This window comes from Acipenser ruthenus, chromosome 4 (assembly GCF_902713425.1).
Source record: "Acipenser ruthenus chromosome 4, fAciRut3.2 maternal haplotype, whole genome shotgun sequence".
NCBI lineage: Eukaryota > Metazoa > Chordata > Actinopteri > Acipenseriformes > Acipenseridae > Acipenser > Acipenser ruthenus.
In genome coordinates, this window is record NC_081192.1 from 1,924,845 (window position 1) to 2,046,286 (window position 121,442).

The 121,442-nt window shown below is 39.0% G+C and overlaps 1 protein-coding gene across 2 annotated transcripts; it reads left to right on the forward strand.

Annotated features, from left to right (window-relative positions):
• The first annotated feature begins 4,623 nt into the window (after window positions 1–4,623).
• Window positions 4,624–120,140, forward strand: LOC117400616 (collagen alpha-1(XXII) chain-like). 2 transcript variants are annotated; one of them, XM_059021282.1, is made up of 65 exons: window positions 4,624–4,861; window positions 13,999–14,147; window positions 16,180–16,746; window positions 27,771–27,848; window positions 33,938–34,049; window positions 36,299–36,422; window positions 37,135–37,410; window positions 38,254–38,334; window positions 38,654–38,767; window positions 40,250–40,294; window positions 41,314–41,376; window positions 41,910–41,948; window positions 47,738–47,791; window positions 48,128–48,181; window positions 48,464–48,517; window positions 54,797–54,850; window positions 55,413–55,457; window positions 57,765–57,818; window positions 62,878–62,931; window positions 64,160–64,195; window positions 64,865–64,888; window positions 65,345–65,398; window positions 65,652–65,705; window positions 68,523–68,576; window positions 69,896–69,949; window positions 70,735–70,788; window positions 71,351–71,404; window positions 72,908–72,961; window positions 73,150–73,194; window positions 73,302–73,364; window positions 74,235–74,288; window positions 74,490–74,531; window positions 75,465–75,497; window positions 79,830–79,883; window positions 82,693–82,746; window positions 83,955–84,008; window positions 84,281–84,334; window positions 84,934–84,987; window positions 90,356–90,460; window positions 91,615–91,659; window positions 91,982–92,059; window positions 92,902–92,937; window positions 95,294–95,347; window positions 95,995–96,039; window positions 96,507–96,554; window positions 96,925–97,038; window positions 97,624–97,677; window positions 99,332–99,385; window positions 100,903–100,956; window positions 106,377–106,430; window positions 106,759–106,812; window positions 107,147–107,200; window positions 107,450–107,503; window positions 109,575–109,619; window positions 110,075–110,128; window positions 110,383–110,436; window positions 111,639–111,692; window positions 111,963–112,034; window positions 112,345–112,380; window positions 112,733–112,777; window positions 113,205–113,384; window positions 114,415–114,481; window positions 116,458–116,640; window positions 116,941–117,018; window positions 117,281–120,140. In XM_059021282.1, the coding sequence occupies exons 2-65, from the start codon at window positions 14,057–14,059 to the stop codon at window positions 117,466–117,468; spliced, it is 4,863 nt and encodes a 1,620-aa protein (XP_058877265.1). In that variant the 5' UTR covers window positions 4,624–4,861; window positions 13,999–14,056; the 3' UTR covers window positions 117,469–120,140. The 2 variants fall into 2 exon arrangements, with proteins under 2 accessions (XP_058877265.1, XP_058877266.1); XM_059021283.1 differs by having other exon boundaries at window positions 14,002–14,147.
• The last annotated feature ends 1,302 nt before the right edge of the window (window positions 120,141–121,442 follow it).

The window sequence follows — 121,442 nt, forward strand, 5'->3', positions numbered from 1 at the left end:
GATTCTTCTGGCCATTCCAGCAATCCGCCTGATGCTCCGTGGCATGTCTAAGAGCTCCCCTCCTACTTCCCCATCTCGACTTCCTGTATCTTCAGATATTCGACAGTCGCTCATATTAATCTTGCGAAAATGCTGTTTCAACCCCTTCGATCTCCTCATGGAAGTCATGTGCTTAACTGCTTTCTTTGGATTCCTCAGATCCTCCTAATATACAGTACCATCCCTTTCCAGCTTCCCTTCTCTCGGCATTCTCTCCTTCTCTCCTTAGTTCCAGATTCTCATATCCTAATTATGCTCTGCATCTCTAAGACAGATGAACTTCGTCAGGGTCAATTTATACAGCTGTCGAAGATTAATTCTCTATTATGTCCCTACACCTCCATGTCTAGATACATCTACAGCAAGAAGCCTTTCCTCATGATGGATCCACTTTTCACCAGCTCCTCCCGTGCAGTAGTTACAAGACATTGGTTCTCAACTCACCTTGCCCTCTCAAATCAGGCATTTCTCCTCAGTTCTACACTCCTCACTCCTTTAGAACTGGAGCAGCCGGCAAAAGCCAACATCAATCAGCATCTAATTAAGAGTCTAGGGAGCTGGATCTCCTCAGCTGTAGAATCATACATATGCACATCTGTTTCAGATATAGCTGCAGCTCACCATAAAATTGTTCGCATGCCTGGAGTGGGGGCTACCTGATCCGCCGGGTCCACCAGAGGTTTTCCCCCCTAATAGGTGCGGCAGGTAAACATAATTTCACTCTACCCATTCTTTTGTCCAAAAAAAAACCTAATCCATCTTGTTTGTCTAGTCTTTTTTCCTCCTTTCATAACAATTGTTTGTCCCACGGGTGTGGGGTTATGCGGGGAGCCGGGGGTCCAACCTTTGGGGGTAAGTGAGGTTCACTTCCTCGACCTCTATGGCCGAGGGGGGGTTCTCACCATGTGAGTCAGAGGGGACCCCCGGCCACACACTATCCTTTAGCAGCTCCTGCTCTTTATCTTCCTCAAATTGAGACTGGGCTCTATTTCCAGCTCCTCTATTCTCAATAATCATTTATTGGAATAACTAAACAATAATTAATTACAAGCTTTCAAGACCTCAAAGGTCTCTTCTTCAGGTGAAAGTAGAAAAGAAAAAAAAGAGACCTTTGAAGTCTTTTGAAGCTTGCGATTAAGTACTGTTTAGTTAGTCCAATAAAAGACATCACATCTACTTCTCTTTGTCTATCATCTCTGGGCTAATACAGCTAGCATTCCATCTATCAACGAATAATCATTTGTAATCCTCAATTTTTTTTTTTTTACACAGCAAAGGAAGCAATGTCAGCAATAATGAAACAATAACTGCATGCAATTTTAAGCAATTGTTTGATATGGTATTTCAATTCCTTTAAACAGTAGTCCCATATCACTATTGGAAAGTTACTTGCAACAGGATCAAGCTCTGTGACCAACTGCATCCTCTATCCATCCCAGCCGATCTTTGATGCAAAACAGGGGATACATGCTGTATACTGACTTGTAATGCTTTTAAAATCATTGGAAAATTGAGCATTACAATTTACTAGACATGTTGGGACCATAACACACGGGCCTTGTTTAAAAGGGTACAGGTGTATTGTATTACACAATATGTAGGTTGCAAATCTGCAGTTGCTTGAGGTGGAACATTTTGTAAACCTATGCAGTGTTAAATCAGAGAGTCATATATATATATATATATATATATATATATATATATATATATATATATATATATATATATATATATATATATATATATATTTTGTAACACATCAGGGAGGGGGTTAGTATCCTCCCTGAAGAAAACATGTGCGTATGCACATTTTGTTTAATTGTTTTATGTTTTGTTAATTTGTTTATTGTTTAATTATAACCCGCACCTGATGTATATTGTAAATGAATGTCAGGTGCAGGGTATTTAAGACGTGCAGCCTGTCTGCACAGGGCTGCTGAGTAGAAGGAAGCAGAAGAGAGGTGCTCTGCTTCCGAGCAGTCAAAGGGTTGAATTAAACTGTGGTTTCCAGTATTTTTATGACAGGTAAACGGCTTAGCCGTCCTGCGAGCTAGTCAGGGACCTGCGTGAAATGTTTAGTTAGTGCTCAAAACGGAACTAGGTGTTTTGTTTCGTTTTGTTTATTTATTGTTGTGTGTATTAAAATTAGCGCGTAAGCGCTTAAAAATCCATTTCTTGTGTCCTGGGTCCTGCTTTTAAAGGGGCAACGAACGACCGTGAGTGCCGGCCGGTTACAATATTAAACCATTGAAGAAAACATAAAATGCATACATCATAGTGATGATATATATATATATATATATATATATATATATATATATATATATATATATATATATATATATATATATCGACAATAATGATCTGAGTTATATATACCACTTCAAAGTATATCAAATATCTTTACAGAACAGGTGCACTTTTATGAGGAAATCCTCTAAGAAGGGACTAGAGTGGAGATGATCGTATGTATGTATGTCGCACGTCACACATTTTTCCAATTATTTTGAAACTTGGTATTAACATTATTAAACCTACATTATTGTGAATGTCAGATTCTGGGTATATGTCTGTCCGTACATCTGTCCATCTCTATGTCGGTGTGATAAAACTTGGTATTAACATTATTCCGCATACGTGATTGAGAATAGCAGGCCAGCACTAACACCATCTTTTCCAATTGTTGAATTTACAACCGGGGCGGGCGGGGCAGGGTGGGGGGTGGGGGGGCGGGGGGGTTACTGACATACAGGCCAGCACTAGCAGTATAATCACTGGCCCATCTTTTCTTTTGTTGAAGATGTGTTGGTTCCCTGCTTGTATTTTATACTTCAATTTGGATATTCACTTATCTCAAAGACAACGATACAGCTTCTTCCTGGTACCTAATCATTTCAAGAGTTGTAAGTCAGACAGACAGTCGGATGGGTTGACAGACAGGCTCCATATATCCAGAGATTATGATACACAATAATTGGTACTGAAGAGGTTCCTTGTCAAGTTTTCATCACGATTGGGCAAGAGGTTCTTTAGATATACTGTATGCAAAAATAGGTAAGGAAAGATATGATGCAGTTCACTACTTTCTGCCCACCCATTGGCTTATCCTCAATTACTTGTGTTTGAAATTATGGAACAGATTTACTGCCAAGCCCCATCACCACACACTTGCCATTGCATGATATTGCTAATTTGGAATAGAATCACTCAATTGATGCTTTCATTTTATATTTGGTCATAACCACATTATAATACAGGTGATACTTTTATTTATAATATTTCAACTACAAATATATACATATGAACTGTACACATGTATTAGCTTTTAAAATAACTAAGCAGACAGCTTAAACAGGGAACCCCAACTGAGTCCATACAAGTTTCACCAGGCAGTGCTGGAAAATTGATTAGAGAACTCATTTAAGATTCAGAGTGCCTCCAGGATTTAGTAGACGTTTCATTCCTCATGAATTGTCACTGATTTCCTGTACTGTCATGCAGCCCCATTTCTTGATACTGTACTTCGGGCAGCAGTGTGGAGTAGTGGTTAGGGCTCTGGACTCTTGACCGGAGGGTTGTGGGTTCAATCCCCAGTGGAGGACACTGCTGTTGTACTCTTGAGCAAGGTACTTTACCTAGATTGCTCCAGTAAAAAACCCAACTGTATAAATGGGTAATTGTATGTAAAAATGATGTATATCTGTATAATGTCAAATAATGTGATATCTTGTAACAATTGTAAGTCGCCCTGGATAAGGGCGTCTGCTAAGAAATAAATAATAATAATAATAATGTACTTCATCTTTCAATGGGTGCTGACATGCTGTCATATACCTCTACAAACACCAGGTGGCACAATTGAGACTTTCGTAAAAACTTGTGTTTTTATAAGCCATGCGTCAGTGCTGTGTGGGCCAGTCCCTCTGTATAAGACTCCAAAAAACCCTTTCTGTGAGACAGGGTAGGTGACGTTCAAACCTACTTTCTGAAGTTCCTCACAAGGAAGTCTTCCACTGGCATGCTGTACATTTCAGAGCCTTTCAGCCGCCTGGCTCATTGACTGGGGTTTTCTCTTGTGTTTAAATTCAGTCCACATCTAAGAAATAGGATGTCAAGGGCTTTCTTGTGTTATAGTGAACATTTGTGGAATGGATGAATTAACAAATAAGTGTCCCATAAGCTGGCAATGCATTGAAAAAAATAAAATAAACAAAAACACATTTTCCACCACATTACATAGGGATATGGCAGATTAAACATTCTTCCTTGATTCCAAACAATAATTCTGCTACCATTGGAAATTAATTGTATTACCAGTCCCATTTTTCTTCTTGTCTAAAATAAATACTTGCCCTGCTTAAGAAACAGTAGATGTTTTAGCACAGGGCTTTTGGACTTTACTGTTTTTAAAATCGCTTGTCTGCAGGACAGAGAGTTAAGAGCCCTACAGTGCAGGAGTCATTTCAGATGTGTGCAGCAAAATGACAAAAATACCCTGAAAGTTCGGCTATAATTGGATGGAGCTGTCAGCCCTTTTTTACTTCCATGAGCCACCCTCTGAAACTCAATACTTTACTCTGCAGTTCCTCCCACTCGATTTGCTGATCAAAAGCTTGTTGGGGAACTTTACCTCACTTTTAACACAACTTTACACTGGATTGGCACTCTGGATTTGTGTAATTCTTGGAATAAAAAGTCTTTATAGGTTTTCTTGCTTGTATGATGCTGCATTCTTCCACAGTTCTGAGCTGACTGAGGAGGCAGACAGAACACCCTTCACCAGTACTGGATGATCTCAGAGGGGTTTGCAGCTTTTCATCAGGTAAGGTGAAGTGGTTTCTTTCAATTGGCTACAGATAGAGGTTGACACATGTACTAGAAGTTGTTTCTTGTGATTTATATTTCAAGAATATTTTCTTATACTTTATTTTCTTTTAAACAAATGTAAATATAATTGTGTCTCATCAGCAGAGAGTGCAGAAAGAAATTATATATTATATAGATTATTTAACTTGAAACATTTACTGTATTTCATCATAGATTTTTGACATATCATACCATATTCCTATAGTAATTTAAACAAAAATGAATGTACTGTACACAATTTTATGGAGAATTGTTTTTGCACATTTCTGATGCTATGATATCCTGTTGATCTGGTTAAGTGCATGTTTCTGCAACAGACATTTCTAACTCCAACACTGCCATCAGACTGGAGCTGGGATCCCTCCTGGATTACACATTAGCACAGGGTGGGGGTTACTGCTCGTAGAGTGAGACATTTCTAACTCCAGCACTGCCATCAGACTGGAGCTGGGATCCCTCCTGGATTACACATTAGCACAGGGTGGGGGTTACTGCTCGTAGAGTGAGACATTTCTAACTCCAACACTGCCATCAGACTGGAGCTGGGATCCCTCCTGGATTACACATTAGCACAGGGTGGGGGTTACTGCTCGTAGAGTGAGACATTTCTAACTCCAACACTGCCATCAGACTGGAGCTGGGATCCCTCCTGGATTACACATTAGCACAGGGTGGGGGTTACTGCTCGTAGAGTGAGACATTTCTAACTCCAGCACTGCCATCAGACTGGAGCTGGGATCCCTCCTGGATTACACATTAGCACAGGGTGGGGGTTACTGCTCGTAGAGTGAGACATTTCTAACTCCAGCACTGCCATCAGACTGGAGCTGGGATCCCTCCTGGATTACACATTAGCACAGGGTGGGGGTTACTGCTCGTAGAGTGAGACATTTCTAACTCCAGCACTGCCATCAGACTGGAGCTGGGATCCCTCCTGGATTACACATTAGCACAGGGTGGGGGTTACTGCTCGTAGAGTGAGACATTTCTAACTCCAGCACTGCCATCAGACTGGAGCTGGGATCCCTCCTGGATTACACATTAGCACAGGGTGGGGGTTACTGCTCGTAGAGTGAGACATTTCTAACTCCAACACTGCCATCAGACTGGAGCTGGGATCCCTCCTGGATTACACATTAGCACAGGGTGGGGGTTACTGCTCGTAGAGTGAGACATTTCTAACTCCAGCACTGCCATCAGACTGGAGCTGGGATCCCTCCTGGATTACACATTAGCACAGGGTGGGGTTTTAGTGCACATAGAGTGAGTGGTTGTCTCTCTGTGTTACAGCAGGGGCAGTGAGGCTGCAGGGCAGCTGCTAATTCCTCAACACAGCCTCTTCCAGTAGGAGAATACAGGTTAGGAGGGTGTTTATCACCTGCTAGAGGGGACTCAGAGGAATTGCACAAATTCATTCATTTAAGAGCATAAGAATATTTATGAATGAGAGGAAGCCATTCCGGCCATCTAATCACATTCTTAGTAGCTGAATGATCTTAAAACTTTGTCAAGTTGGGTCTTAAAGGATCCCAATGATTCTGCCTCAACAACATGACTAGGTAGCCCATTCCATACTCTTACCACTCTCCGTGTGAAGAAGAGTCTCCTTCCCTCTGTCTATCCACTTAATTTCTTAACTTCTAACTGTGTCCTCTAGTGCCAGTTTCTGTACTGTAATTAAAGTATTGGTTAGGGTTAAGTATGTCAACTCCTTTTAGGATTTTAAAGACCTAATTCAGGTCCCGGCTAATTCTTTGTTCCAGACTAAATATATGTAGTTATTTCAGCCTCTCTTCATAGTGAGTCTATTTGATCTTCACTGACTGGAATTGGGCTCAGTACGCTAAGTGCAGTCTCACCAATCCATTATACAGGTAGAACCTCAGCATAATGTCCTTGGATTTCTACTCTACCCATTTGGCTATATACCCAAGCATTCTGTTTGCCTTTTTGATTACTTCCCTGCACTGTGTGGTTGCTGACAGCAATGAGTCTATTGCAATACCGAGGTCTTTCTAATGGTGTGCCTGTTCTATTTCTACTCCCCTATTTGGTATTTGGATCTTGTGTTGTTGTGACCGGTGTGTAACACTTTACATTTGCTGACATTTAATTTAATTTGCCTTGTTTCTGCCTAGTTCTGTATGCGGTTGTAAGGGTTCAGCACAAGTGACCAGGCAAAACAACAGGAAATCAGGTAGTGGAATGGTAATGCTCTTAAGCACTTTTATTTAACATAAATAAAACAAAACAAATAATGATAGTGCACAGTCCTGCTTTTGGCAGGAAGCCAATGGAGCTCCTTCCTCAGCCCCAGTCTCTTAGGACTGAACTTACAGGCCAGGTGCAGACTTTTATACATCTGCATCATTGAACCTAAACTAAATAATGAATTGATTGGCCCACCAATCAACGCCCACATTTTGCTCCACATTCTCACATAGAAAACAAGGTTAAAATGAACTGGGTTCATATACCACACACATTTAACACAATTAAACATTTATAAAGTAATACTGTTACATTTGAATATGAAAATAAGGATACTAAAGAGAATACTGTTATTGGTGTAGCTGGTGGAATAATAATGTGCATTTATGCCGTAGAATATGGATACACACTATTTACAAGTGAAGAGTTTTCAGCGGTCTGAATCTTTTTGGATTTTCTGGTGGCTGTAAGTGTGTCTGCCACTCCCCCAAGCTTTGTGTCGCCAGCAAATTGGACAGGTTTGCTAATTATCCCCCATTTAAATGATTGATGTGGATAAGAAACAACAGGGTCCAAGCACAGAGTACATAGGCCCAGGTAGAGGTCTCCCCTCTTACTAGTACTCTTCCTGTGTTTAACCATGAACTACCTTGTATTCCCATGGATTGCATCTTGAGGATTAGCCTTTCGTGCAGCACTTTGTCAGTTTGGAAGTCCAGGTATATGATGTCATAGGCTCTGTTTGGAAGTCCAGGTATATGATGTCATAGGCTTTGTTTGTGTGCATCCTTGCAGTCCAAGACGTCTGTCAGGCAGGAGCGCCCCTTTCTGAATCTGTGTTGGCTGCCTCCTATGATGCCATTGTCGTTGCTCTTGCGATTGATCCCGTGATTGTACATGTTATGCCGGTGAGGCTGACTGGTCTGTAGTTTCCTGGCTCCACCATAGCTCCCTTGATTGATTTGTCAAAAATCTTTCCCAGAGGATTGGAGATGACCTCCCCTGTTTCTTTAAGCACTCTTGGGTAACTGCCATCCAGACCAGGGGGTTTGTTAGTCTTGAGAGCACCTAGTCCTTAGCACTTAGGGATGATTTATAGATAAAGCAAGTCATTTGAGAATAAGGAACTAAATGTGTCCTTTATATATATATATATATATATATATATATATATATATATATATATATATATATATATATATATATACACACACATACACTTCAAACGTTTTAAGCCTGATCGAGCCCCTTACAACACAAATAGAAACCATTAAAATGTAAATGGTTTGTAAATGAGTCAATTTTGATTCTGACTCAACTTATTGCTTTTAAGTTTTACTTAAAGTATAGTATAGATTTATAATCACCAGGACTGTACAGTATTGTATATATCCCATGTGAAAACCTAGTGACCGCATGTCGTCACGTGAAAGTGGTGTGGGAACAAAGTGAATGTCCAGACAGCAATTTCTCCCTTTCTAATCGGGAGGGAGATTTGCAGCATTGATTCTTTCTCTCTTTATCACATATCTCAACCCTTAGAGTGATGCCGAAGGAACACTCGACCAAGTCTACATTCCCCAATGGTCCCCCCTGCCTTGAAAAAACCTCAGCGTTTTGATGCTCCTTACCCGCACGATGTTTCACAGTGTAGTGGAAGGGTTTTAACGCCAGGTACCACCGAGTTATCCGGGCGTTCTTGTCCTTGTCACTAGCAACTGCCTCTAGTTCAGGATCCCCTTCTGCTTCAATTGGTCATCGCAACTTTCTCTCCCTCTCCTCAACTGAGACACAATATTATTGAAGGCAAAGATGTTAATTCGGTATCTATTCTTATTGCAACCTCAGAATTTCAACTACACCCACAGTGTAGTTGACTGTTACTCTGAAATCTCAGGATCCTCGGCTGTCTAAAAAAACTCATTCTTGGAGAATTCGTGCTTGCATTTTCTGTTTTTCACAATGTCCTTTGTGAAGTTTATGCTCACCGATGATAAGAACTGGACTAATTTATTAAACATTGTTACTCCCTCGGTCAGATATGGCAGTACCATTTTTTATTAGCATCATGAAACCTTTTCTGCCAAAGCAGCTTCTCGGTTAGCACTGGACAATACACTGATTGACTGGTCTCAGCCCGATCATGATCTCTTTAATAGATTCTTCAGCGGTCTCTGTGCTAACGCTTGCAGAGTTTGTGCTTCCATCGCCCATTCTACCTCTCTGTGTCCAAAAGCAGCCTCCTCTTCAGTCTCCTCATCAGCCTCAAACTATTCTTTCCCTACTCTTGACAACAGTTATTTTTTTAGGAATCATGTGTCTGCAGTTCCTCCTATCCATTCTTCAGCTCCGCCTGCTTTTTCAACAAACAATGGAAGACCCATCAAATATTCTGGAGGCAGACAGCTGTGCAATAATTTCAACTTCTCATTCTGCATGTCCAAAAAAATGCAGTTTCTTGCATATGTGCAGTTTTTGTAGTGATTCTCATTCACGTTCCATCTGCCCTCTTCCATCTAAAAGTCATTACTCATTACTAATCACCTCTACCCCATCAACATCCTGGCTCTATTAGATGCTCTTCAATATCACTCAAATCGTTTTTTTTTTTGTTGTTAATTATCTAATTTCTGTCCTTACTAATGGTTATTCTACTGGTTTAAAATCCATCCCTTCTTCCTCTATTACTTATAAAAACCTCCAATCTGCTATAAAAGAACCAGAAGTCATCGATTCTCTCATCAATTCCGAAATCTCAAAGGGATTCATGGAGGGCCCATTTTCAGCCCCTCCTTTCCCTGGAGTAGCTACAAGGAAAATGTCTGGCAAGAAGCGCCTCATCATTGACCTCTCTGCCCCTCGCATCTCTTCTATCAGCAGCATTAATTCTCTCATTCCCTCAGATCAGTTTTCTCTTCGTTACATCACCATATCTGCTACACTTATTGGATGACTTTCTCCTTATATCTCACCCATCAGCCCCTCCAGCTGAAGCACTCTTAGAACTCAAGTCTCTCTTCTCAGCAGTCAGCATCCCCCTCTCAGAGGAGAAAAACATCAGTTCAGTTCACTCTCTTGAGTTTCTAGGAATAATTCTGGATACTATTCAATTTGAAGCCCAATTGCCTCCCAATAAACTGGAATGCATTCACTCTCTCATTCAATCCTTTGAGATCAACCATTCCATTACTAAACAGAACCTTGTTTCACTCCGTGGACATTTCAATTTTGCAATTTGCATCATTCCTCCTTGAAGATTGCACAATTCAGATGTCCAGAAGTTTCCTCCCACAAAAGGCAAGGGTGTTCCTCTCTGCCAAGCGCTTAGATTAGTTAATAAAAATACAAAAATTGTAATTAATCAATATTTGTAATTAATCACTCACTTTCTTTTCTAACTAACACTTTTTTCTCTTCTTTGCATTGGTGGCACAGTTGCGAGGAGCCGAGGTTTCTCTGTTGGGTGCAAGTGAAGCTCACTTCCCAACCTTAGAGGCCGACTACACCGATTGCCCTCCGAGAGGAGGATTCCCCGCTGACCAGGGAGGACCCCTGGTCAAATAACTTAACTATATTTTGTTTACCATTCTCATGCTAATCTATGCATTTGCACCCATTCCAGTCTCTCCCTTTGGAAAGCAAAGCTTGCTCCCAACTTTTGAGCTAGTCATTTGACTCAACATATTGAAGGTGGCTCTTACAGCTAGAGGGGGAGACACCTGGCCCTCTTTATATGTTTATTTCTTATTCTCTTTTCCAGTGTTTTTGTTCTCCATGCGTAGATCACGAGCCTCTCCATGCGGCCTCGGTGCGTCAGCCAAGTCTGACGTCTCTCGATTAGACGTAGTAAGCCAGGGAGACCTTGGTTTGTCCTCCTATCCTTCCTTAGTTTCCCCTTGGGGGAAGTCTGTTGCTTCCTGGCCTTGGAGGTCGATCAGTTCGGCCTCACCTCAGCGAGGTCAGTTCTCAGAGTAGTCACAAGCACTTTGACTTTATTCTAGTAGTCCCTTTACGCAGGCCTGACTCCTGCCTCGTGAAATAGCTATGAACAGAGCATTTTCAAGCCAGGCTATTAGACCCAGCTCAAGCTGTGAGGTCACAATCAGATCCTGGCAAAGACCTTCAGAGGTAAGGCTATCAAATTTCTTGGAGGACACATGGTGAGCTGGTGGATGGGAATGGGTAAAATGGTAATCTCTTTCTATCAAAATGTAATTTTCCACTAAAGATGTGTGCACAGTAGTCCCTCGTTGAACCGGACATGTCGGGAGACAAGTTGTCCGGAAAAAAATCGCACACACACATTTATAGTGCTTCATTTATTTTATATGTCTGAATCACTGTGCTGAAACAAAATTAGTGTGTTCTCTGTATACATTACATTATGCAAAATTATAAACCGTACAGTAGGCCTATACAGTACACTAGTAAAATGGAATCAATACCTAGCACACTTTATTTTTACTTTAGCCTATAGGCTACCGGTAACTCAAAATAAAACACATAGACCAAATATTTATAGGCTTTACAGAAAGATTTAGGGGCACTAATTAAATGGGGATATGAGTAAACATACTATATTAATACATTGGAAAAGTTCTGCATTAATCTGTTTTAAATGAATGGATTAGACATTGCATTTACAGTTGGGAATTGTAAATCATGCATTCTTGTTTCGCAGCTTTAAAGCTTACTAACCGTTACCTCCACAGCTAAAACCAAAATGATTTCTTTAGAAACTAGCTAAAATGCATTAACTATTGCTAACTGTATACTTATTACTACGTAAACAACTGTGTATTGTTGTTGAAAACATTTTACTTATCGTAAGAAAACAAATTATTTACAAAATTGTGGCTAAACTAAAAAGCTTAGACAACTGTTTTAACTACACAGATTGTGGATTTCATCTTAACTAGGGGACAGGATGTTTCATGCTGGCATACTGGCTAAGTGCCTGAATTGCAGGTAGATCCTGCTTGGTTGAAAAGAGGAAAGTAGATCTGCACTGGTAACACAATCTATGGCCAGACTGGCACTCTTACTGCAGGCACTACATTCATACCTGCATAATTTTTATTTTTGCTCAGTACAGAGGTTCTGTACAGTAGAGAGGTACGGAGATGCTGTGACATAACATAATATTGATATTGTCATTCTCCACTAAAGGCTTATTCTGTAACATCACGAAAGCAGACAGGGTCTTGGTATTGAGTCTTATTGTAATGACAGTTCAGTAATAGGTAATCTCCAGGAGCAGGCTGCACATCATTAGTTATATGTTGTCCATTCTGATATTCTTTTGTAAAACACTTGATTACAGCCCCCGAGAGGCTGCAGTTGAACACAGGTATAAAAAAAAAACAAAAAAAAAAAAACAGTCTGGTTCTGTGGATGCAACATATACAGTATACAAATGTTTTTTTTTTTTTCGTTTTTAAAGTGAAGTATGCCTAGCTTAGTAGAGCACAGGACTGAAGTAAGAACGGTCCTTGTGGGTTCAAAACCTTCCTTTGGCACGGATAGAATGCACATTCCCCAGTCAACCCAGCTGTAAATGGGTGTCATCCAAAACCAAGGAAGTCTATGGGGGCTGGGTGTGGCACATACCACATCACCACCCACTTGTGCACCAAACCCACAGATATTTCAGTAGCTAGCAGTACTTGTTCTTGAAGCCTGAATTATGTCAGTATAGTACTCAGTAGACTGATGAGTGGGAGGGCATTTAAATAATAGAACACAATAAACTTGATTTTCAAAGAGACGCAGGGGCAGGAGTTCATTGAGTTTCTAATGAACCTGTGTTGATGTATTTCTCTGAAAACAAAGAATTTGTAGTATTCAGAAACAACAGCAAGGGGGGGAGGAAATGCTACCTACTTAGAACTGTGTGTTCATGTTTTACAAGTCCAGCGTAAGAATCTGTGCCCTATCTTACATGGATCTGTCTATACTCTAAAAGGAACACTTTATACACTCTGAATATGCACACTATAAATTATTTTATCTGTTTGTTATCCCATTATATGTAGCTTTGATAATCATTTATTAAAGTTTCAGGTGTCCCCAAGCAAGCCTGAGCAATATGGTATTTGTGAAAACTGAATACAATAGGCATATGGACAATCTAAAGTGAGGGGGATGCTCTCCTTTTGAAGCAGTGAAGTTTATGTAATTCTGCATATAATTATCTTTTATTATCATCAGATGACAACATCTGTGTACATCAAACTGGCTTGCAATCAGATGAATACAGGTATATCATGGTTCTTTCTATGTTGTGTTTTACTGCGATCAGAGACACCAGTTCACTAGAAGCAGGGTTTACACCCGAAGGAACTCATAGCCTTTCAGACAGACATTAAAGAAGTCATTACCCACATGGGCTGTATCCTGGCAGCCCATTGAAAGAGTTTCAGTATCATATTCCCCCCAATGGTGCAAATGATTTGGCTGCAGAAAGTAGCTCATCTAGATTAAAACATGAATAAACCCTTAATAAGGTTAAAGTTTGTAGAGTCATTTTACAATTAACTATGTGTTTACAATGCTTATACTTTGTTTTATCTGCCAGGAAAATGGACATTTGACTTAAATTTCAATAATTTGGTACATCTACTTAAAAACTTCAAAACCTAGTTCCCACTCATAAAATAGGCACAGGAACCAAAATTGACTCTGAATTTAATTATCATTTTCTAACTTTTCTTTCTTTTTTTTTTTTTATTTCATTCCAGGCAGCTGGTGTTGCAAAGAGTCAAAAATTGAACTTCGCTTGGCAAAAGCCTAATGTTTTTCTTTGGTTGTCCTGGAAACTGCTTTGTAAGTTAATAATTCCTTCATTAATTTTGTATCCTTCATCTGTTGATTTTGTCCTAGAAGAGAAGATTGATGGTCACCATAAACTCTTCCTAAAGCAGCAGTGAAAGAGACGGATATGGTATTGGGAATGGGATTTGGGATTTCTCCCATCCTAATACTCCTTGCACTTGGACTTTCCGGAGAGACAACACACGCACAAAGAGCAGGTAATTGATTGTTTTTCTAGCAGCCGATTCGTGACAAGCATAACTGTGGCATTGCACATCACTTGAGCCAAAAAACATTAATCTAACAAACTTGGCTGAGGACCCATTGCATTGGTCTTTGCAGTAATGCAGGTTAGGGTGAACAATCAGATGACCTAGTTCGCCTAATTGTGCTTTAGTGACCACTAATGGTCAAGTGCCTGACAATTCCAGAGGGGACTTCCGAGGCTGGACGCTTATGTTATTATTATTCTGTTGCTTATGTTCACGAATATCAGAATACAAGATGACCTTGGATACATTTCAACTGGACACATCTACCCTAGAGTAACATACATTAAAATGGACAGCGGCTTGAGGACAATGGTCACCCATTAATATTTATTCCCCTTGATCACTGGAATTGGGCATATTAAATTATTGCTATCTTTAAATTTGAGTTAGTATGGAAGCAAAGTTTACTGATATTGTAGCTTTAGGAATATGTTGAGATCAGCACATGAGGACCTTTGGATCAGATTCTATGTGCATCACAGAACTGAAATGCCTCTGCTCTCTTCATCAGCTGTTCCCTCTCTTTCATTTACAGGCTGTCAATGGCTCAGTCATTAGAACAATCACCTTTGACTTTGAAGGTTGCAGGGCAAAACCTGGGTGTATACCCTACTTGTCAGAACAGTATGTAAAAGGCAAAACTCATCTGAGCTTCCACCGTGCCATCCAGGCCAACACAAAAGTACACTTGATTGAGGTGTTGACCTTGGCCAAACTTGTGCCATGCCCTGAATCGAATTTCCCTGCCCACAGAAGAAAACAGCCTTTTTTTAATTCTGTAGAACCGGTGTACCACCTATTCACTACTAAAGGGCGTGTGCAACTCAATGCTGGAAAAAACATTCAGCATGCCTGTGGCTTCTCTGTATGTCACTGCTTTTGTATCTTTTACACAAGCCAGCCACCGATCCACTGTAATAAGAGCAAACTTAACTTAACACTGTAAATGACAGTTTACCAATTGTGACCAACGCTTCCTAACGTGCACACAACATAGTGAGCTGATAAACAACATACATCACCAGATGACAGCCGACTTCATCCAAAAATATGCAAGCTTAAAAGGCACCAGTCAGATGCACAGCACCATCTACACACTTTGACATGCCTGGAGGTGTCAGCAGAAAGATCTGTTAAGTTAATATATATAATATAACAGGAAATTTTGGCTGGTATTAAATTCGGCAGATTTGCTACCTTGGGGGATATTTTCACAGCACATTCACAAAAAGAAAATAAATTAATTGATGGAAATGTCTGGTCTAATTTTAATGTTTTCAAGCAAATTGGCTTCATCACTGCCATTCTCATTTCCACTTTGACATCTGACATTATTTCTCTTGTCCAGTGCTTAACCTGTTCTGCATACCAGTCTGCCAGAGGGCAGAATCGCTATGAGCACTATATGCAACCCCCTGATTGGTGGAAGTATTATTGGAGATCCAATCAAAACCGCCAATAAAGCCGAAATAAATTTTCCGCCCGTTCTACTGTAAAGCCTTGGTTAAGATGTGCACTGTAATAAAATCCTGAACCTTCTAACCTAGGATATGGTCCGCACCCCCCAGTTTGAGAACCACTGCTCTAGATGGACCCTCATAAGTGACTAACTAAATTAAGTATAATCCACACATGCTCTTTTAATTTGGGAGAGAGGCTTTCCAATGACTTAAAAGTGTTAATAATGAAAAAAATTAACTAATTTCAATTTGCAATACACCTCAAGAATGGATGGTCAACTCACCACTGGAGTCACTGTTCAGCCATTACAAATGCACAGACTTGTGAGCTTATATTTTTACATTCCATTTTCTAATGCTTATGTTTGGTTTAAAAGGTACTCATACCAAAACATCTATTTGTTGAAAATAAAAACATAAATAATGTACATTTTGGTTGTTATACATAGGATGGATAAATGGTTTGATCTGTAAATGATGTTGTAGTGCTGACACATATTTTCTCTATTTTTGTCCAGGTTGTAAAAATGTTGATTATGACTTGGTCTTCATCTTGGATACCTCATCCAGTGTGGGCAAAGAGAACTTCGAAAAGGTGCGTCAGTGGGTGGCCAACCTAGCGGAAACCTTTGACATTGGGCCGGAAAAGACCAGAGTTGGTGTGGTTCGCTACAGTGACAGGCCCACAACTGAGTTTGACCTCGGCAGGTACAGGACTGTAGGGGACATCAAAAGAGCAGCCAGCAACATTAGATACGTAGGAGGAAACACCTTCACAGGAGAAGCAATACGGTATTTAACAACTCGAAGCTTCACAGAGGCTGCGGGCGCCAGGTCCAGTGCACTGGGCATCAAGAAAGTCGCCATCTTGATGACAGATGGTAGGAGTCAGGATTTTGTTCTGGAGCCATCTAAGGCAGCCCATCAGGCTGGGATAAGGCTGTTTGCAGTTGGCATCGGAGAAGCACTCAAGGAGGAACTGGAGGAGATTGCATCCGAGCCCAAGTCTGCTCATGTTTTCTACGTGTCAGACTTCAATGCCATTGACAAGATAAGAGGGAAGCTGAGGAGACGGCTGTGTGAGAGTGAGTATGCTTGGCCTTTTGTTTTTACATTTTATGGATAACCGCACAATGTGATTACTTTTGATTTCCAGACTGTGCATCTTTCATCTTGTACTTCTCAACACGCCTGGGTCCACTTTCTTAAAATTATATCGTGTTCTTTTATGTAAATTTCAGCCATCAATGTGTGCTGACAAACTAGTGACCCTGATCCCATTTTTGATATTTGTTCCAGCCCCTCTGAAGAGAAGGAAGGTGTAACCTGATCCCTGTTAACCTTCTTGGAAAAAAACTGAGAATCAATGCCCTACATGGCTCCAGAACACGTGTTAGGCTTTGAGGGAGATCGTTTAACATTAGTTTCATACTGATAACTCATTGTGAGTAATTTGGTGTTTGGTGCTTTGTGTTGTGTTGTTCACCAGCCTCATAATGTATCACTGGTTTATAATGGGAAATCTGTTTTTACAGTATGTTTATTTAAGTTTTGTGGGAGGAAAGGGATACATAACTTTATTTCTCCCTCAAACAATAACAAACAAGGTAAAGGAGGCATTTCTTACCTACCGATGGATCCACAACAACTGATGACAACTGATGACACTTGAGTAGACCAAATGACCCAGTTTACATTCTTGGCTATAGTTAGATGTAGCTGAGGATGCCTGAACTCCTGGTAGAAATAGTAAATACAGTGCTTATGAGATATCTCTTGGGGCTGGCTGCAGAGGCTTCTATTACAACTTTAAAAATAGGGTTTCTGCCTGATTTACAGTCAAGTGGAAACGTAATACACCAGATACTATGGGCAGGATTTTCAAAGGTTCGTAAATGATAACTCCAGAGTTAATTAACAAATCATACAGTATTTATAGCACACCAACTGTCTGTCAGCCATTAAAGAACAGCTCAAAATGATCAAGTAAATATTTTTTTTTTAATTTACCAAAGAAATATATATTGTAATTCATTATTAACCATAAGTGCAATAATGGTCTGGTTGTTAATCTGCCTCATGAACAGTGTAGCAACAGTGGATTGCATTGACATGCAAAACATGGCTATTTACTGCCCTCAAAAAAAAAAAAAAAGTAACTTGGATGCTTCAGTATATGTTTAAAAAAAATCTAGAAACTTTGTGGTAGAATATCCCTTGTAAAAGCTGCTACACCCTTTCTCATAATGAATGCGGTATCGACAGTAATCTATCAGAAATGCCTTCATAACTGTATAGGAGTTTACACATTCTGAGATGTTTATTTTTTTTTGCTACTGAATTACCGGTTTGCCAATCTCTTTCTGATTAGTAATGAAATGGACATTTCTCATTATCCTGTTTACACACTTCTCTAGATCATGTATCAATCACAGTCATAAGCCCTTTTATAACAGCACATGCTGGTTATAAACACACATTGGTACTGACTGTGACAGAAATATAATGATTCTTGGTTGTAAATCACCCTCCTGACCTGTGAGGGTGTTAAGCAGCAAGGACAGGCTGGTCTGACAGTTCTTTCCCAGGGTCGGGAAGTCGGCCAGTCTGGATGAAGGCAAGACTCTGTTGCAAGAACGCATTGACCCGGAAGGGAAACAACGCGGCAGCCGCAGATTGGAGAGGCGGTTGTACTCTTTTACCAAGGGGTCATGTGTGACAGCATAAAAGGGGACGGAGAATCGCAATCTGTTCCTTCGCTTTAGTTTGGTAAACTAGAACCGAGAAGGACTGAGAGTGACCTGTGAAAAACAGTATTGTGAGTGTTGTGTTTTGTTTGTTTTGTAACTGTTTTGTTTGTTATTGCTAGACAGCTAAACACGTTTCCTGGAGCTGTCGCCAAGGGCCAGCACTAAACCGAAACATCACTTCACCACTGTCCCTAAATAAACATGTATCACCCACCACGAGCACTACTGCACGCACCCAGGACTGGTGACTGTGTTGGTATTATTGTGGGACGGATATCATGTTTATTATTTGTGACAGTAATCCCGTTATTGTTTACCCCGTGCGGTACACATCCCTGTGCGGTACACATCCTCGTGCGGTACACATCCCCGTGCTCTACACATCCCCGTGCGGTACACATCCCTGTGCGGTACACATCCCTGTGCAGTACACATCCCCGTGCTCTACACATCCCTGTGCGGTACACATCCCCGTGCGGTACACATCCCCGTGCGGTACACATCCCCGTGCGGTACACATCCCCGTGCAGTACACATCCCCGTGCTCTACACATCCCCGTGCGGTACACATCCCCGTGCAGTACACATCCCCGTGCTCTACACATCCCCGTGCGGTACACATCCCCGTGCGGTACACATCCCCGTGCTCTACACATCCCCGTGCTCTACACATCCTCGTGCTCTACACATCCCCGTGCGGTACACATCCCCGTGCTCTACACATCCCCGTGCTCTACACATCCTCGTGCTCTACACATCCCCGTGCGGTACACATCCCCGTGCGGTACACATCCCCGTGCTCTACACATTCTCGTGCTCTACACATCCCCGTGCGGTACACATCCCCGTGCGGTACACATCCCTGTGCGGTACACATCCCCGTGCTCTACACATCCTCGTGCTCAACACATCCCCGTGCGGTACACATCCCTGTGCGGTACACATCCCCGTGCTCTACACATCCCCGTGCTCTACACATCCCCGTGCGGTACACATCCCCATGCGGTACACATCCCCGTGCGGTACACATCCCCGTGCTCTACACATCCCCGTGCTCTACACATCCCCGTGCGGTACACATCCCCGTGCGGTACACATCCCCGTGCTCTACACATCCTCGTGCTCTACACATCCCCGTGCTCTACACATCCCCTTGCTCTACACATCCCCGTGCGGTACACATCCCCGTGCGGTACACATCCCCGTGCTCTACACATCCCTGTGCTCTACACATCCCTGTGCTCTACGTATCCCCGTGCAGTACACATCCCCGTGCTCTACACATCCCCTTGCTCTACACATCCCCGTGCAGTACACATCCCCGTGCTCTACACATTGTTGTGTATTACCAGGGGATTATTGTTTTGGTCACCAGACCTGGATAAAAGAGACATAAAGTCTTTCCAAACCGGATTATAAATCTCTGTGTGTTTCATTACTGCACTGCATCATCCCTTCACCTGCATCCATTCAGCCACTTTGCCACACTGACCCATAACCATTTTTCCTGGGCGTTAACTAAACCTACAGTGTGATACATTCAGGGTGCAGTGCTTGTCATGCAGAGTTCCTCCAGGTACTATCTCAAGCTGCTATCACAAGGTAACATGTATTTAGAAACATCTTGTCCTTACTGTGAATGTAACAAAACAATTGATTTGTGAATTGTCATAGGAACAGACTATTGCTGCTGTATTCTGCAACAGACACATTTATCAAATACCCAGAAACCTGTAAATGGTTCGCTATTACAGAGTCACATTTCAAATATGCTCAGACCTGGGTGGGACTTTTATACTTCTCCTCAAGTACGGTCGTTAAAGATTCACCCAATGCAATTTACATTTAAATGTTTGGAAAATGATACGCCTCAGCCACAATGACAGGGACCACTCTTTTCAGAAGGGACTAGGAAAAAAAACCAAAGTAAACCATAGTGCCATTTAAAAATATATGTATACAGGGTCGTCCTTTTAGCTGTACTTTAGACTGGAAAAGGGCCCTGCCCTGTCTTTGAAGGGGAAGTTTCTTAGAAATATGTTGGGTCAGGAATACATCCTTGTTATTTCTCCTTGTTCACACAACACATTTAAGTTTGTTTCATGTCTATTCTGAAGAGTGGTCGCCCCACTGTGGTTGCTGGTGTGGCAGTAGAGACGCACGTGTGAGTGCCCTTTAAGCCTAGGGAAACCTTTTTTACTCCCAGAATACTTTTTCACTACTCTCTCGTGGTGCCCTGTAACACATGTTAGCAGTTATTGAACGGTGTGTTAGGAGCGAGCATTCACAAAAGCAAGCAATACATCACTGTGTATTAAGACAGCTGCTTTAAGCAAGTTTTAAAATGTGTTGTATATTGTTTTTTAAATGTAATTACTACTACTGTATATTTGTAATGTGAAGTGTGAAGTTACTGGGGGTGGGGGTGGGGGTTACATCTTGAGGTGCGAGTCATATTTGTCAAGTTATAAATAATCCATGTTTTCTTTTCTAATACAATCGTCACTTAAAAAAATACCATAATCAGTTTTAAAAAACCAAAATGACAACAAAATATTACTTATCACACGTGTGTTCGACATGCAAACTGTCTGTACGTCGCTTTCTCAGACACTGGGTATTCAATTAACGTGCTTTTATCTGAGTATGGTTCAAGTCCAATACAAGTAATAATTGGAGTCAGCAGATTCAATGAATATAATCATCAGATAACTCGTCAAGAGGTTCTATTCGGATTCGTCACTATGTCATACATAAGATATACAGTTGTAACTTTCTATAGAACCTAATAAGCTTTATGTATTCTTGGGGGTTTTAAAATGCAAATGCAGGTTTCAAGATTTGGAGTACGAAAAGAAGGCCTGACCTGTGGAATGAAGGTCACTTGAAGTGTCTGTATATATTTAAGAAGCGAGTCACTCTGGGGCCGTTTCTGTCTGCGATATTATGATACAGGTCATACTTGCAAAAGAAATGACTCTTATAGTAATCAACATTTTAATTTTCTTTCATGATGCAATCCTAGTTTTTGCAAGTGGATTGCAAAAAAACATAAATAAAACAGTGAGTAAATATATATATTTTTTCATTGTATGGTGTCCCCTTTTTCACATTTATTCAAGTTAAACTAATGTTATTACTTTATGAAAATGTGTCTGTGGCCACTTTGTTTATTGCAAATACACAACAATGGCAGGGATTTTTTTTTTTTTTTAATGTATTGTCTACTTTGTTTTTACAAGATTTAACTACTGTATTGGTTTCTTTGTGTTGTAGTTAATTCACGAGAGTAAAGTAAGGCCTTTCTTACTTCTGGGCTATTTTTCAACTTTAATACAGTGTTACATATAATGGCTTTGATAAAGTTTTGAAAATGAACAAATATGCGAAAGAATATCTAAATCTTGAATGAATATCCGAACATGAAAATTCCATGTTTGTCCCAGCACTAATATATACATATATATAAAGTACAACATACTAAATTATGAAACATTCAGTGCTACACTATTGCTTTCTAACTCTCACTTATTACATTGGTTACAAACCCTATACAGTGCAGTGCTTTTACTATAGACATGTATGCGCCTATTCGTGCCTAATCTGAGTTCTGTAACCCTTCCAAGCTTAGCTTCTGAAACCCATTTACTTAAGCCCCTTTCACACTGGCACTCCTACCTGGGTCCCGACCCGGGCTCTGACTACTCGGGTCACAACCCTGTGTAGTGTGAAACCACGTACCGGGGTCGTACCCAGGTTGACCAGGGTCACAGCGACCCACCTCAGGATGTGGGTCGACATGCTTTGACCTGGGTTGAGGGAGACAAAATGCATGACGGCCGCTCGTGAACCCGACAAAATAACAAACAGCCACGCCTGCGTGAAGGCTTCACTTCCGCAAGGAACATTTCTGTTTATTCTGTTTAGCCATATTTTTGTTGATTGAAATGGACCATGAGCCAAATTACAGTAGGGATGAAAAAACATTTGCTTATAAACATTTGGTCCAGTGATTAAATCCAGAGAAGCTTGGATGGAAGCATCTGTAACAAGCTGCTTCTGGTGCATTGATATGTGTATTGTGTACTTGCGTCTGTCACCCAGGTCAACCCGGCTTTATCAAAAGCAATGTGAAATCGTGTAGCCGACCCGCATGACACCGGGTCCCGACCCGGGTATAGCGTGCCAGTGTGAAAGGGGCTTTACATACTGCAGTTCATAAACTCCAGGCCAAAAAAATTCTGTATTTATAAATAACAGTGAATAAAAAAAGAAAAGGGCAGGGAACATTCCCCTCCCCCAAAAAACAGATAATTAAGGATAATTACAGGCCTTGTGTGTACATAAAAGCTGAGAGAAGTGATCAGCCAGTGAGGTCTGGGTGCCTGCCAACAATGAGTTTTTATAGTTTGCAGCCCCATCATTTTCCAAAAAGCACAGTGAGCAGCCTGCCCTTTCGCACTGAAGGATGGCCCCAGTGTTGTTGCACTGATACACTCTACATGGGTGGGGCAATGCGAAGAAGCTGGTGTTGCAGAATGCCAACAGGTACTCGCTTATACTTATGTGTGCGGTTTGGAGTTTAATGTGAAGAGTATTTATTTATTTAACTGAAAAAGTCACACAAGCAGCAAAGCACCTCCGATACGAAGGGAAAGACATGTAGGCTACATAACTTAGGCTTCATAATTTAGGCTACCGTACATCATTTTTTTCTTTGTATTTGAGCAAAAGAACTTGCAGTACCTCAGGTCCCGTTCACGTGACTTAGGATGACAAAGTGTATTATCGCCATGGTAACCGTCACAGGGTAGATCGGTGACATTTAGCTACATTCGGAGAAGGAAGAAGCATTTCTGGAAAAAAAAACAAACAAAAAAAACTACCGGTACTCCTCGCAGTGGAAACTCTTTCAGCTTTTGTAAACTGAAATGTTATATTAGTGGCCTGAATGGAAGTGAATACCTACATAAGACAAAGGCATACCACTATTCCTCTGTATTACTTGGTAGAATGATAGACTGTGATGCTCCTTCTTGTTGCTTTTAAAAAGGAAAATATAACAAACAGAAAAACAACTGAGATGCTTCCCAATCAAAACGAACTATACAAGATAACTCAACTCTGAAGTAAACATTTTACGAGTAGTTTATTTCATATTCTGTGGAAACAAGTACAGAGCAAAAACAGCTGTAATTTTTTAGTCCTGGTCAGAAACAGTAAAATTGTTAAATCGTCCGTTTTGCGATTGTATCGCCTTTTAAGTACAAAACTGCATTGGTGTGCTCAGCAAGATAATCACAGAGTAACTGTTTAGGTTGTGTTAGCGCCATTAAAAAATACAATAAACAATCGTACAGATTATTTGTTTGATCATTCTGATTATGTGTTTATCACGGTAATACTAATACCTGATCTATTTTTTAAATCCAGAGTTTTCTTGTCCGGAAAGCCACAATTTCCGGACATTTTCATTCTGGACTAGCTGCAGTCGGTTTATGGTGCGTGCCAGGAGACCACCATATAGAGAGTTGCAGTAGTCGAGTCGAGAGAAGACAAATGCATGACAAAGTATCTCCGCATCTGGGAGGGAAAGATAGGGATGGATTTTGGTGACGTTTCGAAGATGGTAGAAGGAAGATTTGACCATGGAGGAGATGTGGGCATCAAAGGAGAGGTTGCTGTCAAGAAGTACACCAAGGCTTCGTACTGCGGTGGAAGGCAGCAGCAGACAGTTACTAGGTTCAGGGCAGCTATATTTTTAAGTTGAGTTTTAGATCCTACCAGAAGGACTTCAGATTTGATTTCAGTGTTCAGCTGAAGAAAATTGGCAGACATTCAGGCCTCGATGTCTTGAATGCAAGCTGAGAACCAGACCATGGCAGAGGGGCTTCCAGGGTTGAGTTTTAAGTAGAGCTGGGTGTCGTCAGCATAGGAGTGAAACATGAGGCTGTGTTGGTGGATGAGGTGACCCAAGAGAAGCATGTAGATATTGAAGAGAAGGGGCCCAAGAACAGATCCTTGGGGGACACCACAAGTGACTGGGTTTGCAACACCACTGCGTCCAGCATAGAAAACAGACTGCATGCATCCGGATAGGTAAAAGGTTAACCAGGAGAGACAGGTTCCAGAGATCCCAGCATACTTCTTCGAATCGATGCGGCACGCATTATCAGCAGATACCCAAAGGATCTCGATGGGAACTGCATTGATGAGTTTGTGCATTTTCTTGACTTTCTATCTCATGTCAGTGTTGAGCGAAGTGCGCAAGCAATGATGATATATATGAGACAAAATGACCTGGTTGAATCCACCTTTCCTAATGTAGCGGTTACTCTTAGAATATTCCTGACTCTGCCAGTGACAGTCTGAGAGGCAGAGCGTTCCTTTTCCAAAATGAGCTTAAAGAACCAGCTGAGATCTACAATGTCGTAGGACAATCTCTACAGTATGTTATTGATCCATACTGATTGTTCGTGGCAGAGACATACAGTACTTCATACGCTCAGTGCTAGACTTGCTTATTTACATTTGTATTTTTAGAGCATATTGGATCTGCTCCTTGAACTTCATTAGAAAACAGCCACTGTTGCTTCAGTCCCTCTGTTAAGATTTACAGAACACAGTATCTGCAGGAAACAAATAACTTTATCATTTCTACATCCTGTGTGGTCTGTAAGCATACAATATATGTTTCAACATAATCCCAATTGTTTTAAAAACGTACAGTTTTTTTAAGGTAATGTGTTCCCTGTAAACCGGACCCTCTTAAAACAGCCAGGACCCCCTTGAAATGAGATGTGTATCTCAAGGGTTTCATCCTGGTTAAATAAATACATTTTCATTAGAAAAATTGCAGTGTGCTTGGTAACAAATAAAAATGATAGACCTTCTTGCCTTTGTAGTACCATGTAACTGCCAGTGGCATTGCATATGCATTACCAGAACCATTTTCTTTTTAGCTTAACACTCTAAGTCATTTCACATGCCAAGTGTTAAGTACCCGTGATTAAAATCATTTAACCTAATCCTGGGGCTATTAACAAATCCTTCTGTTTACAGCTGCTGGTAAAAAAAAAACAAAAAACAAACTGTAATCTGATCTCCACTGATAGCCAACACACACATATGGACCAGCCAACAATGACAGATGTACAGCCAGATTGGCACCCCAGCGGTATTTATCAGAATATATTTTTACTGTGCCCTATATCAAATGCATACAGCCATTATCATGATCACTGATTTATCACAATTTTAAAGAACATTATCTGGTGTTAAAAACTACAAACAAGCAGTTAGAAAGATAACATGAGTGAGACCACCACAATGTAAATTTAGCTATAAGATGTTTCAACTGCAATAAAGTGCTCTGTATTTAATTTAATTAAAAAATATATATATTATTTTATAAGGAAATCAGCAACTGCTCTAAAACAAATGTTAAAGTAAATTTAAAAAAATGCTATAGTGCTAACAAGGTCAGGACTCGTACTTTCTAATTCAAGCATGTCTCCTCCAGCTTGGGATGCCTCAGGGGAATACTCTCCTCCTGTGCATGATATCAGTACAGCTAAGTGATCCCATTGGATGCAGAGGCCACAAGTAGAGAGGTGTCACTTGGGCTGCCAATATCAATTAATACCACAGGTGTTGGGTGTCTGCCTGTCACTGCCGGGCATGGCCAGACGGTATGCACTGTAAAAGCAAAGGTCGATTAAATACAGGGGCACAAATCTGCGACTGTCATCGATGTAAACTAACTCTTCCAGCTCTCACACATTTGGAGACACAACTGGAAGTAACAGTCAGCGAACACCAGAAAGTGTGCCAAAAAAACCAGGCCAGGATATCAACGCTTCAAACGTGTACTGTAAATAAAAACATACGGTATGGAGGAGTACAGAGCATATTTGTGACATATTTCTAATTCGAATGTGTTACTATTTTAAAATAGTACATCTGGAGAATGCACTGTATGTAGTTTTCCAATACCATAATGTAACTTAAATAGCAGTATAAACTCTATACTGTACATGTTATTGTAAATGTAATGCTGTTTGGAAATTACATTGTTATACAAAACGTTTATGCTTTTACTGGTTATTTCTGGTTCAGAACGGTCATTCTCCATCAGGGGAACCTGTGATGGGAGTGCTGACTGTAAACACATGACAGTCTGAGAGACTTATATATATATTTATAATCCAGGGCTGGCAATGGAACATGCAACAAGCAATATGATTGGTCGAGCAAGTTTCCAGCTGTGCGTATATTGGATGGATACGGACAGTTGGAGCCTTGTCACATATTCGAAATCACTGCGCTGCCTCACAGAATTTAAAGTACTGGTAGCCATCTTGTTTACAGTTACAGATGTACAGTAACTATAAAACAGAGTGACCAATCACCAGCAAAAACATCCCAACAGTAGTGAGTAGACATGCCGATTTGGACGAAGAACAATTAAATGAACTAGAAGATAGCAAAACAGAAAAAATACCAAAAAAAACCCATTGCTGTCTTTATACTCACTCAACCCTACTGTCATTTCAAATAATGTCTTTTTAGCGGTGTGTAAACGCTGCAGAAAAAAACAAAAAGGCACTTCTGCACATTATCCACCCCTCTCCGACGCAGACCTTGAAAAATTACTGAAATCTGAGACGGCATTATTTTTTTTACTCCTGTTGTGCAGAAACAACAGCGTCTTGCACTCACAGAAAACAATGAATTCAATTCCACTTCCTGGTGGATCTTTTCAATGGCAATGTAAAATTACATCAAAATACATATTTACTTACTTTTGCATGTTTCAATGAAATCAGTTACTCAGTTTAACGTAGTGTGCAGTTCAAAGCTATACATGAGACTACTTGTGAGGTCCCTTTATTGGCGTAAGGATATTTAATCAAAAAAACAACAGGGTTGAGTATGCAGTTCAATGTTAAACCCCAATTTCTGTACTTTTGCTGCAGTTAGGGCTTTCATAGTATGTCTCTAGAAGATCTTTATAGTTGGTATGTCCCATCCCATTGTTATAAGCTAGCAGGGGGAGACTACCTGACCCTGTAAATAATGTACACTGTATATAATACCAGTTTATTATTTGCATCAAAGTTCTGGTGACATAATAACACACTTTTTGTTTAAGTCAAATTTCAACCTAAAATAGAAAAGTTAAAGTTATTTGTCATCATTTTTCTAGTTTCTAGATTCAAGCAGTACATACTTAAATGTCCTGAAAATCACCAAACAACAGGAAAGATGTTGAAATGAAATCAAATTCCTGTCACATTTTAAAAGATCCAGTGGTGGGTAATTGAAACTTTTCTGTTCTTTTTATTCACTGTTCTCAGATGCGCTGTGCCCCAATATTAAGGTGGAAGGTGACCAGTTTAAAACTACCAGTGGAGGAAATACAGATGAAATCCCAGGTAAGGAAGTCATGTTGGTTTATTATAGTGTATTATTTATGCATTGCTTTTGTTTCCATAATGAAGATCATATATGCACCTTTTAGTTAAGTACATAAAGCGATTTGTTTTGTATCTGTTACTTTATTAGGGGGGGGAGTTATTCTAACCTGGAATTATGAATGTTCCAAATCAAGAAAACAGTACTTGAATATGCTATTTTTTTATCTATTAGTTTGTAAATCAAACAAAACAAAAAACAGAAAAAACAAGAAACCAGTAATAGAGTATTCTCAATTCTCAAGGGCAGCAGTGTGGAGTAGTGATTAGGGCTCTGGGCTCTGTGAAATAATGTAGTATCTTGTAACAATTGTAAGTCACCCTGGATAAGGGTGTCTGCTAAGAAATAAATAATAATAATAATTCTGAATTCATCAATTTGGAAGAGCTTAATCGAATTGTTATATGCAGGTTTGCATTTATTTTATGAATACAGACCAATTTTAGACCTACTACTAGTATGTAAGTTTAGTGTAATTAGACCCCCAAACTAAGTTCACTTGACCTGCACAAACTAAACAGATGTCATACAACAAGTCACAATGTTGCCCTTGTTTATGGTGAATCCAGGGACCAACAGAAAACTCTGACTTGACAAAGATCCATTCCCAGTTTTAGTTAAAACATGTTGTTATGCACAATAAAATGAGTCCTATAAAAGATGGCCTAAGAACTTTAAGCCTCTACATTGCATTTTGCACATTCTTTTAAAAGTTATATGCTTGAGAAGCCGAAGATGACCCACACCACAACACATAACAAAGAGACGAAGACAAACTAATCAAGAACCAAACCCTTAGTAAAACGCATGAGCTGAGATTCCAGTAGTTTACATGTAGGGGCCAGCAGGAATTGGATTGGATTGTGGAAGCTTGGTTGGTGCCTTGCGGTCAGCAGAATAGAGGATAGAATTCCAGAGGCCTCAGTGACTCGCTGACAAAGTCGAATATTCACGTAACCATTTAAATAGGATAGATGTTTGCATTGTAATCCAGGTTGAAGAGAACTGGAGCATTCAGAGACATACAGTATTCATTTATTGTGCACATGTCAGCTGGTTCACAAGACAATCCCAGGCTATTGTTATACATGGATGTATTAGGAACAATTAATATACCACACACTACTACGGCACCAGCACTAGTTTATAACATAGTCCTAATCTGGCCCAGTAGGTTATTCTTTTAAATAACCAGAGGTGTCTTTTTAAACAGAAATGTCAAATATAGCAATGGGAGGTTAACCACAAATTGACCACTGGTATGCACTGTATGAAGTTCTGGTCTGGGATTATATGCCACTGTTTTGCTTTCCTATTTGGGAGTTTATTGAACAATAATCACAGGCATTAACAGCCACATACAGTACTGCAGTGCCATTCATGATTGATGTATATAGGTAGTTATACAACATGACATTTATTTTTAAAAAATGACAAATATTGTGCCAAAACCCAAGCTTAGTAAAGGAGTACTATGTGATTTTTATGTCAAAGTACCTGTTTTAAAACTATGCAATCCCTTTATGAAACTGAAGCAGACAAATGTTGGCTTCAGTAATACACAGCAGCACACTGACTGGAATAAAGTCAACCCTATGGAGAGCCCTTCTGCTTAGAAGAGACAATGGATTACTGCATCGGCCTAATGATTCTGTGAAGAGGTATAATCAGAGATTACTCAAGTGAGCAGCGTGTACAGAAGTTACAAGCTTACAGGATCAAAGGAGTTCACTGGCTTGTTGGTTTCGGTTCCAGGACCATGCTTTTAGCTTCGTTTCTGCAGAGTTCGCACATTCTTCCTTGGGGTTTCCATGCCAGTTCAAAATAGCGTTCTGAGTTGATTACATGCTGCTCGATGCCAATCCAAATTACATGCTGAGAATCGCTTCAGTTTAAGCCTCATTACAATGTCAACTTATTTGCTCTTACTTTAGTGCACAACCGGAAGACACACAGTAGAGTAAATAAAAAAAAGGATCTGTTCATTATTATTTGTTTATTTAGCAGACACCTTTATCCAAGGCGACTTACAGAGACTAGGGTGTGTGAACTATGCATCAGCTGCAGAGTCACTTACAACTACGTCTCACCCGAAAGACGGAGCACAAGGAGGTTAAGTGACTTGCTCAGGGTCACTAATAAGTCAGTGGCTGAGGTGGGATTTGAGCCAGGGACCTCCTGGTTACAAGCCCTTTTCTTTAACCACTGGACCACCACCATAGTGTTTACTCCAGCCTGTAATGTACACCTATTTTATATTGTATTGTTGTTTTTTTTCAAAAGAGAAAAAGCACCTGCTAATTTGACCAAAGTGGAACTAACAAATACATTATTTTGTAATTCAAGCACATTCAATGTGTTTGTTTCCCTGCATAGTCACTCCAAATAAGCAGCTGTAGCCTGAATTGATTTGGTGTTAAGAATCGTACATTTTACTTTAACATGAAGTTCACTTTACATTGAGGTGACTGAGAGTCGCACTGCTTAGTGAGGATGGGTAACCATAATAGAAAGCACATCAATAGTATGTAGATAAAACACAAATGAAACGTCAATGGAATCAGTAGCAGCGGTAGCCTGTTGGCACAGCTTTAGCACAGCACATTAACACATCTCTTTTGTGCTGTGAGGGAATCGTAAGGGACACGTTTAACATTTTATTTTTTACAATGCGTGTTTGATTCAAATTGCATGACATCCGAAATGTTAGCATAACCCCTCATTACTTACCATAAAATGATACCCACTTAGAAGTTTGTTGTAAACCCATGTTAAAAGAAAAAAAGGACAGGGTCAAGTGTTTTTTTTTCAGGAATAATAATAGCGCTACTATCATGGTGTGCTCCCTCTATTTTAGTTGTAAACATAGCCATCGTAAGAATGTGCACAAAATCACACCCATATTGAAACATACCAAACTATGAATTTGAACCAATCCTAAAATAAACCTGGTGTAGCGTTAGAAGGTGGTACATCGTCAGAATGTGGTACGTGTTCCAAAACTTGATAATGTAATGTCAAAAAGTGGTATGCTGTCACATTAAAAGTGGAACCCTGTCAGATTTTGGTACAGGTGAAATCAATTGCGATCTGATGGTGTTTTCCTATTGTCAAACAGAGGTACATTTACCATTAATTATACATTATTTTCAATCAATTTCTCTAAAAAGAAAAACAATTCACGACGAACAAGACCAAATGAATCCAAAGTCCACTGCAAAGCTGCACAAGTAAAAAATGTATAAGACCCAATGCATTGCATATGATAAATATTTGCATACAATTGTGTTAATGGTGGGAAAATATGATAAATTACATTAAAAACGATGTAAAAGACTGAACCAGATTTGACTGGGCGCTTCCCTGCTTTCTTAGCGGAAGTTGTTAAGGCATGAGCATGCAAGCACAGTGCGCTGCATACCACTTTTTAGCATGTACCTGAAAATGACACTGCACCGGTATCTCACTTAAGCAGTCAGCTCAGCAGTGGGCTTAGTCCCAAGCCATACACAAGAACTCTGCCCATCATCCTCCTAATTATTTTGTTGTTCCTAATTTGGGTATCTTAAAGCATTACAGTTTTCATTTCATTATTAATAGTCTGAAACCAACTGGAATTTTTTTTAAATGTTTTTGCAATATTATATTTAAAGAATATCACTGGAAATGCATGCGTACACTATTTTGCGAACACTTGGCTTTCCGATGGAAATGGAGAGCTTTTAACACTCTTTCTATAAAACATCTGTTAAAGAAATCTAACTTAATATGACATCTGGATTACTCTGCTGGAAAATTAAAAGGGATTTTGTTTTGGAAAAGCTCCATCAAGCTTTATTCCCTGTGAACATCCCATTACTGGTAACAATTCCTGCTGTCAATCATTGATGACTTAGTTTAAAAGAAAGGCCTTTAAGTGTTTTTAACCCTTAAATGACTCTACTCATGTGCTTCTTCTGGTTTTTCAGATGTTTCCACTATTCTTGCATTCAGTTCTGTTCAAGAGACTGGATTAGTAAGCCTTGTATGTTAAACAACAAAAAATATGTAATAAGAAGAGAAAGCAAGGAAGTAAAGCTTGTACTACAGTCAGCATTTATCAGCCTCCCATTACTCTATCACTCTCATATAGCTGTCACTCAGCGCTGTAACAGACTGATTCTATTGTAAAATACTACATGAACTGTCACACGTATTTTACAGCTGTTTCTGTATTTTTTGTAAACCAGCACTCCATTTCTTGTTATTAACTCTCATTTGTTGTTTTAGTATGTTCGTTTTTTATCAGTTGAAAAGTCATTCAAAAGATGTTTTGGTATAATGTATAACTATCTTACCAGTGCTAGCCGACAGTACTGCTCTTGTAATAAGTGTACTCATCCTTTATAGTGCAAGTATAATAGTCTTTTTTAAGGTTCTTTTCATTACTGTAGGTTTTCGTTTTGCAAGCTGTAGGCTTGCTGTTTTTGTTAAATGTGTTTTTTCTCTACTTGAAATACCATTTAAATACAGCACAGTACGGAGCTGTACTGTAAATGTTATTTTCGAGCACTGTAACTTAAATTGCAATGTTATATTGTTTGGAAATAATTCAGCCTCGTAATCTAGTGGACGTTTCTTAAAACCATCCCTCTGATGTATCTGTCAGGGGGACCTGTGATGGGAGGGGTCAGATAAATTAATAATACTTGTTCCTTCACCACATGGTCAAAATCTTTAGGTCATGAACAAGAAGCACCTGAATTACATATGAAATGCATGAATCAATGTCTTGGTTTAATAAGGGCAAGAGACGATTATAGTGAGAATGTAATACTGTCAGGATGATAGACAGTTTAGCATACTGCTTTGCCAATGGGACTCATACTCTTTTCTTTAAATAGTAAAATGTTGTTTATTTAGAAAGGGGAATGCAAGTATAGAAAGACTGTAGTGTTCTTTTGCATGACTATAGGGCAACAATTATGATGTCATCCCCCAATAGATTCCCTCAGAACTTTGAAAGGAAGCAGCCACAGCAACAATGGCTAGAGGTTTTTAATCTCCGGGTAAAAATGAATTGCGTCTTCAACGTAAGCAAACAGCAGACTAATCTCATGTAAATGGTAGCCGCTATTTTTATTACCACAATAATACCAAATATTTACTGATTTACATTTCAAACAACCTTAGTTGTAAGCCTCACAGATTCAGCCAATCAGCTTCTAAGTGCAGCAGTCACTACCCCACCATGTGTAGAATCACCAAACTCTCACTGTAACTTACAGATTCAGCCAATCAGCTTCTAAGTGCAGCAGTCACTACCCCAGCATGTGTAGAATCACCAAACTCTCACTGTAACGGTGCATGAGTGTCAAGTTTCCCAGTTGATGTACATTATCATTATAGCTTGGCTCCAGAAAAAGCACAATGGGAAAATCAAGTCAGTTGTGTTTCTGTCTTCTTCTTTGAAACCTTCAACATTTCAGGGACCACATTCACACCCTACAGCATATTTTCTTATGAGGTGTAGTACATGTGCTGTATCTCATATGTATAAAAATGAGGGTATTAGGTCTGGTGTTTGACTGTGTTGGGGTAAGAGGCACCCTTCAAACAAGGTCAACTACCAAGGTAATGCCTGATGATCTGGGTTTTGTTCCAAATACAAACTGGTAAACGGTGCCTTTACTGTTACTGTAAACATGTTCAATCTCTGATTTACAGATTTACTTACCTTTTCAATGTTTTGAATTCTCACTGAATGTTCCATGGCTATCTAGTTATTACCCTGCAATTGAGCTTTCTGAAGTGTGGATGAAAGTTTTGAGTTTTCAAATAATAGTTTTGGGCAATTTTTCTTGCCCGTAGTACAGTATGTTTGGGGTGTGTCCAGCTACTGTGTGTAGAAAATTGTTTTAAGCAAGTTCCAAAAAAGGTTTTCAATGTATTTTCCTTACCTCTTATGAAAATTAGTAGCAATGTAACCGGTCATTTTCTTGTGTTTTAAAATGCTTTGCTTCTCTTAAATACGTAAGTATTTTTTAACAGTATCTTTTTCTTCTGGCAGGTTTTGACCTAATGGATTTTTTCAACGTGAAAGATCATTTTGGTATAAAGGAGGATGATGGGCAGAGTTCTTATGTACGGCTTGGGACTATGCCTGTCGTTGAGCGGACTGAGTAAGTGAGATACGGGGTTTATTGGTATGTTTCAATATTGCTGTGGTTTTGTGCACATTCTTACGATGGCTATGTTTACAACAAAAATAGAGGCAGCACACTATGATAGTAGCACTATTATTCCAAAAAACAAAACACTCAGCAATGCGACTCTCAGTCGCCTCAATGTAAAGTGAACATGTTTAAACAAAATGGGTCTGGTGAAAGATGTACGATTCTTAACACCAAATCAATTCAGGCTATAACTATTATAATTATTGTAATAAAAGTACTTTGTATTAAAACACTTTCTGTCAGTGGGATTGGATGCATGATCTCAGAAACTGCAAGCAAAGGCTTTATTGATTGAGCTAGAATAAGAATTTGGCTTACTGCTGAGATTTCAGTGGTTACTATCAGCTACACTCTGGAGGTGTGTATAATTTTTATTTATTTTTATTTACAAATAAATATATAAATAGATTAAGTTGTTTTGAGATTACTCAGGCAAGCCTGTTGTGAAATTCTTGAGAATTAACAACCTTAACGATCATAAGGGCAGCAGTGTGGAGTAGTGGTTAGGGCTCTGGACTCTTGACCGGAGGGTTGTGGGTTCAACCCCCAGTTGGGGACACTGCTGTTGTACCCTTGAGCAAGGTACTTTACCTAGATTGCTCCAGTAAAAACCCAACTGTATAAATGGGTAATTGTATGTAAAATAATGTGATATCTGTATAATGTGAAATAATGTATAATGTGATATCTTGTAACAATTGTAAGTCGCCCTGGATAAGGGTGTCTGCTAAGAAATAAATAATAATAATAATAATAAGGAAAAATGAATGTAGCTCTTTGTCCTTTCCCTGGCTGGCACTTTTGCAATGGGATTACAGTGTAGAATATACGGTTTATGAGCTCAGGGTAACACCTTATTTTAGGAATATCAAACTAAACATTGTTGCTGTTTCCAGTCCCAATTAGATAACAAGCTTTGACTGTCCTGCCAAAACCTTGTTTGATAGGAACATATTATTTTTACATGTACCTGCATTTTACAATTCTAGTAAAAAATGCATTTTGTTATATTCCAAAAAAATACAAGCCTACAGAAAAAGACAAAAATAAAATTACATAAATTGCGTTTGTATCTAGCAAGTCAATACATGTCATGTACAATGGTGAATTTAAATAACATTGTAAAACAATGCCTGTGAGCCAGCAATCCATCAGAACACTTTCAATTACTGGACACTAACAGAACAACATTGCCAACAGCTTTTCTTTTGTTCTGATTATGGGCAAAACTAAAAAAAAAAAACTAATAGCTTAAGAAACACAAAGCAAAAATAACATAATTTGTTTATTGCATACAGTAGTAGAACATTGCTAACATAATAAGAAGCACACTTCTGAGGAATAATTGGTAGTAGAACATAAAAACTTCACAAAGACTTTGTGTGTTGCATTTGTCATCACTTGTGGTGTACCAGTGGCATGCTTTGTGCATTAAGTGGTTTTGCAAATACAGTGGATTTCTGCTGTCATATCAATGTAAGCCCCTTTCCCGTAAATGCCAAAGGCATTGATTCACTTTCTCCCTCCACTCTACTCTAAGCTTTGAGAAGAATGCAGTGTATTTGTTAGTGTAATTGCTTTTCAGTTTATTCATCTAATTCTTCAACGCTCAAGGCAGAAACAATATGTTTTACGACCCATAAAAATGAACTCTATACTTTAGCACCGGCATGTGTGAACAAAAAAAAAACAAGAGCCCTTAATGGGATCCACATCTCCTTATGCCCAGGAAACCAGTGAGTTATGGAAATGGCACACTGTGTTCCTTTTAATGGCCTGTCACCCTTCACTAGTTCTTCTGATAACAGATTTATGCAAGGACAATCTCCTTGTATACAAAATCTACAAACAGAGCATTCATTACTCACAGCCTGGAGTGCTGTTTCACCAAGCACTGTTGAATAAGAAAGCAGGCTGCCTATGGTACACACATGGCACAGAATGCACATGGAGGTTGAGGCAGAGCTTGGGATTGACTTTTAGGAAGGGCATGGTCTGTAGCTTGCTCGGTGTCTGGCCTGTCATTCATTCCTTACTGATTGCTTGGTTGCACATTGAAACATGAGGCATCCATATTAATCCCAGGATACTGTTCAAAACTGAATGCCTGGCTTTGTAAGCATATGTCAAGAGTTTTTTTAATTGACACTATAAAAGATGAATTTGTGTCTTAATTTTCTTTTCTTATTTTACAGAGATGTGTTCCCGCAAGGTCTGCCTGATGAATATGCTTTTGTCACCACATTTAAGTTCAGAAAAACCTCAAGAAAAGAAGACTGGTACATATGGCAGATCTTCGACAAGTATGGGATACCACAGGTTTGTTGGCCATTTGCTTTGGTTGAAAACATTCATGATGTGAAGACCTACAAACCCAATCTGCCTGTGCTGGTGTGCTGCACGCATGCTAAGAAAGTTATCTTTAATCTACTGATCTGGATGTTCAAGTGCTTTAACTCTGTTTATCCTGGATACACATGCAATGTAGATGAAGTTACTACTGTGTTCGTATCTAATGCTGTTTTCACACACTTTGTGCAACCACTTCTCCACCCACTGTTATGGCGTCACTCCTTCAAAATAGGGATCTAGTCCAGAACTAGCTGTGCATTAAAAAATAATCTGCTTGCACACTGATTACTGTGTTTGACAGAGTACCAATCCAGAACCCACGTGGCTTTCGAGTAAGTTGTCATATAATTCTGATGTTTACTGGTTCATGGTGTCTCTATGGAATTAGCATAACAAGTCACTGATGTAAACAGTTTCATTTTTAATAAGATTCTGTCCTTATGCTGGGTCAGGTGAATGGCGTGATTTCGACCACTGCAATGTGATCTATGAGATTGCACCAGTACATAATCTGTAACTCATTAGTTAACTGCTGAACTGCTGTCAGTCTTATGAACCACAACCAGCAGTAAAGCATGTTGAGACAATCGCACTCGCAACTGATTAGTCTGTACAGTTTGCTTTTGTATATTACAACGAAGAGCTCACATTGACCGAAGCAGTGCTGGTCTTTCTGCAGGTGTCCATCCGGTTGGACGGCCCTAACAAGGCAGTGGAATACAATGCTGTCGGAGTGACAAAGGACGCAGTGAGAGCCGTCTTCAAGAGTCCTGCTGTTAGTGACCTGTTTGATCGCAACTGGCACAAGATCGCTCTGAGTGTGGAAGCTAAGGCAGTGTCCCTCTACCTCGACTGCAAACTTGTAGAGACGCTGCCTATCGAGGAGAGGGAGGACATTGACATCCAGGGAAAGACGGTCATTGGAAAGAGACTCTATGACAGCGTTCCTGTTGACGTGAGTGAAAGAATCACTGTCACTGTGGTGTTCCGCTTCGTAACACAGTACTTCTGGTATTGTAGCTGCTGTAAAGATCCATGTTATCATATTATATATTACCAATCACAAATCATAAATCATAGGATCACTGCAGTGCACTGTTATCCGCTATGCCATTGAATCACAAGACACTTTTCTATGCTCTTATGAATGTCCTATAGAGAATGCTGCAGTGCATACAGCACAAGTCACCCTGTACTATAAGTTACGTTTAACCGTGTGCAATGTTGGGGTGCCTCTTATTGTTATGGGAGATACCGGTTGACACGATATATATATATATATATATATATATATATATATATATATATATATATATATATATATATATATATATATATTTATTTTTTTTAACTTTAGAACTATGCCATTATATTATATGCACTGGATGATATCTATATACAGGAAATGGTTGAGTTCTCATTTGTGATAGTCTATATAATCATAAATCATAAATCACAAGTAGTAGGATCTTTATATAAGATATTACACACAATTTGTATGTGTGAAAGTCACCTAAGTGTCAGTAGCAGAATTTCCAGCCTATCACACAGGACATAATATAAACTCCACATGTCACATCCAAGTGGATATCCAACTTAGTCCCACAGAGAGTTGTGCTGATTTAATACTCCATCAATAACCAGCAAAGAAGACCTCACGATAGGCTTGTGTGGCCATCATTGGGTGCACTAGGGATGCCCTTCAGTGTGCTGCAATGTGGCCAGGCAGAGATGATGCAAGGATCCTGTCGATATCCAGTGGAAAGTCAAGTCATCCATGTGCTCACATGTGTTTCAGTTTGACCTGCAGAGAATGGTGGTTTACTGTGACTCCAGGCATGCAGAGCTTGAGACCTGCTGTGATATCCCCTCTGGTCCAGTAAGTATAATTCAGAGTTACTATTCTACAATAACATCTCAACTTCAGGGTGTTAATGGGGTAAACAGAAAGACCCTCCACAACTGAAAGACATTTAACAGCAAGACATGCTGTGATACTAATAGAAACCAGTACAATTCATTTTAACAAGTCTTTATTGATGAAAAATATGTTCCCAATGCTTCTCCCAGATTAACATCCCTGGTTGTCCTTTCTGTATATTTATTTAATTTATTGGTAGTACTGGTTATCTTCTGGTGGGTTATTATATTTTCTCTTATGTTATAAAGCACTTAAGTATCGGTATTTTTTTTTCCAGTGCCAAGTCAAGTTTGTGACAGAGGCTCCTGTCATCGAAATCACTCCAACAGTGAATGGAGAGCAGCAACGTGGAAACAAGACACTCAACTGCACCTGTCCTGCTGGAGAGAAGGTAAAGTAAAGGGTAGTGATCTACCTGTATATATATTCATGTAGAATCATCCCACTGGAGAGAAGGTAAAGTAAAGGGTAGTGATCTACCTGTATATATATTCAAGTAGAATCATCCCACTGGAGAGAAGGTACAGTAAAGGGTAGTGATCTACCTGTATATATATTCAAGTAGAATCATCCCACTGGAGAGAAGGTACAGTAAAGGGTAGTGATCTACCTGTATATATCTATATTCATGTAGAATCATCCCACTGGAGAGAAGGTACAGTAAAGGGTAGTGATCTACCTGTATATATATTCAAGTAGAATCTCAGCCATTCACTTTCATTAGGATTCAAAAATATGGCATGATGAACTTTTGGTAAACAGATGTGTCAAAGAGAGTCAATTCATAGCAAACCAACAGCAGCCTGTTGTCGGATGACTGCTTTGTTTGAAGTTTTATAACAGAAGCATCATATTTATTTATATACTGGTATATTATTTTATAAAAATCTAGGATCTTAGAAAAGGAAATACTAACACAGTCCTATGAACTACAACTAGAGAACACCTCAAATTTACATGTGGACAATCATCTACCTCACTGGTGAAAATAAATAAAGAATGTATATTTGTATGAGATTTTATCGGGATACTGCTATCTTCTCATACAACTGTTGAAGATAACTCCCTTACCTCATTTTCTTAGCCCTCAGTGTATCTACCTTAACTAGGAATAGTCTGTCTCCTGTACTGCACGCAGGTCCATGTAAACTGCAGTAGCTAATGCATATCATCATGAAACTGTTCAAACCAGTGTGTGCAATACGTTTTGAGAATTCAAGTGCTGAATTGCGATTTGCCTATTCAACACCACAGAGCGATTTTTTTCTTTTCTTTTTTTTAACTCATTTCATTTTGGAGCTACATGTACCTTGCATTCATTCAAATCCAACAGCAGAACGACTGGTTGGATGCTACAATTATGCAGATATTGATCATTCAGCTGTTTAATTTAGATTTGAAACATACTTTACATGTGGCATAAACAGAATACTCCATAGAGAGCTGTGGTTCTTTAACTCACAATGATGGCCGAAAGCAACCTGCTTTCCCCTTTCTGGGGTTTGTGGGTTCTTCGCACATTCACAGAGTATCCTTTATTAATGCAGAAGTCTATTTTCAGATTGATAATATTTGATTGTGGTTACTTGGTGAAAATGTTTGGAGATGAAGGGTTTTACAAGGTCTTACATTTCCCATCTGTATAATTCTTAGCTACCAGTTTTCTAAGCAAAACAATGCAAACATACACTTGAATTTACTGCATATTGCCACCTTTACTTTTGTCTAGACATTCTTGTGAGAATCTATTCATTAGCTTGAAACAAAGATGACATTCAAATTAGCATGGAGAATACATATTTATTTAAAACCATTCTCACAAGTTTGAAATGGTTAGAATATTTGCTGAAAAAATGTTGTATGTTTGTTGCAGGGGGAGGTTGGCCCACCTGGTCTAGCAGGTGCAAAAGGTGAAAAGGTCAGAGTCATTTCCATTTGCTTTTTCCTGTCATTGTTTCTTTCACTGTCAAAGAGTGAGTAGCGGGGTTCCGAAAAATATAGCGTTTTCATCCCCATGTGTTACTGTTTAAATAACGTACCTTACACTTATCACTTTAAACTCTGTTTCAAGTCGCAGATTTCAAGTTAGCTATAACATTTTATGAGTAACTTGAACTCTGCAACTGTTTAAGAGCTGAAAACAATTAAAAGGTATAATTAAGCAAATGATCAGTTCAATTAAGGGTCTAGTTAAGTAATTGAGAGCTCAGTTGGATTGAAAACCAGAAGACAGAGGGGATCCCCAGGATCAAGGTTGAAAACCACTGCTCTAAATCACTGCAGGAAGAGCAATTACAAAAAAAAAAAAAAAACAACGTACGGAACAGGTACGTTATTTAAACAGTTGTAGCAGCACGTAGGGATGTATAACACTATTTTAAGAACCCCGCTACTTACTCTTTAAGGTAGATGAACTAGCACCTTCAATTAGAGAAAATCAATACTACAGCTGAGGTGAGTAAATCAGAGCTTCATGGATTCCTTTAGTTGTTCATTTCTGTTACCAGAAGCCTGCAGGCTGTGCTTTTAGAAGTGCTTCCTTTCAAATGAGGCATGACATCAAAGTGACCCATATGGCTAGACTGACTGTATGAACATCAGGTTTTGGAATGTACAGCTATGGCCAAAAGTTTTGCACCACCCTATAGAATGAACTAATTCTGCTTCATAAAGTCAAATGAAACCTGCTGAATAATGTTACGTTAACATATTGAATTACACACCGCTTTGTCGTTTTCCATATACTTAACGAAAAACTGACAAAAATTAAAAAATGTGACATTTCAAAATGTAACGTTAAATACTGTACTACTGTTATGGCTTCCGGTAGATATAGTTTTGTAGTTTCATGATTAATGTAAAGCCTTTATTGCTAATGTATTTGTGTATTTATTTAGTCCTTTTGTATGCGTGATTGGGGTGTCTATTGTTCCGCAGGGTGAAAGTGGCAGCAGTGGTGCAATTGGGCCTGCTGGGTTCAAAGGAGAAAAAGGAGAACCGGTAAGAAATTACTAACATTAAAACCAACACACAGTGCTTAGTTTGAAAACTGCTGTTTGCTTTTCAACTTGATAAAACAATCAACAGTTAAAAGTAACAATGAAAGAGAAATGAGATCAGTGTTGTTTATAGTGTACTTGTGTGATCCTTGTCAGGGATTTGTTACATTACGTGTATCAGCGGTGCCCAGCTCCGACTCTAAGGTCCATTCCAATCCATTTCAGTACTGTATACCGACTCACAATGCTGCGTCCTTCCGTACTGTATGTGAGGCGTGTTTGAATTACAATTCACATTAAATCAAGACCTTCTGTGCTTCCTGTGATACCTGTTTTAGTGATCAGACTGTAAAATCAAAACCTCAGGGACTTTATTTATACAACTATAAATCATTATTTAAAGGAACCTCTATTAATGTAATATAATCCGTTAATTATTTAATTGATAACATGTGAAATGTCTCTTGAGGATTAAACACTGTTTTATGATTTTTTAAAAAATATTTGCTGTTTTTTTTTTTTTTATTGTTACAGGGCAGAATAACATCAGTCAATGGAGGAAAAGGGGAAGAGGTGAGCAAATAAATTCAACATACCTGTTAATAACACAGTAAAGGGTAGTGATCAGAGGTTAATCGCGTTTTTTATGGGCCAGTTTTAAAGAAAAAAAAAAAGCCATTAAAACATTAAGCACAGTATTTCTAGCCCGATTCTTAAGCATATATGTGGTATTCACCATGTACACCATCTATAGTGTTTTATTGACGTGGGAGGCAAATCTTTTTTTTAGTGCTGGTTGGTTACATGTTACAGTGAACCTGACCTCCATTAAAGACTTCAAAAGGATTTGTTGCACTGAGCTGTTACAAAGGGCAGGTTTAAATAGATTCCACATATCAGGCCTGTCTTTTAGCAGATTGCTGGCAATGTTTCAGAGTTATATCCCCAGTTACTGCATGTCTGCAGTCTAGTGCATGGGCTACACTTCGTTTGGAACAAAGTCATACTTCAAATCTTACCACTATGTCAAACATTTGCATAAATGACATGACATTTAATATATTGCAGACTGTGTAAAAGCACTGAGAACCAGACATGCAGTCAGGCTCTTTTTAAAAAGATACAACCCAAATCCAGACTTTACATACTGACCTGTGAGGACTTCTCAAAATGGCTTTCTCCAATGCTGGTGAACATATAGCAGTTTTGGCTGACCTTCTGTGTGTGCGCTTTTGGCAAAATGTTGGCCCATTGCAGGGCATTGATAAATAGCCAGGCACTTGCAATAATTCTGGGTCAATCTCACTGACCTGATTGATTTTCCAACTTCTGGGGCTTTTCTTATGTAAGTGATGGGATTTTCAGCACTTCCTGGATATTACCCATACACCTGTCTGTGTTGTCTTGTGGTAAATATTTATGCAGATACATCATTTAATAATTCATGTGTTTAGGCCCGAATGTTGACACATTACATAAATTACATACTGTATAATACTCCTGAATAAACGTTTCAGAAAACGCATAAGAAATGTGACAATCATCTGCATATGTACTGTATTACAATGGGCTGGTAGGTACAGCTATGGTGTTAAAGCTGAGCCAGGTAGCATAACACCTCTGTATAAGCAGATCACATCTACAGTATATTTGTAACACAGAGCTGCATATCATACATGCTGTTTCTGGAGATCGATTCTATAACACACTGTAAATATCTTCATGGGTAAACCCTCACTAGGTCAGCCACTTAAAGTAACAGTAAACAAAAACGCTTACCACCATGGCCAGTAGGTGGCGCTGAAGAACTAACAACCAATAACATTACAAATATATATACAGCATTATTACTGGAATTCAATGTACTTTTGTGAGATAATAACTTGCAGTGATATTGTGCAAAGGAGTAACAAACTGCTTGGATAATAACATTACAATTACAGCTTTCATGCCCACAAAACGATCTGTAATTCCAGAGTCTCTGCCCACACAGCTCCACCCTCTGAATCCTTAAAACTGAAATGCATCTGCTGCAGGGAAAGTGTTCAGGCTTCAAAAACATGGCCCTCCTCCTTTCAGTGTCATCCCAGGCCGGGTGCTACAATACAGACAGCATTCTGTTCACCTCTGCACATTCATTCATGAAAAACAAATTGGACCCGATTTGCCATGAAGCAGAAACAAACAACGGAATTGACAGTTGTGGCCATTATACTCCAGGTCTTTGAAAATGCATTTTCTCTTGTTCACTTTTCACAATTTTTCCAGAATGTACGCAGTTTACATAGAGGTCGGATGGTTGCTCAATTTCAGTCAACAAGTTTCGCTTACCTGTACACAGGAGCCTTCATCCACAAGCTTAAATTGAAATCGATGATGGAAACAAAAACTCCACAACCCACCATCGCATTCAATTCTAAACTAAAGAGTTGAGACTTGCTTCTGTGCACAATGTTTCATTTGTGTTTTCCCAAAGAAGTTTTTGGCTACAGGGACACAAGCCTTCTCCCCCTATCCCCCATTGAAACTATAGTATATTACTGCCAGTAGAAGTAAGCTTCTGCTACTCATTGCAGAAAGGAGGAGGTTATGAATGAGATATTGTGATGGACTCCCAGTATATATATATACTTTATATACAGGGATGCATTACATTATTCAGGCTCTTTGAGAGCCCAGAGGCAGACATTTATGAGCAACATCATATAATGCATTGGAATACAATTTCACCAGATTTTCTGCTGATATTCATGAAGTAATGAGTCATGTAAAACAAATGTATCCTCTACTTTGATGTAACTAAATGAAATTAAAATCAGAGTCCCCAGAGAAGTTAATACGCCTCAATGGTCAGATCACTTGTTTTGATGGTTTTGGGTGGTTGAAGCTATTCTAAACACTAATTACAGCTTTAGGATTGGTTTAATGGTTCACGGCCCAGGGATGACATTGCTAGGCAACATAGACACAGTTATATACATGCTGTGAGCTCCCACAGAAAGGCATGACAAGAGCAGATCCCCTTCTCAGAAGAGACATTGTAAATGATTGAAATGCAGTGACCACTATACACACACTAGGGAGAAAGGGAGAAGCATCCAACCATCCATGCAGAACTGTTACAGATACTTCTCACCCATGCAGGTAAGAAGGTAACAGGACAACAGCTGTCCATGGTTGCTGTTCACGTCAAGCCTCCGGCTGTCACTCAAATTCATAGGCATGTGGTCGCTTGATCATCTTAGAGGATGTGTACAGAACAGGCAGCATTATGCAATGCACTGCTGTTACAGATGTGTATGTGTGTGTATGTATGTGCATACATACAGTATGTATACACAGTATGTATGTGTCTATATACAGATAGATAGATAGATAGATAGAAAAGACTACAATTAAAACCTAACCCATTTATAAGGGTCCTAACTCACTTACTAAGCACTAGCAGTGGGAATGAAGCTTCAGTTGGTTCGACCCTACATGGACCAAATAAGGCAAACAGTGTCACGAAGCAAAGGTTAATTAACCATTACACGTGAGCTGCGAGTGTTCATTTTAGGATGTTTCAGATACTGATGGTAGTGAAACGTAATGACTTTACCAACAGTGTCCAATTTCGAGCACAGTGCTCAGTGCGCTGTTTCAGGCAAGCCAAAAAGAACAGTTCTCTCAGTATTTTTATACACAAAATTATAGTGAGCCTGAAATGATGTGCCCTCGCAATCAATATTAACCTGACATGTACTCCTACTGGGAAGCAGTTAGTGGAGGGGTAAATTGTAATCTTGTAATTTTGTTGATCATTAATGAACATTTCTGTACTGTGGGTGTTTGCCGAGTGATTGAAAAAGAGACTTTTTATGTTTGAATTGAAAGTGATGGTCTAGAGGAGTCGAATGTTCAAGTATATTTTCCTCTAGAGGAATTATTGCTTTTTGACGTCACTACTGTGGTATTATCACTTTTTTTTCTGAGTGGCTCAGGATGCAAATATAGCCTTTATCCATGTATATGTATATATATATATATATATATATATATATATATATATATATATATATATATATATACTGTCTCTCTCTCTCTCTGTCACAGAGAGAGTTTTAGAGCAAACATCCATCAATGACTGGTTTTAAAATGGTAAGTCTTTGGGCTGTGGCTAACATGGCAGATAAACATGTCACTGTATTAACTATAGGTAAGTGTATGTAAATAAGCCTGTTAAGGGCTTCGAGGGGTTATGGGACATCATAGGCCACGAGACTGTAGGCTTGATTACACACACTTACCTATACTTAATTCTTTATTACATATGGAGATTTTTAATCGACCGAACACACAGACACAAATATTGGCAGATCTGCAGAGCTGCATGTTGTGATTATCTGCCTTATTTTGTCTATGCCCACTCTCATATTTTTGAACCATAGCGAACGCCCTCCTGCTGTCAGCATCAGGTTTTGTACAAGGTAGTAAGCGGAATCCGGAGTTGTCATTTCCTGCAGCAGGTTGTCTCTGTAGAGAAGGGGTTCTCAAACTCTGTCTGCTGGTTTTCACTCCAACCGAGCTCTCAATTACTTTACTATACCCATAATTTAACTGATCATTTGCTTAATTAGACCTTTTTACTTGTTTTCTGTTCTTAAACAGTTGTAGTTCAAGCTACTTATAAAATGTTACAGCTAACTTGAAATCTACAACTGTTTAAGAGCTGATAACAAGTAAAAAGCTCTAATTAAGCAAATTATGTTCAATTGAGGGTATAATTAAGTAACTGAGAGCTCGGTTGGAATGAAAACCAGCAGACACACGGGGTCCCCAGGATCGGGTTTGAGAAGGTCAGCTTGTATGTGGTGATTGGGTCACATGCCGGGTTTTTGGTGTTGCTGTACATTCTTGGTTTGAGGGACTGTATGTCTCTGTGTTGTCCCCAGAGTATCCCCAGTTTGTCTCTGAATATTGTAGAAACTCGTTTCCAAGCGAGTCGGTAGTCAGAGAGATGTCTCCCCACATGAGGCTGTGCTGCTCCTTGGTCCAGTGCGTGAAATGGAGACCGTTCAGAAAAAAAATACCTGTTCAGAGCGCTGCCGGGTCCATCATTCCCACTGCTCAGAAAAAACACCTGTTCAGAAGGCTGCCAGGTCCACCATTCCCACTGCTCAGAAAAAATACCTGTTCAGAAGGCTGCCAGGTCCACCATTCCCACTGCTCAGAAAAAATACCTGTTCAGAAGGCTGCCAGGTCCACCATTCCCACTGCTCAGAAAAAATACCTGTTCAGAGCGCTGCCAGGTCCATCAATCCCACTGCTCAGAAAAAAATACCTGTTCAGAGCGCTGCCGGGTCCGCCATTCCCACTGCTCAGAAAAAATACCTGTTCAGAAGGCTGCCAGGTCCATCATTCCCACTGCTCAGAAAAAATACCTGTTCAGAGCGCTGCCAGGTCCGCCATTCCCACTGCTCAGAAAAAATACATATTCAGAGCGCTGCCAGGTCCGCCATTCCCACTGCTCAGAAAAAAATACCTGTTGAGAGCTTCCAGGTCCGCCATTCCCACTGCTCAGAAAAAATACCTGTTCAGAGCGCTGCCGGGTCCACCATTCCCACTGCTCAGAAAAAAATACCTGTTCAGAGCGCTGCCAGGTCCGCCATTCCCACTGCTCAGAAAAAATACCTGTTCAGAGCGCTGCCAGGTCCATCAATCCCACTGCTCAGAAAAAAATACCTGTTCAGAGCGCTGCCGGGTCCGTCATTCCCACTGCTCAGAAAAAATACCTGTTCAGTACAACTCTCCATATATAATAATATATATTAATACAAAGAGTACAAGACACAGGAAGCATACAGACACCGACAACCTGCACATCATACCCAAATCAGAAATATGCCCTTATTAATAACTTTCTACAAGCTTGCTTTTACATTGAATTTGAGGAAAAACACAAAGCATAACAACATATAAAATAGAAAAATACTACAAAGCCACACTTTTTTCTTTCAACATTACTGAAACAGTATGGTTAATGTTTTTTTTTTTTTTTGTTGTTGTTGTTGAGGGAAATGATAAATTAATGTAATTAGAAATGCAAATGTGAAATAAGTTTGAACTCACATCTTTTCTGCCAACCCCAGTGGAAGTGGTACAACCTGCAACTCTATCAGCTTTGTACACACAGATACTCCCTGCTTTTTATAGACACTGTTTTATTGTACCCTTTATAGATTATGAAAAGAATAGTTACCAATATGGGCCTATTGGACTGCCAAAGTATATTCAAGGTTGCACATGTGGGAGTACAGGCTATCAACATTTGTGTACTGCATGGAAGAAAAAAAGATAACCATTTCAATGTTTTTCCTCAGGGTAAGGATGGTGAAAAAGGTGAAGTTGGATCAAGAGGAGAAAAGGGGGAGAAGGTAGGTTCCTATTAGAACCAGGATGTGTTTTATTTTATGGTTAAGCACTGGACAATCTAGGGGACAGGCAAGTGTATTAACTGATGTATTGACAGTCCGTGTTCGTTCCATGAGCAGAGTGATTACTGGGTTTTATTTTATGGTTAAGCACTGAACAATCTAGGGGACAGGCAAAGACTAAGCCTGCCCAGTGTATTAACTGATACTGATGTATTTACAGTCAGTGTTCCTTCCATGAGCAGAGGGCATGGTTAGGTTTACTACACTAGTCTAGGATTAAACACAATTATAGTTTAGCTACCTGACCAAAATGTTTTCTTTTTGTTTTAAAACCAGGGTGCATTTGGTCTACCAGGCCTTGCTGGGAAGAAAGGAGATCATGGTGAAACAGTAAGTATAATAAATATTGGGTTTGAAAACTCATTTCTTTCTGTGTTATCTGTTTATTTGAAGATATTGTATACATATTTGCTCTTTGGACTCATGTAAAATAGAGCTTTTCTGGGTTTACATTTTGGTAAGTCCTGCAATCAAATATCGTGTGACATATCTAAAATAAACAGATGGTGCCATCATGACACATTCCTTCCCCTTAAAAGTGTAGGGAATATGCAGATGGATCTGTCTTTGCAACAGAAATCATATACAAAATAATATTCTCTTCAATTTCAGGGAACTCCAGGAGAACCTGGTGATATTGGACTGCCTGGACCTTTGGGCCCAAAAGTAAGAATAATAATTGTACAATATTTTGCATGGCCTTCTTTGATTGTCCATGATCCAATATGGTGTTTATCTGTTTTAGACATCTCAGTGAGTGTGGGCTGAAAAGATCATGGTTTGAATTAAGCTTGTCCCAGTATCATTTATCATAATCCCAGAGAAAAAGCAAACTGTATGAACACCCACACAAGACAAATGTAATCATACACGCACGGCCTTCGCTGAACACCGACCGCCTATTGACAGTGCCCCACCTCTGTCTAAAGGCACTCTCTTGGTGGAAACAACCTGCCCATCTAAGCCTAGGCATAGCGCTGGGCAGTGGCACCAGAAGGGAGGTTGTCACAACGGACTGTGTGGAATGGCCGGGGTTCGGGAGAGGAAAAATAGATCTTTGCCTTCCAGGGATTAACCCACTGTCCCCTCTGGTTCTCCACAATGGAAGTTGGGGACCCGCTGGCAATAGATGCCTTGACACATTAGTGGCCGAGGCAACTGTTACATGTAGGGGTCTATTTAAATCGAAGAGAATTTACATATTTTTCCCGGGTAGGTTATGGAATAAAATTAGGATTTCACTGACATTTTGTGGACCTGTTTAAACAGTATATAATATAATAGTTCAGAGCACTATAAAATCCTAAAAATAGTGGTAGTTAAAATGGAGTGCTGTCAAGCATGCAACATCCCCCAGCAGTCGCTGCCGACATTCTCTGCTGACCTCCAGTATGATTTGGAATTAAAAGCTCAGTATTCCATTTACAAACCTTTATGCCACACTTCATATATGTGGCATGTACAGTATCTACAGCAGCAGTGTGGAGTAGTGGTTAGGACTCTTGACTGGAGGGTCGTGGGTTCAATCCCAGGTAGGGGACAATGCTGCTGTACCCTTGAGTAAGGTACTTTACCTAGATTGCTCCAGTAAAAACCCAACTGTATAAATAGGTAATTGTATGTAAAAATAATGTAACAATTGTAACAATTGTAAGTGAACCTGGATAAGGGTGTCTGCTAATAAATAAATAAATAAATAATAATAATCTGCAGAGGGGTTAATCTAGTAGCCATGTAGCTCTGTTTAGGTTTTAGGTGAAGTCCTATTTCAGTCTTACTGTTTTTCGCTTGGTGAGTCAGTCACTTGTTCAGCATATGGTACTCTTCATGAGGGGACATTGCATCATTCCGGGAAACAAGGTCCTGGCTGAAAACTAAATAAAGAGGCTTTCCAGCCCCCTGCTGTTCATAGAGACTGCAGTGGAACATTGCGTCTGTTGTTTTTAATACGTTTATTATCGGTGGAAATCCCCTTGGCAGCAAAAAAAAAGTAACAAATGATGAACTGCTTAATTTTCATTAAGGTCTGGATTGTTACTTCTATTAAAATGATTTGTTGTTCTAATTTAAACAAATAAAGAACAACAACAATCTCTAAAATTAATTCTACAGATTATTTAATGTATTGATTATATAATGAATGCATGTAAAGCTTTCTGAATTATAATTGAGAAAATAACATCAAGAAGTAAACACGTGTTTTGGTTTCCCTCATTTCTTGTAATTATTAATTCCAAACAGAGATAAAAAAAGCATCTGTGTCCTGTAAGATAGTTGTAAATCATTAATATTTGCAGATTCCAGTATGTTTCACCAAATTATATTGATAATAGTAGAGAGTGTAATATTTAAATTCTGCCATGCCCCTGTAATGAATCTCGTCCAAGCGACTGAGGGGTTCATAATTCTACAGAGCTTGCTGTTTAGTTGAATGGTAAGATGTTTTGCAGTTTGCATCCAGCCCTTGCCTTTCCATTCAGTTAAAAAAAAATGGCTGTGAGAGATAATATTCGAAAACTAGGCTAGGCTAGGTTTTATTTAAAAGACTTGAACTTAAACATGCATGGTACTGTGCCATCTTTAAAAATACACAATCCTGCAATTTCTCTCTGGTGAAATATTCTTTAGCAATGCCTGCATTTTTTTAATGACATGTTCTCACAACAATGTGAGGTTGCATGAAATATAATAAACAGGGTGTGCATGTGTGGCAGGGTGCCCCGCCCCTGTGCGTATTTTTGTGTTTTATGTTGTATGTGGCATGTTAATGTTGGTGTATATGTATTGGTGCACAGGATATAATGTGGAGCTATGTAGCACAAGTGTTGTTAAAATGTGTATTTATATTTAGGCACAGTGATTGCACAATAATAACGATTGCTACTCATGCTGGAAGACCAGCACGATGCTTGTTGTTTGGGTTCATTCACTGTTTGTCTGTCTATTTGTTTTGGCCACCGTGCCGTTTTGTTTATAAAAGTGTTTGTGTTTTGTTAAAACCTTTTATTTTGTCCATTCATTTATAATAAACACACAAGCAGCACATTTCACTGACCTCACAGTCCTGTGTGTTGTGGATTTACTTCCTGACGTGACGTCACCACAGAGCTATCCTTGACAACATGGAATAAATATGCCTATATTTCTGGCTACAATCCCGCCTAGTGTGAAACCACATACCTGGGATGTACCCATGTTGCAGCAGGGATGAAGAAACATTTGCTTTAATCAACATTTGGGCCTACAGTTCAATCCAGAGAAGCTTGGATGGAAGCGTCTGTAACAAGCTGCTTCCAGTGCATTGATATGCGTATAGTGTACTTGTGTCTGTCACCCAGGTCAACCCGGCTTTATCAAAAGCAGTGTGAAATTGCATACCTGGCCAGCATGACACCGGGTCCCGACCCAGGTAGGTTCCGACCCGGGTAGAGCATGGCAGTGTGAAAGGGGCTTTAGACTAGTTTTTACATATCTAGATAACAGGCTCAGAATGTTATGCACATTAGAGTTAAGGGTTCCTTCTATTTTAATCATCTAATCAAAAGATATGAATCCTACTAATCCTACAATAATATAATATACAGCATTACAATACAATGTAATACAATACTATTAAGGCTGATAGAGAAGGGATACACACTGGCAGTATTTAGATCTGTTGCAGTTTAGAACATGAAAACAGACCCTTTTATCTGAGATGAGGCTGAGATGTTTCCTTGTGTAATGGGCAGTGTTGTGTGATGCACTGTCGTTAGAGTGCATCCCCTGGGGGTGAGATGAGATGAGGCTGAGATGTTTCCTCGTGTAATGGGCAGTGTTGTGTGGTGCACTGTCGTTAGAGTGCATCCCCTGGGGGTGAGATGAGATGAGGCTGAGATGTTTCCTCGTGTAATGGGCAGTGTTGTGTGGTGCACTGTCGTTAGAGTGCATCCCCTGGGGGTGAGATGAGATGAGGCTGAGATGTTTCCTTGTGTAATGGGCAGTGTTGTGTGGTGCACTGTCGTTAGAGTGCATCCCCTGGAGGTGAGATGAGATGAGGCTGAGATGTTTCCTCGTGTAATGGGCAGTGTTGTGTGATGCACTGTCGTTAGAGTGCATCCCCTGGGGGTGAGATGAGATGAGGCTGAGATGTTTCCTCGTGTAATGGGCAGTGTTGTGTGATGCACTGTCGTTAGAGTGCATCCCCTGAGGGTGAGATGAGATGAGGCTGAGATGTTTCCTTGTGTAATGGGCAGTGTTGTGTGGTGCACTGTTGTTAGAGTGCATCCCCTGGGGGTGAGATGAGATGAGGCTGAGATGTTTCCTTGTGTAATGGGCAGTGTTGTGTGGTGCACTGTCGTTAGAGTGCATCCCCTGGGGGTGAGATGAGATGAGGCTGAGATGTTTCCTTGTGTAATGGGCAGTGTTGTGTGGTGCACTGTCGTTAGAGTGCATCCTCTGGGGGTGAGATGAGATGAGGCTGAGATGTTTCTTTGTGTAATGGGCAGTGTTGTGTGATGCACTGTCGTTAGAGTGCATCCCCTGGGGGTGAGATGAGATGAGGCTGAGATGTTTCCTTGTGTAATGGGCAGTGTTGTGTGATGCACTGTCGTTAGAGTGCATCCTCTGGGGGTGAGATGAGATGAGGCTGAGATGTTTCCTTGTGTAATGGGCAGTGTTGTGTGATGCACTGTCGTTAGAGTGCATCCCCTGGGGGTGAGATGAGATGAGGCTGAGATGTTTCCTTGTGTAATGGGCAGTGTTGTGTGGTGCACTGTCGTTAGAGTGCATCCCCTGGGGGTGAGATGAGATGAGGCTGAGATGTTTCCTCGTGTAATGGGCAGTGTTGTGTGATGCACTGTCGTTAGAGTGCATCCCCTGGGGGTGAGATGAGATGAGGCTGAGATGTTTCCTCGTGTAATGGGCAGTGTTGTGTGGTGCACTGTCGTTAGAGTGCATCCCCTGGGGGTGAGATGAGATGAGGCTGAGATGTTTCCTCGTGTAATGGGCAGTGTTGTGTGATGCACTGACGTTAGAGTGCATCCCCTGGGGGTGAGATGAGATGAGGCTGAGATGTTTCCTCGTGTAATGGGCAGTGTTGTGTGATGCACTGTTGTTAGAGTACATCCCCTGTGGGTGAGATGAGATGAGGCTGAGATGTTTCCTCGTGTAATGGGCAGTGTTGTGTGGTGCACTGTCGTTAGAGTGCATCCCCTGGGGGTGAGATGAGATGAGGCTGAGATGTTTCCTCGTGTAATGGGCAGTGTTGTGTGGTGCACTGTCGTTAGAGTGCATCCCCTGGAGGTGAGATGAGATGAGGCTGAGATGTTTCCTTGTGTAATGGGCAGTGTTGTGTGATGCACTGTCGTTAGAGTGCATCCCCTGGGGGTGAGATGAGATGAGATGAGGTTTAAAGCTCTAAAACCACGAATGCAGACGAGCCCAGCTCTTTTGCATAGTGGTTGAGATGCTCTCTCGGGGTGCGCAGGGTTGCTAAATTTTAGGATAGGTACAGGGGTCATTCTCTTTACTCGCTTCAACTGAACATTAAACTTTATACTGTATTCCATTATATTATTATAGGTACACCTATCAGAGTAGTATGTGCTTCCCTAGATCGTACCCAAACCCAGCTCTGTCCTCTTGGTTTGTAAAATATATTTTTACTTGGCAGAATTGAAATTATAGTGGGCGTTCAATGTTATTCATTGAACTTTTACTCATTGCACAGTACTTTCGCTTAGAGGTTGAGACTCTTTCTCCTGTTCAATATGAAGGATTGCTAATTATCCATATTGAGAGCTCTCCTTTGCAACAGCCTTTGTAAATGCCACTTAATAAGCTCTGCCCTTTACATTGTTCTAGCCTGGCTGTAGTGTTTGGTGCAGTGAGGAAAAGATCTGCTCCAATCCACTAGAATACAGAAGGGTAAACTGGGACTACTGTAACAAACCATGACAGGATAAGGCTTGCATAATGTGTGTTATATTAAACACAAAATAATATCGGCCAACTATATGACCTGTCCAGAAGGAGATAAATGTATTTGATATGAATCATGATGGGAATCCTATTTGGGAAGCCAGAGTGTTTGTAATGGGAATTGCTGTTCAGTCAACACCTGCACTTGCACCTTGAAGAACATCAGACCTTACAGGTCCCAGAGTTTACTCAGCAGGGATCCCAATTACTGCAGGTCTTGCAGTTCCACCTCCACCTGGCAGTCTGTAGAGTGCAGGCATGAAGTATGTTCAAGGTTAAGATCATTCTATAAGTTTTTAAATCTGCAGAGAGAACATTAAATTAATTATGATGCCAACCTATTCCATTACACAGAGACATCTTCCACTGCAATTACACAGAGACATCTTCCACTGCAATTACACAGAGACATATTCCACTGCAATTACACAGAGACATATTCCACTGCAATTGCACATAGACATATTCCACTACAATTACACAGAGACATATTCCACTGCAATTACACAGAGACATACTCCACTACAATTACACAGAGACATATTCCACTGCAATTGCACAGAGACATACAGTATTCCACTGCAATTACACAGACATATTCCACTGCAATTGCACAGAGACATATTCCACTGCAATTACACAGAGACATATTCCACTGCAATTGCACAGAGACATACAGTATTCCACTGCAATTACACAGACATATTCCACTGCAATTGCACAGAGACATATTCCACTGCAATTACAGAGACATATTCCACTGCAATTGCACAGAGACATATTCCAATACAATTACACAGGGACATATTCCAATACAATTACACAGGGATATATTCCAAAACAATTACACAGAGACATTTTCCACTGCAATTGCAGAGAGACATATTCCACTGCAATTGCAGAGAGACATATTCCACTGCAATTGCACAGAGACATATTCCCATGCTGATCTCTAATGTTCTTGTTCTCTGTGATTCCACACAGGGATCAGAAGGGCAAGATGGATCCTCTGGTATACCTGGGCTCAGAGGAGTACCTGTAAGTGAATCTTTCTTGTGTTCCAACCATTTACTTAAAGGGCAGGTCTGATTTGACCTTTTTACGTTCAGCTGTAAGTGTACAACTAATTCAGTTACAATTTGAAATAAAACACATTATACCCCAATGGGGCGAGACAATACTTTTACACTTTACAGATTTCATGTAATTATCTCCTGTCTCTTGAATTTGGTCCCAGTTTGGGTACCAAGCTCCATTGAACTACAGCGTCATCATTGCACCAGGAGGATCGTGTGAATAAGGGCAAGCGGCTCTTATTCATGGCAGAAACTCAAGGCAGGACTGATAGGGGCTGCACTTATGATTATACACACTGAAAACACGAGGGGGCTACGAGATACAAAACAGTGCATACAGTTAACAAAGGGAGCAGAATACTCGTACGGTAAAAGCAATCTGAGACTTTGCCTTCAAACGACAATAACATTCTGACCACAATGTTTTCACTGTATTGAAATGTGCCAGAACAACCCTAGATAGACATCTTTGTTCTGAGATTACACAATGTAAACCCATGCTTGTTTTCTGTCTTTTTATACAGGGTGAAAGAGGAGTTAAAGGTGAAATGGGTAATGGCGGAGAGAAGGTAAGCTCTATTTCAATGTGTAAAGCATTTTAGATTGTGTTGTTAATTTGTGAATAACATTATATATATATATATATATATATATATATATATATATATATATATATATATATATATATATTATTTAACATTCTTTAAAATTCCTATTTTCACTGGCAACACGTTCAAGACTGCTGTTGCCTGGCTTTGGAATATCACTTTTTTTTAAAGGTTGGTAAGATTGCAAAAGCATGCTGTTAGCGCCCTCTGCTGACTATCTCAGAAAGTGAGTAAAAAAGGACATCCTCAAATGAGTGTGTTTATACCAGGGGTGCCCAATCGCAGTCCTGGAGAGCCATTCTACTCCAGTAGAATGTATCATTATCTTCTACAGGGTCTGGATGGAGGTTTAATTAGTTCAATTAAACGATTTAGAACAGGGTTGGAACAAAGACCAGGAGTGGAAGGGCCAGCTTTGGCCACCCCTGTTAATACAGTCTGTGTACGTATGACTGTCACTGTAATCTTCTACACCCCTGTTAATACAGTCTGTGTACGTATGACTGTCACTGTAATCTTCTACACCCGTTAATACAGTCTGTGTATGTATGACTGTCGCTGTAATCTTCTACACCCGTTAATACAGTCTGTGTATGTATGACTGTCACTGTAATCTTCTACACCCGTTAATCAGTCTGTGTACGTATGACTGTCACTGTAATCTTCTACACCCCTGTTAATACAGTCTGTGTACATATGACTGTCACTGTAATCTTCTACACCCCTGTTAATACAGTCTGTGTATGTATGACTGTCACTGTAATCTTCTACACCCCTGTTAATACAGTCTGTGTATGTATGACTGTCACTGTAATCTTCTACACCCCTGTTAATACAGTCTGTGTACGTATGACTGTCACTGTAATCTTCTACACCCCTGTTGATACAGTCTGTGTACGTATGACTGTCACTGTAATCTTCTACGCCCCTGTTAATACAGTCTGTGTATGTATGGCTGTCAATGTTCAATCTTGTGTATTGTCGTGGACAAATAGTGCAGCTCCTTGTCTGAGCATTTTCTAAACTGGTATCTACTAACCTCTTAATGAAGATGATTGTAGGGTTGCTTCAATTAAAAAAAATATATAATTTAGAAAGACATGAAATCACTGCATTTTGTAGATATATAACATCAAAGTTATATAACAAAAAGTAACAAAGGCTGTTGCTGCCAAGAGCATCTCATTGACGGAGGCTTGAGTTTAACATAATGGTCAGCCCCACCTCTAACACATACAGAGGTGTTCTCAAGAACCTGCACCGTGAACCTTAACCCTTGATCGCCTGGTTGTACCATGGGAATGCTTAAGCACTCTTTTAGCACTTGCTGGCAAATAAAGCAGATGCACAATGAGTGTCACTCAAGAACAAGGTTGGATAACCACCATAATGACATTTTGTCCTCAGTGATTACAGCACATGGCTATGCAAGGTTCTTATTAAGCAGAGTAACTCCGAACATCAAGTGTATCTCATAGCAAGGTGCATTTCTCAAATCAGTACTGAGAATGGAGCTGTGAGAATTTGTCTTCAGTTTTCAGTCACCAGGATGCCATCTTTGCTGTAAACTAGATTTGACTAGTTAAGACACCATGCAGAGTATTAATGACCAAAATGGGTCATTAATACTATATTAACTTTATTACTTCTAGTACTGTAGCCCATATTTCACAATGTCATCTAAATTGACAGGTATGTCCATTTTAGTTCAGGGTGACTTTTAAATAGCAAAAAAATGTTTATTTTTCTTTCAGAAAGGTGCACATTTAATCAAATTCACCAAGCAAGAAAGCATTCTGACATCATATCCTCTTGGTTTCTGTGGCTGGGCTGTTAAAGCAATCACAGCTAACAGTAAATCTGGCTACTTTCTCTGCCTGTTTCCTGCTCTACCTACAGTGCATGTCTGTTCAAATGTTTAACATCAATGCACAGTGAAGAGGATGCATTATATCCGCTTGGGAGAGGTGAACTGAGTGGGGAACTGCAAATGCAGGGTGCAATTAGAGATGTATAGGGGAATCTTGGAATGCCATCGGCAGCAATGTAGAAAAGAAAAGTGTGATTTGCTACTTCCTATTACGTTGTTTTTATCCTGACATGGCATTCAGTAAAACACTGCTAGATGGAAAATAAAATAAAAATCTGATACTGTACCTTGTGAAATATAATACGGGTATAATTATCTGCTACATAAATATAAAAGCAGAAAAAAGGATACCTATAGTATATATTATAGTTAAATGTGTATATATTTTTTTATTCAAGGGAGAACGTGGCCTAGACGGATTTCCTGGGAAAATGGGTGCCCCTGGAAAAGATGTAAGTTCACTTTAATATATTTTGAATCGTTTAAAGGTTAATCTTGTTTCCTGGGATAAATAAATAAATAAAATGTGTGTGTGCGTGTGTGTGTTTGTGTGTGTGTTTGTGTGTGTGTGTGTAAAAAACAGTTGATCTCAATTCTAAAAAAAGAGCTTGCTTTATACGCAGGAGTACTGTGGAATGGCATACTTGAGATCTAACTTTGGCTCTTGGGGTTACAAGGTGAAGGGTTGTTGCCAGAGTAGTACTGGGGCAACATAAGCATCCGCGGTAAAACCTTGACTGGAGTCAGCTGTTTAGTGCAGGACGAGACACAGGGGCACTGCAGAGGAGGGGGTTGGTATTTTGGGGATATCAAATTGTGAGACAGGTGCAGGTTGTGTGTTGAGTCTGGAACAGATGTCTGTGGATTATATAGAGAATAATGCATGGGTAGTGTGGGATATGAGAATTGAATGCCCGACGAGGGGTGGTACATAAACCTAGAGGGTGAAGGCCGAGGGGTTTATCCAAGCATCTCACCCCAAGGGGGGGCTTTACATTTTCATTTTTCACACTCTACCCCGTGCAGTGTTTAGTTTTTTTTCTCTGGTGAGCAGTTGTAAAGTTCTGTGTTGCTTGCTGTGAGGGGCTTACTGTACTTAGTCTATGTCAATGAGTTATTAGCTTCTGCTGGGGTCGAGCTCCCTTGCTGGTGTTAATAAGCTTGTGTTTCCTGTAATAACTGGCTGGTTATTACAGGAAATATCTTCAGGATGAGCCCATTGAAAAAATTGCTCACCAGTTGTTATGATGCCACTATGTGTGTGTGTGTGTATATATATATATATATATATATATATATATATATATATATATATATATATATATATATACAGTGCCTATAGAAAGTCTACACCCCCTGTATTAATTTTTTTTTTTTCATTTATCTACACATCCTACCCCACAACTTCCAAGTGAAAAAAATATTCTAGAAATCTGTAGAAAATTTTAAATAAAAACTGAAATAACTTGGTTGGATAAGTGTCCACCCCCCTTGTAATAGAAATCCTAAATTAGCTCAGGTGTAACCAATCGCCTTCAAAATCACACACCAAGTTAAGTGGCCTCCACCTGTGTTAAATTGTAGTGATTCCATGATTTCAGGATAAATTCAGCAGTTCCTGTAGGCTCCCTCTGCTGGGTAGTGCATTTCAAAGCAAAGACTCAACCATGAGCACAAAAGCGCTTTCAAAAGCACTCTGGGATAAAGTTATTGAAAGGCACAGATCAGGGGATGGGTATAAAAAACATCAAAGGCCTTGAATATCCCTTGGAGCACGGTCAAGACGATTATTGGAAGTGCAAGGTGTATGGCACCACCAAGACCCTGCCTAGATCAGGCCGTCCCTCCAAACTGGATGACCGAGCAAGAAGGAGACTGATCAGAGAGGCTACCAAGAGGCCAATGGCAACTTTGCAAGAGCTACAGGCTTTTATGGCCAAGACTGGTCAAAGTGTGCATGTGACAACAATATCCCAAGCACTCCACAAATCTGGCATGTATGGTAGGGTGCAAGAAGGAAGCCATTACTCAAGAAAGCCCACCTTGAATCCCGTTTGAAGTATGAAAAAAACACTCAGGGGATTCTGTAGCCATGTAGCAAAAGGTTTTGTGGTCTGACGAAACTAAAATTGAACTTTTTGGCTTAAATGCAAAGCGTTATGTTTGGCGCAAACCCAACACAGCGCATCACCCAAAGAACACCATCCCTACTGTGAAGCATGGTGGTGGCAGCATCATGTTATGGGGATGTTTCTCATCGGCAGGGACTGAGGTCAGGATAGAAGGGTAAATGAATGGAGCAAAGTACAGAGAAGTCCTTGAGGAAAACCTGCTGCCCTCTTCAAGAAAGCTGAAACTGGGACGGAAGTTCACCTTTCAGCATGACAACGACCCAAAGCACACAGCCAAAGCTACACTGGAGTGGCTAAGGAACTAAAAGGTAAATGTCCTTGACTGGCCCAGTCAGAACCCCGACCTAAATCCAACTGAAAATTTGTGGCATGACTTGAAGATTGCTGTCCATCAACGCTCCCCAAGGAACTTGACAGAGCTTGAACAGTTTTGTAAAGAAGAATGGTCAAATATTGCCAAATCTCTGTGCAAAGTTGGTAGAGACCTATCCCAACAGACTCACAGCTGTGATTGCTGCCAAATGTGCTTCCACCAAGTATTAACTCAGGGGGGTGCAGACTTATCCAATTATGATCTTTCAGTTTTGTATTTTTAATATAAAATCTTTTTCTCAATAAAAACTTTTTTTCCCCTTAACAGTGTGGAGTATGGTGTGTAGATAAGTGGAAAAAATCCTCATTTAAATGGATGAAACTCTGAGGCACTGACACAACATAATGCGAAAAAATGTTCAGGGAGGTGTAGACTTTCTATAGGCACTGTAGAGAGAGAGAGAGAGAGAGAGAGAGAGATAGATAGATAGATAGAGAGAGAGAGTAAACGTAGTGTTTCAGTGTTGTATAGACGTTCTTTGTCGTTATCCCTTTCTTCAGTTTCTGTGAGATACGAATGTACCAGTTTTACCTCTTTTTTTAACATATTCTCATTTTGTTGATCATTAGTGAGCATTTCTGTACTGTGGGTGTTGTCGAATGATTGAAAACGAGACATTTTGTTTTTGAATTGAAAGTGATTTGAGGAGTTGCGGGCTATTTCGGACTTTGACCGGTCAAACCGCGGTGTGCCCACTGCTTCTCGGACAGAGTCCGAATCACTCCCTCTGTTCTTTCATTCCTGTTCTGAGTGACAGGCAGACCTTAAGGAGTTGTATTGAGCTGATTCACGTTTTGACAGTGTTTATGACAAGCGATCTAAAGAGTCGGAGCACCTACTCAGTGGAGTGACTGAGAGTAAGTTAAGTACATAATACATATATAAACTTTAATAATTTGTTTAAAATAAATTAGTCGTATATCTCATTGAATATTTTATATAGTCATGTATTCAATAAAAATGCATCTTTAAATAAATTTGTAAATATATGCTTATTTTCTGACGCCAGACTTCCTGTGTAGTTTTTATGAATGTGATGAGTGAGTGAGTGAATGACACTACTCAGGTAGGCGGGTCAAACAAGCTCTTTAATCTCAGTGATAATTTTAGCTGTCTCTGTCCCCTGAACACATAAAATGAAAGATCTTTGAGATTAATTATAGGCAATTGTAGGCACTCCTAGATCTGCCTGGGCAAAACCCGGAATGAAAGATATTTGTGGTTAATTTCAGACTTTGACTGGGTAATTTGCGAATTTTCCCTTAACATATGTATAGTTATGAATTAGTTAAAAGCTGATCACATGATCAAAAATAGATCCAACTATTGCCCCTGTGACGCTGCTTATGGTGAATTACATCTTCATACTGAGCGTCCTTCCTCTCCCCACACAACAAAGCAAAATGGGGGACAATAGAAAATTCATTACAAAATATACTACAAAACAAATATTCTGCAAACACTAAAATCGTCATTAAAACTTTCAGTGTTTTCTGACTTCCTAAAATTCAGACAAATCTAACTAAAAGATGTAAATTAATACAATGTTCACAAACTCAATGGATTCCAGAGAATTCTGTGCCGCAGTGAGAAAGTCAGACGGACAGTTCTATGCCAAAAAAACTCATGATAAATAAGTTCTTGTTCTCTGCAAATTTGACTAGTCTGTCGCCCCTCTCGTTCCTGTCGCCATGTCCAAATTTGACGACTAAATTCCGTCCTCTTGCTGGGCTCCTATTTTGTGTTTTTCATTAACCCTTTATGCTACTGTGTACTTCTTACCCATATTCAATATAGAGATAAAAGATTGTTTTCATTTTCATAGCAGATCCTGTACCTTTTATATGGTGTCTGCTTCGCTTGTGTTGAAGAGTCACAAATGCATGTCCACAGTTACTTTGCGCAGGCATTGTGATGGATCTGCCTGTACCCAGTGCTGTGTTTTAATAGTATTTCATCACAGCACTTCCATTTCAAACCAGCTTCCCGTTTGCAAAAGTCAGCATCACTGTCGCTGGTATCGAAATCCTCCGAACCAACTTCATTCCCGTTGCTCATTATAGAAAGACCATGTATGTTTCCATGTTTAGCTTTCGCTAAAAACTATCTGTCACAGGGACGCATTGCAATTCCGAAATCTTGTGCTATTTTATTCCTAGTAATTCCAGTTTCAGCATATAAAGGATCTCTGTTTAAATATAAATCCATTGTTTAGAAAGATACTCAATAACTCTGTTAATGCATTACAGATTTGCATTATTGTCTGGTAATTTACAAGTGCATTGCAGTTTACAATGAAACAAACAAATAAAAAATCTACAGATTGTTTTCATTTGCTCAAATAAATTAAAAGAGTAAAACTGAAGAGTAGAACACAGAAGTTAAATTGCACACAGCTCTACCTGTACTTACATCATGCTTTGGAGCGTTTCGTTGTTTACTTCCAAAGAATGTCGGCACCCGTCCGATGCAAATTTTTATCTCGATGCAGAATGTTTTTTATATCTGTCACAGCAGCACTCTTACCAATTCTGAAATTGTGTGCTATTTTATTCCTATTAACACCCTTTCCAGCAGTGAAAAGAAACACACTTGCTGTAGCCTTTTGCATTGGCGCTGTCCACATGACTGACGTTGATGAAACTTTGATCAGGACGGGTATATATATATGTGTGTATATATATATATATATATATATATATATATATATATATATATATATATATATATATACATATATATACATATATATATATATATATATATATATATATATATATATATATATATATATATATATATATATTAGGCCATTTATTTTCTATTTGGTGGGTTTTTAATAAACCACTGGAATGCTTCATTTAGATTGGTGCTTGACTCAGTTTACCTATCTCAGATGATATTATTGAGAAAGACATCATGCACTGCTAATTATTATTATACTTTTCATTATTGTTTGTGGAGTATCTCGGTGCAATATATATTTAGTTTGTGTTTTTCAAACAGGGATTCAAAGGAAGCAGTGGATTACCTGGTGTTATTGGACCCAAAGGTGAAAAGGTATGGATTGTTTCTAAGTAGAGCTGTTTGTCATTATTTCTTGCATCAAGCTTTCCACTGGTATTTAAAAAAAACACATTGCACTCACATGGCAGATGAGAATATTACTTGTATATATGGCATTTTCCTCACAACACAATGCTTCCATCTAGTGGCAGACTGACAGCCCAGGGAGACGTTTTTAAATTCATATTGTGCTTCAGAACATAGAGATTTTACACAGAGCAACCCCACAGTTAAGTAGCTCATTCAAAAAAATAATAATTAAGAAATAACTCACTAATTCAGGTGAAAACTGCCAATCTATCTCTGCTCTAAAGGGGACAGAACAGTTACCATTTAAGATTACATTTTGAAGAACACAATATTTCCTAAATCAAAACCAAAACAGTTTAGTATCAGGCACATTTGTCTCATCCCTGAGGATGGGATGCATCCCACTGACAGCCATGTGAATGCACGTGTTAACCTGATTCCTCTTTGAATTGAGATCCACGTTTGACTTGCACTGTGTTTATGTTAAAATGCACATGGAACATTTTTGAAGAACAGTGTTATTAGATATGTTTTGATTGCTTTATAGTATGTGGCACTGAATTGAAAAGTTACATTTAAAAACCTCTTTTGATGCAAGATATTTCAATAGTTTGAACGCATGTGATTAGCTGGCTTCAATTCCATCTTTAATTAGTAATGTGTTTATGTTACAAAGAACAGACGTAGTAACTGTAGTAATAGGTGTTATTATGGATGTTTGATTGTGTTATGGTATGTGGCACTGAATTGCAAATGAAATGCTATATTTAAAAGATCTGTTTTGTAAAAATAAAACACAACTGAAACAAACGTTGAATGGGAAAAATAAAACATCCAAACACCCTCGGCAAACTCACTTCAGTACTGATGCAAAGATTGATCTGTATACAGATTTGTATTTATTATTATTATTATTATTATTATTATTATTATTATTATTATTATTATTATTATTATTATTATTATTGTTATTGTTATTATTATTATTATTTTTTGTTTTGTATACAGATTTCAAGGGGTAATGCATATGATATATGATATATGATTGGCCAAGGAAAGAACATAATCATAAGAGACCTGCTTAAGAGTTCTTTGTAGTGTATGGGCGTGTGATCCAGATTTGTTCAAAATATACAGTATAGTGATATTTGTAGTTGTCTTTTTCATTCCCACTCTGGGTTTTTTCTTGCAGGGTGGAATGGGTCCTCCTGGAATTTCAGGAGATGCAGTAAGGATTCATATTTATTGTTTTAACTGAAATTGAACCAAACATTGCCTCAAGTCTGGATTTACAGAACTGCAATGCATTAGGCTTGTTACTGAACTGGCTGATTATCTACTGCAACTGGACCAAATTGACACACAATCTGTAAGCTTTAGCTGTTATATCTACCCGTAGGCTTATTTGTTTGTTCTCAGTGGGAGCCCATTTCAAACTATAGAGCTCTCTATAAGTTTGTTAATATATTATTATCTTTTCTATCAAGTAAACCTACAGTGAAACTAAAGTGATACCAGTTGTAAGCAATTGTGTTAAATGCCCTTCCTTTAACTCGATGTCAGCATAAACCATTATGGCCCTTATTACCTGTCAGATGAGTTAAAAGTGTTCATGTGTTTAAGACACTTGCTTCTGGTGTTAGTGGTTGCCTGTTCACACCCAAACAGTAAGAAGCAGTGGCTGGATTTAAAATAAAAAAATATTCAGCAACTAACCTAAATAAAACTTAACCTAGCCTCGTTTTCGAATATTATCGGTCTTGCCTATTTTATTGCCAACCACAGATTCAGTATTGACATTAAAGCAATTTCTGTAAACACGTAAGACAAGTTTAATTTGTATTTATGGGACTGTTTCTGATATATATATATATATATATATGTTTTTTTTTTCTAGATTGAAGGCATGAAGGGAGAAGCAGTAAGTAGAGTACTTACCATTGATTTTTGTTGTATTGTTATTTGCCTAGTTATTTATTCCATTGATTCTTTTGAAATATGCTGGTAATATAATTAACATACTATGGGCCTTCCATACATGTTTTTATTTACTTGGTTGCTAATAATGACTTGTATAGTTAAGAATCGGACCCTTCGTGTTTGTATGTTTAATGACCAGGAACCAGGCCAAGTTTGTGACCGAAATGTAGCAGAAATTGTGCCTAATGGAAATGTGTGCCACATGGAATGTTTTAGTTTTTCTATGCTTGGCTAAGATATCATGCATTTCCAGTGATATACCGAAATAAACAGTTAGAATGGGCTAGGAGCCCTACTGTAACCCATTAAAACAAACTGGGAATGGAATGTTGCCAAGACTGAATGTAAACGTAAAAGTAGAACATATTTAAATGATCTATTTTTAATGTATTTTCAGGGACCCCCTGGGCCCCGGGGACCTCCAGGGCTAACTGGACCTGCTGGGCCACCAGTAAGTAATATATATATATATATATATGTATACACACATATAGCCTGACCTCTTTAACAGTGATGGCTCTGCTTCGTTCTGCCACTTGTGAAGGTGAAGGTGTAGATATTGAAATGATCAGGCAGCTATCATTAGTAAAAAAGGAAATAACTTGTAATATAATAGCTCTAACTTGTTTTAACTGCACTTACTTGTCGGTATTAGTCTGAAACATTCTGTTCCATTTCTTTAAGTTGTCATTGTTTGTCTTTAGGGTCCTCCAGGTGCTGATGGAGCAGTGGGAGAGCCTGGGGTACAAGGTCAGAGGGTAAGTGAAACAGCACTACTTGTAATGCAGCAGTTCAAAACATCTCATCTGTAACTTCCTGGAAGGATACTGAACCCCCAGTTTGAGCACTTTGGAAGAACTCTGTACTGGACGTTATTAACTTGGAAAGAGTTTTAGATAAGGACTTTAGAATGTACTGAACTATGGAATTGAGCTTCCTCTGGATATGGATTTTAACTAAATGATATAAATATACTGTACCTATACGTACAGTATATATATATGTGAGCTACCCAAAGTCATTGTATCATTTTACTGTGACCACTTTTCCCTTGTTCCAGCTTATTTAATACCAGGAGCATATCAGAGTTAAATATGTATCTACTGACTGTGACATTTGTGAAACATTGTGGCATATTTTAATAAGTATTGATTACATGCAGGCAGATGAACTGAAAAATATATTGTTGTTATTAGATTGTATATTTAAAAAAAAAAAAATATATATATATATATATATATATAAAGACTTAATCAGGTTTCGTAGCTTAGCTTCCAGTTTATCAGAGAAGGATTGCTGTCAAGCCTAAAGGATTCAGGCTGAAAACAAACTATAGCTGGTTTATATTTTCTGCATATATCTTGCTGTGGGATTCAATCACCTGGCTGAGACTTGAGCTAATTACTGTTATCAAGAACACACACTAAACACCCTTGGTACTCTTGCCTCTGTTAGTTTACTTGTGGATATTTACATAATACATGGTTAGATGCAGCTAAGAATTTAGCTGTCTCTTTTTTATGATTTGAAAGAATGTTATTCCTTTGTGAAACCATCATTTCTGAGATAAAACTGATACAAAAGTACCCTTGAAAACCATATCAACTGTCAACTATCGCCATAACTTTAAAAGTTACTACTGTTATTATTATTATTATTATTATTATTATTATTATTATTATTATTATTATTATTATTATTATTATTATTGTGAAGCGCTCCTTAATCTTGGTGAAGAAATCATTCTTCTGTAAAAAATAAAGTACCATGCCCAAATTGTAGTAAATACCCCTTTCCCTATGCAGTACTGTAGCCTTTGATCTGTGCATGTGTAATCTTCCACAGTGTATGAACTCTTCCGCTGCTAAGTTCCTCACTCAGTTTACTGAATGAAACTTGATACAGTGTGAGAGGATCTATAACGCAGCAGACTTCCACGTTGTTCCAGGGGGGCAGTGTAAGACAGGATTATGGCCCTTGGTCCACTGGGTATATGTTGTTACTGGATGCATGCCACCAAGCAGTCTGCTCAGCCATGGCTACTGTATACTGTTGAATCCTCACCAATTCACCAATGTGAATTATTTTGCACATTCTGTAGCTTCAGTGCTAAGCTGTTAAATGTGTAGCAATAACATTCAAAACACAGCACATAGTTATTTTTATGTATTAGTTATGTATCCTCAGAAATATTATTATTATTATTATTATTATTATTATTATTATTATTATTATTATTATTATTAGTTTAATTGGCAGATGCCTTTATCCATGGGGCACTCTGGCAGTGGCGGTGGTGCTGCACACTCTGGCAGTGGTGGTGCTGGCAGCGGCAATGCTGACCTCAGCGTGGGGCACTCTGGCAGTGACGGTGGTGCTACACACTCTGGCAGTGGTGGTGCTGGCAGTGGCAATGCTGACCTCAGCATGGGGCACTCTGGCAGTGGCGGTGGTGCTGCACACTCTGGCAGTGGTGGTGCTGGCAGCGGCAATGCTGACCTCAGCATGGGACCCTCTCTCCAAAACCAACATTAACTCTAGCCCTTTCTAACTAACACCTGTGATCACCCTATTTATACACCTGTGGCTGGAGCCTTAATTAATCATTTAGTCACTTACTAATTTCATAGCTGCAGCCACATTCCCACGCGTTTTGATAGGGAGAAATTTAACCCCCTCCCCGCCAACCCACTATTCCCCACACCACAGTCGATGTAGTCGCACAGTCGATGTAGGTCATGGTGAAATACTTTTCTTGATGCAGATATAGCATGGGAATGCACACACAAGCTCATCCATGTACATATACAAATATAGAACATATGAGCAGTCAAGCAGTTGCACTGAGAAACCCATGCCTTAGGGGCAAGGCTAAAGCAGCAGTGGACATAACTTCTGTTATTGCATGTGAAAGCTCATATATTAAATACCACTAAACCCAAGGTATACTTTACAGCAAACTTGTAGCAGGTGGGTTCTGAGGATACAAGAAAAAATAATAGTACCTCTGGACAGGTAAAAAGGACAGCAAGGCTGCAGTTCTTTCCAAGGATGATAGAGATTCTCAAGTAAAAGTGTGGATTTAAAATGTCCTTATTTTATAATTTTCCTTGCAAAGTTCTCCCTGGTAAATGCAATGCTAATCATAAGTAAAAGACAGAATTGCTATTTGCTTACCTGGCACTATTATCTTACTTTGATTACAGCTCAAAATAATCAGTTTTTTGAGTGTAGTAATTACCCTAAACATACATGAATTCTAGTGTGTTTTTATGTTTAGGTTTAAACACGTTTTTACGTGATGGTTTGTGTTGAGCTGTTCATGGTTTGACGCCTGTCTCTCACACTGAGAGTTAAAGATGATTAAGCCCTGAATAGATTTATTCATTTTAATTTCATTTTGAAGGGCTGCTATAATCTGCCAAGTTTGACTAGCTCGGAGACTTTCAATTTGAAGACAAGATTTAATTCTACTGCTACTAATCTGTTTACAACGCATGTCACTGATTTATTTATTTTTTTTACAAACAAACACAGTTTTTGGGTATCTGAGTATCTTTGATTTTGTTTTTTAGGGCAAGAAAGGAGAAGGTGGTCTGCCTGGAGTTGATGGATTGCCTGGACCCCCTGTAAGAGTAATATATTTCTCTTGCTGAGGGTTTTATAGTGTCTTCCTGGTGGGACATCAAGGTCCTGCCTTATCTTAGTGCTGTATGTTAACATAAGGTTTCTGTATTGTAGTGACAAAAGGCAAGTAAGAACAATATTACATCAGCTGTATTGTTATATAAGTGAGTGCAAACATGTTTTGACATTTGAGGCCAAAGATTCCTCAACTGTAATCACACAAGTTATTTTTCAATATGTGGGGTTTAGAATTTTCAAAGTACTGACAGGACTTTAAAGTTCCATTTACCAAAATATACGTACAAAATGAGTTTTTGTCCTGTTCTTGTGTGCTGTATACTCAATGAAGGAGTTCCGTTTTGAATTATATAACTTAGTTGACATTCCTCAGCTCGACAAAAATAAATCAGGACTGAAAGGGTTAAAGGTGTTTTTAAAATGACAGATATTAGACTGCAGAGGGGTTTAGGATTACATTCCACAAACCACAATACAGACACAATGATTTTTACTCTAAATTGTTACTAAGATGCTTTAATACTGAAAGGGGGAAAATACACCAATTACAGTTCTAAAACTATTACATTAAACCATTTTATAAGTGTAGCACCTGTTATATAGATGTGTTGTCAGAGCCCGATTGTAATTTGTCCAGAATGAAATGTGGTGTGCACCCCTGTGTCTTATCCTCAAATACTAGCAGGCAGGCAGCACAGGAGAAGCAAAAGCTGAAACAATCTACATTTTGAAACATGTGCATGATATAATCAGAACACCCCTGGAAGGTATGCAGTGAAATCCAGGAAAGACAGTTTGCTTATACATCCCAGGTCATGCAGATGGTGCGTTTTCCAATTTGAAGCTAGAACTCTCTTATACCATACAAGTGGATTATTAATAAAACATAAAGAACAAGACTTGAACCCAGCAAGCTTTACTGATCTAAACAGAACACATCAGTATTTGAAAATAACTACTGTATAGTGTCTATTAAATCATTTAAATGACACAGTAAAGGTTTACATGCTTTTTAATAAGTCACAGGTCCATTCTACTCCAGGTTTAACAGGTCAAATGAAATAATTAACTACTATACTTGTCTGGATGGAGGTGTGATTGCTTCAATTAAACAATTTAGAACAGGGTTGGAACAAAGACCAGGAGTGGAAGGGCCACGTATTAACACCCCTGTATTAATTCATACGGTGTGCTGGTTTCAGTGGCCGTTTTAGTGCAGACTGGCTGCCTCTGGTGGATATTATGATTGTTACCATGATCAACAAATGATAATAACACTTATAGGTTTGGTTTTCTCTTTTAGGGACCACAAGGACCTTCTGGAAACTCTGGGCCCCCTGGAAAAACTGGACCTCCAGTAAGATTATCTTTATTATTCTTTATTATTCAATTTGCAAAGCTAACTTTAGTTACATGTTAGATTTGGAAATTTAGTTGTATTTCTGAAAGGAGAATCTGCCCATTAATCAAATCCGCAATCATCCAACCCCATATATACCTTTGTCTAGGCCCCCTTGTGGTCTCTTTGTTTGGTCCCCCTCCTCCCCCTGCCTCCACCTTGCAGCGTGCCTTGTCTAGGTGGAAGGTTGCCTCGAGTGCCACTTATCCTGCTCGCTTGCTTTAGTTATTCATTTCATTAATATATTTTATTCATCATATTTTCTGCCAGCATAGGGGTGGTTATCATGCTCCAATGGACACGGTCATGGGACAAGTTCAAATAACAATGCAATCATTTATGGATATGTTTATCTGTCAATTTAATAAACTGTTCATTTTCATTCTAATGGTGGACGTCTCCTTTCTGAAATGGGAAATGCAGTATGGTCTCTCTCTGTCTATTCCTTCTTATTTATATGTCTCCCTCTCTTCTGTCCCCCAATAGGAAGAGGATGCAACAGATCTTACAATATATTCCAGCGGTTATTTATACTTGTATAATTCAGCTGTTGGACTCAAGCATCTTGTTCTTTTGTGCTGTTAAATATGCTGACCTTTCCATTAAATATATTATCATGATCGTTACCATAAAGTGGGATTCTTTTGACCTAAAATAATTTAAAACCAGCCTTTTGTAAATGTCCCTCTAATCCCTTTCACACTGATGACGCCATTTAAAACCTTCATTGTTTTTCACTTTAGGGATTACCGGGTGAAATCGGATTTTCTGGGAAACCAGGAGAGCCAGGCAAGCATGTAAGTCATATTTTGCTTTGGTTTATATATCAATAGGTGGAGAGTGTGATACATGGAGGATACCGAAAGATCGTACATGGTATATAGGTTTTATTCACCACAGAAGGATGTCCCAGTAAATCACAAGCCCCGACAGGGGTGAGAGCATTACTTTCACTGTCAACAGACTACGCTTCGACGCGGATTCATTTCAAACCCTGTTTATGGCCTCTTCACAACCGTCTTAAGATATAACCTTGAGCTCACTCTGTAAATTTGCAGCCTCTCTGTTGTTTCCCACCGTTACCGGTGTTAATAAAGGGGCTTCAGGCTGTTTGGATAAGGCAGACGCAGCCAGATCGGTAGCTGGCATTTAGCTACGCTTGTGGTATAAACTGTATGATACAAGAAGAAAAAGGGATTAGCATGTCATAGTAAATCACCCTACAGATCATCAGTGTTAAATTGCATACATTCATATATGCAATTTATTGACACACAAACAACAATTATTTTGTAGGTGTCTGTGTTCTAAATAGCATGCAGGCTGAAATGTTTACATTTGTACTTCTCTTTTTTTAAGGGTATACCTGGAAAAGATGGGTTGGATGGCTTTCCGGGAAACGATGGACAAAAGGCAAGTTTTGTCTCTTTGCGTTCAACTTGATTTGTAGTGTGGAATTTTTCACTCGGCAGGCAGGCTGAGACTAGCAGAAGAAAGTATATAATTACAATCACAAAATGTGAAGTGAAGTTAGGAGTAGACACCCTCTCAAGAAACATGCACATGTAACAAGTTCTGCACAGGGATGTGAGCCAACAACTTTCTGACGTTTCACTATCATAGCAAACTTATGTACAAATGTAAAGAATAGACAAGCACAGTTAATCACTGAGGGGTGTGGAAAAGCCTGGTAAAGCACAGGGGGGCAATCGGGCAAAATACAGTGTCATATAATGTGCACACTGTTCAAAGGGGTTTGTAGCACCTTCCAGTAAATGCCACAAGTCCCTTGCATACACCTCTGCAACAAGGTGGAGAGGTAGTAGTGACAATTAGGCAGCGGTGCTCCAGTTGCTTAGTGACACTCGCTGTGCTGCTGATGGAAACGGTCAGGATTTATTTCAACGCGCAGTATTCCTCGCTGTGCTGCTGATGGAAACGGTCAGGATTTATTTCAATGCGCAGTATTCCTCGCTGTGCTGCTGATGGAAATGGTCAGGATTTATTTCAACGCGCAGTATTCCTCGCTGTGCTGCTGATGGAAACGGTCAGGATTTATTTCAACGCGCAGTATTCCTCGCTGTGCTGCTGATGGAAACGGTCAGGATTTATTTCAACGCGCAGTATTCCTGCCGGAGTCAATACATGGCTTATGTTCAACATTACAGGAATGTTCACGTGTATTAGAGCACCCCATTACTTCTGTAGTTTGGATTTGTTGTGCATATGGAATCAAACCACTAGAACTGACAATTAATCAAAATAAGCAAATTAGTGATTGTCTAATTTATAGGAGGCAGTGTGGTCCAGTGGTTAAAGAAACTGGCTTGTAACCAGAAGGTCCCCGGTTCAAATCCCAACTCAGCCACTGACGCATTGTGTGACCCTGAGCAAGTCACTTAACCTCCTTGTGCTCCGTCTTTCGGGTGAGACGTAATTGTAAGTGACTTTGCAGCTGATGCATAGTTCACACACCCTAGTCTCTGTAAGTCGCCTTGGATAAAGGCGTCTGCTAAATAAACAAATAATTAATAGATGGCTTTAATAGGCCACACATGCAATTCATTTAAAATATTAAAAGAAAAGGAACACAGAGCCACAAATGGTAAAGTGCATGAGACGTTTTAGAAGTTGTTTGAGATGCTTAATTAAAGCAAACAGCGGTCTCACATTTTCACACACGAGTGCCTATTGTTTCTATATCACTGATTACTGGGCGGAAATTGAAATTCTCACACCCAGAGGTTTTCATGCAGGCAGGTATACAAAGGATATAATTGACAAATCTTGCAGTCTTATAAAACATGTGCACACGACTATATGTTCATTACTATAAGCTTACATACAATAATACACAGGTATATGCTGTAGTATTTGTTAACATGTTTCTACTGTATCTATCTTCTTTTTTTACAGGGTCCACAAGGAGAAAGAGGCCTGGATGGTTTACCTGGGAAGCCTGGTCCTCAGGTTGGTTCAATACACATTTTTGTTTTTAATCTTTTATATGGGATTTTTTTGTTTTTAAATAATAATAAAATTATTGCCCTGGTAATTGATACATTTAGCATAAAAACAGATAAGAATATGTTGGGGAATTGTAAGCAGCTTTTCCAAGCTCTTTCTCTTTCTCTGATCTTGTGTCTCTCCATATGCAGGGTGACAGAGGTTCTGGTGGCCCCGAGGGTCCCCCGGGATTGAAGGTGGGTTAACTTGTGACACTTCATCACTGCCATTCCCAATGGCTTGCAACATTACTTATGCATGTAGGAGTCCTGTCTATGAGATGACCATTCTGTCTTGTTTTCAGGGAGAGGCTGGTCCTCCAGGTGTTCCAGGATTAACAGGGCTGAGAGGAGAGAAAGGAGAACAAGTAAACGCTTTACTATTCACCAGCCTGTATTTACTGTATAGCGTTCGCCTATTTGCAACTGGAAAAACATTAAGAATGTACCAATCACCATTAACATAAGTACTGTACATAAAGCCTACAGTACACTGTGGCATACTGTAGAAGGCATTCAGTTCAACTGAAAAGAGCAACAAACTGCATAATATCCCTGTTAAAAAAAAAAAATTCTATCCGTTCATGCATCTGGCGGATTATGGTAAATTCTAAATACATTCTCATAAGCATTTTGCATATATCAAAAAAGTATTTTTTTATTTATAGTGTATCAAGTAGCCAAATGTTTTAGATAGTGTCTTCATCAGGCTAATGATTAAGGCACATGTGAGCATTTGTAGTGGTAAATTAAAACTATAGATGGATGGATGGATGGATGGATGGATAGATAGATGGATGGGTGGATGTGAAGTTATCCGGCAACAAACTCCCCATCCCCACTTGTACTGCTTTCCTAGAAAAAGGAGAACATTTCAGGGTATCATTCTACTTGTGAGATGTCTTGCTCATTTAAAATATTTAGCATATTTTGAAACAGGGTATTTAGTAAGCAAGTGGTCTGAGTGAAGAAAAATTGGCAATACAATCCCCACCCCGAGTCTTGCTGTGAATCATTTGTTGTTTACAAACTTTTGAACACAGCTGTGTGTGTGTGTGTGTGTTTGTGTGTGCGTGTCTATATATATATATATATATATATATATATATATATATATATATATTAATGCCAGTTTAATATTACTGTGTAAGACTATATAGCAGGTTGAGTCTCACGCAGTCTGTGTTTCCTTGTTCCAAAAATCTGTTTGTTCATCTGAAGCATCTCTGTTTCACCAGGGTGACCGTGGACAAGTTGGACCCCTGGGTCCAAAAGGTGACAGGGGAGACAAGGTAAGGGGGAACACGACAGTACACTGAAACAGTAGCAGACTGCTAGATCTAATCAGAAACAACAGAGGATGACAGATAACGCACATACTGATGTGAAACAGGTTAGAAAACAAATAGGATATGAAAAACATTGTATTATATAAAGTATCCATGAAGTTGAGACTCTGTATGATTGAAATGTAACATCCTGGGTTTGTTTAGGGTGATGTCGGAGTGGCTGGTCCTCCTGGGACCCCAGGAAATGTAAGTTAAACATTTTATAATCTTTTTATGAAGTTTACTTCACACACACATAACAGACTTAGCATCACATAGCTGCCGTTTCTCACACGGAAGAGCTGGTTGAGTGAAATCTAAATAAAATAGAGCATTGTATACATTTGCTGAAAACTATTTTATGTATTTTAGGTGTAACTGGGTAGCAAATGCTGGTTGAGGTTAAAAGTATGCCTTAGGCTGAGGTACTTTATTATTGCACAACCAAAGTCACTTTTGTAACCTTGGCAATGTTTTCAGAGTTTTGCACTAGTGGACATTTTAAGTTTTCAGTTAGAAATAAAGCATACCTGTTGAAATTATAGTTAATCAAGAAATCTATGAAAGGTGAACGACAATCTAGTTTTAACAAGTACTGAATTGTGTAGTGAGCTGGTTGTAATTAATCATGGATACCCAGGCCTGTCCTTCACTCTCCATGCTATACATTCAGACTGGATGCCAGGGTATGTATTTGTTGGTTTGTCTGTTTAGACATACAGTTAAAATGCACAACTAAGAAAAGACGGTTGCATGGTCAACAAATGTTTATGTGTATAACACCACACAGCTAGCCTGTTCAATGTGTTTATAAATAGCTATTAACAGAAACCTACTAACTACAGTAGACACTTAACTGAACAGGACAGTTAACTGCCATTTAACTGTTAGCTGAAAAATGATTCACAATGAATAACTGATCCAAATCTCAAAAATGAACGCTGCTAACCAAAGGTAGCACATTATTTGCTGGTGTGCATTTAGACAGCAAATGGTTTTAAAATCCTACAATTTGCTTTAGTAATATATCTCTTTGATCCTCCTTCAATAAAATCCAGTAGATTTATATATAGGCATTTACCTGAATGCTATTTTGTAATGCTGATGGAAAAAGGTACATTTTCATTTGTCTTTCTTTAGGTTGAAACAGTGATCCCAGAGCCTGGAAATCCAGTAAGAAGCCATTTCATTAAGTGCTTAAGGATTGAATGATATATTTTGTGATCAAAGATAATCTACTCTTTTGCTGTTCTGAGATATTCCACACAGTTAAATACACTGCTAGGATTCAACTAAAGTATCTGTATTGTAATATTCTGATTCTTACTCATGTAACCCTTCTTAACTTTGGGTAAGACTCACACAGCATGTTTATTATGCCTTTCCTAGCTCCTTTTATAATATAATATTGATTAAGGACTAAACAGCTAGAAGTATTATGACTTGGGTAAAATAATTCTAGGAATGTTTTGGGTTTGTTAAAGGTTCCCAATGTCACACCCATCAATATTATGTTCCGTTCCCAATGTCACACCCATCATCCATCTCTATTATGTTCCGTTCCCATTGTAACATCCATCTCTATTATGTTTTGTTCCCACTATCACACCCATCATCCATCTCTATTATGTTCCGTTCCCACTATCACACCCATCATCCATCTCTATTATGTTCCGTTCCCATTGTCACACCCATCATCCATCTCTATTATGTTCCGTTCCCACTATCACACCCATCATCCATCTCTATTATGTTCCGTTCCCATTGTCACACCCATCATCCATCTCTATTATGTTCCGTTCCCATTGTCACACCCATCATCCATCTCTATTATGTTCCGTTCCCATTGTCACACCCATCATCCATCTCTATTATATTTAGTTCCCACTGTCACACCCATCATCCATCTCTATTATGTTCCGTTCCCATTGTCACACCCATCATCCATCTCTATTATGTTCCATTCCCATTGTCACACCCATCATCCATCTCTATTATGTTCCGTTCCCACTGTCACACCCATCATCCATCTCTATTATGTTCCGTTCCCATTGTCACACCCATCATCCATCTCTATTATGTTCCGTTCCCATTGTCACACCCATCATCCATCTCTATTATGTTCCGTTCCCATTGTCACACCCATCATCCATCTCTATTATGTTCCGTTCCCATTGTCACACCCATCATCCATCTCTATTATGTTCCGTTCCCACTATCACACCCATCATCCATCTCTATTATGTTCCATTCCCATTGTCACACCCATCATCCATCTCTATTATGTTCCGTTCCCATTGTCACACCCATCATCCATCTCTATTATATTTAGTTCCCATTGTCACACCCATCATCCATCTCTATTATGTTCCGTTCCCATTGTCACACCCATCATCCATCTCTATTATGTTCCGTTCCCATTGTCACACCCATCATCCATCTCTATTATGTTTTGTTCCCACTGTCACACCCATCATCCATCTCTATTATGTTCCGTTCCCATTGTCACACCCATCATCCATCTCTATTATGTTCCGTTCCCATTGTCACACCCATCATCCATCTCTATTATGTTCCGTTCCCATTGTCACACCCATCATCCATCTCTATTATGTTCCGTTCCCATTGTCACACCCATCATCCATCTCTATTATGTTCCGTTCCCATTGTCACACCCATCATCCATCTCTATTATGTTCCGTTCCCATTGTCACACCCATCATCCATCTCTATTATGTTCCGTTCCCATTGTCACACCCATCATCCATCTCTATTATGTTCCGTTCCCATTGTCACACCCATCATCCATCTCTATTATGTTCCGTTCCCATTGTCACACCCATCATCCATCTCTATTATGTTCCGTTCCCATTGTCACACCCATCATCCATCTCTATTATGTTCCGTTCCCATTGTCACACCCATCATCCATCTCTATTATGTTCCGTTCCCATTGTCACACCCATCATCCATCTCTATTATGTTCCGTTCCCATTGTCACACCCATCATCCATCTCTATTATGTTTAGTTCCCACTGTCACACCCATCATCCATCTCTATTATGTTCCGTTCCCACTGTCACACCCATCATCCATCTCTATTATGTTCCGTTCCCACTGTCACACCCATCATCCATCTCTATTATGTTTTGTTCCCATTGTCACACCCATCATCCATCTCTATTATGTTTTGTTCCCATTGTCACACCCATCATCCATCTCTATTATGTTCCGTTCCCACTGTCACACCCATCATCCATCTCTATTATGTTCCGTTCCCATTGTCACACCCATCATCCATCTCTATTATGTTTTGTTCCCATTGTCACACCCATCATCCATCTCTATTATGTTCCGTTCCCATTGTCACACCCATCATCCATCTCTATTATGTTCCGTTCCCATTATAAAACCCATCATCCATCTCTATTATGTTCCGTTCCCATTGTCACACCCATCATCCATCTCTATTATGTTCCGTTCCCATTGTCACACCCATCATCCATCTCTATTATGTTCCGTTCCCATTGTCACACCCATCATCCATCTCTATTATGTTCCGTTCCCATTGTCACACCCATCATCCATCTCTATTATGTTCCGTTCCCATTGTCACACCCATCATCCATCTCTATTATGTTCCGTTCCCATTGTCACACCCATCATCCATCTCTATTATGTTTAGTTCCCACTATCACACCCATCATCCATCTCTATTATGTTTTGTTCCCATTGTCACACCCATCATCCATCTCTATTATGTTCCGTTCCCACTGTCACACCCATCATCCATCTCTATTATGTTTAGTTCCCACTATCACACCCATCATCCATCTCTATTATGTTTTGTTCCCATTGTCACACCCATCATCCATCTCTATTATGTTCCGTTCCCACTGTCACACCCATCATCCATCTCTATTATGTTCCGTTCCCATTGTCACACCCATCATCCATCTCTATTATGTTTTGTTCCCATTGTCACACCCATCATCCATCTCTATTATGTTCCGTTCCCATTGTCACACCCATCATCCATCTCTATTATGTTCCGTTCCCATTATAAAACCCATCATCCATCTCTATTATGTTCCGTTCCCATTGTCACACCCATCATCCATCTCTATTATGTTTTGTTCCCATTGTCACACCCATCATCCATCTCTATTATGTTCCGTTCCCATTGTCACACCCATCATCCATCTCTATTATGTTCCGTTCCCATTGTCACACCCATCATCCATCTCTATTATGTTCCGTTCCCATTGTCACACCCATCATCCATCTCTATTATGTTCCGTTCCCACTGTCACACCCATCATCCATCTCTATTATGTTTAGTTCCCACTATCACACCCATCATCCATCTCTATTATGTTCTGTTCCCATTGTCACACCCATCATCCATCTCTATTATGTTTAGTTCCCACTGTCACACCCATCATCCATCTCTATTATGTTTTGTTCCCATTGTCACACCCATCATCCATCTCTATTATGTTTTGTTCCCATTGTCACACCCATCATCCATCTCTATTATGTTCCGTTCCCACTGTCACACCCATCATCCATCTCTATTATGTTCCGTTCCCACTGTCACACCCATCATCCATCTCTATTATGTTCCGTTCCCACTGTCACACCCATCATCCATCTCTATTATGTTTTGTTCCCACTGTCTCACCCATCATCCATCTCTATTATGTTCCGTTCCCACTGTCACACCCATCTCTATTATGTTCCGTTCCCACTGTCACACCCATCATCCATCTCTATTATGTTCCGTTCCCACTGTCACACCCATCTCTATTATGTTCCGTTCCCATTGTCACACCCATCATCCATCTCTATTATGTTCCGTTCCCACTATTACACCCATCATCCATCTCTATTATGTTTAGTTCCCACTATCACACCCATCATCCATCTCTATTATGTTCCGTTCCCATTGTCACACCCATCATCCATCTCTATTATGTTCCGTTCCCACTGTCACACCCATCATCCATCTCTATTATGTTTAGTTCCCACTGTCACACCCATCATCCATCTCTATTATGTTCCGTTCCCACTGTCACACCCATCATCCATCTCTATTATGTTCCGTTCCCATTGTCACACCCATCATCCATCTCTATTATGTTCCGTTCCCATTGTCACACCCATCATCCATCTCTATTATGTTCCGTTCCCATTGTCACACCCATCATCCATCTCTATTATGTTCTGTTCCCACTGTCACACCCATCATCCATCTCTATTATGTTCCGTTCCCATTGTCACACCCATCATCCATCTCTATTATGTTCCGTTCCCATTGTCACACCCATCATCCATCTCTATTATGTTCTGTTCCCACTGTCACACCCATCATCCATCTCTATTATGTTCCGTTCCCACTGTCACACCCATCTCTATTATGTTCCGTTGCCACTGTCACACCCATCTCTATCATGTGTTTTATTACCTAATATCCATGTTGTTGTTGTTGTTGTTTCATCTCAGGGAGAACCTGGGCAGCAAGGAGAGAAAGGAGACCGAGGACAGACAGGAGATCCAGTAAGTAATGTTGGTCTTTAGGAAAATAACTGAGGCATAATGAAATACAACTACATTGAGTAGTTAGTACTGTAAACATCTGTCCTACTTTAAAATAGGCTACAACTACTGGGCTGTTTCGATTGGATACTAACTCTTATGTATAGCAGTGACATCCTTATGTAACAAAACTTAAACCTCTTTAAAATAGAATGATGGGTATTCAAAGCAAACTCATATTACGCAACTCTTTTTGTGTGGTGAGCAGCAGCGCTCCAGATAAGGGTTTGGGTCTGAGAGTAACTTACCCTCTGATTTTAACACTGAGAGAGTAAAATGTATTTTCAGGGGGTAAAATGTAACATTGCCTTGAAGTCATGAGTAATCTCGATAAATATATACAATCTTTAATGGTAATGGGGTAGGCATTAGAAAAGAGCCTTCCATTTTAACTGCAATGTTACTTTGAACTGCTGTACAATCACGCGTGTATTCTACAAGGTTCTTATCAGCTCAGCGCATTTTTTTGAGGTATCGTACTAACTGCAAATTAATTACATTACTGATATTTTAACATTAAATTCTTAAACTCAGTGAACATGTTAAAACTTCAATATAAAGCCATACAGAAATGCATTAATATGTTATAAAACAGTTTGTTTAATATTATAGGCACCTTTTTTAGCGGTTGCCTCTGACGACAGTTCCAGTTGGATTTGTAGCAGGACTTGGGTGTTTACGCTTCAACCTGTTTAGCTTGCTGTCAGTTTTTTCTTACTCTTACTGTGATTGACTGCAAAGACATCAGGGCTAGCCAGAGATTGGGTAATGTTTGTTGGGTTGTTTTTTTCTTGAGCACAGTGTCCTAGTAACTGGAGACATTGTATTCTGGGAGATGTAGTTGTTAGTGGAAGTTTTAGAGGAGGCAGAAAGCGTTGGATCTTTGTCCTGTTGGAACGTTCAGTTGTGCTTTAAACCAAGTTTTGTAGCAGAGTGTTTCAGATAATTGGCCAATATATTTTGGTATGCTATGGAATCCATTTACCATGTATTGGAACTAAATCTCCTGTGTCATTAGAGGAAAAACAGCCACATAGAAAGATATTACCACCTCCATGCTTGACAGTAGGTATGGTGTTCTTTTCTTTGTACGTCTCACCAGACTTTCTCCAAACTAATGACTATCAGCGTGACCAAATAGCTTGCTTTTTGTTTCATCACTTCATAAAACCTTTGACCAGTCCCACTTGCAGCCAATTCACTTTGAATATCTATGGCAATCAATCTGGGATTGTTATTAACCTTCCTCACAATTCTTCTACTTGTTCTTGGTGAAAGAACCTTCTTTCTTCCAGATAGAGGGAGCGTTGTGACAGTACCATGAGTCTTGTACTTCTTGATAATAGAAACAATAGTTGAAATTGGGATACTCAAATGCTTTTCTACCTATGGTCTTCAGATAGCTCTTTACTTTTTCCCATATTGACTTATTGGTAATGACAGCAATAATCCTATGGCTAACCTTTTTATACTCTATAAGAATGTTCACCTACAATCCAGCATTTTCTTGACTTTTCTAGAATTAGGTTCTGCATTATCTTATTGAAATCTCTAGCACCTTGTAGACAATACTATCATAGAATTAAAGGGTATGAATACTTTTGAATTAGCATTTTAGGAGTATTGCAAAAAATGTGCTGAAATAAATAATTGTAGACATCTATTTGTTGTAACTTTTTTTCCTCATCCACAAAAGCAAAACTTTTGCTACAAAAGATTTTTCCTAAAATTCCTCGTTTTTGCAAAATTTCTAGAAATTATACATTTCCATTAGGGTATGTAAACTTTTGACTACAACTGTATATAATCTTGATTTAAGAGATATACCACGTGACAACATACAGATGTAATTATATAAAGTGTGATTAAAACATTGTTTTTGAACTCAATAAATAAATAAGTCATGCCTTACCATGTCGTTACAGTACAGTGAAAGAAAAATGCCCAGTGTCTCTGTAAGTGGAAGCTTTTAGAAAACCAGACTCGATTTGGAATCTGAGCAACAAACTTACAGCTATTTGTTACAGGAGTGGATTTCCTGAAAAATAGCCTTTTCTTCTTTAGCTTTGTAGTAAGTGGCCTATAATAGTGTTACTCTCACAACACCTTTTTAACAGTCTCCAACGGTGCTAATGACTTCAGCGTTGACCATTATTTAAGTGTTGTAGAAGCATCCGCCGCCAAATCACAATCTTACTAAAAAAACTCACTGTTTTCCCATCTCATGGGAAATTAAAGCTGAGCGTGTCTCTGAATATGGTTTCAGATACATTAGGGAACATTTGAAGATGTGAAAATGCTATTCATTAATAAAATCTATCATCAAGTAAAAAGCGGATGCAACTACTGGCTTGCTGGTCCAGTGGTTAAGAAAAAGGCTTGTTAGCAGACGGTTGCCGGTTCAATCCTAGCTCAGCCACTGACTCACTCCATGACTCCGAGCAAGCCACTTAACCTTGTGCTCCGTCTTTCGGATGAGACGTAAAGCCGGTGTTCTATTGTAAGTGACTCTGCAGTACCCCCTAGTCTCTGTAAGTCGCTTCAGATAAAAGTGCCTGCTAAATAAAAACAAATTAATAATAACTTAGTGTAATAGACATCACTTCAGGGTTGGTTTTGATATCTAGTTTTTTTTTTTTTTTTAAGTATTTTGCAGTTCATTCTTTATACTGGCTGCGAGGTACTCAAGAGAGAAAATCCTACCTCAAAATTTCAAGTTTATGCATGAGCGTGAATTCTGAGCTGGGTTTTTTTTCAATCTATTTTATAGGGTCCGAGGGGAGTCCCAGGTGAAGAAGGATTGAAGGGGCCACCAGGAAACCCGGTAAGCATGATTCACATTTCAAAAGTCCAAGTGCACAAATGACCTACTGTACAACTGTGATACCACTCCAACACTGTTAGACATGCTGCATGGTGCTTACCTTCTCCCTGCAATTTACAGCAGAGGAAAACATTCACAAGATGACAAAGGAGCTTGACGTGACCAGTAGAGAATGAGAGAAGAGTTTCTTGAAGTCTAAGTTCAGTTTTATAGTCAGCAGGTGTCCACATTCTAAATTTGCTGATGCCTTTGTCAGTAATTGACCCCTTCGTTGAGGGTGTGCAGCAGTTTGAAGGGCTTGGTATGGAAACCCTGTCATCACATCTGCTGGGAGAATGTGTGGGTCTAGATGACAGGGTGGGGGTGTGAAACACAGCTGTTTAATGCAGTCATTTGTGTACTTTCTCTACATTCTTTATATTCTCTGCCACACTTTCTGTTTTTCTGTGTGGATAAGTAGAGACTACTAAGTCCACAAAGCTACCATCTTGTTTGGGGGTTGGGCTGGATAAATAACTAGGAGATAATGGATACTACCGCAATTGTCAGTCTATGGCTTGTTACTGCACACAACTTTAGGTACATAGGTACCAGTAAGGCTCAGAAATGTAAAAACATTACACACAATCTCCTTCTTGTTTGACCATGTTATGTGTCTCTTGTTCCTAATTTTGATAAAGCCATATGAAATATGTGATTCACTTCTATCTATTAAACAAAACAAATCTGTGTTTAAAGTACACTCGTGGAAGCTGACACTTACTGCCTACCCTCCAGTTGATATCTTGGGGTACCATGGGATATTGTTTTCTTGTTCCCTCTGTCAGCATCTCACAGCTCTCTAAGATTAGGGCAATGCTGTTTCAAGATGAAGCCTGGATTTTAATTCATGCATTTGTTACCTTGCTGGTTAATTTTTGCAATTCATTGTTTGCTGTCCTTCCAGACGCTTTGCGATGCAGACTTCAGCTATAGAAAATACTAATTCCACAAGAGCACTTTCCAAATCTCCTCATCATATGAATCCAGTTATTTTGCAATCCAGCTGGGCTAAAATATATCTTTTCAGTCGATCTCTTTATTTACCAATTACTGTACGAACTTCTCCTTCTTGGTTAACCACCCGTGGATGTAATTGGTATGGTATGATGCATATTATAGACACATGGCCCACATTAAGTGATTCTTGTTTTATTCATTCAAAACAGGGTCAAAAAGGGGAGTCAGGACTCAGAGGGGAGCCTGGAGTGAATGGAGACGCAGTAAGTTCAAACCGTGGGTGCAGACATGCTTTAAAACAACAGGAAACTCAACGATTATAGAATCTTCACATCTCCAGTTTGAATGGGGTTCCGTTAACCGATAAGGTGCTCAGTTTGAGCATTCAATATGCAGTATGTTTGTTGAATGTATCTAAAAGAAAAGTTCTACATTTGGGAAATTTGTCTGTATAGAAAATGGATGAACTGAATTTGTTTTTGTTCCAGCGTTATTTAATGTTTTAATATGTTCTGTGATGTCTTTTCCACAATAGGGACCACCTGGCCAAACAGGTCCACAAGGTCCACGTGGTTTACCAGGCAATGCGGTAGGTGCATACTGACATGTTCTGATGAAAGTGTGCATGCTGTTGGCCGTCTAATAATATTACAGCTTGTAAGGTGGTATAATAAACACACAAGGCTGGTGTCAGATGTCTCTTTGCTGTTATGTTGTTGTAAAATAAAATTTAAAAAAATTACTGGGAGTTTTTATTGCTAGAGTTTAATAGGGAAATCACAGACTTAATAAAAGTCAATTGAAAGGAAAAACATTGGAGAACCATGAATATCTCTGTATTTTAATGACACCTTTAAAAACTACGAATGTCTCCAGTTGGAAATGTTGTTAAGGCAAAATGTGGCTCCCTTCTTTGTAAAATGGAGCACTGTATGTTAACAAATAATCGATGCCAGTGGATTGATGAAAGTTTTTCTTTAAAAGATAAATGGTTCCAATCATTATATCCTCTCCAGTACCCGTTATGAACAAGTTGATTAATGAACACCATCATAAATCAATCCAAGGCCTTCTTAATTTGAGTGTTTTCATGGGTAGGCTAGAGTATACTGCAAGTCCCTAAGTCACAAGAACTGATGCCCATTCAATACATTACTGTAATAGTTTCCCATATCTTATATTCTTTAGGGTCTACCAGGGAATGATGGCCAATCTGGAGTAGATGGACAAAAAGGGGAAAAGGTAAGAGATTCTCCATGGTGTTATCTATGTATCTATAGAAGGTAAGAGATTCTCCATGGTGTTATCTATGTATCTATAGAAGGTAAGAGATTCTCCATGGTGTTATCTATGTATCTATAGAAGGTAAGAGATTCTCCATGGTGTTATCTATGTATCTATAGAAGGTAAGAGATTCTCCATGGTGTTATCTATGTATCTATAGAAGGTAAGAGATTCTCCATGGTGTTATCTATGTATCTATAGAAGGTAAGAGATTCTCCATGGTGTTATCTATGTATCTATAGAAGGTAAGAGATTCTCCATGGTGTTATCTATGTATCTATAGAAGGTAAGAGATTCTCCATGGTGTTATCTATGTATCTATAGAAGGTAAGAGATTCTCCATGGTGTTATCTATGTATCTATAGAAGGTAAGAGATTCTCCATGGTGTTATCTATGTATCTATAGAAGGTAAGAGATTCTCCATGGTGTTATCTATGTATCTATAGAAGGTAAGAGATTCTCCATGGTGTTATCTATGTATCTATAGAAGGTAAGAGATTCTCCATGGTGTTATCTATGTATCTATAGAAGGTAAGAGATTCTCCATGGTGTTATCTATGTATCTATAGAAGGTAAGAGATTCTCCATGGTGTTATCTATGTATCTATGGAAAGTAAGAGATTCTCCATGGTGTTATCTATGTATCTATAGAAGGTAAGAGATTCTCCATGGTGTTATCTATGTATCTATGGAAGGTAAGAGATTCTCCATGGTGTTATCTATGTATCTATAGAAGGTAAGAGATTCTCCATGGTGTTATCTATGTATCTATAGAAGGTAAGAGATTCTCCATGGTGTTATCTATGTATCTATAGAAGGTAAGAGATTCTCCATGGTGTTATCTATGTATCTATAGAAGGTAAGAGATTCTCCATGGTGTTATCTATGTATCTATAGAAGGTAAGAGATTCTCCATGGTGTTATCTATGTATCTATAGAAGGTAAGAGATTCTCCATGGTGTTATCTATGTATCTATGGAAGGTAAGAGATTCTCCATGGTGTTATCTATGTATCTATAGAAGGTAAGAGATTCTCCATGGTGTTATCTATGTATCTATAGAAGGTAAGAGATTCTCCATGGTGTTATCTATGTATCTATAGAAGGTAAGAGATTCTCCATGGTGTTATCTATGTATCTATAGAAGGTAAGAGATTCTCCATGGTGTTATCTATGTATCTATAGAAGGTAAGAGATTCTCCATGGTGTTATCTATGTATCTATAGAAGGTAAGAGATTCTCCATGGTGTTATCTATGTATCTATAGAAGGTAAGAGATTCTCCATGGTGTTATCTATGTATCTATAGAAGGTAAGAGATTCTCCATGGTGTTATCTATGTATCTATAGAAGGTAAGAGATTCTCCATGGTGTTATCTATGTATCTATAGAAGGTAAGAGATTCTCCATGGTGTTATCTATGTATCTATAGAAGGTAAGAGATTCTCCATGGTGTTATCTATGTATCTATAGAAGGTAAGAGATTCTCCATGGTGTTATCTATGTATCTATAGAAGGTAAGAGATTCTCCATGGTGTTATCTATGTATCTATAGAAGGTAAGAGATTCTCCATGGTGTTATCTATGTATCTATAGAAGGTAAGAGATTCTCCATGGTGTTATCTATGTATCTATAGAAGGTAAGAGATTCTCCATGGTGTTATCTATGTATCTATAGAAGGTAAGAGATTCTCCATGGTGTTATCTATGTATCTATAGAAGGTAAGAGATTCTCCATGGTGTTATCTATGTATCTATAGAAGGTAAGAGATTCTCCATGGTGTTATCTATGTATCTATAGAAGGTAAGAGATTCTCCATGGTGTTATCTATGTATCTATAGAAGGTAAGAGATTCTCCATGGTGTTATCTATGTATCTATAGAAGGTAAGAGATTCTCCATGGTGTTATCTATGTATCTATAGAAGGTAAGAGATTCTCCATGGTGTTATCTATGTATCTATAGAAGGTAAGAGATTCTCCATGGTGTTATCTATGTATCTATAGAAGGTAAGAGATTCTCCATGGTGTTATCTATGTATCTATAGAAGGTAAGAGATTCTCCATGGTGTTATCTATGTATCTATAGAAGGTAAGAGATTCTCCATGGTGTTATCTATGTATCTATAGAAGGTAAGAGATTCTCCATGGTGTTATCTATGTATCTATAGAAGGTAAGAGATTCTCCATGGTGTTATCTATGTATCTATAGAAGGTAAGAGATTCTCCATGGTGTTATCTATGTATCTATAGAAGGTAAGAGATTCTCCATGGTGTTATCTATGTATCTATAGAAGGTAAGAGATTCTCCATGGTGTTATCTATGTATCTATAGAAGGTAAAGAGATTCTCCATGGTGTTATCTATGTATCTATAGAAGGTAAGAGATTCTCCATGGTGTTATCTATGTATCTATAGAAGGTAAGAGATTCTCCATGGTGTTATCTATGTATCTATAGAAGGTAAGAGATTCTCCATGGTGTTATCTATGTATCTATAGAAGGTAAGAGATTCTCCATGGTGTTATCTATGTATCTATAGAAGGTAAGAGATTCTCCATGGTGTTATCTATGTATCTATAGAAGGTAAGAGATTCTCCATGGTGTTATCTATGTATCTATAGAAGGTAAGAGATTCTCCATGGTGTTATCTATGTATCTATAGAAGGTAAGAGATTCTCCATGGTGTTATCTATGTATCTATAGAAGGTAAGAGATTCTCCATGGTGTTATCTATGTATCTATAGAAGGTAAGAGATTCTCCATGGTGTTATCTATGTATCTATAGAAGGTAAGAGATTCTCCATGGTGTTATCTATGTATCTATAGAAGGTAAGAGATTCTCCATGGTGTTATCTATGTATCTATAGAAGGTAAGAGATTCTCCATGGTGTTATCTATGTATCTATAGAAGGTAAGAGATTCTCCATGGTGTTATCTATGTATCTATAGAAGGTAAGAGATTCTCCATGGTGTTATCTATGTATCTATAGAAGGTAAGAGATTCTCCATGGTGTTATCTATGTATCTATAGAAGGTAAGAGATTCTCCATGGTGTTATCTATGTATCTATAGAAGGTAAGAGATTCTCCATGGTGTTATCTATGTATCTATAGAAGGTAAGAGATTCTCCATGGTGTTATCTATGTATCTATAGAAGGTAAGAGATTCTCCATGGTGTTATCTATGTATCTATAGAAGGTAAGAGATTCTCCATGGTGTTATCTATGTATCTATAGAAGGTAAGAGATTCTCCATGGTGTTATCTATGTATCTATAGAAGGTAAGAGATTCTCCATGGTGTTATCTATGTATCTATAGAAGGTAAGAGATTCTCCATGGTGTTATCTATGTATCTATAGAAGGTAAGAGATTCTCCATGGTGTTATCTATGTATCTATAGAAAGTAAGAGATTCTCCATGGTGTTATCTATGTATCTATAGAAGGTAAGAGATTCTCCATGGTGTTATCTATGTATCTATAGAAGGTAAGAGATTCTCCATGGTGTTATCTATGTATCTATGGAAAGTAAGAGATTCTCCATGGTGTTATCTATGTATCTATAGAAGGTAAGAGATTCTCCATGGTGTTATCTATGTATCTATAGAAGGTAAGAGATTCTCCATGGTGTTATCTATGTATCTATAGAAGGTAAGAGATTCTCCATGGTGTTATCTATGTATCTATAGAAGGTAAGAGATTCTCCATGGTGTTATCTATGTATCTATAGAAGGTAAGAGATTCTCATGGTGTTATCTATGTATCTATAGAAGGTAAGAGATTCTCCATGGTGTTATCTATGTATCTATAGAAGGTAAGAGATTCTCCATGGTGTTATCTATGTATCTATAGAAGGTAAGAGATTCTCCATGGTGTTATCTATGTATCTATAGAAGGTAAGAGATTCTCCATGGTGTTATCTATGTATCTATAGAAGGTAAGAGATTCTCCATGGTGTTATCTATGTATCTATAGAAGGTAAGAGATTCTCCATGGTGTTATCTATGTATCTATAGAAGGTAAGAGATTCTCCATGGTGTTATCTATGTATCTATAGAAGGTAAGAGATTCTCCATGGTGTTATCTATGTATCTATAGAAGGTAAGAGATTCTCCATGGTGTTATCTATGTATCTATAGAAGGTAAGAGATTCTCCATGGTGTTATCTATGTATCTATAGAAGGTAAGAGATTCTTCATGGTGTTATCTATGTATCTATAGAAGGTAAGAGATTCTCCATGGTGTTATCTATGTATCTATAGAAGGTAAGAGATTCTCCATGGTGTTATCTATGTATCTATAGAAGGTAAGAGATTCTCCATGGTGTTATCTATGTATCTATAGAAGGTAAGAGATTCTCCATGGTGTTATCTATGTATCTATAGAAGGTAAGAGATTCTCCATGGTGTTATCTATGTATCTATAGAAGGTAAGAGATTCTCCATGGTGTTATCTATGTATCTATAGAAGGTAAGAGATTCTCCATGGTGTTATCTATGTATCTATAGAAGGTAAGAGATTCTCCATGGTGTTATCTATGTATCTATAGAAGGTAAGAGATTCTCCATGGTGTTATCTATGTATCTATAGAAGGTAAGAGATTCTCCATGGTGTTATCTATGTATCTATAGAAGGTAAGAGATTCTCCATGGTGTTATCTATGTATCTATGGAAAGTAAGAGATTCTCCATGGTGTTATCTATGTATCTATAGAAGGTAAGAGATTCTCCATGGTGTTATCTATGTATCTATAGAAGGTAAGAGATTCTCCATGGTGTTATCTATGTATCTATAGAAGGTAAGAGATTCTCCATGGTGTTATCTATGTATCTATAGAAGGTAAGAGATTCTCCATGGTGTTATCTATGTATCTATAGAAGTTAAGGGATTATCCATGGTGTTATCTATGTATCTATGGAATGTACGTATTTATCTATGTATCTATAGAATGTAAGAGATTCTCCATTGTGTTATGCATGGTGGAAACAAAGCTCTTTAATAGACACACAATCAGCAATTACATACAGACCTCACATGTTCAAACATTGGCAGTGTTCCTATTTGAGGGGGAAAAAAAACAACCTTTCCTTATGTTCATCTTCCAAAAATAATGATGATTTTATGGTTTATTACAACCTTAGTGATACTTTAAAATAAGTGACAGTAAGTGTAATTAGCATCATCAATCGTCATTATTCCTAATTATGATGAAGATTCCATTTTCTGCTGTTTTGTCCAACCCTTATTTGAAGGGACTGACCCTTACTGACCTGTGCATTATATATGAAGCTCTAATAATAAAGGTTGATCTGTGGTGTGCTTCTGCAGGGAGAGGCTGGTAAGGAAGGCAGGCAAGGCTCAGCCGGACCTCCAGGGGAGCCCGGTCCTGCTGGAATCCCAGGCTTACCAGGCAAGGGGAAGGACGGGGAGCCGGTGAGTCATCACTGAGTTCATACTGGTGCACAAGCTGCTTTATTCAACACTGTGGATTCTAAAGTTGAGGGAACACGAAGACACTTTTTTTCAGGAACATTGGCTTGCAACCTGGTTCCAGGAGACCGCAAGACCTAGTCTGAGGCAACTTTACTGCATCAAACCCCAGATATCCCCTCGTGTGCCATGCTGTGGCCTGAAAACTAGGCTCCTGAAACCAAGTTCCAAGCCACAAGTGGCTTTGTGTTCCCTCAGCTTAAGTGTACATATGTCAGGGTAGACTAGATTTGAGCTACTGTATTTTAATTAATTTTGGGTAGGAATGCTCTATTTTAATCCCCTAGAGTAGGGGTGGCCAACCCTGGTCCTGAAGAGCCTCAGTCCTGCAGGGTTTTTTTGTGTATCTTTAAATCATCAATGGCTAAAGACCTGGAAAAATGATAGTGTTGACCAATTAACTAAATAATTGGTTCAATAAGTAATTGAGAACTCAGGTGGAACGAAAACCAGAAGACCCTGCGGCTCTCCAGAACCAGGGTTGGCCACCCCTGTCCTAAAGCACAGAGAAAAACAAATGATATATCATTTGTAATTTAGCTGTAAAAAAATAACCTCACCATAGTAACATTTCAACTTGAAGCGAGTTCCCCCAGTTTGGTTCTGTCTGGAGCAAAATGCCATGCACAAAGGATTATCTCTCATACTGTGTATAGGGCCCAGGAGAGTGTCCTCTTTGTTTGTGTATTTCCATGCAAATCATTTACAATACACATCCTTACCTACTGTACAGTACCAGGCAAAGATTTATATGGCATTCTGAGGGCCTGGTCAGATGCCCTTGATAATGTGCCCTTCCATCTAAAGAAAAGCCAGTAAGACAGCACTATACCACTTCCCATGCTCGTACTGTATGTTTACTAGATATAGTGTACTGTGAAGGGGGTTGCATGTTCAATGTCTGGTTTTCATGTGTCTGCACAAAGCATAAGTTTGAGTTACTTCTGCATTCAATGTTCACTCTGAAATAGTTTCCACTGTAATAATGTTATTTGTTCTTTTGGTACAGAGAATCTTTAAAGTCTCAGTTTATTAGGAGGGTGCATGCTGAGTCTGCAGAACAGGTATTCATTCTTTGATGCTTTTTGGAAAAACAGGGAGAGCCTGGAACACATGGATTGGCTGGACCCCAGGGGCCGAAGGTAAGCCAATTAAAACCTGCAAAAGCAAGACTCCTAAAGTATTACTGTCTGGAAGGCATCTATTGAATATTTCAATTTTTTCACTTATCTTTTATACTTATACTAGATGTATGTTTTTTATGATTTTTTTTTTTTCTTTTCTATGCCCACTCAGATGTATTGGGTTGAAAAGGATTAGCGTGCATTAAGAGAATGAGAAATTTAGAAAATTAGGTGGTGCCAAAAGTACACACCTGTTTGGAATGTTTGAGTGTGCATCACCAGGGTACCATAAGATAAAAGTGCTGCCATTTCAATAGAACTAAGTCTAACTCTCCTTTAGGGGGATTCCGGATCCCCTGGGATGCGTGGACTTCCTGGAGATAGAGGTCCATCTGGGACTGGGTTACCTGGGAAACAGGTAAGAACTCTATAAGAGGGTTAGGTTTAAGGTTAGGAAAGTAATGGAAAGCACATAGTTTGATTGGACACATTACAATTCTACCATAGTAGGGATATTGACTCCTGTAGTCTATACAGAGTATTGATTTCCTGTTGTCTCTTGCAACACCAGTGAAACGTCATCAGTTTGCAATGCATCCTTTATCCAAGTCACCAAGTTAACTTGCAAACAGATATATATAGTTTTCTACAGATATATGAAGTTTTCAATTGAAACCAAAGGCACAAAACAAAACATTCAATATGCACCCTTAACCTCAACTATTAGTATAACTGCACTGCAATGTGCGATCTTGAAATGAACATTGTATTAACATTTACTTATACCAATATACACACTTGATAATACTTTATTTCACATTTCATTAATTGCAATGTAATTACTTAGGAGGTGCTTTTGCAATTACATTTGAAGTCATGTGAAGGAAATAATCATTTCAGACTCAGGGCCAGGGTGTTTAAAATGTGTGTGTGTGTATGTGTATATATATATATATATATATATATATATATATATATATATATATATATATATATATATATATAAAGGGGTGCCATCACTAATATATATTAGTGATGGCACCCCTTTATTTTGATAGGCGCTGAAGCAAACACTTGATTTATCTTTCAGTCCAACCAAAACAAGATCAATTATGGGGCTCCATAGCCTAATTACATTTAATAGCCTAAGTATGTGTAATATTTGTATTTAATACCTAATAATAATAATAATAATAATAATAATAATAATAATAATAATAATAATAATAATAATAATAAATAAACATTCTATTGTTTTAGGGATCACCAGGAACTGCAGGGGAAAAAGGACCCCAGGTAAGCAATCTGATGTCAAGTTAGTTTATGAAATATGAATGAGGATATATACTGTTTATCCAGCCTCGATTAATCACAGCTCCAACCTGAATTATATTGTATATTGCAAACTAACACCTGCATGTTATAAGACCATTATAGAAATGCATTACATTCTGGTATCAATCTTTGTTCATCAAAATGTGTCAAATAATATCCATATTTAGATAGTAACATTAAAGTACTGTAAACATAGAGATTACAGTAAATCTCACCTCATATGTACACGATAACTATCATTTAGTAGATCTTACATTTTTCTTTTAAAAAGGTGCACACATTATGGGGTAGGTGTACTAAGATGGGCCAGTTGCAGCACAAACATACCACAATTTGCATTTTCGTTGTGACACTTAACAAAGTATACATTTTGTATATGTACTAAGAGAAAATATGTAAATGAAAGAGCCACAATCTACTAATTTAAATATGTGTTGCGCAGCAGAGGGTGACCGAAGGATAACATCTATGCATGCAAGGGTGCAAGAATCAAAATAACGTTGTTTTTTTAGGAGGTGTTGGGTTTAAAAAAATCCGATAAAATCGCACACACATACATTTAGAGTGCATAATGTATTTTAAATGTATAAATCATTGCGCTGAAATAACACTGATGTGTTTTGGGTAGGCTGCACATTACATTATGTACAAATATAAATCTGTACAATATGCCTATACAGTATACAGTACAGTAGTCAAATCAAATGAATACCTAGCGCACTTTTTTTACACAAAATAAATCATGCTGCTGCAAATGTTTTTAACGTGTTTTTTTTTATTTTTTTTTAATTATTATTATTATTAGTCTGGCAGCCTAGACAATTAACACAAATAGTCCATGGTGCCGCATTGACAAGTTATGATACTTACAGAAGGACAGTCAATTCTCGTTAATACGAATTTCAAGGGATCAGCAACAAATTTTGCATTATACCACTAATTCGTATTATCATTAGTAGCCTAGAAGCCAAATGTATACTGTCTGTTTTTATTTAAGTTAGTCAGGGGGGCAATGCTAAATTGTGCACAATTACAAACCACCTGCACATTAATAGAATAGGTGAGTTTCCTATTCCTATACAGATGCTCAGAATGAGCTGGAGGGGTTAGCGGCACATGTGTGCAGTCTATTGCTCCCAACATGTTGCGGAAACCAGAAATGTCATAGAAATTTGTTTTCAAGGCTTGTAAGTACACCCTGCTTTTAGGGAAAAATAGGTATTTGGGTGTTCGCCTCAAAAATGCATTGAGCACAACTGGCAACACATGTGAAAAAGCAGACTGGGAAATGCCAGCAACAATTGCGACTGTTTAAAACATGCTATCAAAAGTTCTGAACAAATTGATGCAATTGTAAGTGTTGCAATTGCCTGCAGCTTTTGTACATCTCATTACAATATTTGACAACCCTCATTTGCATTATCTCCACCCCCTGTTTGCTAATTTATGCAGGAATGCCCATAATTACACATTCATCTACACTTGAACTGCAAACAGAAACTGCTGCCGCAAAGCATTCCCTAAAGTCACTAACAGCATTGCGCTTGTTTAGTACATTTTGACCAAGACTTCCATCTCATTTGCAACTGGTTCATGACTATTGCGACAGGCGCAACACTTTAGTACACCTGCCCCTATGTGTTTTATTTTTAATGGTATTTTTTCAACACTGCACTTCCCAAAAAATGTGGCCAATATTGTAAATACTTGAGTTGCTTCTAGGAGTTCATGCAAATTGAAAAATGATTCATAATGTTTAGTTGTTTTACACTATGACTCTTCCTGGGCCTATTTTTTTATGATGTATTTCTGAAGAATAATTGGAATAACTTAAAAAAAAAATGTAAATGCTTGGCATTTATTTCCTTTACAAAAACTCAACCCCCCAGAAGATTTACACATTGTCTGGCCTGACCAGTTACCTTTTCCTATGATTGATGGGTTTTCAAACTCCACTGCTTTCCTTTACACAATGTAGAATACAACGAACGGGAAGCTCAGCGTTGAAGCATCTGCACGAAGCGATCAATAGCAAACCTTTACCATAATGTGTGCATCTTTCGTATAGGAAAATGTAAGATCTAAGAAAGTATGGCAATGCATATTAGGTAACATGTACTAGGATTGTTTAGTTAGCTCTGTGTACTTAAACTTCATTGATCACCCCATGAAAGAACATCATGCAAGTGCAAGGATTTGAACACTGGCTGTACAGACTGTTCTCGTGAAACAGTTCTTTGTATTATCATTATGTACAGTACCTTACTATCACATAACACACCTGGGTGTGCTGATATATTGTACTTGTGCCTTTCAGGGCCCAAGAGGTGTACCTGGAGTAGCTGGTCCCCAGGGTCCGCCTGGGCACAATGTAAGTACAAACAATGAAGCAATTAACATATTATTATTATTATTATTATTATTATTATTATTATTATTATTATTATTAGTTTATTTAGCAGACGCCTTTATCCAAGGCGACTTACAGAGACTAGGGTGTGTGAACTATGCATCAGCTGCAGAGTCACTTACAATTACGTCTCACCCGAAAGACAGAGCACAAGGAGGTTAAGTGACTTGCTCAGGGTCACACAATGAGTCAGTGGCTGAGGTGGGATTTGAACTGGGGACCTTCTGGTTACAAGCCCGTTTCTTTAACCACTGGACCACACAGCCTCTTATACAGTAGCAGCTCAACATGCCATTCCTTTACTGATCCTAGTAATAAGCCTTGAGGTTGTTAACGGGCTTGATGGTGTGAGTCTTACTGTGTGGATTAACCTTGAGTGATACGCTCAATGCAACTATCAGTTTAATGCTGATACTTAACTTTCTACTGGCTTGCCTGTACATTGAGTTAAAGGAAATACACAGACTAAGCAGAGCAGCATATCAAATAAAATAATAGAAAAACAACACCTCACCTTGCAACAAGATGGAGTGGGCAAGGCAAGGATACACTATGTTCTCTACGTCGATGCAAACCCCTGTTTAAAGAACTTTTCTTTTGTGTAACAGGGTTTACCTGGAAGGCCAGGTGACAGAGGAGTTCCTGGGGAGCCGGTATGTGTCACTTTGCATTCTTTTACTTCAGTTCATTATATATGTTGGCACCATGTCTCTGTATTCAGCGTGGGACTTTGATAAACCCAAAAGCCTTATGGAAATCTGTGCCTAGAGGTGCACAATGATAACTTGTAGTGTTTTTGAATACAGTATGTGTCTCGTGGAGCACAATGATAACTTGCAGTGTTCTTGAATCTGTGTCTTATGGTGCATAATGATATCTTCTAGTGTTCTTGAATATGTGTCTCATGGAGCACAATGTTATCTTCTAGTGTTCTTGAATATGTGTCTCATGGAGCACAATGATAACTTCTAATGTTCTTGAATATGTGTCTCGTGGAGCACAATGATAACTTCTAGTGTTCTTGAATCTCTGTCTCGTGGGGCACAGTGATAACTTCTAGTGTTCTTGAATCTCTGTCTCGTGGAGCACAATGATAACTTCTAGTGTTCTTGTACCACAGGGTTCAACAGCTCAGATCTCTCAAAAGGAACTTGGCATCCTTCTTAAGGTAAGGAACATATGAGTACACTATATATAAAAAAATTACTGCAGTGCAGTTGATGCTGTTTATTTTTGTCGCAGTTTTTATTACGTTTAGTATTTGTTGTTGCAAGTTTCTACCATTGAATGTATGCATAACTTTTGAGTAGCCCAATTAAATTATTTTTGACAGCCAGTTGATCAATTATAAGTAATTTATTATTTTGTCAATTATGCTTTTGATGTATTTTTTGATTTTTGAGTGTGTGTTTGATATTAGTGCATACCATTAAATGAATTCTTCTAAAACACATGCACTGTATAGCTAATATGCACTGTGTGATGCAGTGCCCTGTGTTCTGCTTCCTGTAGTGATTGATGTTGCTTCTCTCTTCCAGGATGTGTGTACCGATTGTCCACCTGGACCTCCTGGGATGCCAGGTCTCCCTGGGTTCAAAGGCGACCAAGGTTTGACAGGTCCACCTGGGAAAGATGGGAATAATGGGCACCAGGTAGGAATAAGATATACATGTATGCTCTGTTGTCTTTCAACAGACACAATCAATGACTGGTCAGGATTACACTGCTTGTGGAGAGTTTCATGTCACGCAATAAAGTATATACATTTTTTGTTTTTTATAATTACTATTGCTGTCGTATTCCTATTGTCTGCCATTACCTTTATGTATTATTGTTTTATTCATGTCAAGACCTGTGTTTCATATTCTTAGCGCAGCATCATATGGTTTTTCTTTAGCCTGGTCTGTTGACTTTTATTTCTTCCTGCTGCCTGAAGAACATAAAAATGTAACTCTTTTTCTTCAGTCACGGCAGTATTTGAGAGACCATGTCGGTGGCTAGATAGTTGCCATCCATTAAAACAAGTTATACTGTACAATTCAGAAGCCCCCTTGCTTTATTTCAGGGCTGCCTGCTCCACAAGCTCAAGTTCAATATACACAGGAAAGAAAAATGAACGTTACTGTCCATTCTGTGCTCTTTACAGTTTTAAAACACATGTGCTGTACTTACAACTAACTAATGTTCAAACGCTTCCTTCTCAATGTTTTAACATATTCATTGTCTTCTAATGGCAGGGGCCGCCTGGGCCTCCTGGTCCTATAGGTCCACGTGGGATGGACGGGATGAAGGTAAGTCTTGTAGGAACAATTCCATAATAGATCATTTATCTTGGTTAATTAGTTCTCTTATTAATAATATTTAATTGACGTGTTACAAAGATTGAGGATTTACTATGAACACACATTCATGCGCAGACACTAGGAATATTTAATCAATAGTAGTATTTTATTATGTACACAAATAATAAACAGATGTCAGAAAAAAGTCAGAAAGTAAATCTTAGTCTCTAAGCACAAAACGCAACTCAAAAGCTCTCACTGCACTCATGCTGGCTAGCAGGCAATTGAAATATGACACTGCCTGTCTCCTCACACACAACAGCAGCTCGAGCAGGCTGTGACGTAGCTAGTAGCTTGCTCACACACACACATGCCTACATACAAGCACAGCCTCAGACTGAAACAATGCAGACAATCTTAGAATATATTACATTAAGCTTATTAATGGAATATAAATTAATGATATGGCAAGTTTACTTTTAAATAAATTCATCACACAACAATATGAGGTACATTGCTTATAGCTACTTCATCAAGTTTCACTAAAAGTTATTTCACATGCAAAGTGTGCAAACTAAATAATTAACAGTTCAATTCTATGTGAATGTGTTACAATTAATTAATTTAGTTCCATGAAAGGAAAATGCAACTGGAATTATACTCAATGGTTCCTTGAAGCATAGACTTTTGGTCCACTGGTTTGGAAACTCAATCTGTTGAAGTGTCCAGCACAAAAGCTGTCCTCTCAGCAACAAAATTTTCAATCCCACGTTAGATCAAACGCGGCAACAAAACTTTCAATTCTCGATAGAATCAACAAACAGCTGCAACAAAGTCTTCAGTCCTCGGTATAGGATCCACAACAGCGCCTGCCCGCTCTGTCCTCTTCGCTGAATCTTTTATCTATGCAGGTAGCAGGGCACAGTTTCTTTTGGATACTGTGGTTGTAGGTGTACAGCAGACCCAAACTGGTTTGTCTGATAACAGTCTCTGTAAGTTTTATGGCAGTCCTTCAAACGGGCCTCAGTCTCGTTGCTTGGGGTAGTAACTCGCTTGCAGCTTGCTTCCTCTTCTTGGATCCTTTTTCAGGCAGAGTCCTGTCTTGGGTCAGTTTTTAGGCAGAGTGCCAGAGTTGCAGCTTTGCTTAGCAGAGTGACAGCACCTTGTTTAGCATTCGATGTGGAGCGCAAAATGTTTAGTTTTGCTTGGATATTTATAGTCTTTTTCACTCTGCCAAATAGCTACTTTCATGAGATAATTTGTGTATCTTGCCTTTTTTTTAAACTCACAGTCCTTTGATGTTTGAATGTCCTTTTGCAGACCACCCACGGACGCGTCATTGTACAACCCACAAAATAAAACTTATCTGTAAGATCACTGTATGGGTGATGTAAAAAATGGAAACTTGTCATTCTCAACATACGATTGCATGTACACTCCATTCATTGATGGTTTCCCAATTCAAGTTGCACATGTATATCATTTTAAATGAACCAATGGTGTTTTCTTTTCCACTAGTTTATGTCTTCCTTGCATCAAAATGATTGTTGTTGCACGTGTGAATTATCTGTACATAATTCAACTGTCCACTCAGCCTAATCCCATCCAGGCGCCGGTCACCTAACAAGAACAAGAAAGATTTTTACAATGTGTTTCTCAACAGGGAGGCAGAGGAGACCAAGGGGCTGCAGGTGAAGCTGGAGAAAAAGGCGAGACGGTAAACAGAATGCAATAAAAACAAAACACACTGATACATTAAAATGGGGAAATGATACAGGTCTTGTTTCTGCCTACACTCATTTTAAATGAACAGTTTAAGCAATTTGTCAGTGCAATCTTGGATTTGCAACATATCTGTAATAGTGTGAACCATGAATCATTTCCACCTTCTGATCCCCATTAAAAAGAGTACATGAAGTATCACTTGGCTTGTATCAATAAATAAAGTCAAGCCAATCTCTGTAAAAGAAAGCAAAGAGTATGCACACCGAAACCCAATTAAATGTATAATTGGGGTAAAAGAATACTGGGGACATGCTGTATATTGTGAACAAACTGTATAGTTCAGATTTCTTAGTTTGTTTCTATAACCAGTTCACTGCAAGACCAGGACCACTTAAGTGACACCGCCCACTACACTGTATACAGCGTATATATATATATATATATATATGAGCAGATTGATTGTGGATAGTCTTGACGTGATAGTTTTATAGCACCTGTTTGTGAAATCAATACACACACATGCCTGGACTGGGTTCCTGCTGAACACTCAGTTGCGGAATGGTAGACACACACACATGCCTGGACTGGGTTCCTGCTGAACACTCAGCTTCTATACACATTGCTTTATTTGCTCCCAGAGCATCATTTCATTTCACAAGGTGCACTATTTCATTTCACAGTGCATCATTTCATTTCACAAGGTGCATCATTTCATTTCACAAGGTGCATCATTTCATTTCACAAGGTGCATCATTTCATTTCACAAGGTGCACCATTTCATTTCACAAGGTGCATCATTTCATTTCACAAGGTGCACCATTTCATTTCACAAGGTGCATTATTTCATTTCACAAGCTGCATCATTTCATTTCACAAGGTGCACCATTTCATTTCACAAGGTGCACCATTTCATTTCACAAGGTGCATTATTTCATTTCACAAGCTGCATCATTTCATTTCACTAATATACTATACACTTAAATATATCCTTGTTGACATTGGTACATTTAGTTTGAAGTTTTACACTTATCTACCAATCAACTGTGTTTCAAAAGGTAAAGTCTTGTTGTTTTTTTTTCTAAATCTATAACTATAACAGGATAGCGTCAGGAATGAGACATGTAGGCAGGAGGCTGCAGTTAAAGTTTATTTACAAAACAAAGAATAAACCAAACGAAGGCACAGGGGACAAAATTAAAGCTTCAAACAAAATACACACACGATAGTATTGGCCTTCACTAACAGTTTCCCAAGTTCTCCACACTCTCTCTCTCTCAAACTCCTCTACAAAACAAAGGTTTTTTTCCTCCCTTTATATACATGTGGCCATTCCACTCAATTACCTAATTAGAGAATGGCCACATTCCACCTGTGGTTGTGTTAGGGATGGACTTAATTGCATCCCTGCCAACCTTACATTTGTTAATGACACTATTTACAATGTGGGCTTCAGCCCTGCCACAAAGACATTGTTTTACTTTTGTTGTATATATATATTCTTTTTTTTAGGGATTCAGAGGAACACCTGGCTATCCTGGCGCAGTCGGCTTAGCAGGCCAACCTGTAAGTATCTACACATGAAAACCAAATAATATATATGTATATATTGTGATGAAGCCCCTCTAGTCAGGATGGCCCGGGGCTCTATCACCGCTTTTGTGTGGGTGCGTCAAGAAAGACTCTGAGTCTGTGTTTATATTTTAATACGGTTCACGCACTTTTATTATTTACAGATATTTTTTTCACTGGAACAAAATCAAAACAAACAAAATCCTAGCTCCATTGGAGCACTAACTAACACACGTTTTCCTTTTAAACTTCAATCTAAACCAGGGAAGGCTAACTCCCGTTACCCTGTAAAATCAATTGTTTGGAAATTGGCTTCCATTTTGACTCTCAAACGCCCATGTGGGTGCCAAAATGGCTGCCAGCAACCACTCACCATGGTTCAAAAACCCCTATGTTATGGTACTGCAGGTACACCTCATCACTATATACACAGTTGCAGACAAAAGTTTACATACTCCAATGGAAATTTATAATTTCTAGAAATTTCTCGAAAACAAATAATTATAGGAAAATAGAAAATAAATAGATGTCTACAATGATTTATTTCAGCAATTTGTTTGCAAAACTCAAAAAATGCTAATTCAAAAGTATTCATACCCTGACAATAAAAATGAAATGAATAGCTAGTTGAGGCACCTTTAGCCATAATAACCTCTTTTAATCAATTAGGATATTTGTCAATAAGCTTTTGGCATGTTTATTGATTTTTGACCATCCTTCAACGCTAAATTGTTCCAGTTCATTCAAATTCCGAGGACTTTTGTGCACAGCCTTCTTCAACTCATAACCAAAGATTCTCAATCAGATTTAGATCAGGACTTTGACTAGGCCATTCCAGAACCTTGATTTTTATTCTTCTTTAACCATTCTGAAGTAGATTTTGATGTGTGCTTTGGATCATTGATGTGTTGGAACATCCAGTTGCGCTTTAAACCAAGTTTTGTAGCGGAGGGTTTCAGGTGATTGGCGAATATGTTTTGGTATGCTATGGAATCCATTTTACCATGTGTTGGAACTAAATTTCCTGTGCCATTAGAGGAAAATAGCCCCATAGAAGGATATTAGCACCTCCATGCTTGACAGTAGGTATGGTGTTCTTTTCTTTGTATGCCTCACCAGACTTTCTCCAAACATAACAACTATCAGCATGACCAAATAGCTTGATTTCTTTGTTTCATCATTCCACAAAACCTTTGCCCAGAACTCATATCCATCGTTCAAATGCCGTTTTGCAAACTTTAATCTATTGTCCTTGTGACGTTTTCCTAAGAGTGGCTTTTTCCTTGGCCTGCGACCATTGAGACCTTCACCATGCAATATTCAACCTATGGTTGAAATGGAAACCCAGTCCCACTTGCAGCCAATTCACTTTGAATATCTTTGGCAGTCTATCTCGGATTGTTATTAACCTTCCTCACAATTCTTCTACTTGTTCTTGGTAAGATAATCTTCTTTCTTCTAGCCCGAGGGAACGTTGTGACAGTACCATGAGTCTTCTTCATAATAGAAACAATAGTTGAAATTGGGATACTCAAATTCTTGGAAATCTTCTTGTATCATTCTCCAGCTTTATGACAATAAATCATTTTCTAAATCATGCCTAAGGTCTTCAGATATCTTTGAATTGTCTCAAAACGGCTATCCTTCCTATTTACAAAATCTCATTTTAAAGCACTGAGCACACTTAAAGAGTCTGTAAATGTTACTGCTTTCTTAGGATTTAATTCCGCTATTTTAATTATCGCAAATAAAATAGCTACCGTTTCTGCTACATACACTAATAAATGGTCAGACAGCCTAGCTATTTTACAGATATCCAATTCTGGTATCTCAGACAGACTTGTTGAGAGTGGCACTAAACATCCTTACTAATGAGGCTCAGGTGTGCCCCAATAAAACTTTGGGTTATCCCATGTCTGTCCATGAAGTGTAAGCCCACTGTATTCTGGGAAGTGTAGTCTTTACCCCGCCTGTAATCCCGTCAGGACTAATTTTTCAAACACCCCCCTGGAGTGGATATAAACTTCATAAAATATGAGGACTAAGGTATCTCCCATTAATAACCCATATGTATATATATAATATATATATATATATATATATATATATATATATATATATATATATATATAATATATATATATATACAGACGTGCTCAAATTTGTTGGTACCCCTCCACAAAAAACGAAGAATGCACAATTTTCTCTGAAATAACTTGAAACTGACAAAAGTAATTGGCATCCACCATTGTTTATTCCATATTTAATAGAAATCAGACTTTGCTTTTGATTTTTTATTCAACATAATATTGTAAATAATAAAACAAATGAAAATAGCATGGACAAAAATGATGGGACCGCTAACCTAATATTTTGTTGCACAACCTTTAGAGGCTGCTATCACTGCAATCAAACGTTTTCTGTAGCTCTCAATGAGACTTCTGCACCTGTTAACAGGTAGTTTTGCCCACTCTTCCTGAGCAAACTGCTCCAGCTGTCTCAGGTTTGATGGGTGCCTTCTCCAGACTGCAAGTTTCAGCTCTTTCCATAGATGTTCGATAGGATTCAGATCAGGACTCATAGAAGGCCACTTCAGAATAGTCCAATGTTTTGTTCTTATCCATTCTTGGGTGCTTTTAGCTGTGTGTTTTGGGTCATTATCCTGTTGGAGGACCCATGACCTGCGACTGAGACAGAGCTTTCTGACACTGGGCAGTACGTTTCGCTCCAGAATGCCTTGATAGTCTTCAGATTTCATTGTGCCCTGCACAGATTCAAGGCACCCTGTGCCAGGCGCAGCAAAGCAGCCCCAAAACATAACCGAGCCTCCTCCATGTTTCACTGTAGGTATGGTGTTCTTTTCTTTGGAAGCTTCATTTTTTCGTCTGTGAACATAGAAATGACGTGACTTGCCAAAAAGCTCCAGTTTTGACTCATCTGTCCAAAGGACATTCTCCCAGAAGGATTGTAGCTTGTCAGTATGCATTTTAGCAAATTCCTGTCTTGCTTTTTTATGTTTTTCTTTCAAAAGTGGAGTCCTCCTGGGTCTTCTTCCATGGAGCCCACTTGCGTGCAAAAAGCGACGGATGGTGCGATCAGAAACTGACATACCTTCACCTTGGAGTTCAGCTTGTATCTCTTTGGCAGTTATCCTTGGTTCTTTTATCTACCATTCACACTATCCTTCTGTTCAATCTGGGGTCAATTTTCCTCTTGCGGTCGCGCCCAGGGAGGTTGGCTACAGTTCCATGGACCTTAAATTACTTCTTAATAATATTTGCAACTGTTGTCACAGGAACATCAAGCTGCTTGGAGATGGTCTTGTAGCCTTTACCTTTACCATGCTTGTCTATTATTTTCTTTCTGATCTCCTCAGACAACTCTCTCCTTTGCTTTCTCTGGTCCATGTTCAGTGTGGTGCACACAATGATACCAAACAGCACAGTGACTACTTTTCTCCATTTAAATAGGCTGAATGACTGATTACAAGATTGGAGACATGTGTGATACTAATTAAAGAAACGAATTAGTTTGAAATATCACTATAATCCAATTATTTATGATCTTTTCTAAGGGGTACCAACAAATGTGTCCAGGCCATTTTAGAATATCTTTGTAGAATAAGCAATAATTAATCTCTTTTCACAGCTTCTTTGCTTTATTCTATGACATACCAAAGGCATGCAAGTATACATGATAAAATAGCTTTTAATTTCATCACTTTTCAGGAGGAATGAAGCATTATTTCAATGAGCTATAAGGGTACCAACAAATTTGAGCATGTCTGTATAATATATATATATATATATATATATATATATATATATATATATATATATATATACCTGTATATACAGTATATATATATATATATATATATATATATATATATATATATATATATTAGAGGTCGGCACGGGTAGAACATCTGGAACCGGGTACCCGCCGTGAAAAATACCCAGGTATTTTTCAGGTAATGATTATTATTTTATTTTTTTAAAATCACATATATTAATGTTTTATGCGCATGACACATATTTAAATACTATATAGTACACATACATTAAGTCCCTTTAGATCTGTAGACTTGTGTAACCTTTTTCAGTACTGGAAACCATCATCATCATCATCATAATAATAATAATAATAATAATAATAATAATAATAATAAAATTCCTTCATTGCTCATTTCTTGTAAAGACGCTGACATATCTGAATTTTGTTCATTGTGGTTTTCTTTTGAAACTTCTCCAATAACATGAAAATAATTTGTTATTTTCCTCATCTTGGTTTAGCAAGTTTTCAAACTGTCTGGAAACTAGTAGCCATCGCACTGATAAATCAGTGAAATTGGCGGGGTATGGGGTTTGTAGTTTATAATGTGTGATTAACAGTGTGCAGTGGACACCAATAAACTACATTCCCAGAATACATTACGATTGAGCTAATGAGAGTATAGATCTGTTTTTTTTGTTTGTTTGTTCAGGTCTGCCTTATGTGCATCACAGAAATTAGGGGACAAGGAATAAAGTAGTGTGAGATGCTTAAGATACCGATATGGCTTTTGTACACTAGGTTGAAAAGAAGCACATGACACAAGCTACCTAAGCTTTGTTGTTGATTAGCTTAGTGCAGGCTTCAGTCCTGTTTCATTTTGTTATTCTGTTTTTGTTATTACAGTAAGTACTGCCCTGAGGCTCACAGTGTGCTGGCAAGTAACACAAACTCAATGAGCCATGCTGCCTCTTCTTGTTACAAGCATTTCGTATGTGCTTGCTTGACAGTACATCCAATAAGAGTCGAGTATCAAATCTCAATTCAAGTAGAGGCTGAAGGAGCTTTGTAGTTGATATTAGATGCATTGCATGCATAGATGTACAGCACAGTTTGATACAGTGATGACAGTAAATACTGTAGTAAGTACAGATCATTTTAATTTTAACACTCGCTTCTAATAACCCTGAATTAACCTGAAATCAGGACCATTCAATTCTGAGCTATACTGTCTGTAAGTATCTCCAACGGTCACCAATTGAATGAGTCAATTCAAGATGCTTTCCGTCATCTTAAGATGAGTATTTATTATTATTATTATTATTATTATTATTATTATTATTATTATTATTATTATTATGTATTTCTTAGCAGACGCCATTATCCAGGGCGACTTACAATGTTTTTTGTTTTTTGTTTTACACGTTATTTTTACATACAATTCCCCATTTATACAGTTGGGTTTTTACTGGAGCAATCTAGGTAAAGTACCTTGCTCAAGGGTACAGCAGCAGTGTCCCCCACCAGGGATTGAACCCACGACCCTCCGGTTAAGAGTCCAGAGCCCTAACCACTACTCCACACTGCTGCCCGAAATTTAGAAATAGAAATTAAATGTGACCTTCCCTTTTTTTCCTTAGGGGTTAGATGGAATCCCAGGGGCTGTAGGTCCACCCGGAGCCCCCGGAGAGAAGGTATGGAAATCAGATTTCTGTGCATTTGTCTAGAAGATGTCAGAGATCACCCTTGCACCTATTGCTTCAGATAGCTTGGACGTGTCCATCGCCTACCTTCTGAAAAGGTACAAGTGAAGGGGCTGCTTTCTCAATCTGTCCCCATGGCAAACAATCCTGAGTAGGTCAGAGGATAACCTAGTGGTTGTCTTGTCCTGCAGTATCCGTGGTCTGCTGTTGTTGTTCATTCCATACTTCATTACGCAGCTGTTGAGTAACTTGTATTAATGGTTTACTAGAAAATAATAAACAAACAAACAATGGATTAACTAATGGTTCTGTTTGACAGGGCAAAGAGGGTATCCGTGGGATACAGGGTCCACCGGGACTGCCTGGGCTGATGGTAGGTCGAGAAAATGCATGCTTTCTAAGACTTTGGTTTAATTGAAAGAGAGGTGCTCCATCACCCATCATACTGTCTACAGCCGATATGTATTAGCAGAATGATTAGGGTCTGTTCTTGATGTGCTAGTTTCATACCTGAGCTTTTCAGAGATACCATCAGCATTGCTGGGGAGGTACTGTGCAAAGCAGATATGTTAGAAGTCGTAGTAGTCTATTTACAGTAGCTTTTATTGACAATGTAGTGACGCTGCATTTTCACTGTAAATAAATATAACTATATACAAGTAACTTATAGTTATGTTTTATGTTATGTTGTTTTGTTTTTTTTAAAGGGAATGACAGGAAAGAATGGAAAGGATGGAAAACCGGGGGAGACTGGGGAATCGGTAGGAATCTGCCTGATTAAATAGAGTGTATCTCGGCTTTCTTGTTTTTGTTGGGGTTTGTTGGGGTTTGGCAGTAATGCAGTTACCAAGGTTTTTAGGGCGTAAGTCGTTATGTGACACTTGGTTTAAAATGCTATGTTTACTATGTAACAAAAACTGTGGCTGATAGCACATGTATTTAGATCCAGATTATATGTTTGCTTTCCTTGGAAGGTAATCTGTGTTTGTTTTTTTTAATGTTAATTCCAGGGTAAACAGGGTGAGCCAGGGCTTCCGGGCAGAGACGGACTAATAGGTATTCCTGTAAGTGCCAGATTTGAATAACTATTTAACACAATGAAGAAGAAAAGTAACTGATAAACTGAAAACTCGCTAGTGATAGTTATTAAAATAGTGAGTCTTCAGCTGGTCAATACGTTTTCTTCCTCATTTAGTATTTCTAGTGATTGATGAGTGTTCTGTTGGATGCTGATTCTCCTGGGGTAGAAAGCTGTTTGCTGTTTTTTAATTCTGTTTCTGTAAGGGGGTTAGACAGGAACTGTCCAGCCTTTGGCTAAAAGGATCATTCCAACAAGCAGTGGGCTTTTAAAGAGATCAGAACTGAATGCAATGTAAACATCCCAGACTATTCAACTAAATGGGTCAATTGCAACGAACCGAAAGGAGTGTATCCCGTGGTTAGTGCAGAGGACGGTACTAAACCAGTACGCTAATAGTAAGTTAATATCAATTGCAACAAACTAAGCAGCTCAAGATAGTCCCCAGCTGCGTATTAAAAATGTTCTCAATTGCAGCGAACCCAAAGTAACTGCTGTTGCCGTCTAGAGGATACTAAAACACATTACTAAGTTAGTCCAGCAATTTCTGTAGACTAAAGACTTGTGGTATCGTACTAACTGGAACAAATATGAAAAATCCCAAAATGTATTGACAACTTTTATGAAACTGAACTATTCATAACCAACAATTATATAAAATGATTTGAAATCTTCTGGGGGGAAAATGTGTTTCATCCTTATTTAACTTATTCAACTTAATGTAGGCCTATTTCATATAAAAAATAATAATACATAATTCCAGTATGACTTTCCAGCGTCTTTACTTTCAGCGTCTTCCACAGGGAAGGCAGCATTAAATCTGCTTACAAGTGTATTCAGTGCAGCTGTGGGCTGCAGAACTGCTGTGGAATCCTTTCGGCCATCCTCCAGTTTCAATAAAATCTTTTATACACTCTATGAAATAAAGTTTTTGCTCCATTGTATAATTTTGCAAAAGACTACTGGCCATGAATCCCTTCGTATGGATGTACTGAGAAACCAAGCTCTTATAGGCTATACCTGAAATATGTAATTAGCATTTCTGATTCGATCTACACCTTTTATAGTTTACAACACACCTTTGGTCCTATAAACGAATGCATTTGTTTTGTGTGTGAATTAATAATGAGGACTAATGCAAGTTTTGTTGATCCTCTAATGCAGCTTCAGTCATTGTGCTGATGTTTTAAGAAAATTAGATTATACATGTGAATTTGGTTTAAGAAAATAGGAAAATATTATTTTACAATTCAGCCTTAGTATTTACTTTCGTTTGTAAATACATTTCCATACATAATTTTAATTAACAATTAAGATGTTAGGTTTCTTAAAAAAAAAAAAAAGATTTTGATCTTGTAACAAAAACTAGAATATAATAGCTGCAGCCAATCACTCAGATTTTGAGCACCCCTCCCCTCCCCTCCACCCCCTTCCTCCAGTTCCTGTTTGTTAGTGCACTACAATAAAGAGCTTACTCCTGAGCTCCATGCTAAAGCTGGGGATCAGCTAGTCCCCACTTTGTTGCAATTGGTACTAAGTTAGTACGCAGCTGGGGATGATCCCGAGATAGTACCGTATTAGCTAGTCCGCAACTTAGTACACAGCTCCGTACTATCTGCAAGCTCGTTGCAATTGACCCAGTAGGTGTAGCTGACTAAACAGTATCAAAGCATTACAGTATTATTGACACTGGATTTTTCACAAAGGTGATGCATTTTCCAAAACAGTTTCACTTGGATATGACTAAAAATCCATGTGTTGGATATTCCTAGGTTAGAGAATAAATCATTATCACAAACATGCAAGTGCATCTACAAATGTAACCCAAATGCACGCACACACAGATACTGATTTGTGTTCCCATTATCTTGTGGAAAAACTCCTACTATGAGCCATCTCTCCAGAGATGGAAAACACAGCGTGTTCCATGTCCTATCTGTCATTATAATTCATGTTTAGGTATTATTGATTTGAAAACTGTGTCAATAAGATGAGCATTACATATTTGCTGAACAGCCAGCTACAGGATGAATAAGTGTTGTGTTCTTTTCCTGCAGGGTTTTAAGGGACACAGAGGGGAGCCTGGTCCCCCAGGTTCCAGAGTGAGTGCTTGTTATTTCTGTTTCATTCACAGACATGTCAGCAGTAGAGCTGGGTTTGGGAGTCTGCAGAGGACTAACCTTGAAGCAAATATTTACCAAGGCTACAACTGTTACACTTAAGTCCTGGCCGTACTCGAATATATAAATATAATACAAGTTAAAACTCCCAACAAAAGTGTGCTGAAATCAAAATTGGTAATCTTAAAGGGAAAATGCCAGTAAATTGTATTCGATCTTCATGAAACAAAGAAATTCACAAGGGTCCATTAAAAAAAAAAAAAAAAAGAAATCTGCAACATAAACACAAGCTTTTGTCTTGCTTTGCACTTCTAACATTCTCTATAGTGCTAGGGAATGTTTTCACAGATATTTTTTGCCTGTAGACCTAATAGAATTCCATGATCAGCGCTTGAAATAATATGTACATTTTCTGTTGTTCCCATGTTTCCGTTCAGGGGGAAGCAGGCATGATGGGAGCAGTGGGACGAGCTGGGCCTCCTGGGAAAGATGTGAGTGGAATTCGTCTATTTTACACCAGCTTCTATTTAGAGGGAAAAATAGACATGACACACTAATTATCTATTGCAGAGGTAAAGGGATGGATTTATTTTGCAATAATTTAGCAACTTGTGGCTCCATCGTTTGCCGTGTGCAACTCAATCACTCACTCTCATATCTCTTTGAGAATAAGCATGGTATCTAACAATTCAGAGCATGTTGAATATGCTTATTATTTTTTAATTATGTAAACTGTGTTTTTTAGGGTGACCCTGGTCCACCAGGTCCACATGGTCTCCAAGGGCCAAGAGGGGATCAGGTGAGAGTGAGAGTCCTCAGGGTCACTGAGATTCAACCTGCTGTATATATTACCTTTATTTAACCACATGAGTCAATTGAGAACAGATTTCCATTTTCAATAACGACCTGGCCAAGAGGCTCACACCATAGCAGCAAAAATACACAACACATTACAATTCATACATACAAACGTACAAAAAACATTTAAAACAATAAAAATCAGTATTACCAGGCAAAGATATCAGTCAGCAGGGATTTAACCCTGCGGCTAAAGGTATCCACAGTAAGAAAACTATTTAACTTTAGTCTAAGTTGTAACACATTCCAATCATTAGCTGCAACAAACTGATATGAGCTACGACCAAAGAGTGTAGGCTGGGTCCGTTTTATTTCTTGTGATTTACATTAGAATGCCAGTATTCTGGGACCAAAATCATTTGAGTACCAAGGAGCATAATAAAAAAGTAAAACAGTAGGGGCTCCCGAGTGGCGCATCCAGTAAAAGCACTCGCTAGAGTGCAGGACGCGCTCTATAGCCTGGACGTCGCCGGTTCGAGTCCAGGCTATTCTACAGCCGACCGTGGACGGGAGCTCCCGGAGGGCGGCGCTCAATTGGCCGAGCGTCGTCCGGGGGGAGGGAGGGTTAGGTCGGCCAGGGTGTCCTCGGCTCACCGCGCACCAGCGACCCCTGTAGTCTGGCCGGGCGCCTGCGGGCTTGCCTGTAAGCTGCCCAGAGCTGCGTTGTCCTCCAAAGCTGTAGCTCTGAGGCGGCTGCACGGTGAGTCTACAGTGTAAAGAAGCGGGCGGCTGACGGCACACGCTTCGGAGGACAGCGTGTGTTCATCTTCGCCCCTCCCGAGTCAGCGCAGGGGTGGTAGCGGTGAGCTGAGCCTAAAAATAATTGGGCATTTCAAATTGGGTAGAAAATAATAAAAACTAATTGGCAACGACTAAATTTATAAAAAAAAAAAAAAAAAAAAGTACAACAGAGCTGGTTAAATCGCAGAGCAAGCCAAAGCAGTAACATACAATACCAAAAGATTTAACTACAATGGTGCATATTACCTTAAATTGCAGATCAATGTCACGCTACACAGCAGGTGACATTCAGAGTTCTACAGTGTGACAGTGTGATAATGTTATAGCACACAGGAGTTGGTCATAGAGTGAACCAGTAGCTAGGCAACTCCACACTATCACAATGAACCTGTGTTTCTGCAGGGTAGAGCCGGACCTCCTGGTGCTCAAGGGAAAGCAGGCGTTGCAGGTGCTCTGGTAAGGAAATGCTGCTTTTTTTGTTGAATTACTTCAGGTATATTTAAAACAAAATGTGTATTTGAATTAATAAGTAATTTCCTTTTGCATTATTAATCACCAGCCATTTGAGTGAAGAGTGTCATATTGAGATAGACTACTGTATGTCTGGTTTCCCTCCAAGCAAAAATTTCACTTGTTCCTACTTTACTTATAGTCAGCAGTTCTATCTAAAAGACCACTATTACAAATATGTGAGCATTTATTATTATTATTATTTTTTTTTATTAGGGTCCTAAGGGAGACAAAGGAGATTCAGGTAGCCCAGGACTACCGGGCTTTTCAGGACCAAAAGGACCCCCAGTGAGTTTATTTTATTTATAAGAAGATATTTAAATTTGTATGGTGTTTTAAAATAATAAAATCAATGTTATTTGCAATATATGGAGCACACTCATGAGGGAGCAAGAATGCCCCACAGCTTGCTTTTCTCTGTATACTTGTACTATAAACTTACAATGGTCGGTAGAACAAACTGTTGTGCAGGTTTACTAACATGTAGTTGTGATCAATGTATTTAGTAGACATGCATAATTCTCACTTCCAGGACTTTATGGTACCTGTACAGTAAGACAGGTCATAGTAATTTAGTTTATTTCTATTCATTATTCAGGGACCACCTGGAGAGTTTGGGCCTCAGGGAAAAGATGTAAGTTATGAGTATTTCATTATTTAAATCAATGTTGTGGGGAGTGTCCTTGTGTACGTAAATAATATGTCACAGGTGTTATGTATACCGTATATAGAATGATATAATGGCTTTTGAGACAGCATCCCCGTTCTAAAGAATATGAGCTATTTGGGGGAGCAGTTGGATCACCTGTACAGCACACCTGCATGTTGGCATGCACAGTAGACACTGAATGAAATTCTCGAGGGTCCAGTTTTGCGTGATACTGAACATACAGGGGGTGTTTGTTACTAACATGCTTGTTTATTTTGCTCATGCTTACTCTTGCATCTAATTACTGTATTCGGTGTACAATTGTATTATTTTCTAGGGGGTGCCTGGCAAACAAGGAGAGCGTGGAGCCAAAGGAGAAAGGGTACGTTGAAGTAAAAAAAATTAAAAAAGAAACCCACTGATGTCAGGATACCCTCAAATGACTTGAGTTCAAAAAAGGATGCCCAATATAAATGTACTTAATACATCAGTTAATAGGCTCGATGTTATAACACATAATCATTTGGGGAGTGAGTATACCGGGAGCTTCAGCTGCTGACCTTTCACAGCAGTTCAGTAAAACTATGACACTCTCCTACAAAAACGCAACAAAGCTGAGGAGCTCAACTGAGTGCAGGTAGAAGGGCTGTTGTCTTGAAATAAACTGTTGTTTAGTTTGTACTGTACTGTAGATAATGCTTTAAAAGTGTTAAACACAGTGTATTGCTGGCCTTACACCTCTGCCCAGCAGTTTAAATGATACCCTTGTAAGTCAATATTCTGATCTATAACAATAACATTTTGTGCAGGGGGATAATGGTGTAAAAGGAGACAAAGGGTTGCATGGAGATACAGGGCTAGACGGAGCTCCTGGGATGAAGGGTCACAAAGGACACACAGGGATGATGGGAATGACGGGGCCTGTTGGAGAAAGTGGCCCCCCTGGGCCTCCAGGTACTCCTGGTCAGCCTGGCTTCCCTGGGCCTCGGGTGAGTAAAGCAGCTTCTCTCAGGGGTGTAGAGCAGGTAGAGTTCTATAGCTTTGGTCAAAGGTTTTGCATCGTCATCCTAAAGAATGAACTAATTTTGCTTCATAAAGTCGAATGAAACCTGCTGAATAATGTTACGTTAACATATTGAATTACATAACGCTTTGTAGTTTTCCCCCATATACTTAACGAAAAACTGACAAAAATTGAAAAATGTGTCATTTCGAAATCTAACGTGAAATACTGTACTACTATTATGGCTTCCAGTAGACTTTTGCGATATCATTTGGTAGTTTCATTGATTACTTGCTATTAAATAAAATATCTAAATTGTGTTCATATAGTTATTTATGTCTCAATCCTAAAATTCTAGGTGATGCAAAACATTTGGCCACAGCTGTTCGGCAATGGTCAAGTAAGGAAGTGGCAGGAAATCATTTTTAAAAAGCAGTAGACCAGGAACTTGCTGTTACAGTCTACAGTATTTGTTCTACTATTTATTTATTTTTTACTTATTTATTTATCTTTGTATTATTGTAAATTCCTTTTTAAAAGCAGTTATGTGGAGTAATTGCTTATTAAGAGGGGGTCTGAGGCTGTTGACTGTGACACTGTCTGACTCATCAAAATGAAAAACAACCATATAAACCCTCTTTGCCTGAGGCTTGATAAGAACTTTATGTAGTGTGAAAAGTCAAGCACTTCAGTTCATCTATAACCTGCCTTCAGGAACACTGCCGTTGTAATGAATAATGCAAAATTACTTACATGGTAAGGTAGTTGGAATATGCTAAGGTAGTTTTGTGGTTACATAGCAGTTAGTGTTTTGTTACACCCATGTGCAATTTGAAAATAACTTTGTAGCTGACTTTTGTTATTACAGTAGTTAGAGTTCACACCATTGTATAGTTAGTGCTATTACTGCGTTGTAACAAAGTATGATCATTTTACTAGATGGTTGGATAGGTCTACCTTAAAAGCTTTCCTGTGTTGTATACATTCTTTAATGTCCTCTTGTATGCTAACTATAGGGGGAATCCATAGCGATGGAAGAACTGCGCAGACTTATTCAGGAGGAGCTTGCAAAGCAGCTAGATGGTAAGTAACCATTCATCATAGGACATCGGTGCAGTATTGCTGAAAGGGTTAAATATCCAATGCTTGTAATGTACTGTATATAAGGCACTGGTTAGTCTACACCTAGTTCACCATATCATAGGAATAACACAATTGCCTTTACAAGAGTAACATCCAGCACTGAACAACCAACATGATACAGTGGCTCTCAAAAGTATTCACCACCCTTGGACTTTTCCACATTTTATTGTGTTACAACATGGAATCAAAATGGATTTAATTTGGAGTTTTTGCCACTGATCAACGCAAAAAAGTCCATAATATCAAAGTGAAAAATAAAATCTACAAATTGTTCTAAATTAATTCCAAATATAAAACAGAAAATAATTGATTGCATAAGTATTCACCCCCTTTGCTATGACACACCTAAATAAGCTCTGGTGCAACCAATTGTCTTTAGAAGTCACATAATTAGTTGAATGGATTCTACCTGTGTGCAATTAAGGTGTTTCACATGATTTCAGGTTAAATACACCTGTCTCTGGGAGGTCCCACAGTTGGTTAGTACATTTCCTAACAAAAACTACATCATGAAGACGAAGGAACATTCAAAGCAAATCCGGAATAAGGTTCTTCAAAAGCACCAATCAGGGGTAAGATATAAGAACATTTCCAAGGCATTGAATATCCCCCGGAACACAGTAAAGTCCATTATTAAGAAATGGAGAGAATATGGCACAACTGTGAATCTGTCTAGAACAGGCCGTCCTCCAAAACTGAGTATCTGGGCGAGAAGGGCACTAGTCGGGGAGGCCACCAAGAGGCCTATGGCAACTCTAAAGGAGTTAGTCTTCCACGGCTGAGCTGGGAGACACTGTGCATACGGCAACAATAGCCCAGGTGCTTCACAAAACTGGCCTTTATGGGAGAGTGGCAAAAAGAAAGCCATTGTTAAAAAAAACTCACATCAAATCTCGGCTACAGTTTGCCAGAAGGCATGTGGGAGACTCTGAGACCGTGGAAGAAGATTCTATGGTCTGATGAGACCAAAATAGAGCTTTTTGGCCTCAACGCTAAGCGCTATGTTTGGCGCAAGCCTAACACCGCACATCATCCTGAGAACACCATCCCTACCGTGAAGCATGGTGGTGGCAGCATCATGCTATGGGGATGCTTCTCTGCATCAGGGCCTGGAAAGCTTGTGAGGATAGAGGGCAAAATGGATTCAGCAAAGTACAGAGAAATCCTGGAGGAAAACCTGCTGAAGTCTGCAAGGGACCTGGGACTTGGGAGAAGATTAATCTTCCAGCAGGACAATGACCCCAAACATACAGCCAAAGCCACACTGGAGTGGCTTAAAAACAAAAAGGTCAATGTCCTGGAGTGGCCCAGTCAAAGCCCGGACCTCAATCCAATTGAGAATATGTGGAAAGAGTTGAAAATTGCTATTCACCAAAGGTCCCCATCCAACTTGACGGAGCTTGAGCAATTTTGCAAAGAAGAATGGGCAAAAATTGCAGTGTCCAGATGTGCAAAGCTGGTAGAGACTTATCCAAATAGACTCATGGCTGTAATTGCTGCCAAAGGTGCCTCTACCAAATATTGACTCAAGGGGGTGAATACTTATGCAATCAATTATTTTCTGTTTTGTATTTGTAATTAATTTAGAACAATTTGTAGATTTTATTTTTCACTTTGACATTATGGACTTTTTTGTGTTGATCAGTGGCAAAAACTCCTAATTAAATCAATTTTGATTCCATATTGTAACACAGTAAAATGTGGAAAAGTCCAAGGGGGGGTGAATACTTTTGAGAGCCACTGTACAATGCCTTCTAGGTTTTTTTTTTGTCAGGAGACTTTTCAGAGATGTACTGTAGTCAGCAGTTGCCAAATTTGAAGCAGATTGACAAAGAGTAATACAACTAGATGATGATGATATAAGCTATACGTTTAGAATGGAGTTCACCTAATTTCCTTTTGCTCTCCCTCTCCAGCTAAAGTGGCCTACCTCATGGCTCAGATGCAGCCAGCACATGTGAAATCTTCTCCTGGCCGGCCCGGTCCCCCTGGTCCTGAAGGCAAAGAGGGGCGCCCAGGAAGCCCAGGTCCCCCAGGAGAGCCGGGAAGCCCAGGGCTGAATGGTGGAGAGGGTCCCCGAGGACCAATGGGTCCAAAGAGTAAGACTATACCTCAATCTATATTTACAGGGTAACTCTACATGCTAACAAATTGTACTGCGATAGGGTAGGAAATGCAAAAGCTTTCCAATGTTTTCCTGACATTTACAGTAAATTACATCAGACATTCTTTTTGTCAGTGTTGATATAGGAAATGCATCACAAAATTTTCTCTTCGGTTAAGAGAAGTTTCCATTGTTTCATGTAACAGGAAAATACAGTAATGAAAGTATGCTTGACATTCAATACAGCTCATTTATTTAGCATGTGATGCTTTGACACATTTTTCTACATTTTTAGGCGAAAGAGGAGCGAAGGGTGAGAGGGGAGAGACTGGAATTGGACAAAGAGGAGAAATAGGTCCCACTGGGGCTGCAGGTACGTCCTCTGTCTGCACATGCCTTTAGGTTTTGGGCATTCTATTCATGGATCATCAAAAGCCTCATGGTTTATGGTGTAATACTTTCATTAGTTTTAAGTCTTTTTTTTATTGGTTTCAGACAAGTTTGCAAACACACTTGTGCTCTATCCATGACACTATAAACGAGTCCAAGTGAAGGGCACAATTCAGCTTGCTCCTAGTTATGATTGAATTGCCCCAGGAAAGAAACGTGACTCTTTCCTTTCATTCTCTCAATAGGTATCCCAGGCGCCCCTGGCTATGGAAAAGACGGAATGCCTGGAACAGCAGGGGCCCCGGGAGAGCCAGGAAACCCTGGCCCGCCTGGCCCAATTGGACCTCCAGGGCCCACTGGACAGTGTGACCCCTCTCAGTGTGCTTACTATGCAAGTCTGGCAGCCAGGCCTCCCAATGTCAAGGGGCGTTAAACCAGTAAACCACATACAGAAACTGCAGAGGGTAGAGTAATTCATGAACTTGGACTTGTAACAAACAAACTGTTTTCAATACCCAGTTTGGGATTTACTAGCAACAGTTGCTGCCGGTCAGTTTTTTTTTGGTTTTTTTTGCCAGATAGTTTGTGATTTTTGTCTTTATTGTCAGGGAATTCTTATTAATATAATGTAACAATGATACTTGTGCTGTTGTGTTCAAATAGTCAGCAGTGGCTAGACAAAATGGCCCTCACTGTTGCATTCTTTGCTTGTGTCATGACTTTAATTAAGGGAATCACCTCTAGTGTTTTGCTATCTTAGACAAATACCGTTGGGCCACAGGCATTTTACCACAGTTTTCAATTCTCTTAAGAGTCGGAGAATTGGTTTAAAACTGTGTATGACTGCCATAAGTTCAAGTTCAGGCAGATTGGTCAGTGTCTGCTTGTGACACATGCTTGGTATTTAGACTCCGTGGGGTTGGAGTATTTGACTTTGGGTAATAAAATAATTTGTCTAGCAGACCTTGACTTGGACTAAAGTAATACATCTTTACAACGTCTGCAAAGGCTGCTCTGATTGTGTTGTGATCTCAGCATGCCAACAACAACAACAACAGAAAAGCCAATAAGCAATAGAAAATGTAATAAAAAAAGACATTCTTTTGACAATGATGTTGCCACATGCAAACTCTAAGCTTTCTTTGACCAATTGAAAATGCTCCACTTGAAATCGATGAATGGTTTTGAGACGCAAAGTAATGCATCTCAGAAATTAGATAACCGTTTTTTCTTACATGCTATTATAAGCTTTTTATTATAGGTTAGCAAGTCTATTATGACAGAGGCACACTTTTACTTCCTTCACAAAGTTGTGTACTTGTGTAACTAGAGAGTGTTCTTCACAGCTGCTTTACGGCTCAGGGTTTCAGCTCTTTTGCCCTGTACCCGTTCCACTGACAATACGGGGCTTCTGAACCCTGGGATTTGTGCTGATTCGACAGCCTTTATGCCAATGGTTAAGGAGAAACAAAGTTTATTTGCTGCCTATATATTGTTTTTAATTGTAGCTACTTGCCTAGTAACTGTTTATTGATTAGAAACTCTCCTGATTGTATGCCAAGGCCAAGAATTATTACTCCAATGAAGAAAAAAGTACAAGAATAATTCATTACATTTGAGTCTGTTTCAGGATAAAAGTGACAGTTAGTGTCCCTAATGCAGTCCCTGGTGGACTGTTACACTCGAAACCCAGACGGCATACCTGTCAGTATTCATGTTAGAGTAGGTCATAAATACAGTGTCCTGAAAAAAGTGTCAGACCACCACACAACCCTGACATATTTAGTATTTCGTGGGGTCACCACAAGCGTGGATGGCATTGGAAAGCCAGCAGCGTAATCCCTCTCCGTGTAAAATGTCTGGATTCTTCATATTTTAATTGACTTTCCACGTCACATTTCACACAGTAAGGTTTGGAGGTCTGGTTATCTAAGTGCTTTCCTTATTGCTCTTCACACTAACATGGCTTAAGCTTTACAGGGTTGTCAGCTGTTGCTTGCTTTTATTATATTTTTTTCATACCTTCTAACCATGAGTAATTTGGAAACCAGCAACACTTTACATGGTACAGTGCTTTGGATGCTGTATATCAGGACTGGTCCAAGAATTCTTCCAAGACTGGTGTGAGGAAAGAACTCTGCTTTTTCTCCAGTTCCCTTGAGGTTGTGTTTATACATATTTGTGGGAATGACTAGCTCCACCTGTACTCTTAGAAGCACATACTGTAGCGGTCATTGTTTTAAACCATCGCAGTAAAAATCTTTTTCTAAATGCTAATACCTAATAGCGCCTGATGTTGTTTGTTAAATGTCCAACAGGAGGAAAGTTGCTGAATGGATGACTTTGGTCCTGTGGTTATTCACAAAATCTTTATATAAAACATTTTTACATTGACTACAGTAAATGACAAGAATGTGTTAGTCAATGATCCTAATATAAAAGAAACTGAAGTCTTGTCATGCCCTAAACATTGCATGAAGAATAAATATTCAGCCACCAAAGAAAATACTCATATGCTTCAGCTTTATTTTAATACATTGCAGCCCCTGCCGGTTTGATGCACAGAAAGCGCTAAACTATTTATTAAAGGTGCAGATTTTGTTTATGTTTTGTTGTTTTTTGGCAATAGTGCCTTAATAATAACACTTTGTTGTTGTTTTCCCTTTCCTATCATATGTTTGGGCTCTGAAATGTAATTCATTTTTCATGTGTAACTATATTCGGCGGCTCGTTAAGGCCATAAAAAAAAGCTTTGTTATGTTGAGATCATTTCTCCCAGGATCTCAAGAAAATAGAAGTGATTATGTTAGTTTTCATGACATAATTGATCTATTTTAGGAAAACTGAATTTTCTCGAGAGCCTGAGATAAATTATCTCATGACCTCAACATAATGAAGATTGTTTTTTGTTTTTTTTAGATGGCCTCAAAGACCATGTTTGTTAAATTATTTTAAGGGACTCTACATGGTTTCAAGTTGAACTGTAACGTGTGCTGCACGTATAGAATGGTGCTATTTTACTCTGATTTCTCCTCTTCCTTATGAAAATGCTAAACTGCAATCTAATCTCTAATAAAGTTTGGTACAGGTTCATTTTACATAAAATACCCTTTGTTTTCCTATATTTTTTGTCAATATGCACATCATACACATGTCTTTGTTTACAGGTTTACGCAGGCAACGCAGGCAGTTCCAGGGCCGTCGCCCTAGGCAGCTGCCTCAGCGTGCTCCGTCCCGACCTCAGCAGCCCCAGCAGAGGCCCTGAAGGCTTGCGGCCTCAGACCCACCCGTTCACACAACATCAGCTGCAATACTGGAGCAATTGCACCACCGACTCCTGAGTGCTCGCCACCATACATACCAGTTACACACATCCATGAACGACTTTCTCCAGGTTCTGGCCCTCAGGCAAGAAGTAGAGAAACTACTTCTCAAACAAGCCATCCGTCTTGTAGAACACACCTCTCAAGAAGACGCTGCCTTCGCCCCATCCTAGACCTGAAACACCTCAACGGGTTCTTGAGGGAGAGGAGGTTCCAGATAGTCACACATCACCACATCCTCCAGTCTGTCCGGTCGGGTGATTGGTTTACAACAGTGGACTTGAAGGATGCGTATTTTCCTGTCCAGCGCACAGGAAATACCTCCGCTTCGCCTTTCAGGGGAGCGTATTCGAGTTTACCGTGCTGCCATTCGGCCTCTCCTTAGCCCCCCACACCTTTTCGAAGTGCGTGGATGCTATTATTATTATTATTATTATTATTATTATTATTATTATTATTATTATTATTATTTATTAGCAAACCTTACCCAGGGCGACTTACAGTTGTATACAAAAAATACATATCAAGAATTACAGTACAATTAAGAGAAAGATACAAAATACAATGTAAGAGCAAATACAAAACACAGTACAATTTTATATCGGGGCAGTTCAAGAGCAGATAACAGTGTTGATAGTTACATCAGGGTTAGATATGAGTACTGATGAAATACAAAATACTACAGATTGGGTTATGTGCAGGATTAAATACAGTAAAATAGGGAGCAGATAAGTGCAAGTTAAAGTGCATTAATGGCAGAGTGCTAGATTGTCCAGAAGGGAAGAGTTGAGTTTTACAGGTGTTGTCTGAAGCGATGGGAGGTAGGATACAATCCTAGCTCCCTTGCGGCTGCAAGGGATCAGGGTGCTGAACTACCTGGCCAACTGGTTGCTCTTTTCCCAGTCACAGGAAGGAGCAGTGCCCCACACAGCGACAGTGACAAACTATCTAGCAAGACTAGGTCTCACTCTCAACAAGTGGTTCTCCCTTCACAGTTGTGGAGGTCCACGAGGCGTAGACGCCCTAGTCAACAAATGGCCCAAAGCGCTTTCATACGCTTTTCCGCTGATACCGCTGTTCCCTG

Coding starts and splice junctions, on each gene's coding strand:
- LOC117400616 (XM_059021282.1), top strand. CDS start 14,057: ATGGTATTGGGAATGGGATTTGGGATTTCTCCCATCCTAATACTCCTT. Junction 64,889..65,344: donor AAGGCATGAAGGGAGAAGCA/GTAAGTAGAGTA, acceptor ATGTATTTTCAG/GGACCCCCTGGGCCCCGGGG. Junction 117,019..117,280: donor AGGTCCCACTGGGGCTGCAG/GTACGTCCTCTG, acceptor TTCTCTCAATAG/GTATCCCAGGCGCCCCTGGC.